General features: G+C 39.8%; 7 protein-coding genes and 2 long non-coding RNA genes across 11 annotated transcripts; 2 read left to right on the forward strand and 7 right to left on the reverse strand.

Moving 5' to 3' along the window:
* Positions 1-4369: 4369 nt before the first annotated feature.
* On the reverse strand, positions 4370-13346 carry fnta (farnesyltransferase, CAAX box, subunit alpha). The gene is made up of 9 exons (XM_057850047.1): positions 13145-13346; positions 12816-12901; positions 9151-9265; positions 8785-8889; positions 8436-8562; positions 6725-6873; positions 6263-6325; positions 5965-6151; positions 4370-5775 (listed from the first exon to the last, which is right to left on the reverse strand). The coding sequence occupies exons 1-9, from the start codon at positions 13264-13266 to the stop codon at positions 5626-5628; spliced, it is 1104 nt and encodes a 367-aa protein (XP_057706030.1). The 5' UTR covers positions 13267-13346; the 3' UTR covers positions 4370-5625.
* A 693-nt stretch (positions 13347-14039) lies between these two features.
* Positions 14040-45650, reverse strand: aup1 (AUP1 lipid droplet regulating VLDL assembly factor). 3 transcript variants are annotated; one of them, XM_057850045.1, is made up of 12 exons: positions 45578-45650; positions 22906-23043; positions 20591-20741; positions 18597-18784; positions 18334-18406; positions 18008-18081; positions 17097-17163; positions 15273-15375; positions 15074-15211; positions 14834-14973; positions 14605-14693; positions 14040-14521 (listed from the first exon to the last, which is right to left on the reverse strand). In XM_057850045.1, coding segments are annotated over exons 1-12 (1209 nt in total). In that variant the 5' UTR covers positions 45580-45650; the 3' UTR covers positions 14040-14475. The 3 variants fall into 3 exon arrangements, with proteins under 3 accessions (XP_057706028.1, XP_057706029.1, XP_057706027.1); XM_057850046.1 differs by lacking the exon at positions 45578-45650 and adding an exon at positions 24392-26815 and having other exon boundaries at positions 14043-14521; XM_057850044.1 differs by lacking the exon at positions 45578-45650 and adding an exon at positions 23492-24368 and having other exon boundaries at positions 14050-14521.
* Positions 24121-37525, forward strand: ctsf (cathepsin F). The gene is made up of 15 exons (XM_057850042.1): positions 24121-24278; positions 24522-24839; positions 27109-27219; positions 27422-27503; positions 27686-27741; positions 27884-27956; positions 28094-28207; positions 28478-28626; positions 34586-34682; positions 34793-34873; positions 34980-35099; positions 35222-35286; positions 35374-35464; positions 35588-35646; positions 37006-37525. Exons 2-15 carry the CDS (start codon positions 24600-24602, stop codon positions 37078-37080), a joined length of 1413 nt encoding a protein of 470 aa, XP_057706025.1. The 5' UTR covers positions 24121-24278; positions 24522-24599; the 3' UTR covers positions 37081-37525.
* A 1159-nt stretch (positions 45651-46809) lies between the features above and the next one.
* Positions 46810-53063, forward strand: eif1ad (eukaryotic translation initiation factor 1A domain containing). The gene is made up of 5 exons (XM_057849413.1): positions 46810-46991; positions 47278-47389; positions 49138-49246; positions 51513-51621; positions 51713-53063. The coding sequence occupies exons 2-5, from the start codon at positions 47303-47305 to the stop codon at positions 51897-51899; spliced, it is 492 nt and encodes a 163-aa protein (XP_057705396.1). The 5' UTR covers positions 46810-46991; positions 47278-47302; the 3' UTR covers positions 51900-53063.
* A 2160-nt stretch (positions 53064-55223) lies between these two features.
* Positions 55224-62095, reverse strand: LOC130924139 (N-acetyllactosaminide beta-1,3-N-acetylglucosaminyltransferase 2-like). Its single transcript, XM_057850506.1, has 2 exons — positions 61940-62095; positions 55224-60149 (listed from the first exon to the last, which is right to left on the reverse strand). Exon 2 carries the CDS (start codon positions 60143-60145, stop codon positions 58754-58756), a length of 1392 nt encoding a protein of 463 aa, XP_057706489.1. The 5' UTR covers positions 60146-60149; positions 61940-62095; the 3' UTR covers positions 55224-58753.
* Positions 62096-67591: 5496 nt separating this feature from the next.
* Positions 67592-69704, reverse strand: LOC130924390 (uncharacterized). Its single transcript, XR_009064866.1, has 3 exons — positions 69356-69704; positions 69240-69290; positions 67592-68734 (listed from the first exon to the last, which is right to left on the reverse strand). It is a non-coding gene; the product is annotated as an uncharacterized LOC130924390 (long non-coding RNA).
* Positions 69705-74644: 4940 nt separating this feature from the next.
* LOC130923617 (fibrinogen-like protein 1) lies at positions 74645-83717 on the reverse strand. The gene is made up of 7 exons (XM_057849407.1): positions 83546-83717; positions 83177-83345; positions 82785-82944; positions 82618-82715; positions 81926-82014; positions 77362-77549; positions 74645-77176 (listed from the first exon to the last, which is right to left on the reverse strand). Exons 1-7 carry the CDS (start codon positions 83612-83614, stop codon positions 76978-76980), a joined length of 972 nt encoding a protein of 323 aa, XP_057705390.1. The 5' UTR covers positions 83615-83717; the 3' UTR covers positions 74645-76977.
* Positions 83718-86233: 2516 nt separating this feature from the next.
* Positions 86234-87341, reverse strand: LOC130923689 (uncharacterized). Its single transcript, XR_009064755.1, has 4 exons — positions 87192-87341; positions 86957-87076; positions 86785-86889; positions 86234-86712 (listed from the first exon to the last, which is right to left on the reverse strand). It is a non-coding gene; the product is annotated as an uncharacterized LOC130923689 (long non-coding RNA).
* Positions 87342-87522: 181 nt separating this feature from the next.
* On the reverse strand, positions 87523-94474 carry LOC130924129 (cyclic nucleotide-gated olfactory channel-like). Its single transcript, XM_057850480.1, has 11 exons — positions 94380-94474; positions 94118-94207; positions 93891-94001; positions 93614-93805; positions 93426-93533; positions 93148-93254; positions 92500-92991; positions 92120-92394; positions 91936-92034; positions 91360-91737; positions 87523-88505 (listed from the first exon to the last, which is right to left on the reverse strand). Exons 1-11 carry the CDS (start codon positions 94391-94393, stop codon positions 88320-88322), a joined length of 2052 nt encoding a protein of 683 aa, XP_057706463.1. The 5' UTR covers positions 94394-94474; the 3' UTR covers positions 87523-88319.
* Positions 94475-108137: the final 13663 nt, after the last annotated feature.

Genomic DNA, 108137 nt, shown 5'->3' on the forward strand with positions numbered 1-108137 from the left:
TGTAGTGCTTTTTGAAGTGTGTTTTGGTGTTTTGGGTCATTGTCCTGCTGGAAGACCCATGACCTCTGAGGAAGACCCAGCTTTCTCACACTGGGCCCTACATTATGCTGCAAAATTTGTTGGCAGTCTTCAGACTTCATGATGCCATGCACACAGTCAAGCAGTCCAGTGCCAGAGGCAGCAAAGTAACCCCAAAACATCAGGGAACCTCCGCCATGTTTGACTGTGGGGACAGTGTCCTTTTCTTTAAAGTCCTTGTTTTTTTTCTTCTTCTGTAAACTGTATGTTGATGCCTTTTCCCAAGAAGCTCCACTTTTATCTCATCTGACCAGAGAACATTCATCCATAACGTTTTTGGCTTTCTCAGGTAAGTTTTGGAAAACTCAAGCCTGCCTTTTTTTTTTAAGTCTCTGGGTCAGAAAAACGGTCTTCCTGGGTATCCTACCACAGAGTCCCTTTTCATTCAGACGCCGACGGACAGTACGGGTTGATACTGTTGTACACTCGGACAGCCTGAACTTGTTTGGATGTTAGCCGAGGTTCTTGATCCACCATCCGCACAATCTTTCGTTGAAATCTGTTGCCAATTTTTTCCGTCCACATCTTATTGATGACACTGCGCACGGTAGACACAGGAACATTCAGGTCTTTGGAGATGTACTTATAGCTTTGAAATTGCCCATGCTTCCTCACAATTTTGCTTCTCAAGTCCTCAGACAGTTCTTTGGTCTTCTTTTTTTCCTCCATACTCAGTGTGGTACACAAAAGGACACAGGACAGAGGTTGAGTCAACTTTAATCAATTTTAACTGGCTGCAACAGTGATTTAGTTACTGCCACCACCTGTTATGTGCCGCAGGTAAGTAACAGGTGCTGTTAATTTCACAAATTAGAGAAGCATCACATGATTTTTAAAGGCTGCCAATACCTTTGTCCGACCCATTTTGGAGTTTTGTGTAAAATTATAATGATTTAATTTTTTCCCATTCTCCTTTGGGTTTTTTCATTGCAAGCAAAATCAATGAAGATATTACTACCAAAGCATTTGTAATTGCTATCATTTTTCTGGGAGAAATTGAGCCTTATCCGACAGAATTGCAGGGTGCCAATAATTTTGGCCAGCAGTGTTAATACAATTTCACTGGTCTCACCCAAACTTGATTGCCACAACATTTGTTGAATCATGAAATAACTTAAATAGAACCAGTCGTAAAGTCAACTACAAGATCTCGAGAACAAACATCACAAAACAATGAAATTCAAGAAGAATTTAGTGACTGAAATTTATCAATCTGGCAAAGGTTACAGGAGTGACAGGTCAAAAATTGAACTTTTGGGAAGCAGTGAAGCCCATTACATCTGGTCCATAAATGGGCAGTTCATGGTATAAAACCCTCTAATATGGCGGAGTTGAAAATATTCTGCAAATAAGAGTGGGCTAAAATTATTCCACAGCGATGTGAAACTCAGCACCGATTATCGCAAACACTTGATTTCTGTTATTGCTGCCAAGGGTGGTCCAACTTTTATTAGTTACAAGGGGGCAATTACTTTTTCCATACAGGCCCAGATTTTTTATTTTGCGTGCCTTAATATATTACAGGTACATCTTCATTTAGAAACTGTATTTTTTTTATTTCCTTGGGTTGTCTCTGTATGATATTAGAATTGGTTAGATTTTTTGAAACCTTTTTGTGTAATAAATATGCAAAAAAAAAAAAAAAAAAAAAAAAAAACCAACAACTTTAAATCAAGGAGGGAAATACTTCTTCAAAATACTATGTCAATATAAAAGATGCTCAAACAGCTCTTCAAAGCTGAGCATCCACAAGCCATTTTAGTAAAAGAAGTGGTAAGGATTAGAGTATGAGATAATGCTTATGATTAACCTCTTGATGCCTGTATTTACATTCAACAAATATACATTTAAAACGAAAAAAAAAAAAAAAAAAAAAAAAAAAAGCATGGGGAAATACAGTACATAAGCACAGGGAAATAATAACATAATAACATTAGAAACAGAGAGAGAGAATTACATTGAAAAATACTCATGATAATTGGAATATCTTACATTAAAAAAATAAAAAATGATTAAAAAATGGAAACAGACAATATAGGAAATCATATATATAATTATATATATATAAAAGAAAGAAAATTTATAAAATTACATTGAAAAAACATTTGAAAAATATAAGAAATATATTTCAAAATACAAATAGATTTTTTTAAATAAATTCCTCCTTTTTAAAAAAGTTTATTAATTATAAAATATATTTTTTTATTTAGAACTAATTTTCAATTTTATCTGTTACTTTTTATATTTCAGGATTCTGCACATTTTTGGCTTTTTTTCCAATGTAGTTTTCTATAGTATTTTTTTCTCAATACTTTAAAATGTATTTTTATGTATTTTATGTAAGTGCTTAATGGATTCTTCCAATTCTTTATGTGAAGTTGTTAACTTTATGTAAAGTTGGACATCTGCTAGCGACAAACTATTCATTTGTTAGCCTTTTACTAACAATTCTAAACAGAAGGATGATTCGATGCCACGATTGGACGTCCAGCATCATCACTGGCACTGAAAAAGTTGATGTAAATTCAGACATCAAGGGGTTAAAGCCTGAATCCAAACTTGACAACATTGGCAATATTAAAACCATTTGTGTATAGGAGACAGCGTTCCTCTGTGGAACAGATTTAACTGTGGAGGATTCTCATGTTATTACGAGGTAGGTTATTGGCAGAAGGACTTCTACTTAGTCCAGATCAATGCGGAGGGACGTGTGCATGAGTCATCACATTGCTGTGAGAGAGATGATGAGGCAGCTTAAAGGCTAAATATGTGTGTCGGGGGAAACGAGTGGGTGTATTCTCCACAAATGACAAATGAAAGTTTAAAAAAAAAAATCAATTTAGAGTGGGGCCTATCCCAGTAGAGGCTGGGGACACCCTTCTTTAGCAGATTGCAAGGCTGGTAATGGATCCTGTTTCATCACATTAGTGCTTACTCTTTTAAAGGGACATTATGGACTGGACAATTTACTTTTTAATTGCTTGTGGACAAATATTTGGGAAGAGGAGGCCCTTCTCAACCATCAAGAGTGTAGGCACATTTTAGAAATGTGAAGCTACTGTCCACTCTACATAAACTGAAAATGATTCTAACAAATATGCAGCAATTTTTTGCGTAATTTGATAATAGTGTCGAAAACATTTTTTCAAGACCTTTTCTATTGTTATGAAAAATAAAATCATACGTGTTCTTCAAAAGGCAACCAGCTGAGACAGCGTTCTATGAAGTGCTGTTGCTACTTATTGCATTACACTTCTTTGATATTTATATAGAATGTGAAACCTAATGCAGTGTTATCTTCAGAAAACATGCAAAGTCTGGTGGTAGAGTTTTTATAAAAAGAACGTAAAAAAATAAAAAGTTGAAAGGAAATTTGAAATTATGACTCTCATGTTAAAATATAACAAGCCATTTGTTAACAATATTTAAACGTACGGTCTTACAAAAAGGCAGTCATGGAATATGGTTTTAACAAACAAAAATACAATGCAATTCAGTGCAATGGCATGGATGGCACGAAGGTAGGAGAGGTTTGTTCACATAGTGACCATACGATGTCACCACTGCTCTTTCCATTCTTATCACCAGACATGGTCAAAATACAGAAACTTTACTTTCTTTTACAGAACTTATTTAGCGCTACAAATAAGGAAGCAAGGGGTGGCAAGAGAAGCCTAGCAGCCCGCCAGGCTTATACAGCACTGGTGGAAACCCTGCTTGATGATTATTGCCTTTTTATATGCTGACTAGAAACTTGGAACAGATGGTGTTTCACTGTACCAGATATCTGTGTGTTTGTTGTATAAAGTGGGAAAGGTGAAATATTCAGTTAATTTTTTAAAAAATCTGGAAAATCTCTGAAAAGTTTTCAAACTTTTAACCCTTTATAGGGAACACATTAATTAATTGACTGCCACTGACGACACTAGACATCAAATCCATTTTGATTGGAGCATCTAAAATCGATAAAATAAAATATATATATACATACATATAGATACATACACCTAAATACATACACTATCTCCTGCTTATCCGTTGGAATCTGGGATCCACACTGAATGTGGACATCACGTTTTGGGTCATGTAGGCCACGTGTGTTAATATCGTGGCCCACATAACCCAAAATGTAATGTGTACGTACGTAGATGCCCAGTTGTAGGTTTTTTTTTTTTTTTTTTAAAACAACCAAAAATTGTCACCTTCCCTATTAAGAATTAAGGAAAGAATGAACGGTCACTGATAGAGTATTTTAATCTCCAGAAAACGACTGTACTCAATCGTGTGATAAATTGGATGAGTACAGCGTACCGTACGTCTTCTATAGTATGTCAGTGTAAGGCCCATTCACACTCATAAAAGAGATGACTTTCCAGCAGCAATAGGCTGTGACGGGGAAAAAAAAAAAAATCACTCATTATGACTGGCCAAGCCCGTGCCACTGAGCATTCCTTTGATGAACCAAAGTCTCTGAAGGTCATTCTGACCATCAGAGCAGCATTAAATACCATACGAAGTAATTTCCATGATTTGTTTCTAAATACATTAAATGTGTTTGTAGTTGAGAATGATAATGAATTGTTGAGACATTAGGGTCGCACTCTTTTTAACAGTTTCAGTTATTAAATTTAGCTTAAAGAAAGTATGCATCATCAAATAGATTTTTTTTCCCTCTCGTTCAAGAAGACTTGAACAGAAAGATTTCAAGCTTAAGCAGTGTTGGGCCACTAAACATTAGTATTATTTAATTCAATCACGCCGGGAAATACTGAAGCCAATTAGAAGTCAACCAGTAGGCATTGACAACTTGGTCTGGGGAAGCAGACGATGCAGAAACTAGATTAATATGGAAAGTGCATTTCTCCCCCTCCAGCGCCATCACTGCAGTTGTTCAGCTGGACCTTTAAAAGGATGAATAGATGTCATTGCTTAATGGTCAACCCCTCCAAAGTTTCTATAAAAATAAATTATCAGTACATTTTAGAGAAGCGCTACAGGTAAACAATAATATTGATAAAAGTATTAGAGCAGGTCTTAAAGAGCAAATGTGTCCTGTATCTAAAGAATAGTGCATTTCAATTTCATATACATGCAGACTATGTGTACTTTTGTACTAAATGGTCAGAAGTGCTACTGTAATCAGACGGTACCAAGCAGTCTGCAGTATTTGGTAGGAAACCAGTGGGGAGAACATGTTGTAATGAAGGAAACAGCTGGATGAGGCGATGAGAATCGATTTATGAGCTCCCCAAGCGTGGGGCATGTGGCTGAGTGCTAATACGTGTGTTAGAGGGCTGTTTTTACACCTGGAGCACAACTAAAGAAGCCAAAGTGCAACAAACTTAATTTAAAATATATTTTTTATCTAAGCAATCAATGAAATAATCGATTCCAACAACCCTTGTACAAACAACAAATAAACACACAATGTGACTGAAGCCTAATGGCACTGAACTGATTTTATCATGGTTTTGAAAGCAATACACCTAAAAGTACAGTAATGACAAAAAGACACGATGAGTGCAAGTGAGTGGAGTGGGCCAGTTTCTAGTTCGTCTCCTGCTGCTCAGCCGTCGGGGATGGAAGTTCAGAGTCGAATAGCTCACTCGATTCGTACTTGTTCTTCAATGAACGTCCCAAAAAAAGCCAATACTCTTTGCGGATGGTATCTTTCTCATGGGCTAAGAGTTCACATATCTTGAAAAAGAAGAAAAATAGAAGGATATTAGACAATGTACATTATTTAACGATTAACAATTGTTTATAAACATTCAAAAGGGATGCTTATGGCCAAAACTCCAATATTTGACTGGAGATATTAGATATTTGAAGTGGCTTGGGTTTCACTGAGAAAACTGAACGCGCAAACACAGTATAATCACTTACTTCTAGCGCTCTTTTTAAGGTTTCCACCTGGTCTTCCTCTTTTCCTTTTTGACAGCCATTCTCTAAAGCATCCTCGTAACAATCAAAGAGAAATGCAAGAAGGTAAGAGGAACAATGCGTCTCCTTGAGCTCTAAGACTTTCTCCAACATCCCAGGCTGAGACGATAAACCCTTGTCTTGAAGCATCCTGAAGGAGAGCAATAAGCAGGGTTGGGGGGGGAATCGAGTGGCGTCAGACTGAAATGTGTGTCAAAATTTGGCCAATTTCTTAGTGTTTTACAAATCAAAAATGTCTTACCCTTTCAAATAGTTCCAAGCACTTTCATTGTGGGGGGCTTTTTTGATCTGGGTCAGACAGTATCTTACGTAAGAAAAACAAAAGAAAGGAAATCTGAACTCATTCACTGACAGTGATAGACATCAAATTCATTTCAACTGGGATTAGTAGTATCGAGTGATAATTTTTCATTGCCATTGACGGTGATAGACATCCAATCCAATTTGAGTGGGTAGGGGGGTGACAGTGATCAAACATCTATTGCCATCAATGGCATCTAATGAGTTATATGCACATTCAACTACAGTGAATAGGCAAAAGTGGTGGGTATTAAACAAGAAAACATTTACTTTGCAATCAATTTTAAAGCATGTGCTAATTACATATTTAATAGCTTGTAATTTTAACAAAGTAATATGAGCCACTTGAGGTCCCCCAGCATTCATAATAAAAATCTGATCTGCAATATTCTGCCACACTCACTCAGTCTCTTTCTCAAGTACAGCTTGGTCGGAGAAGCCCGTGGTATGCGAAATGACAAAATGTCTCTGGTTCCAGGCAGAATTATTCCTTACATCTTCCTCCAAGAGATTCTCCACAAATTCAAGCTCGTTGTCCCACAGTTTGTACTCCTAATAGTTTGATGAGCAATAGGGGGGGAAAAAAAAAAAAGATCAGAGCACACAAAATGATATACCGTATTGGCCCGAATATAAGACTGTGTTTTTTGCATTGAAATAAGATTGAAAAAGTAGGGGTCGTCTTATATTCGGGGTCTAGACATTATACCCATTCAAGACGCTAGATGGCGCCAGATATCATTGAAGCGAATGCTGAACTTGAGGAGTAATGTTGTGTCATGAAAGAGCTCAGCTACTCTCAAGTTTAACCAGTTTGCATTATTTTAATGCAGTGTTTTTCCTCATTCAGATTTGTTTCAAGACTACAGTTAGTTAGACCTCACTTTGATGGTTAATGCAGTTATTGCAATTTTGTTGTTTAATACAATAGATAGGTTTATTTACATTTCAAAAACCTGAAGCCATTCATTTACGAATGTGATTGCACTTTACATATTTAAATGTTCAGATATTAAGATTTGAATGAGGCAAAATAACATGCTTTTTCTCTGAAATATATTGTTATAATCATTTGTTTCAGATGTAGTGTAATTAATTTCAGTATAAAAATTAATTTGGTGTTCAAAAAGTCTTTTTTCAAACTTGAGTCTTGAAAAAGAGGGGATTGTCTTATAATCAGGACCGTCTTGTATTCGGGCCAATACGGTATACTGCCAAAACGATTAAGTTTCTATCCACATTTTAAATCTCTCGTCATTATTGCCATAAAGAGACCTGCATTGCATATCTGCCATAATAGTACTAATCAATAGTTAGTTGGCACCCCCTGCCATCAGTACGTAAGAAATGCATGCAACATAATTGAAAATAGCAATACATAATCCACACTGAACAACCCAATTAGTTCAGATATCAATATTCATTAATTTATTACTAATGATATTAAGCAAACTTAAAATACAGAAGTCTTAAAAGTCCAAACCACAAGTAACAATTATTAGTAGATAATTAGATATCTTGATATTTCAGCAAAAATGTGTATGCGACTGTGCTGCTTCTGTTTAAACTGGACAGTTTTAGGTTGCAGCACAACTTGATGCATTTAACATTTGTAGCTAGTAAGTTTAATTGAAAAATAAAGTGAGTGAGGAGGAGGCTGTCATAATTGTTGTATAACTTATGATAATATAGATTTTAAAGCAACCTCACTTCACTAATCCCGCAACGGCATTATCTAATGGTGTAATGGATCCTGTGTGTAATACACAGGAAGATGATTTATGTGTATTCTACAGTACACCATTAAATTTGTTGAGTCTTTCAACAAGGCCATATGGATTTATAATAAAGCTTATTTAGTCTTTGGAGTGCCCACAGTGTACTTTGCAATTCACCAATAAAATTCCTGATCCAACAATCTCAGTGATTGCAACTGAATAATAATAATAACTTCTTGATTCCATGACACGTTTAATGGCATGCGTGATTGTAATGTCAGAATGTGCCGCAATTGAATGATTTTAATATATGTCACAATAGGAAATTTTAATAATTAGATTTTAATTGCTTTTGGCTTTGGACAGAAGCCGCTGTAAGGGAGTTGTACCACCAACCTGGATAACCCACTGTCTGTGCTGCCAGGCATGATAGTTTTTAGCATCTTGGCTGAGGATGTCCGCAATGAATTCCAGCTCCTCCGAGGGATCATTTAACCACTCCACTACTAGACGTCTGTGATGCCTTGAAGACACAAACTACTTTTAGATATAAATTGTTCAACATTAACATGTAATGTCACCTGGAATTGACATGGAATGCATCTTTCTTGACATTAAAAATACTGTATTACATAAACTTAATGGATGGAAGTAGACCTTTAATTTAAAGCTTTAAATATTTTACTACAAACAAATGTTCCATTGAACAGTTGCGTTTCTCTGCCGTGTGTTGACATGCACTCACCAAACTTGGTAGTTTTTAGGTTGATCCTCAATGATGGCTGTAATGTACCTCATTTCTTCCCTCAAGTCCTTGGACAATGCTTGTAGTAATACTCGCCTGTAGTGCCTACATGTTCCCACAATACAAAAACCCACATTTACACATGCCACAATTACAAACATGCAAAAGTGTGTCTTTTGGAAAGAGTTTATTAATGCACAAGCCTTACGAAAACAATCACAGGATGCAAAATTTAAGAACTGATCAATGAAGGTTAGTAAAAGCCTTGCTAAAAATGATGCTATTTTACAATTTAAGGCAATGGTGATCTCAAAAAAAAGTTTTAATACAAATGAAATCAAATATAGATTAAAAACGAGAGCTTACCACACTGAGTAATTTGCAGCATTCAGCTCAATAGCATCTGCTGTCAAGGCGAAAGCACGTTCACTCTTTTCATCATTCTTCAATAAGGCACGGAAATAGTCAAAAACATCAGCAACTGAAAGAAGGGAAAAAATCACAACTTAAAAAGTTAGACACACTAAAAGATTTTGTTCATATTGGCTAATTTTGTACCGTAAACCATTTATTTTCAATGCCTTTTGTTGTCATTGGACTGGTGAGGACTGAGGTCTTGAGTAAATCATAGGACGCAAACAATCAACCATTTAATCTCAAATTTATGCCAATGGAAAATTCTCCAAAGTGACGCCAGTGACATTTCGTTAATCGATAATACAGTGCCTTGCAAAAGTATTCGGCCCCCTTCAATCTTGCAACCTTTTGCCACATTTCAGGCTTCAAACATAAAGATATGAAATTTAATTTTTTTGTCAAGAATCAACAACAAGTGGGACACAATCGTGAAGTGGAACAACATTTATTGGATAATTTAAACTTTTTTAACAAATAAAAAACTGAAAAGTGGGGCGTACAATATTATTCGGCCCCCTTACTTTCAGTGCAGCAAACTCACTCCAGAAGTTCAGTGAGGATCTCTGAATGATCCAATGTTGTCCTAAATGACCGATGATGATAAATAGAATCCACCTGTGTGTAATCAAGTCTCCGTATAAATGCACCTGCTCTGTGATAGTCTCAGGGTTCTGTTTAAAGTGCAGAGAGCATTATGAAAACCAAGGAACACACCAGGCAGCTCCGAGATACTGTTGTGGAGAAGTTTAAAGCCGGATTTGGATACAAAAAGATTTCCCAAGCTTTAAACATCTCAAGGAGCACTGTGCAAGCCATCATATTGAAATGGAAGGAGCATCAGACCACTGCAAATCTACCAAGACCCGGCCGTCTTTCCAAACTTTCTTCTCAAACAAGGAGAAAACTGATCAGAGATGCAGCCAAGAGGCCCATGATCACTCTGGATGAACTGCAGAGATCTACAGCTGAGGTGGGAGAGTCTGTCCAAAGGACAACAATCAGTCGTACAATGTACAAATCTGGCCTTTATGGAAGAGTGGTAAGAAGAAAGCCATTTCTCAAAGATATCCCTAAAAAGTCTGGTTTAAAGTTTGCCACAAGCCACCTGGGAGACACACCAAACATGTGGAAGAAGGTGCTCTGGTCAGATGAAACCAAAATTGAACTTTTTGGCCACAATGCAAAACGATATGTTTGGCGTAAAAGCAACACAGCTCATCACCCTGAACACACCATCCCCACTGTCAAACATGGTGGTGGAAGCATTATGGTTTGGGCCTGCTTTTCTTCAGCAGGGACAGGGAAGATGGTTAAAATTGACGGGAAGATGGATGCAGCCAAATACAGGAACATTCTGGAAGAAAACCTGTTGGTATCTGCACAAGACCTGAGACTGGGACGGAGATTTATCTTCCAACAGGACAATGATCCAAAACATAAAGCCAAATCTACAATGGAATGGTTCAAAAATAAACGTATCCAGGTGTTAGAATGGCCAAGTCAAAGTCCAGACCTGAATCCAATCGAGAATCTGTGGAAAGAGCTGAAGACTGCTGTTCACACACACACTCCATCCAACCTCACTGAGCTCGAGCTGTTTTGCAAGGAAGAATGGGCAAGAATGTCAGTCTCTCGATGTGCAAAACTGATAGAAACATACCCCAAGCGACTTGCAGCTGTAATTGGAGCAAAAGGTGGCACTACAAAGTATTAACGCAAGGGGGCCGAATAATATTGCACGCCCCACTTTTCAGTTTATTTGTTAAAAAGGTTTAAATTATCCAATAAATTTTGTTCCACTTCACGATTGTGTCCCACTTGTTGTTGATTCTTGACAAAAAATTAAAATTTTATATCTTTATGTTTGAAGCCTGAAATGTGGCGAAAGGTTGCAAGGTTCAAGGGGGCCGAATACTTTTACAAGGCACTGTAGCATTATTGCCTAACTCATATTTTTAATTTTTTGTAAAAATGGGGGGAAAACATCTATTTTTCCCCCAAAAACATTGATATTTTTATGACTAACCCAGAGTGTTTTTGAACAGTTATGATTAGCTTAGGACGGGGGTCAGCAACCCACGACTCTTTAGTGCTGCCCTAGTGGCTCCCTGGTGCTTTTAAAAAAATGTTTGAAAATGGAAAAAGATGGGGGAGAGAAATATTTTTTTGTTTTAATAGTTTTTGTAGGAGGATAAACACGATTCTAACATTGTAATGAAGTTAAACTTGAGGCGACATTATAACACAGAGGAGTCACGTGGTGCGTCATTCTCTATAGGATGCATTGCATGGAAAATAAAAGTTTAATCATTAAGGCTCATTATGTATTTGTAGCCAAATTAGTCATTTTGATAGTAGGCTAATACAGCTAAATACATACAACATGTGTTGCCTTCATTATAAGGATTATATAAGGCTTTTAATTTTTTGCCGCTCCAGACATATATATATATATATATATATATATTTTTTTTTTTGGTCAAATATGGCTCTTTCAACATTTTGGGTTGACTATCCCTTGCTAGGGAGAGATGCAGTAAGGCAGGATGATGCAGCAGTGGTAGAAGAATAACATTATGCACAAATTGGTGTGCATAGCTGTCACCCCAGGAGGAAGCCTCTTCTGAAGACGGTACACAAGAAAGCCTGCAAACAGTTTGCTGAAGACATGTCAACAAAGCACATGGATTACTAGAACCATATCCTGATGAGACGGGTGGGCTTTCTTGTGTACCATCTTCAGAAGAAGCTTCCTCCTGGGGTGACAGCCATGCACACCAATTTGATGTAGAGTGCCGCGCATGACCTGAGCACTAACAGGCTTACCGCCCACCTTTTCAATCTCTGCAGCAATGATGACAGCACTCCTGTAACGAGTCACATGACATTTTGGAGGGAAAATGACAAGCAGTACTCAATCTGGACATTTAGGGATGTACGTAGTTTCTAAGGGGTGCACTCACTTTTGTTGCCAGGGGTTTAGCTATTAATGGCTATGTTTTGAGTTATTTTGAGGGATTAATAAATTAACTCTATTATATAAGTTGCACACAGACTACTTTTCATTGTGTCAAAGTGTCATTTTGTCAGTGTTGTCCCATGAAAAGATATACTTAATATCTGCAGAAATGCCAGGGGTGTACTTACTTTTGTGATACACTGTAAATCTCAATTCGGCACAAATATGATTTAGGCAATTATGCTTTTAGACTAATGATTTATAGTTCTTTAGTAATTGTGGGAGTCATTTCTCTTGGCTGACCACTCCTGCGAAGGTTTACTACTGGTACCGGAAGTAATTAGTGGATAATATCTGGGTTAGGATCCAAGCCCAAAATATGGCTTCTAGTGGTTTCTGACAAATTTCAATTACTAGGTATCTAATTTGTCCTTGAATTTCTTTGGATTGTGCGATGATGCATTTCTTTTTCAGATCTCGTAGCCTTTGGTCAGTGCCATCAAATTCAATTTTCTCAAGACTAGTCAAACAATTAACTCATGCTTTAACAACTGGAACTGTTACCATATAGCCTTACACTGAACTGTATGAGTTTTTTTTTTTCTTTTGGAGAATTTGATAGTGTTATGTTGAAGAAAAGTGCTGCAGAACTTACACCGCTCTGAATAGGCAATCTTTACTACAGGGTTTGGCCCATCGTCTTGAGGAACAGGCTCCAAATCAGCCCACTCCTTCCTTTCTCTGAAACACAGACCACGAAACTTGTCAATATATGAAATGAAAATGTGTGATTTGTTAAGGAAATGACAGCTGATAGCAGAACTTGTTGTGAAATCGAAAAGTAAATTAAATGATAGTGTCTGGATAGTGTCGCTTGAATTTTAACCGTGCCATTCGCCCACTGATATGTACTTTATTGTACGTTCAATTCAGTGCAACTAAATGAGTAGCAAGACGCGACTGTATTTGGTATCAAACCAATACCTGTAAAACATATATCGGTGACCGACAAAGTCATCGTCGATGTGGTCTCCCGCCTCTACAATAGACGTGTCATCTTCTTTAAATGTCACAGCATCGTTGGATAAAGCCTCCATTCCCGACATTGCTACCGCGTTAGCTTGTTAACGACATAGATATCGCCAACATAAATCGCTAGATGTAAGATGTGCTCTGTGAGCCAATGAGGACAAGCGTCGTCGCTTGTCCGCCATTTTGCGTCGGAGTTATACGACGAGTAATGTACCATGTACTTTTGATTTTGGCATGAAATGCTCAAATTTCTACCAATTTTCAACAGGCTTGTTTTGTATATAAACTTTGGAGGTGCAGTAATTTGACTGCATACATACAATTTTATATATTTTTTCAACATCCAACCTGACTCATAGCGGCGGTAGTACGGTTTGATATAAACCAAACAGTGTGTAAATCCGTCAAAAAAATCCTATAGTCTAGTAGTAGTAAGAGTATTTTAATAGAGAAAATCACACCTTATGTGCGCTACTTAAACCCCGCCATTAAGTTCTTTGATGCAAAATGATCTCCACTTAGTTACGCCGCTGAATTCACATCTATCTAGCGCTAAATATCTGCTATGATGACAACGCTAAGGGACGGAAAGGCAAGAACGCAACTTCCGGATTTACCCATAGATACGTTCAGGTTCAGCGGGACATTTTGCGACTAGAAAAAATCTCAGGGAGCAATATATCCAATGTATTTTACGTGTATTCACCATTTGGTTCTGTTGTAACACCAAATTAACTTATCGTGTTAATTTCTACGTACAGTAAATTAACGCCCTGCCAACAGCAGGTTTTAGTACAAAATTATATATACTAACACTCAATTGCTTGGATGACACATTGAGTACAAAATGCAGAGTATATTAACTAGGCAGTATATTTAAGAGCTTGTTTTATATCCCATCAAAATATTTAAGCTTAAGTTAAAACAAAGTGCCATTGCTAATATACAGGAGTTGCGAAATAATTCCGAAAGGAATGTCAAACTGAACTTTATTTGTAATTGACACCTCTGGACATTATAAAAATAAATAGATGATTCATAGTCAGTGGATCTTAATACAAAGTGTTATCAAAATTATGCATCAGCAAGATGAAGAATTGAACACATGCATTAATCATCTTTCCACCAACTTATACTGTAAATGGTGAGACCACGCCATGATCTGTCTAGCAAGTCGGATTTCCACCATCACCAGTTGATAGAATATAAAATCATCTTTGCAGCTAGACAGGTACGTTGAATGATTCTTTCTTTCTTGAGAATGATGACTTGACCTAAGTTGTTCAGAGACTGTCTGCTTGATTCAATCCATGTTTTTCAATGTAGCGTCTGGGTGGGGGTGGGGGGGATGGAGAAACAAAGTACACTTTAATCAGGATTAAAACACGAAATAATTTTGTCGGAACTCATACCTTCTTGCAAAATTATACAGCGCTTCTTTTCTCTCTTGAAGAGACAAATGCCTGTCAACTGGTGATTTGCCAAAAGAATTTGCAACAGGCTGTAGAAAATACCACATGGAATTAGATTGCATGTAAATATTTTTTTTTAAATGTGTGGCAACTAGAAGAGCTATGACTGAACTCCCAACACAAATGATCCTCTAAATTTTACATTGAAGAAATGAAATCAAGATAAAACCTTCATGGTTTGTGCAGAATCGGAAGAATAAGAGCTGTTCACTGAAGCCCCAAACAGCAACGTATCACTATCATCTGCTGATGAATCCTCCTTGTGTTCCAGCAGGTTTGTTATGGTAACGTTCACACAATTTGTTTTGGCTGTAAAATAATCAAAGGGAAACTGTCATTTTAACTACGTCAACATCACTAGTTCTGAGTTTAAAAAAAACAAAAAAAAAACACTAAAATAATGTTATACCCAAGTCCTTTGTGATGACATTCAGGGGGATGTGAGGCAGTACATCTTTCACCTGCTGGGCCATTTTCGCAATCCTACGTTCATCTGTTCCCAAACCTTGCACCATAAAACCGAGGCCCACAGAACCAGGTCTTATTCCTAAATTAGAAATAGATAGCAAGTTGAGGTTTGTCCACATCCATTTGATTTATTTACTGACCTGTAGATGGTTGTGGTAAGGCATGTCGTTTTCTTTTAACATGCTCCGCTTTGTCAGCTTTAGTGATCTTTGTGGAGACCAAGCCAAGTTCGCAGGCGAGCAACTACAAAGACATAATCACAGTTTAATTGGCAGGAACCCATAGAGTAATCAGGCATGAAAATGGGTCAGGGGTTAAAAAGGTGAGAAGGGTGTGGAGGAAATATTTTCCGGTACACAGTACAACTAGGGCTGTCCCAAACGACAAATTTTCTCACGATTAGTCAGCTGACTATTTTTATGATTAGTCGACTAATCTAATATTTTTTCCCTTTTTTAAAACTAATTATTAATGACATTTTTGATTACGCTTATTAATTCACAAAAACATTTTGGAACACTTAAATTCTTTATTAAAGTACAAATAAAAATGTAAATAACAACAACAAATCACAAACAATGAGGTCAAATGCTGATAGCATTAACGAGTGCATAAGAATGGAATGTAAACAGATTCAGAACACTGACTTCGCCTTTCCAACATGATTCAAAACAATTATTAAAAAAAAATATGTAGCATTAATATTATAGTATACTACTATATGTAATAGTAGTACAATAATTATTCATTGCCAAACATATTTTTCATAAAGGCTGTCATTTTAAAGCTATTCTTACTGTAGAATCTGAATTCTGAAGTATGTAGGATTAACTCCAGTAATCGTTATTTATATGACAAACATGACGTGCTTTTATTTTGAAATGTTCCCAGGAAGTACGTTCGCTAAACCGCTAACAATAAGCTTTACACTTAAGCTTTACACTCCGCAAAAAAGTGCATTTCTCTTTTGGTCATTGCATGTGGTGTGTGTACTCAATTTTTTTTTTCTTCAATTTTTCGTTTGCAAATGCTGTTAACCAGTGATTTTTCATATTTGAAGTGTCACCTTTTAACCGCAAGTTTGTGTTTTGGAAAAGACTGTCAATGTTTTATAGCAGGCTAAAGTAGGTTGTCTTTTTTCCCCATTAGCCTCAATGTAGCAATGCTAACCTTTACAGAGAACAAGTATTTGATACACTGCCAATGGGTTTTTCCATTGGCAGTGTATCAAATACTTGTTCTCCCAACTGTAGATAATTGGGTTTCCTTATTTTGTATGTCTGAACTTTAATTCTACGGTGTGTTGATGACCAATAAACATCTGTCAAAGGAACTGGAGTCTCATATGTCATCAACACACGTGTACATGCACACACAGATGTATGCACGCACCCACGCGTCAACACAACGCAGCCGTGAAAATTACCACCCTCATTTTTATTTACCGTGCGATAAATGGCAAATCGCGACAGGCTTAGCAACTTCAGGAAAACATGTCGTTAGTTAGTTAGATGGACTTAAGATCTGCTAGCTTTTATTTGTCTCCTGTCATCTTCCAAAATTACAACTGAGTGACGCTGCTTTAGGTGTTCATTCACGGCCGACGTGTACAGTGTACCCTCCTTTGTTTCGTTGAAATAACTCAATGTTTTGGCCACTCTGGTGCGCTTTTTTGGCTTTGTGTGCTTTCCTCGCTTGCATACCAAGCATCCAACAATAAAAAAAAAACATCTTCCGACCCCCCCACCCCCCCTTAAAAAGTTTCTCCTTGGATCTACACAATTCATGTAGGTCACCCGTTTTGACTTCAAAACGGCAAATTTTGCCGAAAGGTGAGAGATTTTCATGCCTGCTAATGAGTGATTTCCCTTTCTGCACTTCCACAGTAGCTAGCCAGAGGCCAGAAAACACATTGCACATTTCTGTAAATGGACCTTCACAAATTACTAGTGGCTTTACTTTACCTCCTGGACTTTGTTGGCAAACTCCTGTGAAGATTCACCATCTTGTCGGGAAACAGGAGGCAACCAACTGAAGGATGAAAGAGGGAAAAGTTCAAATTTTCGGTCGATAATCCCCCCAAAATGTATTTAATTTTTTAACTGCAATTTGGTATAAATATTTTCATAGAGTCAGTTCCAAAAACCAGATTTAGCAGCTCACATTTTTACAATCCTAATCATCATCCAATTTCAACATAATTTTGAACAGCCTTATTTTCTCAACTAGTGTATAATTTAAAAAAAAAGAAAGAAAAAAAAAAAAGAAAAAAAAAATTGTTGAAGAAAGAGAGCCTAGAACTAAAATTAACTTTATACTTAGATTTCAAGGCTTTGCCAGCACGTATCCGATGACAACGTCTGCTTCTATTAATGTAAGACGGGGCTCACCCTGCTTTACTAAAAAGTTTGATGGGCTTTTACAAAGACTGCACATGTCTATAATACTTAGCTCAGGCAAGTCTTGTAAATCGAAAAAGAATAACTCAATTTTAACTGTACTGATGTCCCAACAATCATGGACATGACTCTATATTTATGCTTGTGAAATTAAAATGACCACGAACTTATTCAAATTTGTTTGAAACTGTAAGCAATTCCTTTCGAGGGGAAAAAAAATCTTCTTTGCTTATCTCATCGGCTGTCATTGACGGCAATAGTCATTCATTCACTAGTGACAAACTAATTGAAATTCACAGCAGAAGGATGAAAAGAGCCATGATTTGATGTCTCTCGCCATCAATGGCAGTCAATGAGTTAAAATCAACACAGTGCAGCTCAAATTAATTCCATTTACCATGAGCAAATATACATACTGTACATATAATGGGGATTTAACCAAGATGCAAGAGAAAATGACACAAAATATTTAGTACCTTACATGATACACTGTAAATGGAGAAAAAAAAGTCCATAACAGCTCTTTTAACCAACTGGTCTCAGGTGTGCTCTGCAGATTCAAAAAAAGAAGACAAAAAACAAAACAATAAAGTTGTTAAGCTACAAAAGAGTTTATAGTAGCTTAGTGGCCAGTGATATTTGTATTTTTGGGCATACAACACACACAACAACAAAAAAAGGGTTTTACAAGACATATTGCACTTATAAACAATCAGTATAAAAATCAACGGCTTATCAAAAAAGGACTATCACAGTTTATCTATTTATCTCTGGACTCAGTATGTTACAAAAATCATATTACCAAAGCAATCAGAGGTCTCGCGACCCTCAAGGCCACAGGCTGAATTGAATCTGTCAGAGAAAATGGCCAGGAACTGGAAATGAAAAATATAGATTGATTAGTTTGAGTGCTGCCCTGAGATCAAGTGGTGACCAATTTTGCTGGGAAAGACTACATGACACATGAATGGGTGAATAATTTGACTGTCTGTGTCATAATCCCTCTACCATTATTAGGAATAATTACATATTTAATGACAGGAGCCTTTGAGGGTCTGCACTAACCAAAATTTAAGAAGGCCAGCTCGTCCATTTGTGGTGTCTTCTTCAGGGAGCAGAAGTAACGGTGAGACACCTTCGGTGGAGCAGTACCTCTGAAGAGACTCTCCTATCGCTCCTCTTCCAAGCGTAGAGTGGACTTCCATGAAGCCTCTGGCCCAACACACAAAACCTGTGGAGCCCTGAAACTGGGGCTAGAGAACAAGGAAAAGTAGATCTATCATCGGCTTTGGCAGTGAAACATTATCACCGGACGACAGATGAAATGGATTTGATGTCTACGACTATCAACAGCAATAAATGAATTAAGGGATATAAGGAAATTGCAAAAGGTATAAATGAAATGTCCAGTGACACCAAAAAAGTCAAGAAAATTACGATCAAGGTAGCTCAAGTCAGCACATTGGATGACCAACTTTATTTAAGTTTATTTATGTAAAGAAAAAAATCAAACTAAATTTGTTTGAAACCTTATTTAGTGCTGCGCAACTGATTTGCAATAACAAGAAATTGAGGTGTGCATTTTTCTTTTCGCTTCGTTGAAACCACTGCTGTTCTAACTTTTAGATAGCTATAGTGTTGGGACAGCTTCGTTCAAATTGTCAGGAAAAAGACATTTGGAAGTGCTTTTTTCCTTCTTAATACATTTCTGAGGTACCAAAACGGGATTCGGTATCTGCAGATCCTTAAAATCAGGTTACCTGTACTGACATGCAAAAATATGTGATCCAGATATTGCTAGCTTCACAACTATGCTACTACATATGAGCAACGGGTTCTATCTAGGATGTCACACTGTACAGTAGGCATGTGCCAGTATGAGATTTTGACGGGACGATAACCTTGGGAAAAAATACAGCGGTTTCACGGTATCACGGTATTGTAATTATAGCTCCAAAATGTGTTATTTTAAGATGTATGGGTTTAAAAAAAAAAAAAAAAATTCTGGATTTTTTTTTTTTTTTTTCAGAATATATTTGCAAATTGGAACATGAATATAATGTTAAAATAAATAAACAAAAAAATAACATTATGAATAAAATTAAAATCAATAGAACTTATAGACTACCCACATTCACAGCTCAGGTTGCTCAAGATTAGAGCAAGAACAACAATAATTTCTATAAAAAAAAGTAAAAAACACTTCTAAATGAAATTAAAATATATCTAAAGTACAGTACGACTCTTTTTTTGAGGGGGCAAAAAGCGCAAGTTTTGCCATTTAAGCCACTGTGTCAACTCTAGTCTACATTTCATGCCTTTGTGTTAAAAAGACAAAGAATTCATAAGTTATTAAGTTAAAAATGAATAAGTTTTATCTAAAAAACATCGGGAGATCATGTCTCGATTAGCGATCTTTGATGTTATCCCTTTTCCTTCATTCAAGCTTGTTTCTCAGTGGCCGTGAGATTTATAACCTCAACGAAGTTGCTCTCGCAGCTAAGACTAGGCTAACATTCGTCTTTGTAAGTTTTTAGTTAGTTTATATTTTGAATTTGAAAGGAAAATGTGAGTTTTGTTTTTGGCAAACTTTTTCATGGTGTTCATGGATATGACTTCCTCATATTCTGCTGTGTTTGTGCTAATGAAGCTACTCACACCTGTAAAAATACTATTGTACAACGTTGTAAATGTATTTGTTTTATTTCGGTTACCATGATTTGAGATGTCCATAAATTCAAGAAAAGTATGCCTTGTGTTTGGAGTGTTTCTTTTTTGGTTCGCTGGCTGTATAGCAGAATAGCGTCACTGACACACACAGCAACAACCGGAGAGGGAGGGGTGAACGCTGCTGCTCCAAGACACTTCTGGCTGCATTTTTGGGAAATGTATAATAGCGAATACCGTACGACATTTCATGACGGAAAATGTTAGTGTTTTTGAAACCGTGGCGTTTTCATACCACGGTAAACCTTGAAACCGGTAACCGGCACATGCCTACTGTACAGTACCTTAATTAGAAATACTGAGTAGAAGGAAACACTGAAAAAGTGACTTACAGTGCAGCAGGGGGTCAAGAGGTTGATTATGTTGTGATCAAACTCTGTTACGTGATTGCATATGTAAAGTTTGGTATTTTTGTCTCTGGATTGAGGATTTTGCTGCCTCACATGCATTCCTAAAACTGAACACATAATCCTCACAATGAATCTGTAAGGACAGAGAAAAGAGAAAAAAGCAAACAAATTTTAAAATTAATTTATCACACATTCCAGGGTTTCTCCCTTGCAAAGCCTGACGGTGGAGAAGTGAACTAGCGTCCCCCACATGATTTTGAAATTAATACATAAATATTTGAAGCTGACAGGAATTTTGAAATTATGACTATTATGTGTAATTATAAGCAATTTATTGACAATACAGTACTTAAACATAAAGTATTACAAAAATGCATACTTTTGAAATACTGTATTAACACTTCAAAAAAATGTTAAATCCTAGTTAAGCGTGAAACAATCCATTGCTGGTCACTATTAAAAGTAAAAAAAATGTCAGTGCAATGGCCAAGACCGTCGACATGGAGGTGGGGGGGGGCAACCTGGTATGTTGTCCCGGGCCTCAGGACCATAGGGGCCTCTGAATGACCCCTATTTTATTTTACTTTACATTCACATATTTCTTTTTTTATTTAAATCATTGTCTGATTAAATCTTATGTTCTACTCGACATATATTACTTAAAAACTTTAACATATTAAATATTTCAAATTCAAATATAGTGTATATTTTTTCCTTTTGTTAAGGATATATGTCAGTCTGTGGGGAGCAGGTGCGCGAGGCTGAACAGACTCGGGTCCGGCAGCTGGATTTATCTTGGGTTTACAATCCACTGTGTATTATAGCCAGGGGTGCACATAAGTGGTCCGCATGCGCGCATGCGTACTGGACGTATACAAACGCGCTGGCCCTCAACGGCTTCCATACGCTTTTGCGTACCGATGGCTGACCACTGTATTTGCGGCGGACACGAGATAATCGCTTCTCAAAATGTCGGAGGCAGGCCCCACTGAGTAATTATTTCCGTGTTCCCCCACCCCCGTCAAAGGACAGACAGACGACAGAGACATCACCGGAGCTACCGAAAAAAGGACTTTTGCTGAAAAGTGGCTGCAGGAGGTACCATAGCTAGAAGCAAATGATGCTCGCACGGATATGTGGTACAAAATTTGCCGTGAGAATCGCTGATAAGAGCAGCGCATTTTATGTAGGGTCCAAGAATTTCAGCCATCCAAACTTTGAAAAGCACGAAAAAAACAGCATGTGGCAATTAAGCAAACTATCGATGTCAGGCAGCACCCCACTCGCCCTATGGACAAGTGGCGGAATAAAATTAAAGAGCAGCGCCATGCACTGACAAACGTGTTTTTGCTCTCATTTCACAAAGCTAAACATGCACGTTCAATGAGCTCTTATGAGGAGGAGGACATCCCACTTTTACAAAGGCTTGGAGTTAATGTGGGAGCCGCATAATGCCCTTTATTTTGAATTAGTACTGCTTTTATGTTTATTTCTTTACATTTCACTTCAAAGTAATGACAATTTTGTTGTGCCAGTTGATGTTAATCAGGCATTAATAGTTAATATAATTAATTAAAGGTATTTGGCTCTAACTAAAGCTTGTCATAATTTTATCGGATCAGGCGGGTCGGCTCTCAAGCTCAATGAGGACCAAGTCACATCTCCAGGTCCTCCTCTGAGAACCTGGGCAAAAAAAATATGTGCACCCCTGATTAAAGCAAACGCTAATACGAATCCATCACTGAAACAGCATAAACAAGCAGCAGTGGAACAGCAGAGGAGCCTGTCAGGGAGAGACAGGGAGCTGTCAGGCAGCCCACAGTCTGTTTTGTTGCGTAGCAGGCAGGCATAGCACTCTCAGTTGTGTTGTATTGTAGCCTACATGGGACAATAGATGGAAATTGTTTGTTTTTATTGTGTCACATCACATTACGGTCTGTTAAATTTAACAGTCCATCTAAAATTAAGTAATTTGAAAATTTACACTCTCATTGCTTGTAAAGCATAAGTACTGGCCACGGGCCCCTGCAAGTCTGTTGACAGCCCTGGCAATGGCAGAGAGCTGGGAAGGGTTTGTTCCCATATCGAACAAAAGAAGTCACCATGCCACGCTCAACAGTATTACCAGACGCTATTAAAATGCGTATTTTTTGTTTTGTTTTGATTTGTTTATTTCTTTTAATACTTTCTTTTGTTGGACTGTTTTAGTCTGGGGGAGGGGCAAGAAAAGTCCAGCGAGGCCAGGTTTATGAAGGACTTCACGAAACCCTGCAGTCTTGTGTGGAAGATGTACGTACCTTCTTAGAAAACTTTCAGGCAGTGCACAGCTGACCAAAAATACATGGACACCGATAAAAATCCGTAATAACATCAAACAAATGCCAACTGGAAAATAAATGATCAGCAGTAGGAGGACAAGTGTATCTTTGGGTAACCTGTGCAAAAGAAAAGAAATGGGAACAGTGAGCTACGTAACATGACAATTGACATAAATTGTTTCCTTAATAGACCATACAATAGCATTATATTAACCCACTACTGTGTTTCTTATCAATAATATATATATTTTTTTTTAAACAACAACAACAACATTGAGAGTCGGCTACTACGTTGTGAATTGATCTCCCACTTTAACCAGTCTGCAGCTTTTACTTTCGACACGTAGCACTGTGCCTAATCAGTTTCGCTAGGGTGAATACTACTACTTAGAACAATTTGAATAACAGAAACGTAAGACTTATATGAGCTCTCGCGAACAGGCTTGGAATACATCCAGCAAACGATGATACCACAGCAAAGGCAATTAAGACTATTAATTAGAAATATTTGGGACGTAATGTGGCAGCTAGCGTTACATAAGACATACACCCTTCAGTGACTTACCGGCGAAAGTCAATCATATCGTCAATAAGCGGAGTCTCCATGTTTGGCAAATGGAAGCCTCACTCAAGAGGACACTGCTATGAAAACAACCCGATCCTAATTCTCCCTAATAATGCATCAGTCATCAGGTTCACAACTGCAAACGTGCCATTCGAGGGAACAAGGGAAACAAAACTATGTGAAAAGTTACCATTCACTCGAGGATATGACGAATTTTGAACAGAAACGTTATGATTAAAAACCCTTAATAGCAAGTTTACGAGTTGGGCTCAGTTAGCTTAAAATTCCGTTCTGTTAGCAGTGCCGCTGAACATTCGCTCCAATTGGTCAGATCAGTTCCGGGCAAAGTCCTGCAAAAATAAAAGAATTAATGACAAAAAAGAATAATAAAAAGTAAATTAAAATGCAATTTTAAGATATTTATCTAATTAATGTGTGACTATTTTATCAGAACACTGAAACTAAGGAAGGCAGAGCCCATTTCGAATACATTTGACGTCTATTGCTGTAAATGGCAGTGAATAAGTTGACATGTTGACACTATAGAACAATGTTGTTGGGTTGTTTTATGTGACTTGTAAAAAGTTTGTGGGGGCAAAATTTTGAGAATTATGCGTTCCTTAGTGCCGAAAGACACAATAATGCGGGATGTGTCTAGAATTTTTTTTTACTGAAAATCACACTACGTAAACAGGAAGTTGGAAAACACGGAAGTTCCGCCCTACAAGTTACAACAACGCTCGTATTGAACAAGAACCCTCAACCCTTCTTTCCATGGGCGAATTATGTAAGACCACCACAGTCGTATATTAATAACTTAAATATACATTGTGTATTTTTTTCAACACTGTCATGATTTGTTTAATAACTAAAACATATGGTACATGTTTCATTACTTATGTGACGTATAGAATACGTTTTGTAAACAGTCACTGAACGTAAGGGTTCTTGAATATACCCTGCCCACTGGCTCCTCCCACGAAGCCGTTCCAGATTTGTTTGGCAACAACTGTTTTTTTTTTTTTGGCAGGAAGACAAGACGTCCGCCACAAAAACTGAAAGAGAGTGCTAAGCTGTCCTTTTTCTTCTGAAAACGCACACAAACGACATGGCGACGGGGTGTCAGTTCTTTGTCTGCCTGGCTTTGGCCGCCGTCGTCGGCGCCGTGCTAGGGCTCGGCGAGGATATGGACCGGCCAATGTTCGGCCCTCCAGGTTCAGCCATCCGACTAAAGGAGACCGACCCCGGCTTGAAGAAGGCTCTGCAGTTCGCTCAGGAGCGCTACAATTTGGGCTCCAACGCGATGCACCTTCGCAGAGTCAGCAAAGTCATCTCCGCCACTAAACAGGTAGAATTATAAAATAAACGTTTATGTAACTACGTTAGTAAAATCCTTGACCTCAATGCAATTCTGAAAGGAAAATAAATTTCTGAAAATAATGCTAACTTATCGGGTTTATGTCATCATTTCTATTTCCAGTCTTGCAGGTGTTTGTTGGTTTAACCGGAAATGACTTGACTAGTAACGGGTATATTTACAAACCATTGCGGTTTGTCATGCTAGGATCACGTGAATCGGATCAAGTTTAACAACAGAGAAGCCTCCAGCTGCAGCTGGCCAAGAGGAACATAATAGATCACCAGTATAAACGTGGAAATTTAGGGAGGATTTAAAATGAATAATAAATGTCGTATGTCATACGTCGTAAAGTCGTATGTTTTCAAATAGTAACTATTTTCGGGAAAATAGAATTGTATTTCTGAAGACAAAAAAAAAAAAAAATACATTCATTATTCTGAACATAAGTGTTTTACAAGACGTACAATTTGGAAAATAAAATCGTTATTTTATGACAAATATTTTCAGGGGTATAAAATGAAGGTGTCAAACAATTTATCAGTGAAGTTTTAGTCTTAATTGTTGAAGCACAAAGTCTCATAATACTGTGTTGCTGTATGTTGTAATCTAGAACAGGGGTCCTCAAATACAAATCTAGAAGGTCCACAATTGTTTTGTTCATACAAGCATGGGTCCATTTATTAATATCGGTTAAATATGAGGCAGGTCGAAGATGCTAAAGGTGGTTTTCCTTGGACCAAACAAAATACAATACACATTCTGATTAAATAAACATAAAATGGCAAAACATTTTCTTGTCTTAAATTAAAAATACAAAAAAAAACATGCAAGTTCAATGTTTACACATGTACACTAAATAACTGACAAGATCTGTCATTAAGGTGCAAACAACTATTGACAGTACATTTTGTAACTATAAAACTCTGCTGGACAAAAAAGAAATCATGTGCAATTAGTACAGTACATGTTCAAATGTACAAAACATAAATGACAAGCTCTGTCATTAAGGTGCAAACAAAATAATTATTGACAGTAACTTTAACAGTAAACACTGCTCAATGAGAGAAATGGCATTTGGGGGTCACAAAGGTGTTTACTCACATCATCAGCCAGTACTTCAGTGCGTCTTGTGGTTGATGAATCTGGGAGTGAGATTTGTTTGATTTTTGTTGTCATTTCCTTCTTTTCTTTTCCTTCGAACATTGCTGCTATGATGCCATCACTTCAGTCATGCACTCTTTTATTATTTCTCCAGCAGAGAATGGCTTCTTATGTTTGGCCAACATCCACGACACTCTGAGTGAGCACTCCGTTGTTGTTTCATGGATTTAATAATAACCTTGCTTGACTCTTGATATGACTGCTTCAACCTGTTAATTTCTTGCCTTCTGAATTCTGATTTAGGGGGAAACTTCCCTTCAAAGAGCTGTGCTCTTTAACATAATGGCGTTTTCATATTTTCACTTTTAACAGTGCAATTGTCTTAAAGCACATTAAGCACTTAGGTTTGGTACTTGCAGTTGGTAAAATGGGCACATATTTGTCAGTCCATTCCTCATTTTGAAACGGCGATTTTCGTTGTCCACTTTTCTTCTCTTGGTCAACTTTCAGCATGACATTTTGTGAGATTTGGTCCTCCACTGGTGGCATGTCCACTGGTGGCATGTAAACAAACAGATTGCAAAGTGCCGGGTGCGACTCGTGTTTCACACTGCTGCGGTCCGTCCACTCTAGCTAGCAGCATGCAGGCTCTCTCAGCTAATCAGCGCATCCATGCATGCTCTCTCAGCCAATCAGCGCATCCATTCAGGTTCTCTTAGCCAGTCAGCGCATCGTTGTCATAGAGATGACAACAGAAGTGGGAACATGGAAGATATTTGACTAAAAATGAAATATAATTTAGCGACAGAATAGTAGCGCATAGCGATAGATCGACGATTCATACAAATCATATATGTTAAAAAAAAGTTTTTAAGTTTTTCGCCCCCCGTTTTTTTTTTTTTTTTTTTTTTTTTTTAAGTGCCATTTGCTCTAATTCCACAGAGAGGTGTGCCGTGGTGCGGTCGTGGACCGCGGTCCGCTAATTGAGGACCCCGGATCTAAAACTTATGCAATAAAACATTTGTTTAATTGTATTTTTTTTTTCATTGTGGCCCTAATATTCCTTCATACAAGCTTGTATCAGATTTATGTCTGTATAACTGATTCAGTCATTTATTTTCTTTGTTAAATCAAACTAAACTATTTTTCTTTCCAGCTGGTCAAGGGTATCCGCTACACTATAACAGTGGAGATGAGTAATACTCAGTGTAAGAAATCTGCCATGCTTCGGACTTGTGACTTCTATCCCGAGTCACAACAACTTAAGGTAGGCTGTCTGTTTATTTACAAAACAAACAAAGCTCAGCAAAGCTGGCAGGTCTTTTGACGCCACATGCACACTCAGAAACTTTCATTGTTTGACTGCCCCACTAGGAGAAATACATTAAACGACTATTTTAGCGGTAACAGTGCAAAGAGATTCTTGAAGCACGTTATTTTCATAATTTTTTTTTTTTTTTTTTTGCCAGACTGAGATTTGTTTGTTTGAAATCTGGGACATACCCTGGCAGGCAACTTCTACTTTAATCAAGCAGAAGTGCCAACCACAGTGTAAGTAACATTAGTTGTTACCCATTCTTACATACGGTCTGCATTTACAAAGCTCTTAATATTGATTGATGTTTACACCAGGAAGACGCATGGGTAATAAGTGATGCACAATGTGTACACTTTCTTCTATTCATGGTTATTTATTAACAGCTACTTATTTACTCAAACTTTTATCTTATCAGCTGTATCAGAAGAAACAACTACAGTTGACAACGCTTCCCCTGACCAGCTTGTGGAGGTGAATAAATGTCATGCTTAAATCACTTGACAGTATACCCACCAGAGTTACAGTAATTTTACCAGTCTTTCGCTTAAAGTATTTTGTTCTAATCAAGTTGAACTTAAAGATAAGGTTTGCGTGTTTGCCTTTTCTTTATCAGGAGTCTGTAGAGCTTCTGGGCCTTTTCAAAGACTTCATGGTTAAATACAATAAGGTTTATAGCACCCAAGAGGGTGAGTATTACATACTGAACATTACACATTTATCACTCAGCTATATACTCATATACTTATTGCGATTTCATGTAAACAATTTAGTTTTTGGACATTTTAACGATGTGATTATCGGACTTGTTTTTTTTTTTATTCAGAGACCGACCGCCGCCTCCAGATCTTTCATGAGAATGTTCAGATTGCCGCAAGAATCCAGTCTTTGGATCAAGGATCTGCAGAGTACGGCATCACCAAGTTCAGTGACCTTACTGGTGTGTACATGTGTCTGTACTGTATATACAAACAAAGGGTTTCCCTCGGTGCTTTATGAGCGTGGCGGGCTGCCAGGTTTTTCTTACTCATAATAGTCATAATTTAAAAATTCCTGTCAACTCAAGATTTTTGTTTATTTATTTTCTCCAAAAACACGGTAGGCTACCAGTGAGCTTCTCTGCCACAAGGATTTGCAAGTTTTCTCAGGGAAACCCGACTGACAGATTGTTTCTTGGCACAATATAATATAGGCTTTTTTCTGCCTGCAGAGGAGGAGTTTCGCTCCACGTACCTGAACCCACTGCTGAGCCAGTGGACTCTTCAGCGACCAATGAAATTAGCCACCTCTGCCCGAAACCCCGCCCCTGATAGCTGGGATTGGAGGGAACATGGCGCTGTTAACCCTGTTAAGAACCAGGTACCACACCAGTAGGAGTTGTATTAAACCTTTCAGAGACAGTGGTCACAACAATGGTCATCTAGTTTTAACTCATTCCCTGCCAGACCAGGTAACGAGTAAGTGTTGTGGTAGTTGGTCAAAGAGGGTAAATGAAAACATTTTTTGACAGCAATAGGAGAAAGCGATAATTCGATTAATGGCAGCGAAAGAGTTCAGCTTTGAGAGATTTATTTACCGTAATTTTCCGACTATAAGCCGCACCCCCACAAATTTGACACAAAAACGGCATTTGTCCATAATTAAGTCGCACTGGACGATAAGCCACAAGGATAGTCACATTTTCAACTCGATATATATACTGAAAAAAAATACTAAATACAATTTTTGGTGCTACTTAAAACAAAAATAATTTTTTTAGGAACTCGTTCAGTACCCCTGGACGATCTTAGCGATCCAATCTTGTGGCTCATGAAAAATTAAAACATTTTTTGGCTAGCAACCCTCCCACTTCAATTGGATTGGACGTCAAGCACAGGCAACGGCAGCCAATTAGTTAACATGGGAAAATGCAAAAATATCCTCCATTACTGTCAAGAGTTGTGCAAAATCAAATTTACACCATGACAACTACCCTACTTTTCGGACTATAAGCAACTACTTTTTTCCCTCATTTTGAATCCTGTGGCTTATAGTCCAGTGCGGCTTATTTGATGATTTATTTGGGTTAATAGGTAAAACTTTATTTGACGGCGGCATCATGACTGTCATAAGAACGTCATAATTATGACATGACACTATCATGGGCATTACTGAATGCTTATGACGGATGTCAATATGTGTCATGTGGTATATTATGTCACTAACTCCATTTATGTCCAGCTCAGATTTTTTACGTCCATTCAGAAGTGAGATAGTTTGCTGGATGACACTAACCGACATCTATTATAAGCAGGGGTGCACATAATTTTTTTGCCCAGGTTCTCAGAGGAGGACCTGGAGATGTGACTTGGTCCTCATTGAGCTTGAGAGCCGACCCGCCTGATGCGATAAATTTATGACAAGCTTTACTTAGAGCCAATTAACTTTAATTAATTATATTAACAATTAATGCTTGATTAACATCAACTGGCACAACAAAATTGCCATTACTTTGAAGTGAAATGTAAAGAAATAAAAAGCACCAATTCAAAATAAAGGGCATTATGCGGCTCCCACATTAACTCCAAGCCTTTTTAAAAGTGGGATGTCCTCCTCATAAGACCTCATTGAACGTGCATGTTTAGCTTTGTAAAATGCGAGCAAAAACACGTTTGTCAGTGCATGTCGCTGTTCATTACCTTTATTGCGCCCTATTCCGCCACATGTCCATAGGGCGAGTGGGGTCCTGTTTGACATCGATAGTTTGCTTAATTGCCACATGCTCTGTGTTTTTTTCGTGCTTTTCAACGTTTGGATGGCCGAAATTCTTTGACCCTACATAAAATGCGCTGCTCTTATCGGCGACATTGGGATTCTCACGGCACATTTTGTACCGCATTTCCGTGCGAGCATCATTTGCTTCTAGCCATGGTACCTCCTGTAGCCACTTTTCAGCAAAAGTCCCTTTTTTTCGGTAGCTCTGGTGACGTCTCTGTCGTCTGGCTGTCTTTTGACGGGGGTGGGGGAACACGGAAGTAATTACTCAGTGTGGCCTGCCTCTTCGACATTTTGAGAAGTTATTTTCTCGTGTCCGCCGCAAATACAGTGGTCAGCCATCGGTACGCAAAAGCGTATGGAAGCCGTTGAGGGCCAGCGCGTTTGTCTACGTCCAGTACGCATGCGCGCATGCGGACCACTTATGTGCACCCCTGATTATAAGCATTCAATAATGCTTATGACAGTGTCATGTAATAATTATGACAGTATTATGGCACCACTATCCAAAAAAAAGTTACCAAATACAATAGCTAGCAATTCATGAAACAACTGGAAAAACAACTGAAGAAATAATTAGCACAGAACATGAATTTTGATTGTTATTTACATCTGTAGTGCCGCAATGCATGCTAGGAGGAATGTTGGATGACAACAGTGTTGACAGCAGGTGGCAGCAGAGGTTGACTGTCTCCCCCAAGGGAGTAGTGATGGCCAAATTAAGATTTTTGAAACAATAAGGCTTTGCAGCCAATTGGTTCAAAGCTTCATGGTGGTTCATTTGGTTTCATGACAGTCTTATAATGCCTTTGTCAAATGAAGTGTTACCAGTTAATATCTTTTGGTGTAAATATCCCATAATACAATGAGGAGAACTGCAGCTTATAGTCCAGTGTGGCTTATCTATGAACAAATGCCGTTTTCATGTCAAATTTGGTGGCTGGCGGCTTATAGTCAGGTGCGCCTTATAGTCCAAAAATTACGGTAAATATTCTTAACCTGTGATAGCCCCAAAACCAAGAGAGAACTGAGTAATCAAATATCATATCCTGATACAACATTTCAGTGTCAACACATTTCAATACTTTTAACAACCCTACTAAAGACTTACACCTTATTGGCCTGCAAAATCAATATATAAGAAGCACTGGACTATAAGCCGCAGGGTTCAAAGCGGAGGGAAAAAGTAGCGGACAATAGTCGGACAATTACGGCACCAAAAACAAAAAATTAAAATGAAATTCCCCTAGCAAAACACACATGGGTCAAACTTATTTGAATATGTCTGTTATTATTCCTATTCTCACTTTGTTACGATTAGAATTATGTTTTTTATTACTCATGGCTTTTCTTAAAAAACATTTTTATAAATATTTTAAAACTATTATTTAAATAATTATTTTCCCCCCCAAAATCGAGCCTACAATTAATTTATTCATTTTATTCAACATTGTTTATGGCGGAAAACACTCAGGTGACTTGAAGTTCCGCTCTGAGACTCCCAATTTGGCCAAATTTCAAAATTTTCTAAATTGTCCTATATGCATGTGTGACAGCTGGATTTGTTTGCAATTTTATGGGTGAAACATGGTAATATAACAAGGAGCGCGATGCAGAAATCGCAGACATCAAGGAGCGGTCGAGATGTTCTTTTTCATATATTTACCCTTTTAAATGTTGTTTTTCAATTTTTTTTGTTTGGATCGATTATTTATCATCTAACATATAGGAGAAAATGCGATAGTAACAAAAAAAATACAATTAAGTGATAGTTATGCGGTAGATATCCGTGACTTTTTACAGACACCATGTTTTTCATTGTGACGTAATTTGTTTAAAATATGCGAGTGAATAATTTTTTTAAGTCGATTTTTTTTTTAAACGAAATATTAGACATCAATTAATGATTCTAAGCTAAAAATGACAGACATTTTAAAGAATGAATATAATTAATTACCTATGTTTTATGGATGGGTTGAAACAAAAGCGGTTGCGCGACGTCTGTAAACGGGGATCTCTAGGATAAAACGGACAAATTAAAAATAGTTCAGGGGCTTAATGTGCCATGAATCTGCTATGGCAGCATATAGACATATTGTTCAGTCCTTGGCTTAAAATACAGCAGTTTATTTTAAAGAAGGGTGCAAGAGCAGAAACTGATTTTTCAGCCTTGTCTGACGCACTGGACTATAAGCCGCAGGGTTCAAAGCGGAGGGAAAAGTAACGTCTTATAGTCCGACAGTTACGGTACCAAAAACAAAAAAATTAAATTCTCTGAGCAAAACGTGCATGGGTCAAACTTATTTGAATGTGTCTTGTTATTGTTCCTTTTCTCAGTTTATTACAAGTAGAATCTTTATATTTTTGATTACTCATGGCTTTAAAAAAAAAAAAATTATAACTTATTTAAATAATTGCCCCCCCCTCAATCAAGCCTACAATATTTTTTTTCATTTTATTCAACTTTATATATTTTTAATTGCCCGTCGCAAAACATGTGGAGGCAACACCTACAGCGCCTTGCAAAAGTATTCGGCCCCCTTGAACCTTGCAACCTTTCGCCACATTTCAGGCTTCAAACATAAAGATATAAAATTTTAATTTTTTTGTCAAGACTCAACAACAAGTGGGACACAATCGTGAAGTGGAACAAAATTTATTGGGTAATTTAAACTTTTTTAACAAATAAAAAACTGAAAAGTGGGGCGTGCAATATTATTCAGCCCCCTTGCGTTAATACTTTGTAGCGCCACCTTTTGCTCCAATTACAGCTGCAAGTCGCTTGGGGTATGTTTCTATCAGTTTTGCACATCGAGAGACTGACATTCTTGCCCATTCTTCCTTGCAAAACAGCTCGAGCTCAGTGAGGTTGGATGGAGAGTGTTTGTGAACAGCAGTCTTCAGCTCTTTCCACAGATTCTCGATTGGATTCAGGTCTGGACTTTGACTTGGCCATTCTAACACCTGGATACGTTTATTTTTGAACCATTCCATTGTAGATTTGGCTTTATGTTTTGGATCATTGTCCTGTTGGAAGATAAATCTCCGTCCCAGTCTCAGGTCTTGTGCAGATACCAACAGGTTTTCTTCCAGAATGTTCCTGTATTTGGCTGCATCCATCTTCCCGTCAATTTTAACCATCTTACCTGTCCCTGCTGAAGAAAAGCAGGCCCAAACCATGATGCTGCCACCACCATGTTTGACAGTGGGGATGTTGTGTTCAGGGTGATGAGCTGTGTTGCTTTTATGCCAAACATATTGTTTTGCATTGTGGCCAAAAAGTTCAATTTTGGTTTCATCTGACCAGAGCACCTTCTTCCACATGTTTGGTGTGTCTCCCAGGTGGCTTGTGGCAAACTTTAAACCAGACTTTTTATGGATATCTTTGAGAAATGGCTTTCTTCTTGCCACTCTTCCATAAAGCCAGATTTGTGCAGTGTACGACTGATTGTTGTCCTATGGACAGACTCTCCCACCTCAGCTGTAGATCTCTGCAGTTCATCCAGAGTGATCATGGGCCTCTTGGCTGCATCTCTGATCAGTTTTCTCCTTGTTTGAGAAGAAAGTTTGGAAGAACAGCCGGGTCTTGGTAGATTTGCAGTGGTCTGATGCTCCTTCCATTTCAATATGATGGCTTGCACAGAGCTCCTTGAGATGTTTAAAGCTTGGGAAATCTTTTTGTATCCAAATCCGGCTTTAAACTTCTCCACAACAGTATCTCGGACCTGCCTGGTGTGTTCCTTGGTTTTCATAATGCTCTCTGCACTTTAAACAGAACCCTGAGACTATCACAGAGCAGGTGCATTTATACGGAGACTTGATTACACACAGGTGGATTCTATTTATCATCATCGGTCATTTAGGACAACATTGGATCATTCAGAGATCCTCACTGAACTTCTGGAGTGAGTTTGCTGCACTGAAAGCAAAGGGGCCGAATAATATTGCACGCCCCACTTTTCAGTTTTTTATTTGTTAAAAAAGTTTAAATTATCCAATAAATGTTGTTCCACTTCACAATTGTGTCCCACTTGTTGTTGATTCTTGACAAAAAAATTAGATTTCATATCTTTTAAAGAATTAAATTTCATATCTTTATGTTTGAAGCCTGAAATGTGGCGAAAGGTTGCAAGATTCAAGGGGGCCGAATACTTTTGCAAGGCACTGTATACTACAACTGGATGTCAAATGGGGGCTGCAAAATATTGTCGCATGGGCCACAAGTTTGAGCCCCCTGTCCTATATGTAATAAAAATGTTTTCAAATTCAAATGTGATTAGTTCCGTTTTACCTAGTGATGGTGTGGCTCAGTGGTAGAGTAGTTGTCCCCCAACCCAAAAAGCAAAGAGGTTGTGGGTTTGATTCTCTGCCCTGATGAACTCGCCTAAGTATCCTTGAGCAAGATACTGAACCCCACATTGCTCCTGGTGCTGCGTCACCAATAGGTAGATGGCAATGTAGTGTAAAGCGCTTTGAGCACCTTGAAAGGTGGAAAAGCGCCATACAAGTATAACACCATTTACCTAGTACTTTCTGTCAATTTGAATGTGTGTGTGTCTTGTAGGGTATGTGTGGATCTTGCTGGGCGTTTTCTGTCATAGGTAACATTGAAGGGCAGTGGTTCCTGAAAAACGGAACTTTGGAGTCATTATCGGAACAAGGTAAGTTTGCTGCCTCAAGGTTACATGAAATAAATTAGAAGCATGATTTGGTGAAAGGTTACATGAAATAAAAGCATAATTTGGTGAATTTGTTGATTCTTGGGTTGCAGAGCTAGTTGACTGTGATGGACTGGACCAAGCGTGCAGAGGCGGTTTGCCGTCAAATGCTTACGAAGCGATTGAGAATCTTGGTAAGTGTGAGTTAATAGCTTCTGCTTGAAGGCTGAGGTTTGTACTGGAACAAGTCATCATGTTGCCAGTGTGTTTAATGATATCCCTGTTGAATGTGTGCCTAAGGCGGTTTGGAGCTGGAGAGCGACTACTCCTACTCTGGCCGTAAACAGAAGTGCGACTTCACTAGCGGGAAGGTGGCCGCTTACATCAATAGCTCTGTGGAGTTGTCCAAAGATGAAAATGGTAAAAACAGCATTAAAATGTCTCTTAAGAGATTAAAATTTGTTGTTGGAAACATTTCAACTTGTAAATTTGGAACATGTGTATTTTGGGCGTTAGGTTCATTTAAGTTTACCCCTCCACAGAAATTGCAGCCTGGTTGGCTGAAAATGGCCCCGTCTCCGTCGCTCTTAATGCTTTTGCCATGCAGGTAAAGAAAACAATTAGCGTTTACTTGAATGAGATGAAAAAGAAGTGATGAGGAATTCTTATTTCTTTTGTTTGGCTTCTTGTCTAGTTTTATAGGAAGGGTGTGTCCCACCCCTTTAAAATCTTCTGCAACCCCTGGATGATAGATCACGCAGTGCTTCTGGTGGGATATGGAGACCGTGAGTACATTTCAGTTCACTCCTTGACTTCAAATGATTCAGAGAACCTTAATAGGCGAAGTGTCAGGTGGGTTTTTGGTCAAACGTAAGTGATGTATTTTAGACATAATCTTTTTTTTTCAGGTAAGGGAGTTCCATTTTGGGCCATTAAAAACAGTTGGGGGGAGGATTATGGAGAACAGGTAAGAAAATCCTAAGGTAGACACATAGACTTCACTATCAGTTGACAGGACACGGGGCTCAAGGCCGATCCGTTGGGGGCCTATTTTCAAAAACTTTCAATTAAAATATTTTCAAAACCAAAGCTGCCAGCGACCTAAAACCAAAACAGGCACCTCACATAGGCATATATGAGTATCCAAGCAAGGACATAAAAAAAATTCAAAGTCATTCCCTAATAAAATCCTGGTTATTTTTTCATTAACAAAACTTAAAATGGCTATGAAATTCTCAAATTTTACCCCAGATGCACAAAAATCACCAAATGCACCTATATTTTCAGGTTTAATATCAATATTTAACATATCATGTAAGTTTTTGCTCAAAGTACTTTTTTTTTTTTTTTTGTGCTAAACCCTAAGTTTTCAACGGCTAATAAATCACTCAATTTTCACATCAGAAACTTCATAATTGAAGAAAACTATCAGAATCATCTTAATTTTACTCAACAAAAGCAAAATGCATTTTTCTATATACAATCACAACTTATTTAGGTTTAATTCCGATGTTACTTTTGCATTTGCAGGCCATCTGGCCCTCGTCGTTTTAAGATTGAAATGTCACATTAAACAAAACACGTTAAATGCACTTTTTTTGTATGGATGCAGAAATGTCTAAATTACTCTTTATTTATTTATTTATTTATTTATTTTATTTTGCCCAAAAATGGGCAGTTGGCTGAAAATTCCCTGATCATTTGAATATAAAGTTAGGCTATTGTGTATAGATACAACATGGCGGCCATCACAAAACAAAGAGCTTTTTAGGTTGAAATTCTTGTAAATAAATGCGTACATCCCGGAATTTTTATAAATATGAACATAAAACAGTCTAGATTCTTGGTTAAAAGCAGAAAAACGGGCAGCTATCATTCATTTTATGTAAATATTTCAATGGAGCAACTTCTGTAGGAGCTGTCTAGTCAACTGATGGTTGAGTCTATGGTAGACAGCAGCAATCTGGCAGTCTTTCCAGCAGAGCATTGTAAGAAACCCATTGATGGATACCGGAAGCGGTTGTTTGCAGTTATTATGTCTAAAGGTTGCGCTACCAAGTATTAGGCTGAGGGTGCCACTACTTTTTGTCTAGCCCATTTTTGGAGTTTTGTGTAAAATGATAATGATTTAATTTTATTTCCCATCTTTTTTGTGTTTTTTCATTGCAAGCAAAATAAATGAAGATATTACTACCAAAGCATTTGTAAATGCAATCATTTTCTGGGAGAAATTGAATATTATTTGACAGAATTGCAGGAGTGCCAATACTTTTGGCCAGCACTACAAACTGAATCTCTTGTGTAATAATGTTTTTCTCTCACATAGGGTTACTACTACCTGTACAGAGGCTCCAATGCATGTGGAATCAACAGGATGGCTTCGTCTGCTGTTGTCAACTAAATACATTAAACTGCACTTTCTTGCTCTCCTGCACGCAGACATAAAATGTCATACTGTGATGGCACACCTTCATTCCCACACTCGCGTCTTCCTCATGTTGCACTTAAACCATACTAGTGTTCCTCCAAATACATACCAGAGCTACTGTTACTAACAAAATCAGATGTTAAAAATTCAAAATCGTGTAGGCCTACAGTAGATTTTAAGGGTTTTAATTTCTTATCAAACATTAGGTTTTAACTCATTCTGTTTGACAGGAACTGAGTTTGTAAGAGACGCTAGAATTAGAATCTAGTCAGACTATTGTGCTGTGAATTTTACCGCTTTGTTATTATTGGCTGAGAATTGTAACTTTCATTTGGTTGGATTACTTTATTTGTTGGTTCTTTTGTAACGTCTTGGAAACTGATATGAGATGAATTAAAGTGGAATTAAAACAAATGGACTATAATTGTTTTTGCCTCTTGAATATTCTTGTTTAAGTGTTGTCATCATCTGAAAAGTGTGAAAGAAGGCTGGTTTGTCTAACATTTAGAGAAACATAAATTGGAACACTGACAATTCCACTTAAGACTTTCTCAGGCATGAAAATCTTAACTTTCGGCTTGGTATGCAAGCGGGGGAAAGCGGAACAAAGCCAAAAAAGCACACCAGAGAGGCCAAAACATTGACTTATGTGTTGACATAACACCTACAGCGCTGTCACCCAGTTGTAATTTTGGAAGACGACAGGAGACAATTACAAGCTGGCAGATCATAAGTCCATCTAACTAACTAATGACATGTTTTATTGAAGTCGCTAAGCCTGTCGCGATATCTAATGAGTCCATTTATCGCACGGTAAATAAAAATGAGGGCAGTAATTTTGACGGCCGCGTTTTATCGCCGCACACGCGTGTGCATACATTTGTGCGTGCATGCAGATGGCATATGAGACAGCAGTTCCTTTCACAGATGTTTATTGGTCATCAACACGCCATAGAATTAAAGTTCAGTCGTACAAAATAAAGAAACATATCTATATTAAACACTGTAAACGTTAGTATTGCTACATTGAGGCAAATGGGGAAAAAAAGATTACCTACTTTAGCCTGCTATAAAACATTGGCAGTCTTCTCCAAAACACAAACTTGCAGTTAAAATGTGGCACTTCAAACATGAAAAATCGCTGGTTAACAGCATTTGCAAACGGAAACATTTTGTTTTCTAAAAATGGATTATTTTTTAAAAAATGGATTAATGGCACCACATTCAATGACAAAAAGAGCTTTTTTTGCGGAGTCTAAAGCTTATGGTTAGCGGTTTAGTCCAGGTACTTAGGTGAACATTTAAAAAAATAAAAGCACGTCATGTTTGTCATATAAATAATGATTTCTGGAGTTAATCCCAGAAGTCAGATTCTACTCTAAGAATAGCTTTAAAATGACACCCTTTTATGAAAAATCTGACTGGCAATGAATAATTATTATACTACTATTATATATAGTAGTATACTATAATATTACTGCTGGATATATTTTTTAAGAATTGTTTTTAATCATGTTGGAAAGGCGAAGTCAGTGTTCTGAATCTGAACATTCCATTCTTTTGCACTAGTTAATGCTATCAGCATTTGACCTCATTGTTTATTTGTGATTTATTGTTATTTTTGTGATTATTTGTACTTTAATCAAGAATTTAAGTGTTCCAAAATGTTTTTGTGAATTGACAAGCATTATCAAAAAATTCATTGCTAAATTAGTTTAAAAAAAAAAAAAAAAAAAAAGGGGGGGGGGGGGGTTATTAGATTAGTCGACAAATCGTAAAAAGAGTCGGCTGACTAATCGGGAGAAACTTAGTCGTTTGGGACTGCCCTAGTTCAGAGGCGTAGCAAGGGTCCCGGGGGCAACAGGCAACATGGGGCCCTTTGAGCATGTGCAAGTAAGGGGGACAGTTGGACTTGGAGTAATAGCATATTTAATAAAAGTCTAATAACGCCTCGCTCTCATAGAGCGCTTTTTAGGACAAAGTGCCCCCCCCCCCCCCCATTGCATTATTCATTCACTTCACACTATCCTTAATTATTTACACACATTTGCCTTAATAAACAAAATGTACTTCAGATTATTATTATCATTGTGCTTAGTACACATACCTTTACACATACCGTATTCTACTGACTAGCTGGTAAGTTATATTGCTTTTACTTAATAAGGATAACATTCTGGCACAGAAGTGAATCATGTAACATCTTATCAGTTTGGCTGATCAGTGTGTATGGTAATTCTAAACACTGATTTAATGTTCTAGGTAACATCTTTGTTGTGAACGGCAAGCCGTTGAGGCGGATCCAAATCACAGACCAAGAAACAGAAATAGTGAACGTTTGTATTTAATAAGTACAACAAAAGGAGCACGCCAAAAATGCGGGTTTAACAAACTGAGAGAGCACGCCAATAAACGCGAGTGTAATAATAAAGTACAACAAAGGGAGCACGCGAAAAATGCGGATATAACAAACAGAGAGCACGCCAATAAACGCGAGTATAATAATACAGTACAACAAAGGGAGCACGCGAAAAATGCATGAATATAACAGTACAAGAATCTAACTACCAAGCCCAAAAGAGCACTAGTGTAAAGATGACCAAACCAAAATACGACCGTAGAACGTCGGGAAACTCGAAGGCTGACGATGAACACACAGGCGGTAAGCAAGGCAAGTAGTAAGCAAACAAGCAATAGTCCGACACTCGCAGACTGTGGCCGGAGTCCTTAAATAATGAGCGCTCCAAATGCGCCACAGGTGTGTTGCAACGGCCCCGCCCATCCAGCTGAATCAGATGCTGGAATGAAAAAAGAACTGAGAAGGCATACAGATATGACAGAACCCCCCCCTCAACGGACGCCCCCTGGCGGACCACCTGGTTTCGTGGGATGACGAGAGTGGAAATCCCGCAGCAGCGACGGATCGAGGATCCAGGAGCGGGGGACCCATTGGCGTTCCTCAGGGCCATAACCTTCCCAGTCGACCAGGTACTGCACCCCCCTACCCCTCCTCCTTGAGTCGAGAATGGCACGTACCGTGTACACCGGCCCACCGTCGATTACGCGAGGAGCAGGAGGAGGCACTGGCGGAGGGTTCAGGGGACAGGTGGAGACTGGCTTGAGCAGAGAGACGTGGAAAACTGGGTGAACCTTCATCGAGCTGGGAAGCTTCAGCCTTACAGTCACAGGGTTCACCACAGCATCAACAGCAAAAGGACCCACGAACCGAGGGCCCAGTTTCTTTGAAGTCCCAGCCAGGTGTAAATCCCGCGTTGACAGCCAGACCATCTGGCCTGGGCGATAGACTGGAGCGGGCCGTCGGTGGCGATCAGCTATCTGCCGGTTGCGGGCCGCCGTGCGGACTAGTGCAGCCCTTGCGTCCCTCCAGACCCTATGGGCCCTCCGCAGGTGCACCTGGACAGATGGCACGATGACTTCGGCTTCTTGGGAAGGAAACAGTGGAGGCTGGTACCCATATGCAGTCATGAAAGGTGACCTCCCAGTAGCAGAGGAAACAAGGGTGTTGCGCGCATACTCCACCCATGGGAGGTGCGATGACCAGGAGGCCGGATGCAGTTCACAAACACAACGGAGGGCGGCCTCTAGCTCCTGGTTGACCCGTTCCGTCTGCCCATTGGATTGTGGGTGGTAACCCGAAGATTTGCTTGAGGTGGCCCCCAAAGCCTTGCAGAACGCTCCCCAGACCTGTGAGACAAACTGGGGCCCTCTATCAGAGACGAGGTCGCACGGGATCCCATGAGCCCGAAAAACATGTGTCACCAGCAGGTCAGCGGTCTCCAGGGCTGAAGGCAACTTGGGAAGTGCGACGAAATGCGCCATCTTGGAAAACCGGTCCACCACCGTCAAGATGACCGAACAACCCCTGGATCGTGGAAGACCAGTGACGAAATCGAGCGCAACATGTGACCAGGGGCGAGTTGGAACAGGTAACGGATGGAGTAAGCCCGCTGGAGCACGATGGACTGGCTTGCCCCGAGCACAGACGGAACAAGCAGAGACATAGTCAGTGACGTCCTTGCGCATGCCTGGCCACCAAAACCGCTGGGAAACGAGGAAGAATGTGCGGGACACACCCGGGTGGCAGGCAAACTTCGAGGAGTGGCCCCACTTCAGCACTCCTGCGCGCTGAGCAACTGGGACGAACAACTTGCCGGCAGGGCAGCCCCCAGGTACCCTAACCCCTCGTAAGGCTTCTTCCACAAGACGCTCTACTTCCCAACGTAGGGCGCCAACGATCAGATTCTCGGGAACAATAGACTCCTCTGAAGACCCCTCCTCCGCTGCCTCATGGAGCCTTGACAGCGCATCGGGCTTCCCGTTCCTTGACCCTGGACGGTAGGTAATCTGGAAGTTGAAACGGGTCAGGAACAATGCCCAGCGGGCCTGGCGAGAGTTGAGGCGCTTGGCTGCACGAAGGTATTCCAAGTTCTTATGGTCTGTGTATATCTGGAACGGTACCTCAGTGCCCTCCAACCAGTGTCTCCATTCCTGCAATGCCTGGACTATAGCGAGCAGCTCCCTGTTGCCAACATCATAATTCGCCTCGGCCGGGCTGAGGCGGCGGGAGTAGAATGCACAGGGGTGCAGCCTCTGGTCGACTGCAGACCTCTGGGAAAGGATGGCCCCCACTCCGGAACTCGATGCGTCAACCTCGACCACAAAAGGGAGATCTGAGTCAGCATGAACAAGGACAGGTGAGTTTGTGAATGCTCGTTTAAGGCTTACAAATGCGGCCTCTGCCACAGAGGACCACACAAATGGTCGCTTGTTAGAGGTCAACCTGGTAAGGGGCTCGGCCCTCATACTATAATTGCGGATAAAACGCCTGTAAAAGTTAGCAAACCCGAGGAAACGTTGTAATTGTTTACGTGAGGTGGGGGTGGGCCACTCTGCCACCGCCTGAATTTTTGCTGGATCAGGCCTTAGCTGCCCTTTTTCCACAACAAAACCGAGAAACTGCATTGACTCACGGTGAAACTCACACTTCTCGGCCTTAACAAACAACCGGTTTTCCAACAGTCTTCGCAGAACTATCCGGACATGTTGGCGATGTTCTTGCAAGCTTCTGGAGAAAATTAAGATGTCATCCAAATAAACAAAACAGAACACATTTAGCATGTCCCGCAATACGTCATTAATGAGGCTCTGAAACACTGCGGGCGCATTTGTCAGACCGAAAGGCATGACCAAGTATTCAAAATGCCCAAGCGGGGTTTTAAATGCGGTTTTCCACTCGTCTCCTTCACGAATCCTGACCAAGTGGTAAGCGCTGCGCAAGTCTAATTTGGTGAAAATGGTGGCAGATTTTAGCGGCGCGAAAGCCGAATCCAACAACGGTAACGGGTATTTATTTTTAACAGTAATCTCGTTGAGACCCCGGTAGTCGATGCACGGTCTAAGTCCCCCATCTTTTTTGCCAATGAAGAAAAACCCCGCCCCCAAAGGAGAGGACGAAGGGCGAATAAGGCCCGAAGCCAAGGAAGAGGATATGTATTCCCTCATAGCTTCCTGCTCCGGTCTAGAGACCTTGTATAATCGCGAACTGGGCAACGGTGCATTGGGCAGCAGATCAATGGCACAGTCGTAAGGACGGTGCGGGGGCAGGGTACCAGCCTGCTCTTTACTGAATACACGCTGGAGATCATGATACTCGGCGGGAACATTTTTCAAATTAGCAGGCTCGGTAGCAGTTCTTTCTTGACCGGGAAGTAGACACGCCGAACGTAAACAGTGCGCATAACAGAACGTACTCCAAGCAACTATTTGAGTCTTCGCCCAGTCAATATTAGGATTATGCACTTTCAACCAGGAGAGTCCCAGCACGACCGGAGCCGATTTGCACGGCATAACCCAGAAGCTACGGGCCTCAAAATGATTCCCGGACAACTTTAATTTGAGCGGGGGCGTAATAAACTTCACGTCCGCCAGAGGGCGCCCATTGAGGTCTAAAACCCTTTTGGGCCTAGCGAGTCTTATTAAAGGACATTTAAGCGCGTCAACAACACTCTGGTCTATAAAACAGTCATCTGCCCCTGAATCAATTAGAGCAGTAAAACTAAAGTGAACCCCACCGTGCGACACTTCTCCCGGCAATTGCAGTCTCACCACACCTTGGGAGTCTCTTTGTTCCTTCAACTCGTCCCGAGGCAACTCACTTGAGGGATTGCTGTCTTGTACGAACCTCGTACTAGTACCCCCTCGGGCGAGGGGAGCCCCAGGCAACGAAGATTCCAGTCGATGCGAAGGGGCGGCGTCACAAGCGGCGACACGGTGCCCCGGCAAGCCACAAAACAGACACAAGCCTGCCATCATCCGTCTTCGTCGCTCCGCCGCAGAAAGATGTCCGCCGCCGAGTTGCATAGGCTCCTTCCCCGTCGGTACCGGCCTCCGTGTCGACGTAGAGACCAACGGTGGTTTGATGAAGCCGTCCGGACCGGCCGCCGTCGGGCTGCTCTGCGGCGTTGACCCGCGACGTTCCCGATGCTCCGCAGCTCTCTCTCTCTCACGCTCTTTTAGACATGACCCAAATTTACGGACAACTCAATCAGCTCCTGCAGATTCGATGAGTCATCCCGGGCCGCCAACTCGTCTTTAACCGCCGAAGACAGCCCGCGCCGAAAAATACCACACAGTGCTGCTTCCTCGAAACCGCACTCCGCGGCCAAAATGCGAAACTGAATAGAGTAATCCGCTACGGTCAGATCGCCTTGGGAAAAATCCAGCAGGCGGCTGGCTGCCTCTTTGCCTTTAACCGGATGATCGAAAACTCTCACGAGCTCAGTCTTAAAAGTTTCAAATGAATGACGGATCGCGGGTCTTGAGTTGCTTACCGCCATGGCCCATGTTGCAGCTTTACCGGCAAGGAGGCTCATTGCATACGCTACACGGGATCTATCACTCGCAAACGTTTGAGGTTGTTGGTCGAACACAAGGGAGCACTGGTGCAAAAATAGTTGGCAAGCACCTGCCTCTCCCTCATAACGATGGGGGTGTGGCAACAACGGCTCCCGAAAAGCTGCCGGCGAGCCCACTGGAGACGGGGTGGATAGATCGGGCGCCGCGGCAGCGTCAACGGGCTGTACAGGTGACGTCATATTCTCAATTCTTGTAGTTAGCGAGCCGATCACATTCACTAATGCACGCAATGACTGATCATTCCTGCTGATCATATGCCCGTGTTCCGCGAGCACATGTCGAATACTTTCTGAGTCTGTGGGATCCATATGGTCGGACTATTCTGTTGTGAACGGCAAGCCGTTGAGGCGGATCCAAATCACAGACCAAGAAACAGAAATAGTGAACGTTTGTATTTAATAAGTACAACAAAAGGAGCACGCCAAAAATGCGGGTTTAACAAACTGAGAGAGCACGCCAATAAACGCGAGTGTAATAATAAAGTACAACAAAGGGAGCACGCGAAAAATGCGGATATAACAAACTGAGAGAGCACGCCAATAAACGCGAGTATAATAATACAGTACAACAAAGGGAGCACGCGAAAAATGCATGAATATAACAGTACAAGAATCTAACTACCAAGCCCAAAAGAGCACTAGTGTAAAGATGACCAAACCAAAATACGACCGTAGAACGTCGGGAAACTCGAAGGCTGACGATGAACACACAGGCGGTAAGCAAGGCAAGTAGTAAGCAAACAAGCAATAGTCCGACACTCGCAGACTGTGGCCGGAGTCCTTAAATAATGAGCGCTCCAAATGCGCCACAGGTGTGTTGCAACGGCCCCGCCCATCCAGCTGAATCAGATGCTGGAATGAAAAAAGAACTGAGAAGGCATACAGATATGACAATCTTTATGTACGAAGAAATGATAGCATGCTGGAATGCTGTTAGCAAACGCTAACAAGCTAGTTACAACAAGTCAAGGCAGTTAATTGGTTTGGGACATAAAAATACTACTACTGCTACTAGTCTGCAGTGCTTCGACTACATTAGGACATAAAGCTACAGTAACATAGTACACTCACCGCTGTCTTGCTACCTTTTCTCCTCTTCTGCTTTTTTTTTCTTTCTTTTTTTTATGTCCAGACGGATAACTTCTCTTCATTTTGCCAATTAAAAAAAGGCCCGATCGCCGCCGCCCACTCTCACTCTGAGTCACGTGACACACATACATATTTGCGCAGTAAAATGAACATGAAGGGGGGGGGGTTCGAGTGCGTGCTGCGTGCGGTCATCTTGGCCATAAAAGTGGCGAAAACTAAGCACTTTACACTCATATGGATGTACAACATCATTTTAAGATGCTAAACTAACAGCTTCCCTCTTAAAGCAAATGTGCAATGCGAATATAATGTAAAGAACACTCCTCGACGCAGCGAGAACGAGTGGGATTAACCAGCCCACGTAACAGGAAAAACACGAAACGGTCGCGCTGATAACGGCTCAAATTTATCGTAAGAACTTTATGGCATGAAGAGGAAATACTTACATTCGTTCATGGACGCACAGATTAATCTTCTAACAGGTGGGGTGGCCGTCCTCTGCTCAAAATGCGCACCTTACGCTTACGCCTATTCTCGTTCTCAGAATATGCAGCGCTTGTGACGTAGGACAATAACAGGACTGGTTGCTATGGGAACGTACGCAGCGGCATATCGCATACCCAAGGAACCTTGCTAAAAGGAGTATTAAAATTGCTAGTAAAATCGTTTAGGATTATTTTAGATGCATATATGTTATATTTTTCTTATAGAGTATTCAACGAGGAATACGATAGACCCATTAATAGACTTTCTTGGAAAAATCACCATTTCTTAAAGTAGTCACATGAATAATGAGGTGGCCTGTGAAAACCAACATAATACTTTACTGCAAGGACTTTTCAGAAAGTTCTTGGTGAATCACTCTTTGCTCATACATGCAGTATTACAACTGATTGGAATTGCTTAAATATGTATACTAATTGGGACTGATTACAGTATTGTTAGAGAATCTGCCAAATGATTCCATGGTATTGAATCACTCCCAATACTTGTAGCTGCGACAGTGCGGTGAAGCTGAGTGTGCTAAATCTTTGTGTGCCAAATCTGTTGGCCCTCTTGGGACCCCTGCTGGCTGGGGGCCCTAGGCAATTGCCTGCGTATGCCTAATGGGAGGGGACGCTACGCCTCTGCCTGAGTTGAACAGTGTACTGGAACATATTTCCTCCACACCCTTCTCACCTTTTTAACCCCTGACCCATTTTCATGCCTGCTTTCTGTTTCAAAAACATTGAGTAGACGTAAACCCCAGGCCCCACAAAAAAAGTAATACCTGGAAAAAAAAAAATAATAATAATTCTAGCAATGATATACTGTACAGTTCACAGTTTTTCTTACTTCCCACCAATGCTATTGTTAATGTTTATGGCAAAAGTAGTACCTGCTCGGGTTAAATCATAGAAACAGGATTTTTTCCCCCTAATAAAGTAAACACATAGAATAGAGACAAACTTTTTTTGGGTTTTTTTTCTGGATGAATTAACCTGGATGAACCTTTTGCACTGGACTTGAGCGCCTTGAAAGGTGGAAAAGCGCTATATGTATAACACCATTTACCATTTACCATTCTAGTTTTTTTGCATGTATTTACTGTAGTGCCAACCCCAAATCAGTAGGTGACAATATTGCGCTAAAACGCTTGTTGAGCTCCTTTAATAATATACGAAGAAGAATAAAAATCAACGAAGAAGATGTGGAACGTTGTCCCTCTTGGAATTCTCAAGCCGACCGACAACAGTAGTGCATGTGGTTCACTATAACTGTCCAATTCCACTTCTTTTCCCTTCGTTTTAGGTTCCATTTGGACACGGTGGCGAGATTCAAGGACACATTTGCTACTAAAAGGACATTTAATATTCCAAGGTACTTTACACCATTATTACTAGCACGTGAGAGTCTCGTGCCGCATATTCACCAAATTCCAACATTAGCATCACCTGAAATTTTCACAAAGTTAGGCGAAAGGTTATTTAAAATGTCTCTGTAAAACTTGTTGTAAAAGGTCATTGTTATTTGCATTTTTGTAATCAATTTTCCTTCGTGTGCAATGGAAGAAAAATTATAGGTGTAAAAATGTACTTTTTTTTTTTTACACGTCTGAACATTGAACTTTTAACTCAATTACCTATATATATTTTTTACTCCTCAGCTGGCTTCAAAAGTGAAAATCCATAATGTCACAAGCCACTAAACGCAAGCATGTCGTCAAGGAGGTTCTTGGAGACTATGTCGTGCCAACGGAGAACCAACAGATTGTAAAGGTTTGCATGTTGTTTTTCATGCTGTACTATATTTTAAAGTGCGTATGACAGCAAAAAGCATGTTTATTCCATATTTTACGTGGTGTTCTATGCTCCTGAATGAAATGGACCCCTTGGATGTGTGTGGAAGCGATCATTTTATATATTCAATTTTTGAATCCCGCGCCCTGAAAATGAATGACTTCCGGCTTCAGTCTTGGGTTTAGGATGAATGCGAATGTGACGTCACCCAGGTCAGCATCTCACAATACAGTATAGCTTTATAGCATGCAGATGGACTGCGGATTCAGCTGATTTTGTGGATTAATTTTTCGCATCACGCCAGTTAAACGGCTGCAGGCTTTTGTAGCTGCACCAGGGAGAGGCTTGTGAGCCTTTTTGGGATTCAAAAGGTTCCCATAGACCACGGATATTGGCCAAAACCAGCCCTACTACTGTGGGACCATTGGACTAATGAGGAAGTGAGTAAACATTGTGTTTTGTATTGTGTCAAACACTGGGATCATGGCACATGTTTTATTACGGAGGTGGCTTGCATTTTGTGGCTGATTGTCCACCGAATGCCACTCGACCGACGACCAGCGGCTTGTCGCAAACTCCCCTCTATACTCGACTTATTGTCCTCTTTGTGTGCCCGGTGTTCTGTCAAATTTTCCACCCGATCAGAAATTGCAACTTTGTGTTAAAAATGGCCGCGAATACAAATTTCTTTCGATAAAGGACTATTTACTTATGTTTGATTATGGATGGACATGTAGAAAAGTTCTCCTCAGACACATCCTGCCATGTTAGCTGCACAACAACTGCATGCCTCTTTCTCACTGTTTATGTCTTTCCCGTGTAGTTAAGCATTAATTTATGCAATATTTGTGTTGATCATGTGGCAGCTACGTGCTCCTCCTACGTTGCCAGTTTGTTCGGCGGTAATTCTCCAGCTGCTTCCCCGGCAAACAAACCCTGCTCTCCTGCCGCAGCAGGGGACGAGCTGTGGTGAAGACAATCGGCAACCCCGCCGTCGCGTGACATGACCAGGGTAGTTTTGAGTGATTTTTCGCTTCAAAAGCCAAGAATAGACTGAAACATCACTCGATTCGGGTCAGCATTTCAGCTAGCTGTCACGCCTCCTGGTTTGTTTACGCTCTCCGAAGCCGGGGCAGGGAAATGATAAAAGCCGGACTAACTACGGTGGCATAAAATATCGTTCGGGATGTGCAGGAAGTCGACAATTTTGACCATTATGGAGTAATTTTGCCATGTCGTACTGAATAAACGCATTTTTAATATTTCATATTCCATTTAGCACAAGACTGTTATTTGTTATGACCATACCATTTACTTAGCATTGGGGCAAAATACTTCGATAAAGAATATCCTGTAAAAATATTGGCGTAGAGAGACTTAAACAATGACATTTTGTGGCTTTCTTTGTCGCATTTTCCTTGTTCTGAATAATTCCCCCTCAATGGGCTGAATTGTAAATCGGATGAAACCATGACCATGCCGACTTCATCCTCCTGTTGAGGATGCGAGAGCCCTGTAATGGTAGGTGTTGCTAAACAGCAGATTAAAAGACTTAATTTCTCTCATCTGCGCTTTGCCAAATTGTTGTATATAGTCGAATCGTCTCAAAATATGATTCTAATTCACATAACAATACTATTTAAGACTCTTGTTCTCCTGTCGTAGGCACTTTAATGTATTTCAGTCATTTTGCATTTGTATTTAAAATGCCTGTATTTCTCTTGTAGGTGACTGGTAGCCGTGGTAACAACCTCCATGAAACCGTCACAGCAACAGGCGAGATATTCCTTGTGAGCATGCCCACAAAGTTCCGCAAGAACATTTGGATCAAAAGAGGTTAGTAAAAGTGTTACGGGACACATTCCAAGTTTATTTAGTCGATTAGTCGACAAATCGGCTCATACTGTATATAAATCACGTTATTTACCGTTATATTACACTGGGCTGAACATTTTAGCAGAAAAACGTGTATCGGGAATATTTACTGACCCCCATCTCCCCCCCCCACCCCCCACCCCCATCGTTTCCTTTAAAGCAGTAATGTGAAGTAAGGTTGGCCAACCATGTTTTTCAATAATATCAACGGCTAAACAGTTATAAGCATATTTTCGTTTTTTTTTTTTAACGCAACCCTTCCAGATTCTTTGTTTAACCCATAGCAACGCCCTTGACAACGAAAATGCTTTTCTTCGGCAATCTTCGGAAATCTTCGGAAATAACGTCACACCGGGAAGTGAGGGAAGTGCGCCATAGAACAGTATTGTTTGTTGCATTGCTTCTCGGTAAGATGCCACGGCGGTGTGTGGCGATGTTTTGTTCTCACTCAAACCAAAAGTTGTATGAGTGGCCAAAGGATAGCAGGGCACGTAAATGGACATCTTTTGTTCGCACTAAGCGAATGAATTTCACGCCATCATCGAGTAGTGTTCTCTGCTGCAAACACTTCGAAGATGCCTGCTTCCTTAACCGGTCTGCTTATGATCAAGGATTTGCCAAAAAGTAAGTGTGATTTTTGGATAGATGACTGATGACTTTGTCAAAGCAGAGCTGCCAACTGTTGTGGAATGAACAGTATAAGCTAGCGACGTTAGCCGAAAGTTAACTCGTGGCAATCCCCGATCATAGTTGTTGCGTTCGCTAGGTTAAGCGTGTTTAAATTGTGCGTCATCTACGATCTTGTCCAAAAGGGTTAATCCACTGTCAATCGGGAAATGGGTGTGGATGTGCATATAAACGGGTCGGCGTCGCGGTAATTCACGGTCACATTGCAGTAAGAGACACACACCGCCGGTGAGTTTGTGCACATTTATTTGTATTTGTATTATGTATTTCCACCTTCATGCTTCAAGCATTGCATTGCATTTGTACGGTTCGCCGTTTCTTTCACGGTGATCGCTTGATAGCCTTCTAGTTTGTGTTTCGCCGCTTCGCGAGAGCCGCTGACAAGTGACAAGTGTTGCTGTTAATGTCTGCTGGCAGCGACTCAGCGAGCGCGCAGGTCACGCAATGAATCATGGGAAATGTAGTCTCGGGACAACACTGAAGTGGTGCTATGTAATCTGTTCGCTTGTGTGAAAAAACTACATTTCCTCACGCCATTAGACGCCACTTCTTCCCGAGAGCCCAGAGCCGTGTTGTACTGATTAGCTCCATGTGTTAAAAAAGAAACAGAAAGTTGCCGGCACGTCGTGCGTTCGATACATTTGTAAACAAAAAGCTCATAACAAGACACTACACGATCCGTTTAAGAGACGCTGGGACTGGAGAGCTGTGAGTAGTAGGAGGCGAGGGGGAGATGAGCGAGAAGCAAAATTTTGCGGTCGAATGTGGCGGTAGTCCGCTATTATTTTGTTTTCTTATTGTTGCTACAATTAAGTGGAGAAAGCAAAAACGACTCATCTCTTTCTTAACCCCCAATGTTTTTATATTATTATTTTATATGCACGAGAGCTTCCGGATCTGCCAAAATGAACATGAAGTCTGACTATTATTTTTTTTAACAATGTCATCAGATAGACAAAAACATAAAATTATGTGCAAATGCCTGCATCTTCAAATCATGAAAATAATAACAGCCTATATCTTACCAATCTTGTAATCTCGATGGGTCTTGTATCCATTCCATGTCAGGTAGTCTAGGCACATTGTTTGCATCCTGATTAGCATCTGGCTAATACATGTTAGTTCCAACATAAAATTCCAAGCTCCTCTTCTTCCTCCAACTCTTCAAAAACTTGGATCTCCTCCCTTGCGCTCGATCTATCGCTTATATCGCTGTTGGAATCATTGTTTGAAGGGCTTTGTATGGCGGCCGTATGTATGGAGCTGCCATCGCTGTTCCAGGTGTGACGTATCACTTCCAGGTTCGCCCCCTTTCAGGCTCGAACTTTGGAAACGCGGTTATTTTGTCAAATATACAACATATAAATGATTTTTACATGCTTTATTTGTTGGACCATGTTTAATTACTTTAATTGTCACCCTATTTGGCATGTTATGAAATTACTTCACATTACTGCTTTAATATAAAAATGATTAAGGTAACATTTAGTCTCTTTTCCTTTGTGTTTGTTTTCGTTTGTATTTTTACCTTCACATCTAGGTGACTATGTGATTGTGGATCCAATCGAGGAAGGTGAGAAGGTGAAGGCCGAAATAAGCTCCATTCTTTACAAAGATCACATTCTGTACCTGCAAAACCATCATCTTTGGTGGGTGGAATGTCAAACACATTTATGCTCAGATTTGTGGTTTTCCCCTCTGACTGTAGCTTAACGCATTATCACAACTGTTTCTGTCCAGGCCCGATAGCTTCATGACTGAAGACAAGACGAAGCAAAAGACAGACCAAGAAATTAACGCCAAGGAGAAAGACCCAGAGGAAGCTAGCGAGAGTGACTCAGATGACAATGAGGATGACTTGTTTGTAAACACCAACCGTTCGACCTACCAGTACACTGAGAGCGAAGATGAAGACGACACAAACTGATAGCGGGAGCCCTTGCATTGTGAGGATCCTTAGGCTTTTTTTATTTCCAATCCTACAGCTTCCAATTTCTTACGTAAGAGCCACATGGACACTTTGATGGCTGGGCTCGATTTTGCATGTAATTGTCGGTGCAGGCCCACCTACATTTGAAACAATGGCTGTACGTTTTATTCAAATGGATTAGTAATCATGTGATTGTGTGTGGAAAAAATGTCAACGCTGTTATATCTTTGTGCTCATAAATTTAATATTGTATCCTACATTCTATCAATGATATTGATTTGTCATCCTTAAAGAACAAAAATGGTACCTTTACTTGCATTTTACAATTTGCTATCAATTGAGATGTCATTTATCTCTTCCGGACCAACAACAAAAACTATAAAAGACCTCTGTAACAAAAGCAATGTTAGCACTTTTTTGTAGTGCTCAATTTAAAACATATCTGGGGAAAAAAATCAGCACAAAACTGACTCTGTCCTGCTTTTTGCCGGGGCTTAACTGATTTTAAAACGTTTATATTTCACAACCTTGAAGTGAGAAAATTGTCACAGCTTCTATTATTTTGTGTCAACCCCCCCCTCCCCAAAATCACATTTTTAAATTGTGTCATATGTCTACAATTCCTGTAGAGTATATAGACAAACTCAAGTGGTTTATGATTTTTAATATTAAAGTAAATCCAACTATTAAAATCAGGACAGTTGGTCTCTTGCCATCATCACTGTGAAGCCAAGTTTTCGTTATATTATCTGCTCCTAGCATAGGGATTTTCCATTGTGTCATTATTTCCATTTCATTTCATTTCTTTCTTTTCATCGTATTTTTCATGTTGCTTTGCTCACTGCACTTCATTTCTCCCACTCTGTGCTTGTGAAGGATGATTGGGAAACTGGTTCATTTAACTGGTGAAAATCGCACAATATGTTCACAACATAAAATGTTGTAATTCATTCGCACGTCATAATGGTGACTCGGCAACAGATGAAACCAAAGATGTTTTTATTATCATATACAATACATGCGTAACACATTTTTTTTACCAGCAGCATTTTACCCTCTTATTGTTTAAAGAATGCTTATTAAAGTTTTCCTTGAAGGAAAGATGTATTATACCTTTCGCCATCAAAGTCCGTGAGTTTATATAGTACAGTCATGTGAAAAAATTAGAAGACCCCATTAAATATTCAGTTCTTTAAGAAATGTTCGCATATCAATGATTCTTTTTTTACCATCTCTGGAAAAGAAAAATTGCAGGTAAACAAAAATTAACATTGTTGTACTCATTAAACTAAATATATAAACAAAAATGCGTATTCTAACGGAAGAAAAGGTTAGGACACCCTATTACCGAATAGCTAATATTACCCCCTTTGGCTGAAATAACTTCAGTGACACGCTTTTTGTAGCCATCTACCAGTCTTTGACATCGGTCTGAAGAAAATTTGCCCCACTCAATGCAGAATACTTTCAGCTGTGAGATGTTTGAGAGGTTTCTTGCATGTATAGCCCGTTTCAAGTCACCCCACAGCATCTCAATAGGATTAAGATCAGGGCTTTGACTCTGCCTTTCCAGGACTCATTTCTACATTTACAGTCAGTCCTTGGTGGATTTACTGGTATGTTTTGGGTCATTGTCATGTTGCAAGGTCCAGTTTCGCTTCAGCTTTAATTTTTTCACCGATGATCTCACATGTTCCTCAAGCACCCTCTGATAAATGATAGAACTCATGGTGGATTCTATGATGGTGAGCTGGCCAGGTCCTGCCATAGAAAAGCATCCCCAAACCCTGATACTACCACCTCCATGCTTCACAGTTGGTATGAGGTTCTTTTCGTGGAATGCTGTATTTGGTTTACACAAAACATGTCCTCTATTCTGGTGTCCAAATAATTCAGTTTTAAATTTATCTGTCCAAAGAACATTATTCAACAACATATCCAAAGAGTCATGAAAAAATACAACATAAAATCACCAGTCAAACCACACACACAACACTCCGCCAGATATTGGTCCATCCAAAGGACAAAAATCCACCCAGAAAACAAATGCAACTCCATATATGAAATTCCATGCAATAAGTCATACATCAGGTAGACAAGGAGGAGCTTTCTTACAAGAGAAACAACACAAGAAGTAGTGTGAGAAGGATACAACAATGGCAATAAAAGAACAAGCACAACAGCAACATCACAAGTCAGCCATCACAAATCACTGCAAATGGGAAAACCACATAATGGACTGGGAAAAGGCCAGAGTAATCTGCACCGAAGAAAACAAACATCAGTGCTGGATCAGGGAGGCCATTGAGATCCGCAAGCGGGGCCCGAGGGGGCTTTCATGCTCTCTACTACCTGGACCAGCATCCTGGAAGTGTGAATGGTCAGCAGAGGACGTGATTGACAGGCGAGTCACGCCTTCATCCATCAGCTGATAAAGATGCGTCACACCAACACCAGTGACAGTGACTCTCTGATTAAGGCAGAAGTCTTCGCCGAAACATGTCGGGTTTCAACAACCTAAAACAATTGTTTAGGATAAAAGAAAGAAAAAAAAATCAATCTATAAGTGTAGACAAAATGAACTGAGCACAGCGACTATTCCAGAAGTTGTGGTCTTTGTCTACATTCACTCTAACAAACTTCAGTCTGGCCTTCACTTTCTTCTTGCAGAGTAAAGGTTTCCTCTTGGCACACCTCCCATGAAGGTTAGACTTGTGAAGTCTCTTACTGATTGTAGAGGCATTCACTTTCACATCAACAGTAGCAAGAGCCTGCTGTAAGGTCCCGTGATGACATTTTAGGGTTTCTGGAGACTTCTTTAAGCATCTTGGGATCTGCTCTTGGATGGCCAGACCTGGGCATGTTGATGGTTGTTTTGAATGTCCTCCACTTGTAAACTTTTGTCCGGACATTGGAATGGCTGATTTTAGATTATTTTGAGATGTTTTGAAATCCCTTACCAGACTCGTAAGCATCTACAATCTGCTTTCTGAAGACCTCAGACTGCTCCTTTGATCTCACCATCGTGTTCTCTTTCTTCAACAGTCAGGGGCACACTAAACTAAAAGTGAAGTTTAAATAAGGCAAGCCTCCTTCAAAACACTGGTTAATAATGTTCTAATCATGTGCACCTGATGTGATACACCTATTTGTGATTTTGGCCATTTTAAGTGGGATTGAATGTGGTGGTGTCCAAAACTATTCCTCAACAGAAATTGCATTTATTTAAAATTACATTTTAAAGAAAGTTATATATATATATATATATATATATATATATATATATGTATATTCAGTTGTAGTTGTTTAGTTCAATTACCGGTACCAATGCACATAGGCGTTGCAAACTATGGGGCGCTGTTTATAAAGTAGCACATGCTGAAATTGACATTTTCTCACATTTAATGCCACACAGTGTTTAAAATGTGCTGTGAAAATTTTAGAGTCCCCTTTTTTTTTTTTTTTAGCACATTTACAACATTATTTAGCAACTTAAATGTTTATTTTTAAATAGTAAGTATTAGACTTAAGTGCTTGAATCCAGAACTAAATATTTAATTTAAATCTTAAATATAAATCTTACATATATATTTAAATTAGTGATGCACGATAATGCATTTTTCAGCTGCTACCGATAATTTCCTCCTCGTTCCAACCGATAACCGATGTCAAGCCGATAATTTTATTAAAGATTTATGTAAAATTTTAAAGTATACACAAGAGAAAATATTGCTGTGCAAAAATAATATTGCTCTTTTTTTTTCAACATCAAATGTGAACAAGTAGTAGTAGTAGTAAATTCCAACATCTAAATAAAGACAGATTGTCTGACATTGTGTAATGGCAACAATTACTTACAGAGTAAATACATAAGTTGCACAAAAATGGCTTTAAAAGTATGCCATTCCTAAAGTATAACATTACTACACAGCAAAAACACAGCTCCTTAAGACTAGTTAAAGTCCCTTGTTTCCAGTGTAAATCTATTGGAAATAAGTTAAATTAACTGCCAGCACTTCAAGTATATTTCACTCAGATTTCTTGAAGTAAAATGGCCAGCTGAAAATAAGATTAACAGCCTTATTTTAAGCAATAAATTATTATACATAATCCTAAAAAAAAAAAAAACTTGTCAGAAATGTTCAATGGTTCAAAACATTATTTGAAAGCAATTTTTTCTTGATTTAGGTGAAAATGACCTTATTTTTTTAGATGTTTGGGCTTAATAAGAACAAATTGCAATATTTAGTTCAAGTAAGTGGAATAATCTGGCGCATTCAACTAGTCTTCAACACTCAAACAAGATGGAGAAAATTATTTGACTAGATTTAAGAAGAATGATCTGATTAAGACGTCATAAATTTAAAGCGTACTGAATGCATTACTGACTGGATGACTTCTTTGTGTCGTTTGGTGCATGTTACAATTATGAACTAACCACTGTGCCGTCATGATAAACATGGTTTGTTGACATCACCTGTGTAAATGTCCGTGGTAAAACTGATGTGATCGGCATGTCTTTCACGAAGAATCGTGGTCGTATAAACTGCATTATTTTTTCATCCAGGGATTTGGCTATCGGGTCATTTCGGGAATTTCCTCCCGCCTGTGCCCTTCAGTCCGCCCGGCTGCCAAATTAGCACCCGCACCAGGCCTCTGTCTTGAACCGGAGTGGCGGCGGCAGCTAAGTTCGTACCGGATATCCGCCCGCCCCGGCCAGCTCGCTGCGGCGCATTCGGTGCATGGCTCTGCTCTCATCCTCTACCCGCCTAGGGCGAGGCGGCAGCGGCCTGCCGGACCGGCGGGCTCCGTCGGAAGACAGCTACTTGTCAACTATCGATCTCGTGAGGTGTTTAGCCATAGATGGGAGTTTACCACTCGCTTTGGGCTGCATTCCCAAACCCCCCGACTCCGGGAGGACCGCAGCGTCTCTGTATCGTCACAAGCCCCGTAGCTTCCTTTATAGTTTATTTGTTAACAATAGCTTTAGCATTCATGCTAGCAGCAGCCTCATATTCGTTCCCAAAATCATTGTGATGCAGTTTTAAATGGCTGCTGGGTTAGTGCTAGTGGTGTTCAATGAGGACGCTTTCTTTAGGCCTTGAGGAACTGTTTTGTAGATGGCGAGAGCATCGTTTATTTCATTTCACACACGGGAAAAGCAACGCACGCTAGTGAGAGCGCCTCAACAGTGTGAACACTGATGTGTAACACCGCCTCATCTATGACGCCGTACTCCTAAACCCCTCCTCCCACAGGGGCTTCAGAGAGGGGAGGGGTTGAGCAGGCGGCAGTGAAGAAGTGGAGAAAACTGCTTGGTTGCGCACATTTGGAGGCTAAATCAAGTATATAATTATCGGATTGCATTATCGGTTGATTTTTTTATTATCTGTATTATCTGTGTGACGTCATAATTGCCATTATCGGCCGATAATTATCGGTAGCCGATATTATCGTGTATCTTTAATTTAAATATCTTGAATCTAAATTTTAAATCTAACTCTTAATCTCAAATCTAAATCATAAATGTAAATCATTAATATATATCTTAAATGGTTATCCTAAATCTAAATCTTAAATATATCTACAACATATATACATCTGAAACAAATGATTATAACAATATATTTGAGAGAAAAAGCATGTTATTTTGCCTCATTCAAATCTTAATATCTGAACATTTAAATTTGTAAACTAAAGTGCAATCACATTCGTAAATGAATGTAAATAAACCAATCTATTGTGATAAAACAACAAACTTGCAATAACTGCATTAACCATTTGTGACGGCCCCTGGCCGTTTAATAGTTAATTTTCTGAGGTTCTTCCAGTCAGCTGACCGTGGCCTCCACCAGCTGGCTGCTTCCCCTCCCACTGTGACGACAGCTGATCGACGCAGGACGGACCGATGACGTCGCCGCCGCTGATTGGCCAAGAAAAAGGCGCCAAGCTTCATAAACCTGCCGCTGTCAACACTCTAGGAGGTCGCATTTGACAGCATTCTGCCGCGGTCCTCCTCACCAGCTATTTGCTCGCCATTCACGCTCGTTTGCATTTGATCGCTAGTCTGATACACTCCCGCTTTTTCGGTGAGATCTTTTGTGTTTATTCGTTATTGGATCGTTTTTGTTCACCACTGTAAATAAGAGCACTGAAGCAAGTAAGGGTAAGTCGCCATTTCTGTTCAACCCGTTTTCTCCTGTTTTGTATAGAGTAGGAAGTTAGGCTAGAAGCTGTCTTTTCTTTGTTCCTTTTACATGATCAGGGTTTAGTTAGCGGGTCGGGTTTAAGTGCAGTTCCTTTTGTTTGTTGTTTTGGCCTGGGCTTACCCTGAAGTCACGCTTCGTCGGCATTCTGTACATATTCATTGCGAGTTTGATTGTGTGTAAATAAATTTGTGTCCACTCGTACATTTGTGTGGCTTGTTTTATGTTACGCCCTTCGCGAGCCGCCCTTGGCACGTAACACCATTAAAGTGAAGTCTAACTGTAACTGTAGTCTTAATACAAATCTGAATAAGGAAAACCATTGCAATAAAATAATGCAAACTGGTTAAACTTGAGAGTAGCTAAGATCTGTCATGACAGAACATCGCTTCAATGATATCTGGCGCCATCTAGCGCCGTGAATATAAAACGACCCCCTCTTTTTCAATCTTATTTGAATGCAAAAAACACCGTCTTATATTTGGGCCAATAAGGTACTTTGCATTCAAGTGAGTATGCATTAATCTAGTATTAAAAGATAACAACAAATTGTATATATTTTCCAAAAAATGTGGTATCGGTACAGTATCGGCATCGGCCGAAAAGATTTCTGTGCAGTAGTAGTCCAGATCAATAAAAAACAAGTCAAAACTTTTTTCTTTTTCCTTTTTTTTTCTTGTCAGAGCTCCTTAGTGGCTCATTCCAACACTGTTTCAGTGTCTTTGTCACATTGGCCGAGAGTTCAATTATTTGCTTTGGGCTTCGTTTATGGACCAAAAAGATGGTATGGTATGCGCAAGGTTCTTGCTCCTCCTTGTCGGGGAAGTCAAACGTGAGGAAGCCCGGATGGTGAATAGGGTTTGCGTTTAGCCGAGCCATGCACATCCCAACAAAAACATCATCGATAGGGAAGAGGTGGAGACTTGAGGAAATCTGATTGAGACGTTTGGCAAGATGGCCTGAGTACACCACACCTCCACCTCCTGCATAGGCGGGATAGAGTCCTGTGAAGAAGGTCTCTGGCACAAAGTACTTCGACTCATCAAGTCTGTTGGGAAACGCAGCATTGATAACGTCGCCGACCATGAAGTCATTCATGTTGCGTTCTGAGTGTTGCACCAGCAGCTGGTCCTGGAGGTATGTAATCATGTTTGGTATGTTGACAAAAATGTCGTCGTCACCCTTGAAGACAAAGCGAGTGTTGCTGCAGTAGTTTGAAAACCACTTCCAGAAGAGAACATCCTTCAGGGTCAGGTTGAAAAACGTGTCGTTGAAGTCCCACTGTAGAATATCGTGGTATATTCCACGTTCCATCGACAGCATGGATAGCTTTTCGTCGTTTGACCTTTTCATTTTTTTGTCTTTGCCGATCAGGAATACCCGGCGGATGTAACCTCCAACTTCGCGTTTTTCAGTGCTGTTCCTCCTGTGAGTGGCCACCCAGCCCGCTTTACCCCAGGTCTGTCGGATAGCCTGACGGTTCTCAAAGTTCTTTTCGCTTGACTTAATAGCGAGGAGAACCAGCGGTGCCATTTTCTCATCGGGTTCTCCTGCTCCACAGGTTCCACTAGGAGGCTGGAGGATGATGGGGTAGTCCCGCTGTTTCATGTGGCTTACAAAGTCTTGCATTTGCTCCGGTAGCTGCTCAAATTTTCTCTTCATTGAATCCGAGGCTGTAACCTCCAAAAAGCTACGTGTCAGAATGGAATCATAAAAATCCTTTTCATGAATGACCTGCCGGGCATTTTGGGCATCCAAGATGGGGTTAAAATGGCGGTCCAGCTTCAACTGGAGTTGGTTCCAAAAAGCTTCTTCATTTTCCTTCCAGAAAGTTGTCGGCAGAGAGGCATAATTTGTCGTTTTATAACTTCCAGAGGCCACAAAGTGAATACTTTTTTGAGTACCTTGTGTACCTTTTATGCCTGTACTATTGATGTTTGAACACACCGTGAAAGCAATGTAGATGAACAACAGGACCAAGCTGATGCACAAGCTCCCCAAGCAGATGCAAACTCGACGCCAGCGACAACCTGCCATTACTCTGCAAAAACACATGCAATACCGGATATTAGTTCTGACAATGTATTTGTCGCTAACAATGGAGGTGAGTTGGGTGTGTACTTTTGAGTGCAGCCAGAAATATTTCCTAACCACAACATAGTTTTCATAGAATGCAAATGGACACTCAAACATTCCGTTGGATTAATGATAATAATAATGTTGTTACTGATTAATTTTCAACAAAAAAAATTATTAGCATAAAGGCTGGTGGTGTGCTCGAGACCAAACTATGGAAGACCAAGACTTTACATAGTCAAGATTGAGACGAGATTAGGGGTGAAAGTGGGCGGGAACGGCCAGGAACTCAGTTCCGGTATAAGATTCAGGGCCGGAACACAGTCCGGTATACGGTGCTTTGATTCCAAAAATATGACGGCAACTGTCAAAACGTAAATATATATGTATATATATATATAAACAGCTTGTGTAGCATAATCCGTTTCCACCAATATTTATTATTTATTTTATTCGGACAGCATGAAGGTTTCCCCAGATTCTGCAGTTATTTGAGTCTGACGATGACGAGTCACATCAATGTGCGAATGCATGCAGCAAGCAAAACTCCTGGACTCATTTATCCGTTAAATTGGCTGACATACTGACAATCACCAGAGATAGTTTGCTCTGATTGGTTCAAATGTGGATGTTTTCTGAAACAGCAAAAAAAAAAAAAAAAAAAGGGCAATGCAACAGAAAATGGATAAAATCTGTAAGAGCAAGAAAAGAGTTAAGGTGGCTTATTTATCATATTTAGTTTTATTTACTCTGATGGGGAGGTTCAGAACATCTTAGCTGTCAATGTGCACTTTGGACTTATATTTGTTCATTTATGTTAGGCTATTTATTCATTTCCTTATGATTTAAAAAAGTCAATGTTTGCGCGATCTTTAAAATATATTCCATTTCATTCTGCCTAATAGAAGTAATTTGTACTTATTTTTCTGAATGTATGTTACTTATATCTTTATTATTAAAAAAATACAACAAAAAGTAAATGTTTATATCATCTTCAATTTTAATATACATCCTATGTTCTTAAGTAGTTAAAATTGAGATTTGGCATTTACAGTAGTATGTGAGGAAATGAGGGAAAATAAAAATTAGGAGATGGAGGTTGGGATTATAGCTGTTTTTGTTCACTTTTATTTTGCAAATCATTGAAAAAATACAATTTTGAAGATTTTGTATGTGTTATAGAAATTTAAAAAAAAAAAAAAAAAAATTCTGGCTCCGTGGCGACCTTCACGTCGGGGAGTACTGGAAAGAAATTCTAACCACTTTCACCCCTGGACGAGACTAAGACAAGGCCAATTATTTTGACCAAATTCTGAGTCCGCCTCACCGGCCAGACAGAAACAAGATCGACCCTTTTGGGAATTAAAAACGGCACAACATTAACACTCTCAAAATATATTCACTAGACGCGAATCATGAAAGTTACATCACTAGAAAAAACTGAATATCCCTTCCTGTTCGCTGTTTTGTCATAATAAATGAGGTATGTTGAATGATCACAAAGGGAGTATGTCAGACTCTCAATGTGAAACATTAAAACTGTTCAGACTATCCGGGCACTTAGATTTCCATTCTCCGTGTCAAACAGCTGAGCAGGACAGGTTAAAAAAAAACAAAAGAGAGAGATACTGAATATCTATCTAAACTACATTATTCTTTAAATATGCAATGTGCAAAATCCAAAAGCTATTCAACATATTATATTATATCCTATTTTTGCAAGGATAAATTCCAAATTCATTGTGTTCTGCTCACCTCTTTTGGTCCAAGACTTCTTTTTCTTCTTCTGAAACAATTTCAATGAGCTGAGACTAGTATCCCATTCCGATATGATGACTCCAGTTGAGCGTTTAAAATAATGATTTGATTTTCAATCGTTCAAAAATTTAATTAACTCACTCTACTGATGAGTGGCATTCTTCCATTTGCAGATGAGAAACAAACTGATTCCAATGTTATTTACCTGCTGGAATGTGCAAAAAAAGCTCCGCCCACTTAAAGAGGGGAAAACTTGTTGCCACATCAGGTGCAAATGAAGGCAAAATATTTCACACAGAGACAAAATGATGCTGGTGCGATACTGTATGGAGCTCTCAGCCATTTTTTGTTGTTGTTGTTGTTAAAATTGAAACACAAAAACATTTCTAAAAAATAAAAAACAGGTTCCTGCATTAAATATGTGACTAAACTAGCGTAAGTTGTTGTTGACTAGTTGTCAAAATGGTCACATTCTTCTTAAATGTCACCATCTGAAAGCCCACCCTGCGGAACCAGTCAAGCAGCTGAATAAATGTTGTCAAGCTTTGTGCAATACAGCACCAGGACCAGCGATGCCCAAAATGAAATAAATGAATGAATAAACACACAATTAAATTTAACAAACAATTAAATGTATTAAAAATTTTAAACTCTCGATACTTTTTTTTTTTTATTTAAATATTCTTTACATTTCAACATTTACAGTATGTACTAATTTGAAAAAAAAAATTGAAATACATCAAAAATTGAAACAAATAAATGTTGAAATAAATAAAAATTGAAATGTTAAATAAATACATGTCAGGATAAATACATATTGAAATAAAAGTAAATACATCCTCTAGCAAAAAGTATGGAATCACCAGTCTCGGACCAGCACTCACTCAGACATTTTATCATGTAGAACAAACTCAGATAAGAAGCTTGAAAAAAATAATGAATTAGTTCAAAAGTGCAACTCTTTAGCATTCAGAAACACTAAAAGAAATGAATAAAAAACATTGTGGTGGTCAGTAAATGTTACTTTTATCGAGCAAGTGCAGGGAAATATATATGGAATCACTCCATTCTGAGGGGAAAAAAATATAGAATCATGAGAAACAAACAAAGAAATAACAATCAAAACACATCTCTAGTATTTAGTAGCACCACCTCTGGCTTTTATGACAGCTTGCAGTCTCTGAGGCATGGACTTTGATGAGTATTCTTCATCAATTTGGTGCCAACTCACTTTGATTGCAGTTGCCGGATCATCCTTGCTGGTTGGAGCCTTGCCAAGGACCATTTTTTCCCATTTCCAACACAGGTTTTAACGACATTTTAACAACACATTTCAATTTTTCTCAAGTTGTATATTTTATTTATTTAATTATGGCACTCCTGGTCTTCAATACTTCTGAAGAAGTGTTCTTATTCGTAAAGTCACTCCTCATCAGGTTCTACCGGAATTTCAGCTGCCAGAGCGCGCCAAGTGCAAGTTTTTGAAATGTTAATTAAGGTTTGCGGTTTGCAACACAAAGAGGACGAGCTCTAGAAACCAACCTTGTTCGAACAGTGCTTTGAGAAGGATCAACATACAGTGCAGGCTGATTTTCTGAGCCACTTATCCTCACGAGGGTTAAAGGGGTGCTGGAGTCAATCCCAGCTAACTATGGGCAGTAGGCGGGTTATACCCTGAATTGGTTGCCAGCCTAGGTTGCAGCCTATCCCGGAGCCCAGGATCGAACCGTTAATCATAGAACACCCACCGTGTCGCCTATAGATAATGTATATAAATATACAGTATATAACGCAGTGAATTATGTTTCAGTGGCATCCACGGTAATCATCCATTTTGACGAGGACAGTTGGCAGTGATCATTTGTGACCATAGCAACTAGGGATGTCCCGATCGCATATTTTTGCACCCGAGTCCAAGTCACCTGATTTCGAGAATCTTCTGATACAGAGTCCTGATCTAATACCGAAAAAAAGAGTCTACTTTTTACTTGAAAAAATGTTCCAAACAGTACTTGTTTGTTTCGCTTTTTAGGGAATTTTGCAGAGTATAAAACATATTTCTGGATTATTTTATTACTTTTTTGACCTTAAAAAAAAAATATCTCAGGTAACGCTCTGAGACCCCCAATTTGGCCAAATTTCAAAATTGTCCTATATGCATGTGTGATACATCATTGGAAAACTTAAAATCTCAATTTTCTGCGGAAGAAAAAAATTTAACAGCAGGGCATTTTTAAAAACATTTTTTTACACCCCTAAACCATAACTCGAGGTGAGCGCATGAGAGAGCATAATTAAGGGACACCATGATTTTAACGAGATATTATTGCGTACTTACCTTGTTTCTATCCAAAAACTCCGTGTAGCATGACTCACCGAGTGTCTTGACACAGCTGTGACTGGCCACAGCCGGACTTTTTGAGGAATTTATGGGTGAAACACGGTAATAAAACAAAGGTCACAACGCAGAAATTGCAGACATCAAGGAGTGGTCGGGATTTTATTTTTCAAATATTTACAATTTCAACCTTTTTTTTTCCAAATTTTCTTTGTTTGAACCGACTATTAATTATCTAAAATACGGGGGGAAATGCGACAGTAACAACAACAAAAAATACAATTAGGCGATAGTTTTAAGGTAGATAGATATCGCTGACCGATTTACAGACACTATTTTTCTCATTGTGAGGTAATGTTTAAAATATGCAAGTGCTGGATTTTATAAAGTCGTTTTTTTTTAAACTAATTATTAACATTAATTAATGATTCTAAGCTAAAAATGATAGACATTTCGAATAATAAATATAATTAGTTATAGGGTTGTTCCGATCATGTTTTTTTGCTCCCGATCCGATCCCGATCGTTTTAGTTTGAGTATCTGCCCATCCCGATATTTCCCGATCCGATTGCTTTTTTTTTGCTCCCGATTCAATTCCAATCATTCCCGATAATTTTTCCCGATCATATACATTTTGGCAATGCATTACGAAAAAAATGAATAAAACTCGGACGAATATATACATTCAACATACAGTACATACAGTGCCCTGCAAAAGTATTCGGCCCCCTTGAATCTTGCAACCTTTCGCAACATTTCAGGCTTCAAACATAAAGATATGAAATTTAATTTTTTTGTCAAGAATCAACAACAAGTGGGACACAATCGTGAAGTGGAACAACATTTATTGGATAATTTAAACTTTTTTAACAAATAAAAAACCTGAAAAGTGGGGCGTACAATATTATTCGGCCCCCTTACTTTCAGTGCAGCAAACTCACTCCAGAAGTTCAATGAGGATCTCTGAATGATCCAATGTTGTCCTAAATGACCGATGATGATAAATCGAATCCACCTGTGTGTAATCAAGTCTCCGTATAAATGCAGCTGCTCTGTGATAGTCTCAGGGTTCTGTTTAAAGTGCAGAGAGCATTATGAAAACCAAGGAACACACCAGACAGGTCCGAGATACTGTTGTGGAGAAGTTTAAAGCCGGATTTGGATACAAAAAGATTTCCCAAGCTTTAAACATCTCAAGGAGCACTGTGCAAGCCATCATATTGAAATGGAAGGAGCATCAGACCACTGCAAATCTACCAAGACCCGGCCGTCCTTCCAAACTTTCTTCTCAAACAAGGAGAAAACTGATCAGAGATGCAGCCAAGAGGCCCATGATCACTCTGGATGAACTGCAGAGATCTACAGCTGAGGTGGGAGAGTCTGTCCATAGGACAACAATCAGTCGTACACTGCACAAATCTGGCCTTTATGGAAGAGTGGCAAGAAAAAAGCCATTTCTCGAAGATATCCATAAAAAGTCTCGTTTAAAGTTTGCCACAAGCCACCTGGGAGACACACCAAACATGTGGAAGAAGGTGCTCTGGTCAGATGAAACCAAAATTGAACTTTTTGGCCACAATGCAAAACGATATGTTTGGCGTAAAAGCAACACAGCTCATCACCCTGAACACACCATCCCCACTGTCAAACATGGTGGTGGCAGCATCATGGTTTGGGCCTGCTTTTATTCAGCAGGGACAGGGAAGATGGTTAAAATTGACGGGAAAATGGATGCAGCCAAATACAGGAACATTCTGGAAGAAAACCTGTTGGTATCTTCACAAGACCTGAGACTGGGACGGAGATTTATCTTCCAACAGGACACCAGAGTGGGCACTAAGAAATCTTGAGGGGGCACCCCCAATGCAGGCTTTTTTTTTACCCTCTGCATTTCTCTGGGCTTGGGACACTGTAGGACACTGGCTTGTGTCCCGTTGAGGCTGCATTAATTTTTGGGGGGGTTTATTATTATTATTATTATTTTTTTTTTTCATTCATCCATCTACTTATTCTCGCAGTCGGTGTGATGTCACGATGACGTCATCTCGCATAGCAACGTGTCGCCATTTTGAGATGGAGGCCATACAGGTAACGTTGTCTGACATTCATATATTTCAGCTATGTTTTGCATCTTTTTTTTCATAAAAACGTCTTAAAGGGCAACTGAAGACCTTTCCGGATTTTGGTGTAATTTTACGAATATAAACTTTGGACGAGTTCGTCAAAACAACCATGACATTATCAACACGTAATTGCAAGGATAATTTGCGTTTTTTTTTGTTTTTTTGCACTCCGTTAATGGTCCCTTCGCAAACCCGGAAGTGTGACGTAGGCAACAGAAGACTACCCACAGCTAGCATAGCAGCAACAACGATGTCAGTGATATTTCCACCAAAGGAAACCATTCAGGATCGCTCTTTCGTGACGCTACTGATGGCAAAGGCTCCCAGGAAAGATGAACTACAATTAATCCCTACATGTTTGAACCTGAGGCGTCAGATGACGGCGATTTACTTGACACAGCAGATGGCGTCATGACGCCAATTGACAGCTCGACACTTCACGAACATGATAGTGAGTGGTAAGCCTAAATCCAGCATCGTTTTTTTTTTTTTTTTTTTTTTATTAGAGAGAATGCGATTACATGGTAGTATATTTTTCCACGCTCTCCACATTGCTAAAACTGGATATTAGGTAATGGGACAGCTTCTACTGATCTAAATATGGTAAAGCTAGCCCAAATGTGGCTAAATGAATGATATGTTACTGATTTTTCAAAATAAATGACAAAACGATTTTATTTTCCAGGTGTTGCTGTAAACCGTCAAGTAATTACCCTTCCAAGTGTATACCTGTGTCATCAGGAGATCCCAGACGTGAGAGCCAAACTTGAGGAGGCTGAAGCACTGACAGGGGCATGAATTACATTTAAAAAATCAAACCATAAATTGTAAACAACATTGACACATTTTGCTGTTTAATGTATTCTATTGGTAGATATTTTAATTATATTGCATTCTGAAAAAAATTCAATAGGCCACAATAATAAATGATACCAGATTTATGTTGAATCAGCATCAGCTTTCGCTGTCAGATTGTGACAACATATAAACTAAGTTACACCAAACACACAATGGCACACATCAAAGAACATAAATTTAGTTAGCAACACAAAGTTAGGATAGCAACGGACTAGTGCAACATTGAAAAATGATCGTGGCAGTGGGAAATATGTACAGTGGTACCTCTACATACGATCGCTTCGACACACGAACTTTTCGACATCCGACGTAAAATTTGACTAGCCATTTGTTTCTACATCCGACGACATGCTCGAAATACGACGACAATGGCAGCACCGCAAACGAATGCACGGCGGATTTTCTTGTGTGACAAATCAACACGTTTCAGAAAAGGTTGGTACAGGTGGTGAAACAAGGAAAAAGTTGAAGCTTACCTTCTAAATGAAGATGCAAATGACAGAAAAATATGAGCGTAGGGTGGGCATCCGTGAAATGGCTCAACAATACATCTCCACTTTCCTCCTCCGACCATCGTTCGCCAGTCTTTATAAATTAAGCTGACAATTCTTATTGTGGTAACATCTCCAGAGAAATCGCCAGCTTCGCCACGTTTTCATCATTTCTTTCACAACTTATTCAACACAAAACGCCTGCTGTCTGCCACAATTGACGATGTTCTCAAGAAAGCATTGAAAGCGAAAGTAAACTTTCACCCGCTCCCCTCCCTCTTTGTCACGTCAGCGCCGCGGTGCCTTCAGGTACAGAAAAAAACGTCCGCCTTATTAGAACCCGTTTCGTTACACTATTACAGGAATTATTATTATTATTATATTATTAATCCGATTTTTAGTTATTATTTTTTTGTTTTGCTATATGTAATTGCCATTTGTAATAGTACCAGCAGTATTTTTTAAGGATTTAGTGCAGGTTTTTGGGCTGTGGAACGAATTAATGGAATTATAATGTATTCCTATGGGAAAATCCTGCTCGACATACGACCATTTCGACTTACAAACAAGCTCCTGGAACGGATTAACTTCGTATGTAGAGGTACCACTGTATTTACTCTTTTCTGTAGCATTAAGTGTTCTCTATACAAAGATAATGCATTATCATTAAAATGTGAAGGTATTTTTTCTTTTAAAAATGTGTACTGTATATATGACTAGTTTATGATTTCATCTCATCAAAATTTGCTACATTTATTTCTCCTAAGTCATCATCATCTGATGTCGCAGACAGAAGAAATTCAGCATCTGGCAGGCCTCATAGGATCTCTTCAGTCGTCATCGCTGGACACCGCATCACTTGGGTCATCATATGACTCGACCCACTCTCTCTTGATTTTGAGAAACTGGGTGGCGACTGACTTGCAACGCTTTTTTCATCGTGTTGACGGTTTCCACCGCTTAATTTTTAATGTTTGGCTTCCTGGAGAAAACAAAAAAAAAAAGCACAGCAGCATGAAAATATTGGATGAATCCTAATTTTAATTTAATAATAATTTCTTGGTGATCAAATCATAATGCCCCAGTCAAAGCAGCATCTATTTGATGCTATTGTTCCCTCTTCAAATAGGAAGACCTTGATGTTGAAGTATAATAGTTATTGTTTTAGTGAGATGTATTTGATACATTGGGCCTGGCAGAAGATTGTTTAATATATAGGCTTTATATTTACCCTGTGACAGGCCAAAAAACAACGAGCCAAGGACCTATTTGGTGCTGGGAACATTTGAATTTACATAATACCTATTGATATAGTCATAAAATCACATGAGTAGACCTGTCAGCAAACCTATCTACTTATGGCAGGGCAACAGCAACAACAAAAAAATGTCGCACTTCAACAAACAGGCAGTAGGAGTCCCCCTCGTTTATCAACAGAAATGCATTACATTTTAGAATCATAAAAGTCATTAAGGATCTCTACTTACATATTTGTAAAACCAAGGTTGCATTGTTGTAGGTTTTCAAAGCTGTTGTGGCTGAAATGATGAAAACAATGAGCTGATTGGGGACCTGTATGCATGCTCACAAAAACGGTCCAAACCTTTGCAGGAGAAGTTTTTTTGGACCACTCCTAGAGTCTCGAGTCTTCCTGTGAGCAATTCATCGCTACTCATCGAGATGGCATGACGAATCCCGCGAGTAAAACCCAGAAAAGGCTTGCAATAAATGGCGAGGATAGCGTGGTGCTATATTTCCGTGTTCAGAGTGGTGGCGACACTGACGAAGCTTCCTGGAAGTTACGTCATGAGGTAGCGGTCGGCAGGACGGCGCGTCCCTCGTTGCTATGGTGTTGCTATGGCCATAACTCAAAAACTACGCGGTCAATTATTATTTTTTCTTTTTAATGTGACTTTTTGAGACCACGAATGATGCATTTAATACAATTCAACTGAGTAAAACACTCAAGAGCGAAATCCGAAAAGCTCTTCAGCTGCCCTTTAAACATAACTTATTATTATCACGAGTCACTGCCGACAGACGCAAGGAGGCGATACAATTTTTAAAAAATTAGCGTGTATTGGCCTGCAAATCTGCCCATACAAAGTCGCAGCTGATAGCTGGATAAACAATCCAAAGGAATTGCCTGCATTGGAGTTCGGAAACATCTACAACTACCTCATAAAGTCACCCAGTAAGTTGACCTTTATGAATTACGTGGAATATGTACTGTGTGGAACTAAGAAAACTGGTAGTATATACGAAGTCATTATTTCTGCCGTAACCAGTAATTCGCCTCCAAGCGTTATTTAGCCGTGAACGTGTCACAGCAAAATAACCAACTCCCACCAGCCCAATAATATACTGATTGACCGGTCAGAGCAGTTCACGGCAAAAGACCAATAATGCTTTGCGAGTTGTCGGTTACGGTAATATTACTACTCTATTGAATCCTAGCAGCTAATTGGGTTAAAAAAAAATCGATTAAAGTTTACTCACCAGTAATAAAATGTCAGGTGCAAACGTAAATGTGCCTGGATTTAGGTTCCCACTGGCGAGAATGGTCCACGGAACAGTCTTCTTTTACTGTTCCTCGATTGATTGCTTTCAGCCATTTGCTAGTCCTTTTCTTCTCACGAGGAAGAATGAAAAACTTCAAATGCGGCTCCGAACTCTTCCTTGTGTTACAACCCGCAACACGGCAACTTTGAGTCATTCCGACGGATAAAAAGACCGCAAATAAGACAAAAGTTCAACGCGTTTGTACTACAATGCACGACAGAGCAACTGCTTGTGACTCCTGTTTTGCCCCCATTTCAATATGGCGACGCTTTGTTGTGGCTGGTGACGTAAAAAATGCCCGGCTGTCCGACTGCGAGAATGTGTCTGGAGGAGAGAGCGGAAGCGCGCCGATAACAAATGAGGTTGGAAAAACAGCTTGTTTTGGTGATTGCTTGTTCGGCCTGGTTGCGGCAAACAGTAACCGTTAATCCTGCAATAAAAAAGTAGGTGACACCACCTCTCCGTGCGTTCTCTATATCCAGTGCGACGCTACAATAGATATTCCCGACTGTGCCGTCACGACAGTCGTGGCTATGAACACCTTTCTCGTATCAACGACTATGCAGACGTGGCTTTGTCTAAGCAGGTTTATTAACACTTAAAAGGGTGAAGCTAAAGAAAACAGACAAAACAACACAATCAAAATATGCACAGTATATTAAATCGCATATGTACTGCCCTATCTGTAGCAAACTGCATATGAAAATATGAATAAACAATTGGCAGAGCGCCCAAGACGCCATTTTGCCGACCCTCTAACTCGTGGGTAATTAGCATATCACAAGTTTCATGCTAAGTGAATCTGTCTCACTTTTTTTGCACTGAAGTACACAAAGTTCACATATTTTCGTTTTTAAACACATTTAAACAATACATACCGGCGATGCAACCTCAAATTAAAGGCAAAATGGTCAGAGATGGCGCGAACTGACTACGCCCATCGTCGTGTGAGTCTCTACTGAACAACCTCACTTCCGTGTTGCAGTTTCTTTCAAATAAAGTGCGCATGAGATGCAGTAAATTAAGGCATCCACTAGATGATGCTAATAAGACGTAATAAAAGCAATAAAACTCAGGTATTCAATCACAAAACCCATCAATATTTTATGCATAACAGAACACCGACATTTTGATTGGGTGGGCACGACTCACGTCTGGGTGGGCCGTGCCCACCCCGGCCCCCCCATACATCCGGCCCCGTTGCACGCCCCACTTTTCAGTTTTTTATTTGTTAAAAAAGTTTAAATTATCCAATAAATTTTGTTCCACTTCACGATTGTGTCCCACTTGTTGTTGATTCTTGACAAAAAATTAAAATTTTTATATCTTTATGTTTGAAGCCTGAAATGTGGCGAAAGCTTGCAAGGTTCAAGGGGGCCGAATACTTTTGCAAGGCACTGTAAGTACTGTATTTGTTTACTATTGTGGTGGTCCTTGCCCACACTCCCCTCTGCTGGCTTTTATTGGTATAACACTTCCTGTTTTTGATGTCTGAAATCACTCCAATCTTGGCTCACCTGGAGCGCACCTGCAGCTCATCATCAATCAAGACTGCTCATAAGGATCGGCCTGGACAGCAAGCAGGTGCCAGATGATTCTGCCAGTCACCATTGGTACATCGGCCACCTAAGCTTGTAGTTTGTGACTCTTGTCTTTGAACTTTTAACTAATTCTGTTTTTTGCCATCAGGACACCCACCCATCAAAGCCCTCGCAGCCACAGTCACAGCCATTGATCATTCAACCCACCAGCCGCTCAACACTTTGTCCTTGTGCAATAAATACCACTTCACACTTCATCTGTTTCCAGCTTGCATTTTGGTCCAAATCAACTTTGCCTACCTTGCCTTAACAAATATGACAATAAATCCTCAAGATGGCATTTACATTATTAACATTCTTTCTGTGAGAGGGATCCACGGATAGAAAGACTTGTGACTATATATATTGTGACTAAATATTGCCATCTAGTGTATTTGTTGAGCTTTCAGTAAATGATACTGCAGCCATTCAACCCAAATGCATGATGGGAAGTGGAACCATGACTGTGCGTAGTGCTACCAATTGATATATCTCTGCGTTGGGAAATAACACAAGGTGTTAAGAAAAAGATCAATTGCTACCTTGCATCCCCACATTGCTTCCCATGATATTTCTCTCCCTACCTCCCTAGCCTATTAAAAAAAGGCTCCAAAGGCTGCCAAAATTCACTCTACTCATATTATGCTGCCTTTTATCTCTCTACATAGGTAAAATGGCGCCTTTACAGATTGAGCGCGACAATGCGTGAGTGGGTCGTGCATCGCATACATTAATTGCATTAATATTTTAACGTGACACATTTTCAAAAAAATTAATTACCGTCGTTATCGGGATAAATTTGATAACCCTACCTTAAGCCGAAACTAAAGACACTGGATGAGTGTAACATATTATGTCTGTAACGTTACATACAATTAGAAAACGATTTAATTAAAAAAAAAAATATATATATATATATATATATATATATATATATATATATATATATATATATATATATATTAAAAAAAGGAATGGCCGATATTTTTTTGCGGATTCCGATACTTTGAAAATGACGTGATCGGACATGCCGATCGATCGGGACATCTCTAATTAGTTAACTTCTTTTTATGGCTGGGTTGAAACAAAAGCAGTTGCGGGTTGTCTGTAAATGGGGGTCTCCAAGGTAAAACAGACAAATTAAAAATATTTTGGAGGCTTAATGTGCCATAAAACTGCTTTGGCAGCATATAGACATATAGTTCTATCAAACACAACAGTTCTTTTGGCTTAAAATACAGCAGTTTATTTTAAAGATCGATGCAAGAGCAGAAACTGCTTTTTCAGCGTTGTCTGTGTTTTCTGCCATTTATATATATGGCGGAAAACACGGACTTGAAGTTCCGGTCTGAGACCCCCCAATTTGGCCAAATTTCAAATTGTCCGATATGCATGTGTGATACATCATTGCAAAGCTTAAAATCTCAATTATCTGGGGGAAGAAATACTTGAACCGGGGGGCATTTAAAAAAAAAAAAAAATACAGCAAAACCCTTTCTAGAAGGGAGAGCACACGAGAGCAGAATTACAGACGCCATGACTTTAACAAGACATTATCGAGTACTTACCTTGTTTCGATCCAAAAACTCCATGTAGCGTGTATCACCGAGTGTCAAGACACAGCTGAGAATGGCCACAGCTGGATTTTTGGGGGATTTTATGGGTGAAACATGGCAATATAACAAGGGTCGGGATGCAGAAATCGCAGACATCAAGGAGTGGTCGAGATTTTCTTTTTCATATATTTACCCTTTTAAATGTTTTTTTTTTTTCCAATTTTTCTTTGTTTGGATCGATTATTTATTATCTAACATATCGGAGAAAATGCGACAGTATAAAAAAAAAAAAAATACAATTAATCGATAGTTATGAGGTAGATATCCGAGACTTTTTTGCAGACGCCATTTTTTTATATTGTGACGTAATTTGTTTAAAAGTTTAAAATATGCGAGTGAATAATTTTTTTTGCACGAGCATGATGGTTGCCTTGAGTCAGGTTTATGGGTGTGTAGGGGTGTATGTCCTCAATTGTGTGTGGGGGAGTGTGTCATTTGTGGTATACAGTATGTGCCAGGTTTTTGGTCATGTTTTGTTTTGTATACAGTAATTACTCTTGTAGGGATTTAATCAATGCATGTGATGGGATGAAAGGGAAAGACAACCTTTGGGTGAAGTTACATGATGTTCTTCTTTGTAGTACATTATGCTGGCTCTTGTCAAAAACAGTTGCATTCAACAGTGATTAAGGAGTGGCATTCAATAGTGATTTCATCTTGATGATACTGGGAAATATATATTTGAATAGAAAGGTAACTAGCATGACGCAGCACTGGGCAGTCATCCTTCCTCTCGGCCTCAATAGAGAACAAAGGACCTTCTTGAGGTATATAAGTTAAGTGGGATGGGGCTTGATCTATTTTTTTCCCCACTTGCGAGAATAGTTTTGTAAGAGTAGACAGGAGACATCTGAGTGAAATACAGCTTCAACTTGTTGAAACTGAACGAACATGTCCTTCATCATTTTTACACCGCCCGCCGCCTTGTGGAGAGTCCTCATGGAACTCGCCTGGTCTCATAAATTCAAAACATACAAGCTTTCAAGTAGACGCAACTCAAATTATTAACTTCTTTTAAATAAATTATTATTTTGAGTATTCCTAACACATTTTATCAATAATATCATGAACTTGATTAAATGAGTGAATGTTTAGCTCAGTTATCTCCTCGATCCACTCCCATTGTGGTGGCCACAATTTGGCCCCCACTTGGTTGAAGTTATAAATAGCACGAAGAGGCAATGGTCATATGGTATGTTTTATTGCTAAATCCTGCTATAATGTACTGTATACATAAAAAGATCACACGTTTGTGTATAGCTCATTTATCCTGAAAGTATTTTATGCTTTATACTGTATGTTTTATGCGGTTGTGTGTTGTTGATTTTATTGAAGTTGCAAAAATGTATAGGCTGGTCTTGCATTAGGTGACATTTTGAACATATGAATTCATTTTCATAGAATGATTAATAAATGTTTAGAACAGGGGTGTCCAAACTTTTTGCAAAGGGGGCCACATTTGGTGTGGTAAAAATGTGTGGGGCCGACCTTGGCTGACGTCCTTTACGTAGAACAATATATCTAAGCAAATTTTAGCAAGCCATTCTGTGTGTCACATTTGCTTTATTATTATTATTTTTAATTAATAATTTCAACAATCTCGCAACTAGCCTTTGTGGCGTTCGACTGTCGGTATCTTGCTGCTGTGAAATTAAACTAGCTTCAAGTTGCTTCAATTTCTCAATGCGTATCTTCCCTGTAATCTTGTGGTACATGTCAGCGTGTCTTGTTTGGTAATATCGCCTCACATTGAACTCTTTAAAAACAGCGACTGTCTCTTTGTAAATGAGGCAGACACAGTTGTGGGTATTTTAGTGAAGAAATAGTCCAATTTCCACCTATCCATGAAGCGTCGGCTGTCGCAGTCAACTTTTTTGTTGTTGTTGTTGATTGTTGCCATTTTAGAAAATTGGAAGTCAAGTGTCACACGGGGTAACATTGCTTAGAGTGCTGCTGCCTTTTAGTGGGTAAATTTAGTGTGTAAGATACATCATATGCTGGTAGTAGTACTGATGACCAATTTAATAAGTCTGTGTGCGGGCCAGACGTTATTGATCTATGACAGAGGCTGGGGGCCGGATGAAATTTGACCACGGGCCGCATTTGGCCCCCGGGCCGCACTTTGGACATGTCTGGTTTAGAATTTTGAAATGGTTTGTGCATATTGACAGTGTGGGGGAAAACCTCCCAAAAAAGACCGAAGCACTGAGTGGTGGCAGTGAACGCCTCATATTTTACGCTTTTTAGCAATCAAATAATGTTTTCATAAGACAGCCAATTAGCCTAATGCTAACTAACAATGCAAAAACGCATAGAGAAGCTAGCAAATAGCACAGTTGTCAATGGGCTATAAACATTTAAGCAAAGGTTATTCGATTACAAATGGAAGTCTGTAAGAGATTCTTGTAATTTTCGTTCATTTCAATTAAAAAAGATTGTTTGAGATACAAGTGTTTTACAATACGATGATGGACCAAATTAAACTTGTATTGCAATGCACTGCTGTGGTTTAATCCACCAAAGTTTGACCATAGACTTCATAATGTATTGACGGGTCAGATCGGTCATGCACTGCGCCTCTCATTCAAGTAAGGGGCCGACCACATAAGGAGGAGCTATTCACAAACATAGGCACACAGCGATCTAACGCCGGATTTCTGTTGAAAAAGTACGAAAGCTGTACCGCATACAAACAGGAAGGATTGTCTCAGAAGTGATTTGTTCGAGGATTCAAGGTAATTAATATATTTTTCGTACCATGCATGCATTCTGAAACGTTGTGAAAAAAATCAACGGGAGAAATGATCCGATACCGCATTGGCATCATAGTTTGCAATATATGCGTAAAATAAACACTAACTGCATGTTTTTTTTGTTTCTTTTAACCAAGAATCGAGACTGTTTTACGTTCATATCTCTTAAGAATTCAGGGATTTAAGCATTTATTCACTATAATTTTCACCGGAAAAGCTCTGTTCAGATCAGGCGGCCGCTAGCTACATTTACAAACGGACAAGCATTGTACTTCAACATATTTACGTAAAATAAATGCTAACTGCCCGTTTTTTATTTTTCTTATAACCAAGAATCGAGACTGTTTTTTTGTCCATATCTATAAAGAATTTGGGAATCCAAGCATTTATTCACAAGAATTTTCACTGGAAAAGCTCTGTTTACATCAGGCGGCCGCTAGCTACATTTACAAACAAACTAGCATTGTACTTTGACATATTTACGTAAAATAAATGCTAACTGCACATTTTTTTTGTTTTTTGTTTTGGTTTTCACCAAGAATCCAGACTGTTTTACGTCCATATCTATAAAGAATTCGGGGATTTAAACATTTTATTCACAAGAATTTTATTTGTGATTCCACTCGGTCAGCTTTGACGGCCTTGCCAACAATCCAGGCCCCCTATTTATCGGCCCCGTGTCCCATCAATACATTATGAAGTCTATGGTTTGACTTAAGTTGCGGGATCTCTGCGAACAACATTGGGGTCATCCAAAGGGTCAATTTTGAAGTTATCAGGTCGAAGTTTCATGATGCTGGTTTTCAGGGAATACCACCATCCTCTCCAAGTGTACCACACCACACCATCATCTGTCACTGCACTGTAGTACCCATATGCGTAGTACCTGCCATTGAGATGGGCTGAGTGGCACCTGGGTAGATGAAAAATAAGGATAAATAAAACATGTTCCAGTAGCCTAGCAACCTAGCTTTATTGTCAGGCAAAGCAGAACTCAGCAAATATGTATGTATGTCTGCATTCCACCAGCAGCAGATCTCTGCTGTGTGACAACACAAACATATAATGTATATGCATTGAGACAGTTGATTAGCCTACTTGTTGAACCACCAGCCGCCTTTATCTTCCTCTGCACAATTTCCTTCGTACTTGTCATTATCCTTGTCATATGTGCTGAATGGCGCGCCCTGATGACTGGCCCAGTCTGACACACCAGCCTCGTAATTCCCAGAAAGAGCATCTCCTGCTGTTCCAGTATATGCACCGAAAGTCAGTCTGTAGTGATCCTGCAAAGGGCAGAAACTAATGTATCTGCATGTATGTGGGAAAATAATACATCTGCGAAATTTTATCAGATTAACGGCAACAAAACATATAGCTGGGTCGATGCCAGTACACTGGTGGCCAAAAGTATTGGCGCGCCTGCAATTCTGTCAGATAATGCTCAATTTCTCTCAGAAAATGATTGCAATTACAAATGCTTTGGTAATAGTTTCTTCATTTATTTTGCTTGCAATGAAAAAACACAAAAGAGAATGAAAAAAATAAATTAAATCATTATCATTTTACACAAAACTCCAAAAATTAGTTGGACAAAAGTATTAGCACCCTCAGCCTGATACTTGGTAGCACAACCTTTGCACAACATAACTGCAAACAACCACTTCCAGTATCCATCAATGTGTTTCTTACAATGCTCTGCTGGAATTTTATACCATTCTTCTTTGGCCAACTGCTCCAGGTCTCTGAGATTTGAAGGCTTCCATCTCCAAACTGCCATTTTCAGATCTCTCCACAGGCATTCTATGGGATTCAGGTCTGGACTCCCCTAGGTCTTTTTGAAGTGTGTTTTGGGTAACTGTCCTGCTGGAAGACCCATGACCTCTGAGGGAGACCCAGCTTTCTCACACGGGGCCCTACATTATGCTGTAAAATTTGTTGGTAGTCTTCAGGCTTCATAATGCCATGCACACGGTCAAGCAGTCCAGTGCTAGAGGCATCAAAGCAACCCCAAAACCTCCGCCATGTTTGACTGTGGGGACTGTGTTCTTTTCTTTGAAGGCCTCGTTTTTTTCCCCTGTAAACTCTATGTTGATAACTTTTCCCAAAAAGCTCTACTTTTGTCTCATCTGACCAGAGAACATTGTTCCAAAACGTTTTTGGCTTTCTCAGGTAAGTTTTGGCAAACTCCAACCTGGCTTTTGTATGTCTCTCGGTCAGAAGTGGGGTCTTCCTGGGTATCCTACCATAGAGTCCCTTATAGTACGGGTTGACACTGTTGTACCCTTGGACTGCAGGAAAGCTTGAACTTGTTTGGATGTTAGTCGAGGTTCTTTATCCACCATCCACACAATCTTTCGTTGAAATCTCTCGTCAATTTTTATTTTCTGTCCACATCCAGGGAGGTAAAGCCACAGTGCCATGGGATTTATACTTATGATGACACTGCACACGGTAGACACAGGAACATTCATGTCTTTGGAGATAGACTTGTAGCCTTGAGATTGCCCATGGTTCCTCACAATTTTGCTTCTCAATTTCTCAGGCAATTCTTTGGTCTTCTTTCTTTTCTCCATGCTCAATGTGGTACACGCAAGGACACAGGACAGAAGCTGTGTCAACTTTAATCCATTTTAACTGGCTGCAAGTGTGATGTAGTTATTGCCAACAGCTGTTATGTGCCACTGGTAAGTAACAGGTGCTGTTAATTACACAAATTACAGAAGCATCACAGGATTTTTCAAAGGGTGCCAATACTTTTGTCTCACCCATTTTTGGAGTTTTGTGTAAATATGATGATTCATTTTTTTCCATTCTCTTTTGTGTTTTTTCATTGCAAGCAAAATACATGAAGATATTACTAACAAAGCATTTGTAACTGCAATCATTTTCTGGGAGAAATTGATTATCTGATCTATAAATTATCTTATTAATATTATTATCTTATCTTATTGATTATTATTATAAAATTATCTGACAGAATTGCAGGAGTGCCAATACTTTTGGCCAGCAGTGTAATTGATTTATAATATGTCCTAAGATTCTGTCATAATGAGCTTGTAACTGCTAACCAAGTCATCTCTGATTTACTTGCTCATAATGTTTTGAATTAGTTAAATAAAATGTAGCACATCCAGATTCATATTCATAGGTTTGTAGATTCAATAGGTTTATGGATATATTTTTCCTTTATTCTATTATATCATAGATGTAAACGGGGAACAAATACTAAAGTTCTGCATGTTCACATTACCCCCAGTGAATAAATTTAAGGTTACACACTATGATGTTTGTAAAGTGGTGGTAATTCAAGAGCTGCCAACCACTAGACGTTGAGGCTTAAGTTGTAGAAGCTGTGAAACCTCGTCTCTATTACCTTGGAGAAAATGTGGCCTGTCATGTCATGTCATTCCCTGTTTTATTTTGAAGGCTTCACCCTCCTCGTGTCTGTGTACTTGCCCTTCCTCTGGTCACCTAATCACCTATTGTTTCCACCTGTTCCCCATTACCTCCTGTGTATATATTGCCTTAGTTTCCCTTGTCCAGTGCAGAAGTGTCTTTTTCTACTCAAGTAAGTCACAGCAGCCTTTTGTCATAACTTTCATAGTAATCCTGTATATTTATCCTTCATTTGGAGTGCTTTGTGTATGAAAATTTTGATCATAGTAATCCTGACTTTGTCCTCTTTTTGGAGCATTTTATGTTGTTACCTTTCCTCCCTTTTGGAGTGCTTTGTGTTTGAACTTTTTTTGTTTCTAGTCATCCTGACTCATTCCTCCGTTGGAGCGCTTTCTGTTTGTACTTTTCTCATCCCCGCATGTCAGCAGAAGAACCTCTGTTTTCAAAATAAAAGTTTTTTTGCCCGAAACTCCGCAACTGAGTCCACCTCATCGTCTCGGTCTGACATGGCCAATGGGGTACAATTTGTTGTTTTATGTGAATTTTATTTCACTGAATTTTGAATTTTGTTTTTGTCATTTTTTATGTAAATTTCATATTGTTTACATTTACAAGCTAATCTAGATCTGTATGTGGCGGAAAACACTCAGGTGATTTGAAGTTCCGCTCTGAGACCCCCAATTTAGCCAACTTTCAAAATTGTCCGATATGCATTTGTGATACATCATTGGAAAGCTTAAAATCTCATTTTTGGGGGGAAAGAAAAATTTTGAACAGGAAGGCATTTTTTTTTTTTTTTTTTTTTTTTAATGTTTTTTAAACAGTAAAACCCTACCTGGAGGTGAGAGCAGAATTACAGACGCCATGACTTTAACGAGATATTATCGCGTACTTACCTTGTTTTGATCCAAAAGCTCCATGTCGCATGTATCACTGAGTGTCAAGACACAGCTGTGAATGGCCACAGCTGGGTTTTTTGGGGGATTTTATGGGTGAAACATAGTAAAATAACAAGGGTCGCGATGCAAAAATCGCAGACATCAAGGAGTGGTCGAGATTTTCTTTTTCATATATTTACCCTTTTAAACGTTTTTTTTTTTTTCCCTTTTTTTTTTTTGTTTGGATCGATTATTTATCATCAAACATAAGGACTGTAGTGGGCATTTCCCTCTACTGTCATTTAAATCTATCTATGCTGGCCTCACTCCGAAGCGTCTACTTTTTCCAAAGCTAGACAGCTAGTGAACAATGCCTTAATAATCAGACTTCTTCCTTTTTCATCTGATTTATTAATAAAATGGCCTCAAACCATTGTCCTCTTCAGACCGTCGTAAAACAACAAAAAGAAGTACACAAGCATTGCATTAGCAACAACGTTAGCTTAGCACGCTATACAGGTTCACTAAACATAAACGAAAAGCGTCTCATACAAAAATATAACATTTCGCTTACTAACATAATATGTACATTCTTTACAACAACCATACTTGAATCTTGTCCAAGGATCATATAAGCACAACATTACAACGTAGGCGTCAGCCCGAGACGTCGTGCAGCCATATTGAACTGGCAAAAAAAACAATAAACCATGTCGCAAAGCGACCACAAGAGTTCGTTGTTAGACAGCACAAAAAGCCTTGCTGTAAATTTTACCAAAAGGCAGAATACTGTCTGAGCAGGACATGTGCGTTAATTGCGTCAAATATTTTAACGTGATTAATTTAAAAAATTAATTACCGCCCGTTAACGCGTTAATTTTGACAGCCCTAATATATATATATATATATATTTATTTTAAACGAAATATGAGACATCAATTAATGAGTCTAAGCTAAAAACGACAGACATTTTGAATAATAAATATAATTAATTACCTTTTTATGGCTGGGGTGAAACAAAAGCGGTTGCGCGACGTCTGTAAACGGGGGTTTACAGGGTAAAACTGAAAAATTAAAAATAGTTTGGGCGCTTTATGCGCTATGAATCTGCTATGGCAGCATATAGACATATTGATCTATCAAACAAAACAGTTGTTTTGGCTTAAAATACAGCAGTTTCTTTTAAAGAGGAGTGCAAGAGCAGAAACTGCTTTTTCAGTCTTGTCTGTGTTTTCCACCATGTTTTATTTGTCTAGTTCTGATGGTGTTGGGGATCATTATTCTGGCAAGCTGATGACCTTTTGCATAAATCAATGATTGTTAAAATCCAAGAACAATGTTGAGCCTTGAATAAACCTCTAAGGGAGTAACAGAGCTATTAATACCTTTTCATCTGCAACTTTGAAGTTGTTGTAGTCAGCATAGCGTTGGTTACCATCAAAGTCTTCCAGATAAATCCTTAGTGTGTAATTGCCTGGAACAATAGATGATATTAATTTATCGGAATATCAGATGAAGCCGGAAAAGATGAATGGATGGATGGATGAGAAGCTTGAAGGAAACATATACTTGTTTCACAATTTAGTTTCTATTTATTTCAAAAGGGTTTTTGCCTTTCTGTTCAAAATGCACAAAAGATCAGGAATTAAAGCACACTTCACATCCACTCTGGTAGAAACCTTTCATCTCATTCCACTTCCCCTTGCAGCAGAATACTGCCTTTGTTAGTAGGAAAACCGAGGACAGGCTACGTTTTAGTAGCTTTTACAAAAAAAAACAAATAATTTAATGGAATACAAAAACATTAAGAATTTAAAAAAAATGTATACAGTGTAAAAAAAAAAAAAAAAAAAAAATACACATAAAATACTAGCAGCTGAGATTGCCAGAACCTTTAAAATATATATATATATATAAATATGTATATATATATATAAAGTAAAAAAAACAGCAAAATACAAGCTAAAACGTTACAGCGCTTCAGTATACTGTATATACAGTATACTGTAAATTTGACAGTACTATTTTTTTCAACTGTAAATCATGGTGGATAAGGACCAATGGTCGAAATACCAACCTTGTGCAGTGATAGAATGCAGGTTCTGATTCCCAAGCCAAAATTCTCCAAGGTCTGAAACCATGTTTCCAAATCCATTCTTATAATCCACCCATGATCTAGATAACGGATAGATCGTTATTTATCCTGGTTTTAATTGTTATTTCATCAATGAGACGACAACAGACCTGTTAAATGTTTCTGCTCCATTGACCCTTCTTTGCATAACAGTCCAACCACCTCCGTCACTCATATCACAGTACACTCTAATTGGATTAATGGAGACATGGGGTTGGATGTTGTAGAAACCACTGACTTTTGAGCCAGAAATGTAGAGTTGGGAACAGTCTGTCAATATAATAATAGAAAAAAAATATTGTATATACTGAAAAAGACACACTGTTGAAGTCAAAAGTTTACATATACTATATAAAAAGATGCATTTACACATGAATTCGAACATGAATAAGGAAAATGTCAAACAATAAGAAACCGCATAAGGGTCTTTAATAGTGTACGGTTTCAACAATAGTATAATAGCTAAATGGCTGTCTTTTTTTATATAGTTTTGCCACCTAACCTTTGTGGTTTGTTTCGAGGATCTTGACGACTTTTGTATTTGCCTCGTTTTTAGCTTGGTTAAAAAGTCTTAGTCTTTGTAGGAGGAGGTCTTGTTTTTGAAGTTGACTTTTCAGAAGCTTTTCCCGTTCCCTCAGCCTTGCCACTTCCTCATCGCATTGGTCTGATGCCTGCACAAGCGTTTAAGAATAGCTGAAAATATTCTGACAATGAAAATACTTTAATTTTTTGGTCATGGATATACAGTATATTAATATTAATATGGACACACACACTCAATCAGAGCAATCTGATCTCAAGGTTTCAGGCTCCAGCTCAAAGTGACACAAATACACACTTATAATTCTTGAGTATATAAAGCAAAACTTACACGGATGGAATGACAGCAAATTAGGAAGACCATCAAATGAATACCATGCAGTCGGAGTAGTACAGCCATCTTCTGTGTGTTGTAAATAAAACATGAAAACCCTAAAGTGCACAGACCTCTGTAATGTTTTTGGTTTACTAGCTCTTCCCAAAACTTTGAACATAACAAAGCCGAGGCCAGGACACTGACGAAATTCCTGATTATCTGCAGTGATAAAACCTTAGAAGTATGCAGGAAATATCAAGAACAGATGTGAACTTGTCAATCCTTTTAAAGACTGCAGACGAGGAACTATGTTTGAAAGAGTTGATAATAGAAACAATAGAAAGGATATGACTTGTTTAATAAGATGGGGGCCATTAGACCTAACGATAGTGAAATATGCGTACCCCATTAAAGTCCTTGGTTTCCATTTTGACTGCATGGGAGATGCTGGGCTGGCAACGGTTGATCACAATGAAATATGAGCATTCACATCCAGTCCTCCCAGTTTAAATTAACTGCACATCTATCATTGTAAATGGCAAGCAATGAGTTAAATACTATGGCGAAAAAAACAACTTTAAAATGTTATTGGGGTTGATAACTAAACTATTTCTGTTTCTATCAAGTTTGATTATTTTTATTTTTTTTACCATATGTTAAACTACATAACCGAAAATGTGATGCCCACATACAGTACATGGTTGCCAGGTCTTTATGAGGTTGAATTAATTATTTTTTTTTTTTTAATATACTGTAATTTTCAGACTATAAACTGCTACTTTTTTCCCCCTCATTTTCAATCCTGCGGCTTATAGTCCAGTACAGCTTATTTGTTGATTTATTTGGGTTAATAGGTAGCACTTTATTGGACAGCGGCGTCATATGACGGTCATAATTATGACATGACACTATATGGGCATTAATGAATGCATACAACAGAGGTCACTAAGTGTCATCCGGAAAATTATATCACTGACTCCATTTATGTCCAGCTCGAATCTGTTTCATCCATTCAAAAGTGAGATAATTTGCCGGATAACACCAAATGACATCTGTTATAAGCATTCAGTAATGCTCATGACAGTGTCACATCATAATTATGATTATCTAATGAGAGTCTTATGGTGCCACTGTCAAATAAAGTTTTACTAAATACCATAACTTGCTATTAATGAAACAACTGGAACAGTAACTGAAGAAATAATTAGCACAGAACATGAATTTTGATGGTTATTTACATCTGTAGCACTGCAATGCATGCTAGGAGGCATGTTGAACAACAACAGTGTTGACAGCACATGGCAGTAGAGGTTGACTCTCTCGTCTAAGTGAGCAGTGATGACCAAATGAAGCTTCTTGAAGCAATGAATCTTTGCAGCCAATTGGTTCAAAGCTTCATGGTGGTTCATTTGGTCTTATGACTGTCGTATGATGCCACTGTCAAACCATGTGTTACCGGTTAATAACTTTGGATGTAAATACCCCATAATACAGTGAGGACAGCTACAGCTTGTAGTCCATTGCGGCTTGCCTATGAACAAATGTCATTTTTGTGTCAAATTTGATGGGTGGCGGCTTATAGTCAGGTGTGCCTTATAGTACGAAAATTACCGTTCAACATAAGCTAAGCGCTTAAACGCTTTGCCTATTTATTTATCTGATTCAATTTAAGGTAGTACATCGGGTACATTATTCTAAAGTAAGATTGTCCAGAATCTTTTCAGAAATCAGCCCTTTGTGTGATAGGTGTAAGCTGGTGGATGCAACACTGATCCATATGTTTTGGTTATGTCCGAGCTTAGAAATATTTTGGAAGGGTATTTTTGAAGCCCTCTCCCTAGTGTTTGGGGTCGGAATCACACTTGATCCTTTAATATCAATATTTGGAGTTTTACCGGAGGGTCTGCGGCTGCCTACTTGGGGGTGTAGGGTTATTGCATTTACCACCCTTCTGTTTGGTTCTTTTGAGGTGGAAGGAGGCTGCCCCACCCACAACATCGCATTGGATAAGGGATGTGCTGATGAACCTTAGGCTCGAGAAAATTAGATATATTCTTCGCGGTTCTGAAAAGAAATTTTACAGTACATGGGGACCTTTTCTTTCATTCTTTGATAACACCGCTACACAAGTACAGGAATGACATATGCACTGTTACTGTACATTGTTAATTTAGCTATGGGGGATGGGCAATAGTATGGTCGCTTTCCATGCTGCTCCTATTTGGACATTTGAACGTATTGCACTGTATTTTGATTCTGTAACTATTATGTATTGAGAGTGATGGCGCGGAAGAACTTTCTATGGCTCTCTGGACATTTACGATTAGACTTGGACTTCATGGTTGGCTGTGTTTGATAACTTAGAGTGAAACATTAATTTTTTAAATTTTTTTTTTAAGTTTGGGGAGGGGGGGTGTTCTGTATTTTTGTAAAACCAATAAAAAGAAATTTGAAAGAAAGAAAAAAAAGAAATGAGTCCAAATCTCAGTTTATTGTTGTTAAAGAAAATGTAATTAGCATTGTACAACAAATAATTAATAGAAACAGATACATACAGCACTGAGAAAAGTAGTTTACCCTTTTTCAAGCAGGAAAAGTAGAACATGTATTTTGCTACCATCACCCCTCTAGAAAATTTAAATAAAATCACAAACTAAGTTTCTGGTACATCTTTACCCCCGTGTTCCAAATACATTTACGTTAAGTTAAAGACTTCCTAATACAATGACCAAACTAGACTGTTGTTCTTGATTGGTTCATCATATAAATATTTAAAAAATACTGCCAAAGTAAATTTTTATACCTATGAGTCCTCAAACAAAGAGACATATACTGTACGAGTTTGGGAAAATTGCATTGGAAAGAATAGAAGCAACATTTTAGAAATACTGCATTTATTGTTCTAGTACTGATTCTAAGAGTCAATTAATTGACATGTCAGAGACTAGTAATGAAGTCAAGTATGTGGTACAAAAAGAAATAGAGCTTTCACGCAATTGAAATGCCGTTATGAAAAAGAAAGCTGAAGGTCTTCCATGTTTGTTGGTACAGCTTCTGTCTTCACATTTTAGAAGAGGGGTCTTGAAGAACAATGATTCATGGATGTGTTGAATCCTTGTATCTTAGTGACAGTTACTCAGGTAACTGTGTGTGTCTCTTTTTTTCCTATGTTCTGTCAGCTTCTGCCAACAAATGAGAAGATTGCATTCTTAATTACACTTCAGAAACGACGACTTCACATTCAGTATAATTACCACTGCCACTACCGCTGGTAGTTTCTTCAGTCATATCTCAGGGTCATCTGGTTGTAGATCATCAGACTTCTTATAGTAATATTGTTGATCAGGAGGGCCAAACCGCTAAATTCAAACAGGCATAAAATTACACTTCTAACCCAAATGTTAAGAGATAAAAGCCTCAATGCACCTTGTCAGGCCACATGAAGCTAATGAAAAGAATGATGGGAAGTCCAACAGCAAAAACATAGACACCCCAGAGCCATGGACGCTGATGTGTGGCCAAGAGGAGACTTTCTATGAGGCTGAACTGCAACAAACATGAATACATATAAACACACTATAACGCACAAATGTATCTCAATTGGGTAGTGGGACTGTCTTGGATTTGTGATATTTATAAGGAGAATGATGACAGGGTTTACCTGTTTTGCTGCAGACACTGGTACCACACTGGCTGCTATCAATACAATGCAAAGCTCCATCTGTGGAACACACTCAAACACTCTGCACACAGTCTAAACAGCCACAACACTTATTAGAGCAAAGTCACAGACAGACCATTAGAAGTCTATACCTTTTCACAGGACACGGTCAGTCAACTACTGGATTCTTCCGGAAACGTGGGTGGACTTTGATCGTTAGTACTCAACGGCAGTTATGGCTAAAGCGCATGCCATTCTCCAAGTAATATAAAGAACTTTTTCGTCATGTGGTTTTAGGGTCTTTATTTTGACACTTAGTGCAATTTACAGGACATAGACAAAATTTAACATAATGAATATTCATTTTTTAAATTTGATTTTTATTATTTAGTATTAAAACTTCATTTGTCTAGTAACTTACATACGTATATAATACTAATAAACCAAATACTACTTATTTAGAAGCTGTTGTGGTTCTAGAAAGTTTAAGGGCAGCAAGAGGTTTTCAAACGTAGCTTTCACAGTTAAGTATGATATCCATTCCCTTAACATTGTTATTATTATTTTACAGGCTTTAGTGATGATATGCTGCGCTAACACACGGCACTAAGTACAAGCAAAACAGCTACAGTTTTACATATTGGAACTCTGTGCCATCAGGAGGACGAAGACCAAAATTCTTCATAATAATCCACCCTATATAATTGTCCTATGCATTCAAGCTTAACGAAATGGCTCACTAATTAAGTATCTTTACTTAAATCTGAACTCAAATAACCCTATCTAATGCAAGCATTTCGAACGAACTAAGACTGCCCAATGAAATGCATTCAAGCTATTGTTTAGTGATCCGTGGAACGATATATCACAACGCGTACATCACCCTATGTTAACCCCACATGACGGCCATAAAATACAAATAGATAAATTAAACACCGATGTGTATACATTCCTAGAATACGCCTATCAAATTTCATTCCGATCAGTCCACGAATAACGAAGGAGTAGCATTTTTAGTTAAGTTTCTCAATAAGCAAAAGAAGAACAAGAACAAGAAAGGTGACCTTTTGAGCCTGCCTCAAGGTGATCTAAAAAGAATTGGAATTTGAACTTCTTTCCAAGGATTAGTTAGAGCCGAATATTTATTTGGCTTCGCATTCCGTCGCCACCAGAGGCGCTGTCATTGCAGTCTATGTCTGACAGAAAACCACTGCCAGTGGTTACTGAGGTGATGTTGTGCTCGAGGGCTGTCATGCGCTGTTTCATTCGAAGCTGAGCAGAGTTGAACTCACTCTGGAGGCGTGCCAAACATGTCTGTAAATTAAGGAATATAGTGACGTCGTAGGAAAATAAATTTCATAAAATACAGTGATACCTTGACTTACGGGCCCACTCAATGGCCCTATCGCAAAGCCCCGCCCCCTTGTAAAACTCAGTCAAACCAAGGCTCCTTTCAAATAGCGTATCACACGAATGCTATTTTTAGACCGGGACGTGGGACATTATAGACAAGCCCTCGCTTAAAACCCATGTTATTTCTGCTTGTTTTCTCCGGTAATCTTTAAAAAAAGAACATGCCAATCAAACACTGCTGCTATGGAACTTGTAGAACCGACTCTAGACAATACGACATATGAAGGACGTTTTCTTCATACGTTTGCCGAAACCAAAGGACAAAATGTGAAGAATGGATCAATTTGCGTGGATGTCCAAAAGGCCAGCAAGGTGAAGCCATTCACATTTCATATGCAGTAAACATTTTGTGAGGGGCCATGGTGCTACAGAGGATAAAGAGGTAAGCAATTTTTATATTTTTACTTATTTTTTTAGCGTGGCGTTTTGCCGTGCTGCTTCTGTCTGACAATGAATGACCTGAAAAAAATTAATATGGTATCTGACTGCCACTGTTACCTTTTTCTACTGATAAAAAAACAACTTTAGTAAGGAGGAAGAGTAAATAAGTTATAGAATTAAGGTGTGTTATTAATGAAAAAATTAAAAGTGTCCGTTGGCTGTCACTGAGTAAGACAACCAGAGGATATGATATATATATGAAAGACAGGGCATATGGTGGTAAAGGATAGATTGTTGAAACAGGAGGATGTGATTGTCAGTGGCGTAAGGCATTGCACACAAGAAAAAAGTGTCTATAAAAAAGCTAACTCTGGAGCAGGTCGGCTCTTTTTCAGCCCTCGACACTTAAGCCATCTCCTTAACTGAACATTTGTATGTTCTTGCACATCTTTACCAGTGAATTTGGCACTTGTGACATCATTTTCGGACAGAATTGGTAGGTTTACCTCAGTAAACATCTTGTTCGAACACTATTTCCATTCATTTGCTATTAGGGACAAACGGGAGGTTGTCCCACCTAGCAACAATTGCTAACGTCATGAATATTAATGAGCAAAGTGACATGTTGCTTGCTGTACGCCATTCTGTCAGTTACAGTGATTGAGTGAACAAAGGATTTATAGATGATGTGAAGCAGTGGCGAGCACAAAAGTTTTGCTCTTGCAAAACTGAATGTATAACTTTCAACACGCCTTCCATGATGAATGCCGTTGAGCTCAACTCTGGCGCTATGGCTTCCTTTTTTTTTTTTTTTTTTTTTTTTTTTTTTTCAAAACACATTAAAAATCTCAGATATCCGATAACAGGCTCAACTTCTAAAAACATTTTAGTTCTGTTGTAAGAACTAGATTTTTCCAGCTCCATCTCTCGGCAAATAACCATTCTTTTACATACAGTTGGACTTTATTTATCATCTTTGGATAATATTTAAAGTTGCATCATAAACATACAGTACTTCTGCAACATGAATACGGCGTAAATAAATGCTTAACGGCACGTGGAAGACTCAGTGAGAGAGAACTTTCCTTCGTGTGCGTCCATGACCAAACGTAAGTACATAATTCATTTATTTTGAGAAGTTATTTGGTGTTTACTTTGTAATCGCTGCATTCGCAGCCGTTTGTAATGTTACACGCATGCGCTGAACCGCAAAGTTGTAATTTCTGATGGGGTACAAAATCTGACAGCACACTGGCCCAGTACCAACAATTAAGTGAGTTTTACGAATAGGTCAGTACTGACGTAGATTTGAAAATATGGAAACAAATATGGAGATGAATCTGACACAGTTTCCGTGTTTAAGTGGATAAAATAATTGCTGTCAGTGGTTTCGACTCAATAATAGCTTGCGGCAATTATTTGGGAGAAGAAAGAACTACAAAAGTTATAAAGAAGAAAAAAAAAACTGCAAATGCTCACTCTTTTGAACCATGAACTTCAGTTCAAAATGTTCAGTTATGAACTAAGAACTGATCAGTTCATTTTTAAATTTGTGAGCTGCAATTTGAACTACTTCGTGTAGAAAATTAATTTTCCCAGCACTGATGTTATGAAAAAAATTTTTTTTTTTTTTTACAAATCGATCATTAACTTAGCTTTGAGCAAGCATATGTGTCCTTGGGTGACTGTCTTGATATTTAGTGGTTTATGTGGTCGACGACAGAGCCTTATCCATAGCATGCATTTGGCGAGCCTTTTTTTAGGTTTTTAAAAAGGCACGAAAAAAATTTCTCCCCCAAATCTTTTTTTCTTTCTTTCTTTTTCCCTTCAGGAATGACAAATCCAACAACACACAGCATTTATATGTGTTTACAATTAATTCAACCCGAAAAGAAAAGGGCAGACGGGAGAAGCCGAAGCTTATTGAGACCCGCCCCCAGTATACCATAGGACGCAGAAAATATCGTATAACAATTTTTAAGGCTTTTTTAAAGGCTTTTAAAAAGGCACGAAAAAAATTTCTCCCCCCAATCTTTCAGGATACCTGGTATCGGAATTACAGGTACCCAACGCACAGCATTAAACTATCAGGTTTTTGCTATTTTAAAGTTAGAAAATAGATGTTTTATGTCACCACCGCACAGCATTCCGATGCAACTCTACAGCTAGGTGTCCGACTGTTGTGATTTGGGGGTGTGGTTTTATGATAGGTCCATTGACTTTTCCCCAAAAAAACGGACTTTTACAGTGAGGCACCTGAAACGATCTGAGTGGTCAGATTATGTGACATTTTCTGCCTTCTTTTCAAGAGTTAGAGCACTAATAAATCAAGGTAATACTGTGTAAGTGAATTGGTTCTTTGGTGGCAACTGACCTGTAGTCGATCCATACTAGTCTCTAGCCTATCAACCTTCTCCTCCAGCTCCTCCCCGGCAGACACACTGACTTCTTCCAGGAGCCCCTCCTTCAGCAAAATATCCCGACCCCTCTGCTCGAGTTGCGCCCTGGCGTGGGGGAACTCCTGTAGCGCATCCATCAGGTCTTGTTTTGAAAGGCAGAAAAGGTCAGAGTATCCAAGACTGCGAATATTAGCTGTACGTCTGTTGCCCATTTTGCTGCCGCTGATATTTAGGATGCTTATTTCTCCGAAACAGCTACCCGCTGTGAGGACAGCTAGCTGGGTCTCTCCATCTTCTCCCACCACAGCGAGACGACCATCTTTGATTATATACATCTCCTTACCCACATCTCCCTTGGAAAAAGGAAAATTAACTATGAAATGTTAATAACAATTATACAGTAATTATAGTGTAGTTCCCATCGACCGTTCTCCTTTCACTGCTAGCCCATTAACATCTTAGTGGGTAAACCATGTATGTATCAATATTTTTGGAGCGTAAAAATGTCAAAACTGGCTTCTAAACCTTGCTTTAAACCATTTCCAACATACCTTTCTACAGATGTAGTCCCCTGGACTGAAAACCTGTGGTCGAAGCTTGAGCACCAACTCTACCAAAAGACCAGCCTCACAGTCTTGGAAAATACGAACCTACAATGCACATATACAAGCACAAACATTTCTTTTCTATACGTGATGGATGCAGCATTTTGCACTCCATACAGTAAGTCTTTACTTTCTTCAGTGTGTCCAGGTGAACATTGATTGCAATCTCTGCTCTTAGTTTACTGGGTAAGCTTCTGAGCACTTCCTGTTCATCGATCGTCTTCTTATTAGTCCAGAGGTAGTCGAACCACCGCATGACACGTTGCTCTAACACCTTGTTGACATGCCGGAAGTGCATGTAATTTTTCAGCGAATCAACACGAGCCTGAAAGCCTGCTCTCGTGGCATTCATATTCGATATCATGGCTCCGATATTCCCAACAATGGAGGCAAAAATTAGAATGCCTACCTGGAACAGAAAACAAATAGATGAAGCAGCAGCTTTAGAATCACAATATTTCATAAAATTTCTGTCATAATAACATTATAAATTACTGAATAACTAATAACCTACCAGAAAGTCAAATATCAGAAAGAGATACTCCTCATCTCTCACAGGAGGTGGAGTCTCTCCAATGGTTGTCAGCGTTAAAGTGGACCAGTACAAGCAGTATATATAGCTTCTTGTCAGGGAGGCAAACTCTGGATCTGAGGCATTGGGATATACCCAAGAGTCAGAGCCCAGTCCCAAAGCTTTAGAGAAGCTGTAGTATCCACAGGCATTCCAGTGGATGATCACCAAAATGTATACAACGAGTTTACAGATGCGAAAGGTATTTGGGTAGCCTGTTCTTGTTTCGGTACGTTCGAAGAATTCAAACAGCCGTGGTAGACGAAGCAGGCGATTGAATCGAAGAAGGGGCGTGTGACTGACTCCAAAAGTCAAATACAACAGATCAGTGGGAAGGATGGAGCAGATGTCAAGCTTACACTGTAAGGTTCGAATATAGGTTTCCCTTAAACGGTGCCCATCTTTCACCATCAGTCCTTGCTCTAAGAAACCTTCAGAAATATACAAAATTAGATTCTTATATGAAACCAGTCGTACATTTTCAAGCAATTTGGAGAGCACGTCAAGGCTTAAACTGCACAACACTGACAAAATCTCTTGGTCCTAGCAATCTGCATCATTTCACTTCAATTTTAATTGTTGAGTACCTGTGTGGAGACGTACAGCTATATCGAGGATGTAGATTCCATCGCAGATGTAGTCCATGACTAGCCAAACCAAAACATTCCTCATCTGCAGCTCATCAAAACAGGCCCTACAAAATCAGATACATACACCCACACATTGCTAAAGGAAACACGATGGACGACGATACCATAACGAAGCAATTACAGAGTTACTATTGATAGTTTATTCTGGTCATAAGAAAACTGAATCACTTCATACTAGACAATAAGTGAAGAAACCACCTTAAACTGTTTCCAACCTGACAACTAATATAGTCCAGTTATAAAAAACAGCAGGACCAATCACCATCAGCCAGTGGTAATATACATCATCTGAAGGGGCTAAAATGACATTGTTACACTTCCTCCTGAAATAGAGAATAATAAAGAGTGAACCAATTTATAGGTTTAATTCTAAACACTAATCACATGGATGTGTTCTTCTAACTTTTTTTTTGTGCGTCTCTTTTCAATGTCTGTATCAGAGCCATTTTGGCTCTGACTGTAGCGGCTGGGTGGGGCGTGTGTGTCCAAGTGGGCGGGTCCCCGAAAACGCTCCAAAAAAGAATCAGGCCGCTCAGTCTCCTCAGACACGCTCTTCTGAGCCCATTCTCTTAAAGTCATCACCATATTCACTATCCTAAAATCCCAAACCAATAAATACAAATTTATTCAAGACACCCAAAATATCTTTATCAATGTTGTTAAATATCAATCACTTCTACCTAGAGAGAGCACCTCGGCCACGGAGGGAATTCTGAGAGTTGCCATCTCTCTGGTCAATAGAAGCCATTCTCTCTAGTTCTGAAGAAGAGTCATCACACATCGACTGCCCTCTATAAATTGAACATAGTGTTAAGGATGCCAGTAGAACATATGTGGTCTTTGCACACACATGCTTGTGAGGCCACACAAAATTTAGCAGGTGCGCTATGCATGCGTGTGTGTGTACCTGCTAAGTGGGCTATCAACATGATCGCTCTCCTCCTCTTCCCATGTTTTCACTGATAACCTGTGAGAATCGTGAGCTGGATGTGGCATACTGCACGCAAATCCATGTACAATAGTTGCATTTGATCATTACAGTCAATCATTATCATTCAGTTTGTCAAATAGAAAAATAAACGGCCATTCTGTAGCATACATCAAATAGCAACAGGCTGTGTAGTTTTTTTTACATTATGAAGGGAGGCAAAGAAAGGACATCAACACACCTGGTACATTTCATGATATCCGAGTGTTCAGCTCTTGAAGATATCTTCCATCTATCATCGATATGTACTATGTGGATTCCGGCAGCACTGATCGTGAAGACTATTTCTGAAAATGGTGAAGAAGTGTAACATCTCCTTGATCACATGACACTCGAGCATTGACAAAATAATTGTTTAAAATGCAAATAGTGTGTATGTGCATGTGTTCATGTCTACTCATCTGAATTCAAGAGCATCGTTTGAAGTGGCCGCTGAACCACAAGTGTGCCTCCATCACCCGATTGCAGAGGGAGGTGTGATTATGCGCACATCCGCAGACAGTAGGGTGGCCGTTTCCACAACACCAAAAAGGATGACACTTTATGGCATTTACTAAGGAAAGAAAAATCAAAACATGGAACTCAAATGTACTCCCCACAACAATAGTTTTCCATTTGATAACGATATTTTCCCGTAGCACTTATCTTCACCAAGGTCACGGCTGTGCTGGAGCCTATCCCAGCTGACAATGTGTGAATGTGTACAATACAGTGCCTTGCAAAAGTATTCGGCCCCCTTGAACCTTGCAACCTTTCACCACATTTCAGGCTTCAAACATAAAGATATAAAATTTTAATTTTTTGTCAAGAATCAACAAGTGGGACACAGTTGTGAAGTGGAACAAAATTTATTGGATAATTTAAACTTTTTTAACAAATAAAAAACTGAAAAGTGGGGTGTGCAATATTATTCGGCCCCCTTGCTTTAATACTTTGTAGCGCCACCTTTTGCTCCAATTACAGCTGCAAGTCGCTTGGGGTAAGTTTCTATCAGTTTTGCACATCGAGAGACTGACATTCTTGCCCATTCTTCCTTGCAAAACAGCTCGAGCTCAGTGAGGTTAGATGGAGAGTGTTTGTGAACAGCAGTCTTCAGCTCTTTCCACAGATTCTCGATTGGATTCAGGTCTGGACTTTGACTTGGCCATTCTAACACCTGGATATGTTTATTTTTGAACCATTCCATTGTAGATTTGGCTTTATGTTTTGGATCATTGTCCTGTTGGAAGATAAATCTCCATCCCAGTCTCAGGTCTTGTGCAGATACCAACAGGTTTTCTTCCAGAATGTTCCTGTATTTGGCTGCATCCATCTTCCCGTCAATTTTAACCATCTTCCCTGTCCCTGCTGAAGAAAAGCAGGCCCAAACCATGATGCTGCCACCACCATGTTTGACAGTGGGGATGGTGCGTTCAGGGTGATGAGCTGTGTTGCTTTTACGCCAAACATATCGTTTTGCATTGTGGCCAAAAAGTTCTATTTTGGTTTCATCTGACCAGAGCACCTTCTTCCACATGTTTGGTGTGTCTCCCAGGTGGCTTGTGCCAAACTTTAAACGAGACTTTTTATGGGTATCTTTGAGAAATGGCTTTCTTCTTGCCACTCTTCCATAAAGGCCAGATTTGTGCAGTGTACGACTGATTGTTGTCCTATGGACAGACTCTCCCACCTCAGCTGTAGATCTCTGCAGTTCATCCAGAGTGATCATGGGCCACTTGGCTGCATCTCTGATCAGTTTTCTCCTTGTTTGAGAAGAAAGTTTGGAAGGACGGCCGGGTCTTGGTAGATTTGCAGTGGTCTGATGCTCTTTCCATTTCAATATGATGGCTTGCACAGTGCTCCTTGAGATGTTTAAAGCTTGGGAAATCTTTTTGTATCCAAATCCGGCTTTAAACTTCTCCACAACAGTATCTCGGACCTGCCTGGTGTGTTCCTTGGTTTTCATAATGCTCTCTGCACTTTAAACAGAACCCTGAGACTATCACAGAGCAGGTGCATTTATACGGAGACTTGATTACACACATTTGGATTCTATTTATCATCATCGGTCATTTAGGACAACATTGGATCATTCAGAGATCCTCACTGAACTTCTGGAGTGAATTTGCTGCACTGAAAGTAAAGGGGCCGAATAATATTGCACGCCCCACTTTTCAGTTTTTTATTTGTTAAAAAAGTTGAAATTATCCAATAAATGTTGTTCCACTTCACGATTGTGTCCCACTTGTTGTTGATTCTTGACAAAAAAATTAAATTTCATATCTTTATGTTTGAAGCCTGAAATGTGGCGAAAGGTTGCAAGATTCAAGGGGGCCGAATACTTTTGCAAGGCACTGTATTTATGGTTAATATGAAACGTTAATTTGAACGTCAATATCGAATCATTCTTACACCAGTGGCTGATTTGTGGCAGTGGCGCGAACAGATTTACAACACATAAGACATTAAGGTAAAGGACCACTTTTCCTAAGTGCTAAACATTGCCTACCTGTAGCTGCTCCAAATGCAGCGAGCAATCATGAACATACAGGAGTGTGTTGTGTTCAGGTCCAACTTCAAAAAAAGACAACAAACACGTGTACTTCTTAAAGCATCGCAGGATGCAAGACGAAGCGTTTAAATTTAGGACTGTCCTGCATAATGCAGGATGAATGACCACCCTAGCAGTAGCACAAACCCCAATCCTTCAATTTAACAATATAATAAGTTCTACACCCATGTGAATCCGTATATAAAGGGGGCAATGTGAGATATATATATTTTTATAAACATTTGCTCTTCTGCAAGCAAGCGAAAACATCAAACCAGTAAAGTAGAAATGTTGCCCATTCATTTAGGATGTTTACTAACAATGGTAATTATCAGAATGTACTGAGGATGAATGGTATTGAAAATATAACTAGTTTTTAAAAAGTGGTATTGTGTCTTACTTTACTCCAACTAAAGTGCAACCGAGACTAACAAAATTAAAGGGTTAAAGTGAACCAATGAACGGTTAACTGATTCAGTTACTTATTCCATCTTAAAATAAAAAAATATAACTGCAAATATTGTGAAAGTTAAAATCCTAACAGGTAGCTTGACAATAAGACAATTCAGAATCCATGTCAGAATAGTAACAGCATCCTCGGGTTTGGCCGATTATACACATTTACAAAACCATTTTTTTAAACACCTGAATGCAACTCAAGATATACATATCATACATCATAACATATTATGACAAAATTACCCATGGGCAGATCTATGTTCCTGGATCGCTTTTTTCATTTTCAGAACTTTCTTCATCGGGCATGTGGGACAAGGATATCAATCTCCTCAGAGCAGCGAACTACAAATTTCTTTTTGGTTGTTTTCTTTTTTGTTTAGTCATTTCTTTGCAACTTTGTCTTTTCCAACCATTTTTTCTGACTGGGACCATGTGGCACAACTGGGTCAGCTGACCAGGCTTATCGAGATGGACCATGTGCAGTGGATGGATTAGTTTCAGTTACTGAATTGTCTGAAGCGAGTAGTTCATCTGCAGGTGGATCATCTGCATAGGTGGGCCATCCAGATCTGAGTGTTCAGCTCTTGAAGATATCTTCAAGATAACAGTATATCCTCCTTGTTCCCACAGGTCAGCGTTTTGGAGAAAGACTGTGTGGCATGCAAGCACGAGACAGAGACCAAATGTTTCTGGAAGTTTCCTGACATCTTGACTGTTCATCTTCCCCAAGGAGACATCGCAGCGCATAGGAGTACCAGGGAATTCAAGATGTGCAGGTGGAGCACCATGAGAAGCTGACATACACGCTGTCATCAGTCATGGCCCACAGTGGTCACGGCACGTGAAAAGGCCACCTGGGGATTTACCTTCTGTTACAGGGTGTTACTGTCAAACTCGATGACTGCCAAGTGTCGCTCATAGAGGGACAGCCACCAGACCTATTAAGTTGCAGCACAATCTTCTTCTATGAACGGTGCACAACAGAGCTGAACAGACCATCACAACTGTGGATGTCATAAGATAAACATTAAGTGTAAAATGTATTCCTCCAGAACTGTACGTGATGCTGATGTATGGCATCAAATTACATCGATCTTTGACCCTCATTAATATCAACAGTGTTCGAGCTCCAGAAAGTAGACATGTACAGTTGTGGTCAAAAGTTTACATACACTTGTGAAGAACAATGTCATGGCTCTCTTGAGTTTCCAGTTATTTCTACAACTCTGATTTTTCTCTGATAGAGTGATTGGAACAGATACTTCTTTGTCACAAAAAACATTCATGAACTTTGGTTCTTTTATGACTTTATTATTCTGCTGGGTCAAAAACATACATACAGCAGCGCTAATATTTAGTAACATGTCCCTTGGCCATTTTCACTTCAATTCGGCGCTTTTGGTAGCCATCCACAAGCTTCTGGCATGCTTCTGGTTGAATCTTTGACCACTCCTCTTGACAGAATTGGTGCAGTTTAGTTAAATTTGATGGCTTTCTGACATGGACTTGTTTCTTCAGCATTGTCCAGAAGTTCTCAATGGGGTTTAAGTCAGGACTTTGGGAAGACCATTCGAAAACCTTAAATCTAGCCTGATTTAGCCATTCCATTACCACTTTTGATGTGTGTTTGGGGTCATTGTCCTGTTGGAACACCCAACTGCGCCCATGACCCAATCTTCGGGCTGATGACTTTAGGTTATCTTGAAGAATTTGAAGGTAATCCTCCTTCTTCATTATCCCATTTACTCTCTGTAAAGCACCAGTTCCACTGGCAGCAAAACAGCCTCACAGCATAATACTACCACCACCGTGCTTGACGGTAGGCATGGTGTACTTGGGGTTAAAGGCCTCACTTTTTCTCCTCCAAACATATTGCTGGGCATTGTGGCCAAACAGCTCGATTTTTGTTTCGTCTGACCACAGAACTTTCCTCCAGAAGGTCTTATCTTTTTCCATGTGATCAGAAGCAAACTTCAGTCGAGCCTTAAGGTGCCGCTTTTGGAGCAAGGGCTTCCTTCTTGCACGGCAGCCTCTGTCCATGGAGATGCAAAACACGCTTGACTGTGGACACTGACACCTGTGTTCCAGCAGCTTCTAATTCTTGGCAGATCTGTTTTTTGGTGATTCTCGGTTGAATCTTCACCCTCCTGACCAATTTTCTCTCAGCAGCAGGTGATAGCTTGCGTTTTCTTCCTGATCGTGGCAGTGACAAAACAGTGCCATGCACTTTATACTTACAAACAATTGTTTGCACTGTTGCTCTTGGGACCTGCAGCTGCTTTGAAATGGCTCCAAGTGACTTTCTTGACTTGTTCAAGTCAACGATTCGCTTTTTCAGATCCACGCTGAGCTCCTTTGACTTTCCCATTGTAGCGTTTGTGGGCGTTTGCATCCAATGAGCCCTATTTAAACGGCCTCAGAGAAGTCAAAATTGCTAATTCGTGTTGCTTTATGTATATTTTTGACCCTGCAGATTTGATCACTTTTTCTGTTAACCTATTGTTATGTCCTCTGGTCTTATGTTGACTACTTTTTGGGTTTAATTTCTTTCTAAGATTGTACATTGTTCATCCGTCCACAGGATGTCGCTATTCTAACTCAGAATCTTAAGTTTTTCTTTGGTATTGCTGTTTGCGCTCGGCTTCCCCTAGTGGCGACTTGCTGTAAGCAGCAGGCAGAAAGAACTTTTTATTTCAGTTGGAAAAGAGGCCTTGAGGTGTTAAGACGTTACACACCTCCTCTGCACCATACATCGTTGGGAACCCTTGACAAAACAAAATCTGTAAGTTTGTACGTTTTAACAATGGGTTAGATGTAATTTTGGTGTGTCTATTCTGTTATTTTGTTGTTATTTATGTGGCGCGAACCCACACGTTTTTGTGCTAAGCTAAAGTAGCCACTTCATTTCATTTGCTCATAATGGAGCCAGTTTTCTGTTATTTACATAAACATGTTATTGTATAGAACCTTTTATTTTGTGTATAACATTTGTGTTTTATGTATGTTTCAGTTTTACCACACACACACACGCGCACACGTTCACGCGAAGAAATAAATGAGAGGAAGGAGTTTGGGCCTCCATTTTTCTTTGTTGGTTTAGCTCGCTGCCAAAGTCGAGTAGCCATACGCTCGGCTGAGGGCAGAAGAGTAAAAAGATTTTCAACACATCAAGCACCCAAGATGTCTCAGCAAGAAGTTTCACCACCTATCAGCCAAGTGGTCACCAGGTCGGAGGCCAGTCATTCTCATTCTTCACGCCGGTCCAGAACGAGTCAAGCTGCTGCACAAGCACGAGCAGACGCCGAAGCTGCCTACGCCAGAGCACGGTACGCCAAACGCCAAATCGACATGGAGGTCGAGAAGGCACGCATCGAGGCAACACTACACGCTCTGAAGACGGAAGGTGAAGCAGAAGCAGCGCTCGCCGCAGCTAAAGTTTGGGAGGCGACTTTCGAAGAAGAGGAGCGCGCCAAAGTCGACCTCAGCGAGCAAGGGGTATTTTCCAAGACACCCCCCTCCATCAGGCGTGCACAAGAGTATGTGCATGCTCACTTTGACGACCAGCGTGTGCAAGCAGATGGCACACAAACGCCAAACACTGAGCACCTGGTTAGGCACAATGACTCTCAACAACCAGAAAATAGCCCAAAATCAGCTGGTGCTTTTCCACATGTGCGTCACATCGACATCGCTGACGAAGAGCATCTCCAATCTCATCGTGCGAGAACGGACATCTCACACCAGCCTACACCTTCAGCAACCCCACAAAGTGAACTGTCCAATTTAGCAGCCTATCTAGCACGGCGTGATCTGCTGACATCGGGGTTCAAGGTTTTCGACAACCGGCCAGAGTCCTACCTGTCCTGGAAGTCCATGTTCTGCAACGCGACGGAAGGCCTCAATCTCAAGCCCAGCGAAGAGCTCGACCTTCTCACCAAGTGGCTCGGCGGGGAGTCTCTTCAACACGCTCAGAGGATCAGGGCGGTCCACGTGAGTAATCCACAGGCAGGTCTCCAACGTCTGTGGCAGCGGCTAGACAAGACTTATGGCTCTCCAGAGGTAATTGAATCCTCACTCTTCCAACGGTTGCAGACTTTTCCAAGAATCTCCAACAAAGACACTCACTTACTGCAGGAGCTTGCTGATCTTCTGTTAGAGCTATCGTATGCCAAAAGTGAAAGTTATTTGCCGGGTCTTAGCTTTCTCGACACACCAAGGGGCATAAACCCGATAGTTGAAAAACTCCCATATGGACTCCAGGAGTCATGGGTTACACAAGGTACCAAATACAAAAGGGAAAACGGTGCAGTCTATCCACCTTTTTCGTATTTTGTGCGGTTCGTAAATGACTACGCTGAAATGAGAACAGACCCTAGCTTTATGTTACAGTGTTCAAACGTAATAAATCCAAGGGTTGATAAGACATCAGTAAGACGAGACAAATACAGAGTTCCATTGGCGGTGAATAAAATAGAGATCAGTCCGGGTAAATTGACAGCACTCGATCCAGACAAACAATGTCCTATCCACCAAAAACCACATTCACTCGTCAAATGCAGGGGGTTTAGAATGAAAACACTAGACGAAAGAAAGAACATTCTCAAAGAGCACGCCATTTGTTTTAAATGTTGTGCGTCCACAAATCACAGGGCTCGAGACTGTAAAGCTATTATCCAATGCTCAGAATGTGATAGCGATGCTCATGTGTCTGCCATGCATGTCGGTCCACCTCCATGGACACCTCAAGACTTTAATCCCCCAACCCAGAGTCACGGCGGGGAGTCTGAGGGCCCAAATCCTGTGAACACAGCCAGTTGCACAGAAGTATGTGGGCAAGGCGTAAAAGGAAAATCATGCTCAAAGATCTGTTTAGTTAATGTATATCGCCGAACTTCTCCAGAAAAGAAAAAGAGGGTATATGCCATGTTGGATGATCAGAGCAATTCATCCTTAGCCAGATCTGCGTTTTTTGACATGTTTAATGTGCAAGGTACCATATTCCCATACACCATGAGAACATGTGCAGGTTTATCAGAGACACAAGGTCGTAAAGCTGATGGCTTTGTTGTAGAAGATGTAGATGGTAAGGTCTCCATGATGCTGCCTACAATAACAGAATGTGATCAGATTCCAGATAATAGAGACGAAATTCCCAGCCCTGAGGTAGCAGCAGCTCACCCTCATTTGCGATCAATCGCTTCACAGATTCCTCCTCTCGACCCATCGGCAGACATTCTTCTGCTCCTGGGAAGGGACATCATTCAGGCTCATAAAGTTCGTGGTCAGGTAAATGGGCCAAACAATGCACCTCATGCCCAGCGTCTCGATTTAGGATGGGTTGTCATAGGTGATGTCTGTCTCTCTGGAGCTCATAAACCCACATTGAACTCATTTAAGACGAACGTTCTAAACAGTGGACGTCCCACGTTCCTCAGTCCTTGCGAAAACACAATCGTTATCAAAGAGAAATACACCAAAAACGATCCACTAAACACACAAGCGGAACTAGGACAACATATTTTCCAACAAACAACAAATGACGACAAAGTTGCACTTTCGGCAGAAGATGCGTTGTTCCTAGACATTATGCACAACAACTTTGCTAAAGATGAGGCGAATAACTGGGTAGCTCCACTTCCATTCCGCTCACCTAGGCGGCGCCTACCTGACAATCGGGAGCAGGCCTACAATCGTTTAATGTCGCTCCGCAAAACGCTGAGAAGAAAACCTGAAATGAGAGCGCATTACGCTGAGTTTATGGAGAAAATATTCAGCAAGGGCCATGCCGAACCAGCGCCCGCACTGGCGCCAGATCAAGAGTGCTGGTATCTCCCTAGTTTTGGCGTTTACCACCCGCAAAAGCCAGAAAAAATTAGGGTAGTCTTTGATTCGAGTGCTCAACTTGACAATGTTTCTCTCAATGACGTGCTCCTCAAGGGACCAGATCTTAACAACACTCTCGTAGGAGTTCTGATGCGGTTTAGGTCCGACCCATACGCCGTTATGGCAGATGTGGAGCATATGTTTCACAACTTTATAGTACGAGAAGACCACCGTAACTACCTTCGTTTCTTGTGGTTCCAAAATCATGACCTTGATGGAAAAGTGCAAGAATTTAGGATGACTGTCCATGTGTTTGGTAATTGTCCTTCCCCATCAGTCGCCATCTTTGGACTGAAAAGAACAGCCATAGAAGGAGAAATGGAATTTGGCAGTGACGCAAAAGAATTCATTGAACGGCACTTCTATGTAGATGATGGGCTAAAATCATTCTCTTCCATAGAGCAGGCCATTGATGTTCTTAGTAGGGCACAGAAGATGCTGGCTCAGTGTAACATACGCCTGCACAAAATCTCATCCAATTGTCCTCTCATAACAGGAGCCTTTCCAACCGAAGATCGTGCTGTAGGCATGCAAGGTCTTGACATTGGGCAGACTACCCCACCAATGCAGCGCAGTTTGGGCTTAGGATGGGAGCTGTTGACTGACCAATTCAAGTTCCAAGTAAGAGTAAATGAAAGGCCGTTCACAAAAAGGGGAGTTCTGTCAGTTATCAACAGTGTGTTCGACCCACTTGGTTTTGCTATTCCAGTAATCGTAGGGGGTAGAACCATACTCAGAGACATTTCCACAAATGTTTCAGAGTGGGACACTGAACTGCCAAAAGACAAATTAGAACAGTGGCAAAAGTGGAAAAGTTCCCTCGGACACCTACAACATCTTGAAATTCCCAGAATGTACACTTCAATACCGCTGTCTGCAGCCCAAAGAATAGAGATTGACGTTTTTTGTGATGCTTCCACAAAAGCCGTAGGTGCGGTAGCATACCTCAAACTCACAAATGAGGACGGACACAGCGAAGTGGGATTCCTCCTCGGCAAAGCACGTTTAGCTCCTAAACCAGACATCACCATACCCCGACTTGAACTCTGTGCAGCAGTCCTGGCCGTGGAAGTAGCAGAGTTGGTTCTAGAGGAGCTGGATGTCACAGTCGATCAGGTGAATCTTTACACAGACTCAAAGGTAGTGCTTGGGTACATCTCAAACACCAAGAGACGCTTTCACGTTTATGTGCACAACAGAGTCGAACGCATCAGGCGCTTTGCACAAACTCACCAGTGGCATTACGTGCCCACACACTTAAATCCGGCAGACCATGCCACACGAACGTTGCCCGCTGAGCAGCTCTCCAGCTCCACCTGGCTCAGAGGCCCAGCTTTCCTCTCCAGGTTGGACCAAAGTCAAGTTCGAAGTCAAACCTTCGATCTCATAGACCCAGAGACTGACTGTGAGTTGCGTCCTGAGGTAACAACTTGCACTACCACCCTATCAAAAGCCCAGTTTAATAGTGCCAGATTTGAAAGGTTTTCAAGTTGGAAGGTGCTGCAAAAGGCTATTGCAAAACTCCAACATATAGCTCAATCATTCAAGAACAACTCTGAGGTTTCCTGTCGTGGCTGGCACAACTGCAACAAACATTTAACTGAAAAGTCACTGCAACTAGCCAAGACCACGATCATTCGCACCGTTCAAAGAGAGGTCTTCGCAGAAGATATTGGATGCATTGAAAAAGGCACAGCTCTAAAAAACTCAAGTCCACTCAGCAAACTGAATCCATTTGTTGACACGCAAGGGCTCCTTAAAGTTGGAGGCCGACTAAAGAAAGCACAGTTGTCTGCAGAAGAAACCAATCCCATACTCGTCCCTGGAAAGCATCATCTTGCTCAGCTCATAATAAGACACTTTCACGAAAAATTATGTCACCAGGGAAGGCATTTCACGGAGGGAGCAGTCAGAGCAGGGGGCTTTTGGATTGTGGGAGGAAAAAGAGCAGTAAGCAGTGTGATTTTCAAGTGCATCACATGCCGCAAATTAAGGGGCAGGCAACCTGAACAGATCATGGCTGAGCTACCTGAAGACAGGCTGTCCACGGACCCTCCTTTCACAAATGTAGGCCTTGATGTGTTCGGTCCCTGGTCCGTTACAGTGAGAAAAACGCGTGGTGCTAATGCAGATGCTAAAAGATGGGCAGTCATATTCACCTGCATGAGTACACGTGCAATTCATATTGAAGTGATTGAGTCAATGGACACATCGTCATTCATTAATGCACTGCGTCGTTTCTTTGCCATCCGAGGTGGTGCCAAACTCTTGAGATCTGATTGTGGGACAAATTTTGTGAGTGCCTGCAAAGAGCTCCAAATAGACAAACTAGGCTGTCACAATGACAAAATAGGCACATTCTTGAAAGACAGTGCGTGCAAATGGCAGTTTAATCCTCCACATGCATCCCATATGGCTGGTTCCTGGGAACGCATGATCGGCGTCACCCGAAAAATCCTCAATGCAATGCTCCTTGAACATCCATATGGGAAGCTCACACATGAAGTACTCGTAACATTGTTAGCTGAAGTTACCGCAATTGTAAATGCCCGTCCGCTAACAGCCGTTTCTACAGATCCCGAAAACCCAGTCATTCTTACTCCTGCGATGCTACTCACGCAAAAGGTTGGCACACCACCGATTCCACCAGGGCAGTTTCAGACCAGTGACCTATTCAAAGCCCAATGGAAGCGCGTGCAGTACTTAGCTAATGTTTTCTGGAGTCGTTGGCAGAAAGAATACATCGCAGGCTTGCAGGTTCGTCGCAAGTGGAAAATAAAAAAGCCGAACCTTCAAATGGGCGACGTTGTTTTAATGAGGGAGTCTCTGGAACATAGGAATAATTGGCCACTCGGACTGATCACAAAATCTTTCCCAAGTGAGGACGGTAATGTCAGAAAAGTTGAGGTTAAGATTTGCCGAAACGGCGAGAATAGGTTTTACATTCGCCCAATTCGTGAAGTTGTGCTTTTGATGTCTAAGGATAGCATGTAAAACGAGTTGTTGTTTTGTATCGTTCATTAGTTAAGGGCTGACATCTTGCAGATGTCAGGCGGGGAGTGTTATGTCCTCTGGTCTTATGTTGACTACTTTTTGGGTTTAATTTCTTTCTAAGATTGTACATTGTTCATCCGTCCACAGGATGTCGCTATTCTAACTCAGAATCTTAAGTTTTTCTTTGGTATTGCTGTTTGCGCTCGGCTTCCCCTAGTGGCGACTTGCTGTAAGCAGCAGGCAGAAAGAACTTTTTATTTCAGTTGGAAAAGAGGCCTTGAGGTGTTAAGACGTTACACACCTCCTCTGCACCATACATCGTTGGGAACCCTTGACAAAACAAAATCTGTAAGTTTGTACGTTTTAACAATGGGTTAGATGTAATTTTGGTGTGTCTATTCTGTTATTTTGTTGTTATTTATGTGGCGCGAACCCACACGTTTTTGTGCTAAGCTAAAGTAGCCACTTCATTTCATTTGCTCATAATGGAGCCAGTTTTCTGTTATTTACATAAACATGTTATTGTATAGAACCTTTTATTTTGTGTATAACATTTGTGTTTTATGTATGTTTCAGTTTTACCACACACACACACGCGCACACGTTCACGCGAAGAAATAAATGAGAGGAAGGAGTTTGGGCCTCCATTTTTCTTTGTTGGTTTAGCTCGCTGCCAAAGTCGAGTAGCCATACGCTCGGCTGAGGGCAGAAGACCTATAATAAAGTCATAAAAGAACCAAACTTCATGAATTTTTTGTGTGACAAAGAAGTATATGTTCCAATCACTCTATCGGAGAAAAATCACAGTTGTAGTAATAACTGGAAACTCAAGAGAGCCATGACATTATGTTCTTCACAAGTGTATGTAAACTTTTGACCACTACTGTATAAAGCAGACAACAGTAATTAAAAATAGAATTCTTACGTGTGAATATTGTGTATATACCCATACCTGTCAAGGTGTACGGTTTTGGCGTAATTTGTACAAGTGAGCACTGATTTTTAAATGTGTACGCCGTACGTTCAAAATCTGTATGTTTTTCGTGCATCACGTTTTTTTTTTCTCTTCGTTCGGATTTTGTCACCGTTTCGGCAACAAGACAATGTGCGTTACTAATTACTATGCGTTACTAAGTTGGTTGAATGACGCGAGAAAAGTCAGACACGGAGAGACAAGAGTGTTTGTTGTGACGCTGTAGCAAACGCGATGCTAGGCGGCTCCAATATTTCCTTCATATTGCACGCTATATACAACGTTGTAAGATTAGTCACCAATTTGTAAGGGCATACGCCAATATTTGTAAGATTGCCAACGGCCTAGGGTTGACAGGTATTTTTTATATTACATTTCCCAACAGACATGACAAATCCAAACATACAGCATTTATATGTGTTAACAATTAATTCAACCCGAAAAGGGTTGACGGGAGAAGCCAAAGCTTATTGAAACCCGTCCCCAGTATACCATATAGGACGCAGAAAATATCGAATATCAGTATTTGACATTCAGATTTCGTAGTGATTACAAGTTTTTTTTTTCTTTCTTTTTTATAATAACCATCCCGTTTATATTCCCAATAGTCCATTGTCGATCGTGGCAATGTGCTCGTTATGATTACATCCAGTAGATTAGTTCATAATTCAGTAATTAGTTTGTTCCGTTGATTCGATCCAGAGGATAGGGGATAGCTGAGGACCGATGGTAGGCAGTGTCCGCAACCCTCCTTTTGTCGACTTAATCCTCGTCGCAGTTTTCATTCCTTGCTGACCCCCGACGAACACTCACCTCAAGGTTGGGCAGCTTCGTAGTAGGTTGCATCGCCATTCCGGTTGTGGACTCATGGCCTGGGGGACTGGCGTCGCTAGGTCTTTCAGTAAGGACCGTCCCAGCGATCACTGTCCCACCTGGCACAATCAGAAGAGTAGCTGCCAGCAGCACACCAAAAGGAAACATCCTCGATATCGTTCCACTTCGAGTGTGGTCAGACACAGTGGCCGCCATTTACCCCAGCTATCCTCCACAATATCCAGACTTTAAGGTGCGGGCAGGCGCGTTGTCCAGGTTCTGACCGC

The sequence above is a fragment of the Corythoichthys intestinalis genome, chromosome 11 (genome assembly GCF_030265065.1).
Source record: "Corythoichthys intestinalis isolate RoL2023-P3 chromosome 11, ASM3026506v1, whole genome shotgun sequence".
NCBI classification, from domain to species: Eukaryota; Metazoa; Chordata; class Actinopteri; order Syngnathiformes; family Syngnathidae; genus Corythoichthys; species Corythoichthys intestinalis.

What these genes read in the sequence shown, in the direction of transcription:
- fnta (XM_057850047.1), bottom strand. Translation starts at nt 13,266, where the DNA reads ATGTCGGGAATGGAGGCTTTATCCAACGATGCTGTGACATTTAAAGAA. An exon ending in GATTGCCTATTCAGAGCGGT is followed by an intron (nt 9,266 to 12,815) that starts GTAAGTTCTGCA and finishes CCCTTCTTTCAG; the next exon opens with TTGCTGATGTTTTTGACTAT. An exon ending in GTACTTGAGAAAGAGACTGA is followed by an intron (nt 6,326 to 6,724) that starts GTGAGTGTGGCA and finishes TTCTTACGTAAG; the next exon opens with ATACTGTCTGACCCAGATCA.
- aup1 (XM_057850044.1), bottom strand. Translation starts at nt 23,532, where the DNA reads ATGGAGACTCCGCTTATTGACGATATGATTGACTTTCGCCG. An exon ending in GATATGATTGACTTTCGCCG is followed by an intron (nt 23,044 to 23,491) that starts GTAAGTCACTGA and finishes TCTTTTGCACAG; the next exon opens with GTTACCCAAAGATACACTTG. An exon ending in TTGCCAACAAAGTCCAGGAG is followed by an intron (nt 15,376 to 17,096) that starts GTAAAGTAAAGC and finishes ATGTCTTTGTAG; the next exon opens with TTGCTCGCCTGCGAACTTGG.
- ctsf (XM_057850042.1), top strand. Translation starts at nt 24,600, where the DNA reads ATGGCGACGGGGTGTCAGTTCTTTGTCTGCCTGGCTTTGGCCGCCGTC. An exon ending in CCGAGTCACAACAACTTAAG is followed by an intron (nt 27,220 to 27,421) that starts GTAGGCTGTCTG and finishes TTTTTTTGCCAG; the next exon opens with ACTGAGATTTGTTTGTTTGA. An exon ending in CAAGTTCAGTGACCTTACTG is followed by an intron (nt 28,208 to 28,477) that starts GTGTGTACATGT and finishes TTCTGCCTGCAG; the next exon opens with AGGAGGAGTTTCGCTCCACG.
- eif1ad (XM_057849413.1), top strand. Translation starts at nt 47,303, where the DNA reads ATGTCACAAGCCACTAAACGCAAGCATGTCGTCAAGGAGGTTCTTGGA. An exon ending in GAACATTTGGATCAAAAGAG is followed by an intron (nt 49,247 to 51,512) that starts GTTAGTAAAAGT and finishes CTTCACATCTAG; the next exon opens with GTGACTATGTGATTGTGGAT. An exon ending in CTGCAAAACCATCATCTTTG is followed by an intron (nt 51,622 to 51,712) that starts GTGGGTGGAATG and finishes GTTTCTGTCCAG; the next exon opens with GCCCGATAGCTTCATGACTG.
- LOC130924139 (XM_057850506.1), bottom strand. Translation starts at nt 60,145, where the DNA reads ATGGCAGGTTGTCGCTGGCGTCGAGTTTGCATCTGCTTGGGGAGCTTG.
- LOC130923617 (XM_057849407.1), bottom strand. Translation starts at nt 83,614, where the DNA reads ATGGCTGTACTACTCCGACTGCATGGTATTCATTTGATGGTCTTCCTA. An exon ending in TTTGCTGTCATTCCATCCGT is followed by an intron (nt 83,346 to 83,545) that starts GTAAGTTTTGCT and finishes ACGCTTGTGCAG; the next exon opens with GCATCAGACCAATGCGATGA. An exon ending in GGAGCAGAAACATTTAACAG is followed by an intron (nt 82,716 to 82,784) that starts GTCTGTTGTCGT and finishes TCCGTTATCTAG; the next exon opens with ATCATGGGTGGATTATAAGA.
- LOC130924129 (XM_057850480.1), bottom strand. An exon ending in GTTGATAGCCCACTTAGCAG is followed by an intron (nt 94,002 to 94,117) that starts GTACACACACAC and finishes TTCAATTTATAG; the next exon opens with AGGGCAGTCGATGTGTGATG. An exon ending in GGGACTACATCTGTAGAAAG is followed by an intron (nt 91,738 to 91,935) that starts GTATGTTGGAAA and finishes CCTTTTTCCAAG; the next exon opens with GGAGATGTGGGTAAGGAGAT.